Source organism: Cydia pomonella, chromosome 6 (assembly GCF_033807575.1).
Source record: "Cydia pomonella isolate Wapato2018A chromosome 6, ilCydPomo1, whole genome shotgun sequence".
Classification (NCBI taxonomy): Eukaryota; Metazoa; Arthropoda; class Insecta; order Lepidoptera; family Tortricidae; genus Cydia; species Cydia pomonella.
Genome location: NC_084708.1, coordinates 9,500,212 through 9,609,267, shown reverse-complemented (window position 1 = coordinate 9,609,267; position 109,056 = coordinate 9,500,212). Strand labels below are relative to the sequence as shown.

General features: G+C 36.0%; 2 protein-coding genes across 2 annotated transcripts; one reads left to right on the top strand and one right to left on the bottom strand.

Annotated features, from left to right (window-relative positions):
• The first annotated feature begins 31,183 nt into the window (after positions 1-31,183).
• LOC133518886 (myrosinase 1-like) lies at positions 31,184-61,556 on the top strand. Its single transcript, XM_061852655.1, has 7 exons — positions 31,184-31,442; positions 55,184-55,302; positions 55,487-56,062; positions 56,141-56,235; positions 56,501-56,806; positions 57,482-57,723; positions 61,292-61,556. Exons 1-7 carry the CDS (start codon positions 31,405-31,407, stop codon positions 61,491-61,493), a joined length of 1,578 nt encoding a protein of 525 aa, XP_061708639.1. The 5' UTR covers positions 31,184-31,404; the 3' UTR covers positions 61,494-61,556.
• LOC133518887 (facilitated trehalose transporter Tret1-like) lies at positions 61,235-107,363 on the bottom strand. Its single transcript, XM_061852656.1, has 5 exons — positions 106,936-107,363; positions 70,219-70,425; positions 69,133-69,323; positions 62,205-62,996; positions 61,235-61,821 (listed from the first exon to the last, which is right to left on the bottom strand). Exons 1-5 carry the CDS (start codon positions 106,985-106,987, stop codon positions 61,633-61,635), a joined length of 1,431 nt encoding a protein of 476 aa, XP_061708640.1. The 5' UTR covers positions 106,988-107,363; the 3' UTR covers positions 61,235-61,632.
• Between the last annotated feature and the right edge of the window lie 1,693 nt (positions 107,364-109,056).

Here is a 109,056-nt window from a genome sequence, read left to right as displayed (position 1 = left end):
TGAATCTTGAGCGTTCCGAGGGTTTCAAGGCACGAGGGTTCAACAAACTTTGCCTCCTAGTGAAACACAAAATTGTTCACCACTTCAACGCGAGGAAAATACTAACTATAAATTACAAAAAAAAAAAATACAAACCAAATCAAATCCAAATGAACGTAATAAGACAATTATCATTCAAAATCATAATTTAAGAGTCAATTCTACCGGCTAACATTAGGAAACAACTCAAAATTTGCATCTGATTACTTTGCTCCGCATGTGAATAAAATGCAGCTTTTAGATTCGTTTTTGAACAATCAAGAAGGCCTTGCCTTTACCAGTTAGTGTGGTGAAAATAATAATAATAATAAAATGCTTTATTGCACACTACAAAAAAATGGTACAAAGTATGAAATGGTATAAATATGTAGGTAACAACAGGCGGACTTATCGCTAAACAGCGATCTCTTTCAGACAACTTTCTCTTCCAGACAACCAGAAAAGTACTTTGTTAGAAAAAAAAATCACCACAACAACTGCACATACTCGTAGTCCAAGATTCAATGTCAATATAATTTATATAATGGGTTTTTTTTTGTGAACTATACACAACTACATTCAAGAGGGGATTTAGCTAAGTTCTTTACCTATTACCTGATTTTGATTCCAAGTTAATACGAGTAAACAACGTTAACAACAATCATAATAATTGTTCTACATTGAAATATGAATCTGTATGTGACTGATTATTATGTTAACTGATGTCAGTTATGTAATAATTAGATTATTGTCGTTTAACTGCGTTAATAGCTCACTAACAAACAATTAGTTCCGACATAGGTATGTATTTACTTACTTATAATCTGTTTTGATCTCTGCGTGACTCACGATATTCTTGTAATTAAGTACAGTCAATTTAAATTAAAATACAGCCAGGTGGTCGTTACAATATGGCGTTTTTCAATCGCAAACTATACTTGACGCGGCCAATGATGATCCGTATGACAGTTTCTCGATTTCACGTTTTTACCGTATTTTTATTCCTAAATTGTTACATTTCTCAATAAAATTTTTTGTTAAAGTACCAAAAAAAAATCCAAAAACATTTGACATTGACAGTTAAGTACTCCATACAAAAATGAACTGTCATAGGGATCATCATTGGCCGCGTCAAGTATAATTAGCTCAAGTCACCCAATTTCACTGTGGTCTTCTTACTATTTAATCCCTTTTTAACATCTTCCTTTTTAATCCCCTACGCAAAAAGACGGGTGTTAATATGTTTGATGCCAATGTATGTCTGTCTGTCTATCTGTGGCATCGTAGTTCTCTAACGAATGGGCCGATTTCGATGCGTTTTTTCGTAAAAGTGAGTTTTCTTGCGGTTGTTCCTAACTATAATTCATAGGAATCGATCCCGCACTTTGACGAGTATCAGCTCTTTTTCCAAAATGATATAAGAATTTTTTGCCATAAAATGGATTTTCATATCATATCATATCATTTTCAACAAGATGGTATTACTTTTAGGTTATAACTATAGGTACCATGAAATTTTGTTGGCACATAGTTGGCAATTTTTTTTAACAGTTAGATACATAAATAGGTCAATAAAGTTTACAGAGGAAGTTGTAGAGTGGTCTTATTTAAATGCCCATATTTTTTAATTGGTTTTGTTGTAGATCTGTGGTTTTGTCTCTAAGCTAAAATTACTTTGTACACTTGGTATTGCAGTGGCGTAACTGTTCCTATTCAACTGAGAGCCCGTGAAAAATTCATCGAATTCTGGCAATGTGGGGTCCGTGCTACTCGCCTTCCGGGCATATTGGAGCTCCTTAAATACGGGCCAGGTGCTCGTGGCATTTTGCCCGCTTTGCCAACCTATATTTAGCTATACCACTATCCTACTTAGATTTTGTTTTCAAAGTCGGCAATAGTTCTTCGTATTTTTATCCCACTTTTTAACAAGCAAACGAGCAGACGGATCGCCTAATGACCTGCAACACCAGAGGGGTTGTTAGTGCTTTGCCGGCATTTAAGACGGGAGTACGCTCTTTTTTTTACAAAAAAGGAGGTGGTTCTCAATTCGTAGGACTATTTTGTTATTAATGTTATTATACAATAAAACAACCCAACTAGGGTAGACTGGGTCCGGTTGTAACAATTTTAATTTAACCGCTCATATCGTTGTTATTAGGTACCTAGCTACTATATGTATTTACTTTACTATTGGTTGAGTGTTGTACAAGCCCACGGGCTAAGTGACCTTCCTTTTGACACTTAGGTACGGCATGTACTTTTTATATCGCCGCACGTGTTGGCTTTATAATCGTCTCTTCCGCAACGGTAGAAAGAAACTTTAAAGCTCTAATCGTGATTGATAATCCTTTTGGTTATAACTGTACTATGAAAAAGTAACTTTTTTTCTCCGTTATGAAAAACGTAAGGACGTATGTCCAAGAGTATGTTAAGAAGTTTGAAATCGTAATGCTTTTAGGGTAATTCCGTGGTTGTTCTTTGACGCGTGTGCGCTTGCGATTATATTGTCAGTTGAATGTTGATACACTAATTAATTACACTATTATGGCTAAATGGATGTCGACTTGGTTGAATTATTTTGATTTATGTTTCTAAGATATCGGAGAATGTCATGGTGTTGTTTTATTGCAAGATTTTGGCGCGAATGTCCTCATCCTTCAGTCCTTGTGTCAATTGTTGTGACAGGAATTAATTTTATTCTTTTCTTAGTGTAAATTGAGTGACAGCCTATTTAGAATAGAATAGAATATAATAGAAATAATTTATTCGTAAGCACAAATACAAAATAGAAAATTATACAAGACAGAGAGACATAAAAAGGAGAAAGTGCCACGAAATAGTCTCATCTCAGCATGTTGCTGGCGACTTCCAGCGCCATAAAATTATTTAATTTTGAAGCGTGGATAGGGACCGTAAAATGTTTTCTTCTGTACGTTGCATGCCGTTGTCTAACTCTGGTTATACATTTCCTGATTGAACTTCTATTTCACTTTGACTAGTAGGTTTATAATTTATTCTCGTAATTTTCTAAGTCTCTCAGTATCTGTTTCTCTCAGACTCTCAGAGCTGATACACGCACGTTATTCAATCGTATATATGTATATATAGGTAAATACATACAGTAATATGTATCTATCTCCGCTTTACGCGCTCAGTTTACTGGGTTATATAAAGACCCAATATCTGGATCGTATAACGTCCGAAAGACCTTTAACCTGACATAAGTGTCAACCGAGTGCCAACTACCTAGGGGAAGTTAAAAGCTTATCCTCATAAAAGGGGGATACTATATTCATCCACCCATTTTAAGTATAAACATTCACCACTGAAATGCAATAGCTAGCCGTACAACCATAGATTTAAGATATTGACAGAGAGAATTTGACTTCTGATTCTGACAATCTGTGACACTGCAATGGCGGGCGGTTTGAAAGAGTGCGTGTAGGCGAGTGATACCAAGTAAAACAAATTATCTCCGATGGTGACCTATTATGTTTAAATTAAAAAAAAACCAGCATCTGATTAGCAACAATAAATATGTACTTTATAGGTCTTGAAAATGCGTAGGTAATCTTGCATAATTGCAAACATTATTTAATACTTATTAACGATACAAGTGCGGAAAGTAGGAAAGTAGCAACGAGTGGTGATAAATTAAAACACGTCATACGAACGAAGATAGTTGTTTTAAATCGATATGAGTTGCGAATTACTTATTCGCACGTATATTATATAGCTTTTATAGTACATATGGCCCTTTAATAAATTTTCGACATAGACACGGAGAGTGCTAATTCCCGCATTAGTGCCGCAAAGTAGCACCATATGTACTGTATTATAATATATCAAATGACAGCATAACAAATGTATGATTTTTTTATATAATCATATTAAACATTACACACCCACTAAAGAGAGAGCCATGTGTAGGAGCTTCCGCAGGTGCGCGGAATGCTGTCAATGCACAAGTTATCCCTACACTAAACATACATACTAACTCATCAGCACATACAACCTTCTTAGGTGGAAATAGGTTAGGTTATTTTAGTAATCCCCCCTCTCGTCCTCCCCCTATAAGTGGGGAATGTCACAACAATGACAATGTCGTAACTTCTTAAGGATTTATAGAAATGACCGCTGGGCTACATTGTACGTATTTATATAATAATTTTAATGCGTGGTAACCGTTACTTATACAATAAAAAAATGTTTGTGTGACTGATGTTGTCGTCCATAACAGTCGTAGCGAATGTACGTCGATAATAGTCGTAGCGAACTTGTGCTCATTAAGTAGGTATAAGTATGTACATCAATTGACAATGCAAATGCAGACACAAATAAATGCGAACATATAGTCAATTTAGGAAATATTAGTCTTTAAAACAAAACGTCTTTAATCTCCTTATTCTCAGGAAATTACCATACCAACCTAGTTTGAAATTCACAATCATTAATTTAGCCATTTACCTAAATAGTCTTTTAAGTATATACCTACATAATGATTTAATAAGAAGGGCATCAGTTACCCTAATTTTCGGGAAATTACACTATTGAACTTACTGCTGGTCAGACTCCTGTTTTGCAGTTTGAAAATTTATAAACAATGAAATATCCTAAATTCACTTCACTCCAATGACGTCTCGACGCGACAGACGGCACATTGGTGGATGAGGGCATAGAGATAACTGTCAATATGTGTGTGTCACGCGTTAGTACTAGGAAATTGGGGAATGATGGAATCCTAGTGGTCTATTATCAAAACTACGTCCGTAGTATTATTAGTCCACATTAGTCTGTTAGTAGTAGCGTTCAACCGCTTTTATCTTATGAGTAGGTAACTCAAAAGATTTTTCGATTCCAATGTATTTTAAAGCCTATACAAAAGCGGGCAAATATTTCTTCTCGTCAGCAGCTCAAACAAGCGTAATTTCCTGTGCGAAAACAGTAAGCAATAATCGATGTTGTGTACTCTGCGTGCGTTTATTTAATTATCATTAACCCTTTATTGGCAATGTATCTTACAAGATACAACCTCTTTTTATATTTTCTAAGAGTATTTTTTTGGTCTATCAGGGGCAATTGAAGCTTAAACTTAGTTTTTCTTTGCCGAAAAGGCCATAAGAATTTATGGAATGTGGAATTAAAAGGAGTGAAATCTCTTATGGTAGAACCGTTGCAAAAGTGTCCAGCTGTCAGCTATAAATAATAGTTCCAAATCTCTCCACAGTAGCGCTAGAGTAGCTAAGAACCTAGGCGTTATTCAAAGAGCATATCAAAGAGCATATAATCACTACGGCGTTATTGACGTAATGAAGTGCGCTGTCCATGATTTGTTTTTTTTTTCAAGTAATCTAGGTATTGTACACTTTTTGGTACATGGAGGTTCCATTCCTAAAAAGAAAGCCTTGGTGGTCAAGGGAATCTGGGGTGCGACTTTCAATCCGGAGGCTTCGGGTTCAAATCCTGGCTCGGACCAATGAGTATTTCGGAACTTACGCAATATCATTTTGATATTTACTACTAGCTTTTCGGTGAAGGAAAACATGCCGAGGAAATCTGCATTCATCCGGGAAGAAATTCAAAAGTGTAAGTATTTGAAATCCTGCATTGGGCCAGCGTGAGGACTATTTAGGTTTGATTAGAGTAAAGATGCATAAGGTTATGTATTCCATGTGATTTCGTTCTGTCATTATAATATTGATATTGTTGACAGTCAATAGGTGGACTATGTCTTTTTACTAAGAAGGTGGGGTCGCTCTACAGAGCGGCGCTGTGCAGGTGCTGGCGTGTGGAGTTGCGCGAGGAACGTGGAGCGCGGAGTCCGCGTTTCCGCGCTCCACGCATGCTCCACGTTCCTCGCGCCGCGGACACCATCACTATCTTCCGCGCCGCCCAGATGTCGGCGTTCCGGCCTAGACGGGCAATGTTGTATGAAAATCTCAGCTCAAAATTATATTTTGTAGACTATTATCACGAACATAAAGACAATATTTCCGCGCATGTTTGAGATAAACAAATTAATCGCAATTACCTTTACCGAAGGAATTATCACTAGTGTAGAGGTATGTATGCGGGACCCTAAAAAGTAACACTGGACGATAGTTATGTCAAAGCCGTCGAACTACTGACCTTACTGTTATTGAAACAGCGTAATATGGTGCAAGGTGTTTTCCGCCGCTTTTCAAGAACAGGGTCAACTTGTTGCTAAGACGAAGTAGAAAAAACTGGTTAAGCGCGAGTTCGTTTTATTCGCGCACCGAGGGTTCCGTACAAACTTTGAATTATCTCGTGTAATAAAGGCGAAAGACTTTTGATCAGAAGTACCTACTAATTATAATTTTGTACAGCGCCATCTGGCAAATTGTCTAACTAATTTGCGCGATGTACTGTACGTATGTTGGTTTTTCGATGATAATTCTCTATCATGTGAACCAATTTCAAAAATTGTTCTTTTATTTGAAAAAAAGATGTCTTTAATATAATCTCATATAAATTTCAAGTGTAATAAATACACTTAAAGTTGTTATTATGTAAAAAAAACATAATTTTTCTTCGTTAAACTTCGAAGAGAAGGGGGGGAGAGGTCTGGTATTTTTTTCACATTTTCCTTCATAAATCAATTTTTTCCACTACTAAAAATAATTAAAAAATTGTTTTGGAATGGTTAATTTGAGGTCTTTCAAATGATATTTAGATCATGACCTAGTCACAGTAGTCACTAGACTTTGAAATTTTGCCCCCTCTTCATATTGGGCATTTCCCATAGTTATTAAAAATAAAGTAAAAAAATAATACTTTCAATGTGTCTGGGTTAGCGTTGTTCATAACTATTCCAAATCGATAGCTTAAGTGGGTTCTCGAGATATTTAGCGATCTGACAGAAAGACAGACAGACGGACGGACAGAGTCGCACCATAAGGGCTTTTGAACCTTTTTAGTACGGAACCCTAAAAAGCTACGAATTGATTATCATAGGTAGTACAGTGAGCTGCGAAATTGCATGGAGAAATAATGAATGAATTCATTGATAAAGCCGCCATGCACTTTTCCGGCTGATGATACACAGTACTATCAAAAAGGAAGGAAAGAGAAGTTATGGCGGAATAAACACACTCACATAAGTCATAAATATGATCTCCGAAAACCATATCATTATACTCTTTTTTTGTAGACAATTTTGATGCGTTGTGTGTTGGTTTTTGACAGCCCGTATATCATAAAACTTGGCGGTTACATTGATTATACTATAAAGTAACAATTCTTATAATTGCTTATAGATTAAGTAGCAAACTAGACTGTTCGCAGGCGACATCTCAGTTTTTAACAAAAGCTTTCATTGTCGCGGCTAGAAGATGTTGATGTATGGTTGATGTCAACTTTAGCCAGTCTTCTCCGAGACCACGGGGACAACGCCGTCCTCGAAACGTCGGAGGATAATTTAAATTTACCTTGAATGTATTTGAGATTAGGTACATACACGAAGGCGTCCTTAGAGTTGTTAGCGGCTCCGGCTTTCTTTTCTATTGACATACGTCAGTAAACCGATGATACGGTTTTGTGACATTAAAGGAAAATCCATCTGTGGTCTGTTAATTCTGGGTACGGCCTCACACCAGACATTTATCACGTATGGTTGTTTGCTTTATAGTCATTCCATAATATTGTACGGAAATTATGGTATGAGTAAACACAGGTAAAAAATTAAAAGTAATGCGACAGTCCACTGTCAATATAGTACCGATACCAGTACCCCTAGTGTAAATAAATTCGATTTCGAAACGCAGGGCCGGATTTAGGGGAGGGCAACCGGGGCTACTGCCCCGGGCCTCCACAAAAGAGGGGCCCCCACAATAGAGAATACGGAAAATTTACCATTTTATTTGGAAAAAATTTGGGGCCAGGGGGCCTCCACTCCTTTATTGCCCGAGGCCTCCAGACCTCTAAATCCGGCATTGTCGAAACGTGACATACGCGTTTGCGTTTAGTCTCATTTTGTATTGGATTTAGAAAGAGGGCGCCAAGCGGGACGTTTTGGAAACTCAAAATCCTATACAAAATGAGACTTAACGCAAACGCGTTTGTCACGTTATGATGTCGATCAAATTTACACTAGGGGTACTGGTAATGGAAATACGTGAGGTAAGGTAGAGTAAAAGGAAAACAAGTTTATTTTCCGGGGCAAGAGGCATGGAGAGGAGGAGGAAGGAGGAGGATGGAAGGAGTGTCGATATTATACATAGTTAAGGGTAACTTACGCTAGAACAGTCCGGGTTTAGGCTGAGGCGTCTGACAGTTTTCTAGAATTCATCTTAACTCTGGTATGTTCGCTATGACATTCGCACGATTTCCGATTGCACTTCCTCCATCTCCTCTCTCATTCTTCATCTCTTTCAAAAAGTCAGGAAGTGCTAGTTAACATGCTAAGATGGAAGAAATACTCGTTTAAAATATGGTTATAGGTTCCATAAATAATTCAACGTCGCATCTATTCGATTTTGTATGAAACCGCTGTCGCTCCACAAGTACAGCCAGTATGCAAAGACTTGTTTCGAACTAAAAATAAATGGAAGTAATACCGACTTGTCGTGCATATGAAAACGTAATTAAATTCAAAATAACCGAGGCAAGTTGATCACGTTTTGTTTTGACCAAACCCCCGACGAATAGTTGTCCGGCAACTAGTCGACCTTACGAATAAACCCAAACGGTGACCGTTCCAATCTCGCCGGAATTATAACTGTAGATCATTCGTTTATTTACTTACCTATTTGAATTTAACTGCACAATGGTGTTCAAGGTAATTAAGAGGGATGCATACCACGTGATCGTCCGTAGAAAAAGCGAACGGTTTTCCACTTCTAAATATTTTCCATTATCCATGATTTTTTAGTATGTTATTGAAACAATGAAAGACTAGGTTTATAGGTTTTCCTTTGTTTTCAAAATTTGCAAATCAAAAAAGCGAAACTTATAAACCTAGAATTTATTATGCTGAAGCAATCGACATCAAAATCAAAGTGATTTGTTAAGATTTAGTTACTGGAAAACATTTTCTCCCGAAATGGAATTCCATATTGTCAAATAGTATCGACATGGTTATACAGTTCTAAAAAAAGAAACTGATTAAACTCGTAGGAGAAAAACCCTAATGTTAATAAATTACTTCAATGGAGGACTGTCGTGGAGGAAAATGTATGTTTTATGTGTAAGTTAGTTTTAATAGAAACTTATGTACATTTTACTGTGTTTGTTTTCCTAATAAATAAAATAAAATTAGATTAGTGTTTACCTGCTCATAATCATGTTATAAAAGGTGAGACCTTCGTCATATATTTTTTAGTACCTGGGAGACCGAGCATTGCTCGGTTATAACTATTTATTGTAATATGGTGGTGTATAGGTGATAATCTTATCTACATTTTTTTACTAAATTAAACTTGTCTAAAACAATAAAAATTAAAAAACTATATATAAACTTGAACATTTAAAAGAAAAAGTTATTCACCGGGCGAGATTCGAACCCGTAACACTCGTTTAGCAGTCCGCGTCTTAACCCGCTGGACCAGACGGACAGTGGCCGGCAACACGAAATTAGCGACCATATTCTGCGTCGAAAGAAAAACGCATGAAAACTCGAAAACACGCGTTTTCTCAAACATAAGACTAAGATAGATTGTATACCCCCAAAAATCCCCATATACCAAATTTCAGCGAAATCGTTAGAGCCGTTTCCGAGATCACAGAAATATATATATACAAGAATTGCTCGTTTAAAGATATAAGATATGTTGTACCTATTTTTGTATATTTGATTACGCCTTTGTGCAGGATTCTTTGACTTTGACTCAGGTCACCCTTCTTTATTGGTAATATGTTTTACTCAATAAGAAATGAGCAATATTCTTGTATAATATACTTATAGTGGAGTTCAGTAGAAATTGCTAATAATGTAAACAAACCAATTTCCTCACCTTCATTAGTAACTCCGTGATGTGATCTTGCACTTTATCGACAATTATGATCTTCTCAACAGTTTATATATTTGAATTCTTTATTTATATTATTTTCTAGTTAAAACAATTTAACATACATATGCTATGTCATTACTCATATTTATATGATATGATAACTAACCTTCGTCTTAGGTTATATGTCAATAGCTAACATAATCTGTCATATATGACTTCACATTTTAAAACAAAGTCCCCCGCGGCGGCTCTCTGTCTGTATGTATGTTTACGATAAACTTAAAAACTTGAGGAAGGTTTAAGGTTGACTCACGCTACACAGGGGCAGGGCCGGGCCGGAGCTTCCGGCGCTTCGTTTTCTATGGAAAGCATTACGTCATCACCGGAGCTCTGTAGTGGCCCGGTGCGGGCTCGGACCGGAGACTAGCCGGTCATGCTATGAGCAAAAATCGGACTTCCCGGAGCCTCCGGGCCACCCGGCCACTCAATTCTTCCTTTCGGGTGATATTCCACTAGTCTAAGATCTTTGTCCAATGTGCATTGCGTCTCACTCTCTCATTAAGCAAAATGTCAGACGCAAATACACATTGGACCAAGATATTGGAAAGATGAAAAACCAGAATACCACCCTTCGCAATGTGCATGCTCGGATGTGTCGGTATATATTTGCCAAAATAAGAAGCTTACAAAACGTCATAAATTTGTTTGTTAAATATGGATAGTATAGCCAATACATTACTTGGTCGGGTTATATTTTACTCGGCGCAGAGAGAAGTTAATTAACAATGACTGCCAATCTCTATATGAAACCAAATTTCTGTAAATAAAGCTACACAATTCTACATATTGCCGGTTTTGTGGAAAGCAATAAAAAATAGTACTTATATTTATTTTAGTCACGCTGGCTCCACATTTTACTTGAGATAGCTGATAGCGCCAGACAAGTTGCCTAAGAATTTGTTACCAATTTTAATAGTAAATGAAGTGGAATAAAAAAATGTTCAGAAGAAGCAGAGCTTTAAGAACTAAATACTGCCGTTTCGTACATATTGTCGGATTATCATATTATTGACAATGAAATAAATTATATAACAAAAGAATAACGTACTATAAGTATATATAAGTCGTTACGTAGCCGCCTGTTGTCTGCCTCTACATTTAATCAATTGTTTGTTTTTTATTTTCTTTTGTATTTTTTTACTGAGGTGTTCCAATAAAGAGAATTCTATTTATACATCTATCTATCTATCTATCTACGCAAGGTTTATTACAAGCGACTTAGTTAAGTATTTATTTGACCTATATATATATTTCCCGAACAACGCGGTATCCGTGAAGATTCAGTCTTTATTATTTACTTTTCCATGTTAGGTGTTACTAAATGAAAGTCGCAACGGTCGCAACACGGGCGACTCGGATATATACGTCAAAATTATATAAGTTGCATAATGTCTTGATTTATTTTGTGAAATACGGAGGTGTTGCGGAAATGTAATTTAGTCGGATTATATTAAATGAGATATCTAGTAATGTTACTGCTTGTAAAAATTATTCATTAATGAGCATGTAGGTTATAAATTAATATAAATATACTAATTTTTTCTCATATTCCCACGTATTACTTTTCATTTCGTACGAAGTTATATATAATAAAATATCTCGTTAATAAATTTGTAGATTACGGGAAACTATTTCTTTTACTTAATTTAGAGTCCAACTGATCTTCTGTAAATCTGCCTGCAGAGAGTACGAACATCATATTTCAGTGCAGTTATTGAATTACTCATAAAGGTGCCTATATTTCATTTGCAATCTGTCGTTGGCGATATTATTGCTAACTGCTCGCGTACGATGCATTCTCCTGAAATAGATAGGCCATACATTTTTTCAGGCTGTAGAGAGCAGCACTAGCATGTATTATAAACCTGAGAGTAACTTATGCATACTATGCCTTAAACAGTTTTTTGACAAGTTTTCACTATGGCATTGATGCATCAAGGCGTTTTGGTTACAGATGGTCTAACGCGAAACGAAATTTCGTTACCTATCTGCCTCTCTGTCTATCAAATATGCAAGAGTGATGGAGGCAGAAACCACAATTTAGATTTTCCATTTCGCGGTAGGCCCCGTGTGCGTTAGTAACGCCCTCTACGCAGAGTTTTGCGTAGAGGGCGTTACTAACGCACATTTTATGCCTATTATTACTGTAACTACTAAAATAATACAATAATACTCTTCGTATGTTTTATTGTTCTTAAATTAATGATTAAGACGTGGAACGCATAATTTCGTCAGGGGGAAGGGGAAGCCTATGTGCCTCTCTTTCGCACAAAGAAAGATCGCGCAGTGATAGAGAGGCGAATAGATGAACTAATGAAGTGGTTCGCGGTTATAGCCCTTACTGTATTGTAGTATCGTAAGTGTCAGGATGTCAGGACCATAATAGCTATTTTTAACGATATAAATAGCTATCATGGTCCTGAGATCCTGACGCTTACTCCCAGTTTTAGTACCTTTTTTGTATTATTTGGTACATGACATCAAACAAAAAATTACCTCGCTAAAAATCGAGAAATATTGAAAATAATGTGGTCAAAACAGTTACAGTTAGAATAAACTTTGTATGTGCACAGTGGTGCAGCCACTCAATGTGAACCGGGCCTTCAATATAGTTCAACAGTTAATATTGTTGGCTAAAACAGTTATGTATTTTAGAGAAGTGGAAATCTTGAGCGTTTCGGGGGTTTGAAGACACGAGGGTTAAACAATTCTTTCTAACGACTGAAACACAACATTTTTTATAGTACATATGGTACTTTACCGCACTAGGGCGTTAATTAGCACTTTACGCGCCTATGTCGAAAATTTAAAGTGCCATATGTACTTTAAAACGTTGTATATGTGCGAATAGATAATTGGCAACTCGTTTCGATTTAAAACACTCCTTTCGATCGTGTTTTAATTTACTGCCACTGGTTGTGAATAATTGAACTCGTTATGAATTAATTTAATGTATAATTACCACACCAACGCCAAAAAATATTTAAACTTCAAAATCATCACAAGTCGTCGTCGTCGTTAATTTTACATTCCTAGGTGATATTTCAAAATTTGAATGATTAAATTACTTTGCATTTCTTGTGAATAAAATGTAAGTAACTTTCCCATCCGTTTTTAAAGAATAACGGCAATACATGCGAAAGACCGACTATGACTGTTAACCACCGAATCCCAGCGCTCAAAATGTATTCCACTGATGTCATGCTTAAAACAATCCAACATTTTGAGAATAATATGGTTAGTTATAATTTTTTACCCCTCTCATTTCTTGAAAATATAAGTAATTATGTTGAAACTCAGTAAGAGTTGCTGGAGAGATGCGATCTAGCAACCCTTACTGGACTTGTACTCCCTAACTATAGAGCTATTTTTTAATAAGTAAAAAGAAATGCAAAAAAGCAGTTACTTCTTTTACAGTCAAATATCCATTAACTTTATAACTTTTTAATATTTTGTGTTCTACGTTGTATCGATATATGTGTACCCGAAGTCGATAAATGAGAAATCTCTATGACAGTTCAAGAATGCCACAATAATTCCGGTCTCTGTTAATAACAGTTTGCCACCTTATTGACGTGCATTTTTACATATCAAACAAAAAATAAATAAAAAATATTGAATGTGGATACATTCATCCTTTTTAGACGTGGCTGCTACAGTCTTCACGATTTTATTTGCCGTGTGATCATCGCTTTCCAGTTGCAGCTTGGTGCCATCGAGGAATGTCCATAGTATATGAAAAAAGAAAAATGTTTATAATACCATTCATTGTATCACAATATCGACTAAGTACTACTAGAGGGCACCTTTAACCTTATTTTGGCAATGTTAAATATCCTTACAATTGTCTATTAATGATAGTTTTCAGTAAGTAGGTAGCTCATAATTGGGTAGTTTCTCCACTTGTATCCCCCTGCAAAGAAACTTGTTTGCAGGCCCGCCTGGTCAGTTATCTGTGTAGCTTACTGTTAGGGTATATACCTATAGCTTGAACCTTTAAAAAAATTAAAACATTTTTTTTTTTTTTTTTTTTTTAATTTATTGAATAAACAAACAATTTACAGTCTATAATTTAATACAAGACCCATCGTAGGCAAAACCTTGAGGAGGTTTGTGTGCCGATGGGGAGTTCAGAGAACAATACATATATTAATGTCTTATGTCTAAATTTAAAAAAAAGAAAACATTTTATAAATAACGTTATAACAGGAGATACGATAAATACACCAATTATTTTACACTATTGAAAACTGCAACTAATTCGTTCAATACGTTTTGGAGATATTTGGGTACATTCATTGGTAAGTTCAAACATGCCTCCCATTATACCCTACACCCTAAATTCATCCAACGAAATAAAATGTTCCGTAGGGTATACATGGTGGCCTATTTAGATCGTTCAGTATGGGAAAGATTGAAACTATAACACATACGAAGATCTGTTCCTAGGAATCATGCCATCGATTTTCTATATATAAAGACGGGCCAATAACACCTGCTTTGTATCTACTGTTTTATTTTTGAAGATTCTATACCTATGTTATAATTATCACCTACTAAGTTTTTGAAATTAACAAAACTAAAGCTATTTTAGTCTAACATGCATATTGTTATACTTTCTCTTTCACATATGTAAACTATTGAATGAAAAACAATAGCCCATAGGTAAGCCCATATAATATACCTAAGCCCTAACTCGTAAAATACTTGTCAAGGAGAAGTTATATTCTAATCTTCATGAACACGTTTCACCAAATAGCACTGTTTAAATGCAAATATAAAAAGATACTATATGTAAAATATTTGAAGAGTTTCATCCATTATTCCTGGGATCCATTATCAGAAATAGATCTTGACTAAAATGAAGCTTAAAAAATAACTTGCAGAACAATCGTAACGAAGACGATATCGCCAAACGTGAAATACGCGTAGTTGAGGTGTTCCGTCTGGTCTTCATCAGCAGTTCCACTTAATTAAATGTCACTCACTTTTTTAATGTAAATGCTTGATTTGTTGATACAACAACAAATATATACAGGGTGTTTATTTAGTCACCTGCAAATAATTTACGAGGTGAATAATAGGTCATACATTCCTTTGTACATCTCTACAAATCTTATGATATGAGCTCTGTTCATGGGTTCTGCTCGTTTGCCTCCTATATTTAAAAAAAATACTTCTACTTAACATAACGCCATTCCTTTGTACATCTCTATAAATCTTCTGATACGAGCTCTGTTCATGGGCTCTGATCTTATGCCTCCTATATCTTCTACTTAACATAGCGCCATTTCTATGTACATATCTACAAATCTTAAGATACGACCTCTGTTCATGGGCTCTGCTCGTTTGCCTCCTGTATTTAAAAAAATACTTCTACTTAACATAACGCCATTCCTTTGTACATCTCTACAAATCTTATGATATGAGCTCTGTTCATGGGTTCTGCTCGTTTGCCTCCTATATTAAAAAAAATACTTCTACTTAACATAACGCCATTCCTTTGTACATCTCTATAAATCTTCTGATACGAGCTCTGTTCGTGGGCTCTGCTCGTTTGCCTCCTATATTAAAAAAAAAAAAATCTACTTAACATAGTGCCATTTCTTTGTACATATCTACTTATCCTATGATACAACCTCTGTTCATGGGCTCTGCTCATTTGCCTCCTATATTTTAAAAAATACTTCTACTTAACATAGCGCCATTTCTATGTACATATCTACAAATCTTATGATACGACCTCTGTTCATGGGCTCTGCTCGTTTGCCTCCTGTATTAAAAAAAAATACTTCTACTTAACATAACGCCATTCCTTTGTACATCTCTACAAATCTTATGATATAAGCTCTGTTCATGGGTTCTGCTCGTTTGCCTCCTATATTAAAAAAAATACTTCTACTTAACATAACGCCATTCCTTTGTACATCTCTATAAATCTTCTGATACGAGCTCTGTTCGTGGGCTCTGCTCGTTTGCCTCCTATATTAAAAAAAAAAATCTACTTAACATAGTGCCATTTCTTTGTACATATCTACTTATCCTATGATACAACCTCTGTTCATGGGCTCTGCTCATTTGCCTTCTATATTTTAAAAAATACTTCTACTTAACATAGCGCCATTTCTATGTACATATCTACAAATCTTATGATACGACCTCGGTTCATGGGCTCTGCTCGTTTGCCTCCTGTATTAAAAAAAAATACTTCTACTTAACATAACGCCATTCCTTTGTACATCTCTATAATTCTTCTGATACGAGCTCTGTTCGTGGGCTCTGCTCGTTTGCCTCCTATATTAAAAAAAAAATCTACTTAACATAGTGCCATTTCTTTGTACATATCTACTTATCCTATGATACAACCTCTGTTCATGGGCTCTGCTCATTTGCCTCCTATATTTTAAAAAATACTTCTACTTAACATAGCGCCATTTCTATGTACATATCTACAAATCGTATGATACGACCTCTGTTCATGGGCTCTGCTCGTTTGCCTCCTGTATTTAAAAAAAATACTTCTACTTAACATAACGCCATTCCTTTGTACATCTCTATAAATCTTCTGATACGAGCTCTGTTCGTGGGCTCTGCTCGTTTGCCTCCTATATTAAAAAAAAAATTCTACTTAACATAGCGCCATTTCTTTGTACATATCTACTTATCCTATGATACAACCTCTGTTCATGGGCTCTGCTCATTTGCCTCCTATATTTAAAAAAATACTTCTACTTAACATAGCGCCATTTCTATGTACATCTCTACAAATCTTATGATACGAACTCTGTTCATGAGTTCTGCTCGTTTAGCTCCTACTTAAAAAAATCGATTCTACTTAACATAGCGCTGTTTCTTTGTACATATCTACCAATTCTATGATAAGAGTATGACCTCTGTTCATGGGCTCTGCTCGTTTGCCTACTATAAAAAAATCTACTTAACATACCGCTGTTTCTTTGTACATATATATCTACTTATCCTATGATAGGTACGACCTCTGTTCATGGGCTTTCCTCATTTGCCTCCTATATTTAAATAATACCGGACAAAATGCGAGCCGGACTCGCCCATCTAGGGTACCGTAGTTTTTAGTATTTGTTGTTATTGCGGCAACAGTAATACATCATCTGTGAAAATATCAACTAACTATCACGGTTTACGAGATACAGCCTGGTGACAGACAGATAGACGTACTGACAGCGGAGTCTTAGTAATAGGCTCCCGTTTTACCCTTTGGGTACTGAACCCTAAAAAGGAACTTTTACTTATCATAGCGCTCTTTTTGGATATACTGTATAGTAATATTGAATTTACTGCTCTTCTGACCTATTTCGGTACCTTTTATGTACTTAGTACTTACCTACATACATATTAAGTTTATACAACTATTATTTCTAGAATCAAAAAATCAATACAAACAAACCTACGTAATATACACGTATTTTAAAAACATAATCCTCGAAACTCGAAAGCTCCTCTTTTTGTAAATGCAATGCAAACAAAACGCATTAAACTTAATCATGACGTCACCGAATTTAAGAGACTATCGGTGGAAATGCACTTCGAATCCTGCGCTGTGGAATGTATCGGACTGGACCTAGTAATTGTGTGTGTTTACAGACCCCCAGGTGGCGATATATCACTGTTTTTCTCTAAAATGGACGAAATGTTAAGTTTACAAGCCAACATAAACTACAACGTTGTATTAGTCGGAGACATCAATATAGATTTACTCTCAAAATGTAACAACACTACGGTTTTATTAAATTTGTTAAGACAAAACGGTTTTAAAACTATAAACAAAACTCCGACTAGAATTACAAATTCGACCAAAACTTGCATCGACCATGTCTACACCAATTTACCCATTCACAATATAAAAAATGTATCCTGTCTAGATCTTCATATATCTGACCATTTATGTGTGAGCACTACAATACTGATACAAAGAAATCAATCTTCAACTACACATGTCCCAAAGCGCGTATTTACTAATAACAATAAGCTAAATTTTACTCAAAGTCTTGAATTTCATGATTGGGATAGTCTACTATGTAAAAATAAGTGCCCGAATAAAACCTTTGAATCAGTTTTGTATGTGATAAAACATTATTTTGATGTACATTTCCCTGTGAAAAAGCAACCATTGAAAACAAATGCAAGTTCGTGGCTAAATGAGAGTGTTAAAGTATTACGTAACAGCATAAGAACGATTAAAAGTCAGTTATCACTAAACCCAGACGATACTGAGTTACGTTCGGAACTTCTAAAACTTGAGCACTTATATTGGACAAAACTAGCAGATACGCGCAGCCATTATGTAAACAAAGCGATTGAAAATTGCAATGATAATATGTGCCGAAGTGTATGGCGCGTAATATCATCCGAGACGTGCAGTGCTAATAAAAATAAAAGCAGAGGAGCGCTCGACATACTCGCTAGTAAGTCGTCAGGCAACTGCAATGCTACTCGTGCCGCGGCCGCCGCTGCACTCCTAAACCGCTACTACTTGGACACAAATAATAACAATAGGCCACCATGTTGTCATACCGCGCTACAATATCTCGATAAGTACTTGCTACAGGAGCCGCCTATATTCCATTTCGAATATTTTACCTTATGTGAAATAGTGAAAGCCTGTAAAAATATCAAACGTAAGGATTCGCAGGATATTAACGATATGTCAACGCGTATATTAGATTATCTACCGCCGATACTAATATCATTACTGCTAATGTTATTTAATCGTTGTATCGACGCGGGAATTTACCCGGACATATTAAAATTAGTTAAAATACAACCATTATATAAAGGCAAAGGCGAAATGAATGAGCCCAAAAACTTTCGACCAATATCTCTGATCCCAATAATATCTAAGATTTTTGAACATATGCTGAGTTCTAAAATAATGAGCCATATTACCTGTAATAACCTACTTAATCAACAACAATACGCGTACCAACCAGGCCGATCTACTACTACTGCAGCTCGAGACGTAATCTCGCGGGTACTATCGCACCTCGAGGGCGGGCGGCAAGTAGCAGCCATCTTTTGCGACTTGTCCCGCGCCTTCGAAATGATAGATCACTCCCTCTTATTGAAAAAGCTGGCGAGATATGGTTTTGAAGGCAAATTTTATAGCACCATTGTGTCATTCCTAAAAGACCGAAAGCAAACTACCTGCGTCCTTAACTCAAGATCTGACCTAGAATCTATAGGAGATTGTGCCGTACCACAAGGATCAAGCATGGGAAATAACCTCTTTCTCATGCTCGTAAATGACGTAACTGCGGCATCTCCTGAACTAGAATACGTAATCTATGCCGATGATACTTGCATAATAGTAGAAGCTGACAATTACAATAGCCTTGAATCAAAAATTAATTTAGCAATATTTGATATCAACAAATGGTTTTTGGCAAATGGAATGCTTTTAAATTTAGAAAAAACTAACATTATTCACTTTCAATTACGGAACACCAAAACAAAAAATCTCTTAAATATTAAAGTCGATAATATTCTAGTTCCACAGGTGGAACAAACTAAGTACTTGGGATATGTCATTGACTCAGGGTTAACATGGTCCTCTCACATAGACCAGCTTTGTGACTCACTTTCGTCTGCGTGTTTCGCCCTGTCCAGACTCGCGCCAAGCCTATCTCCAAAAAACCTGAAAAAGGCCTATTACGGATACTTTCACTCCATCCTCATCCGAGGCGTTGATCTCTGGGGTCTGGCCGCAAATCGTGACAAGGTTTTCAAAATTCAAAAACGAGCTTTGCGTGTTATCTCCAACAAACCGTTCGATCACCCCGCCAAGGAACTATTTAAGACCCATAAGATACTAACACTACCCGCCGTTTATATATTAGAAGCTTGCAAATACGTTAGAACAAACCTTAACACATACATAAAAACCTGTACCCGCGATGTAAATAGCCGCAGATTGCCCGTACTAGTCGCTCCTATTCAACGACTCGCGAAGGTCCGAAAGTCACTCAGTGTTATTGGGCCCAAAATATACAACAAAATTCCTAATGACATTAAATTGACAGAAAGCGACTCGTTATTCGCTAAAAAACTGAAATGTTTACTACTAGACCAAGCATGTTATTCTGTCGATGATTTTATGAAGGAGATAATTTAAAAAAAAAAACATATTGTAATAACTATTACAATATGTTTTTTAAGGAACCGTAAACTTTCATTGTTAATTTTTATATAGAATTATGTATAACTGTGACCTGTAAAAAAATTTTTTTACCAATAAAGAAACTAAACTAAACTAAACTAAACACGATCAAGTATCATTTAATAAGGGGCGTTTCGTGCGTAGATAACGATTGTCAGATTTGACTCTCATTTCTAACTTTTGTATTGCTTCAATGTTATGGGTCCTATAAAGACATGTTTCTTTTATAAAAACTTATTATCTAGCCTAGCCTTTTGGCAGTATTTTCTCGAGCTTTACGCAGTTGATTGAGGAAGCTGCCATACAAGACAAGAGCATTTTCAAAGCGACTTTCTCTTAGAACACCCCATCTATCCGTCTATCTATCATAATTTATTTCAGGCAACTAGCGGCCCATAGATAAATACCTTAAGATTAGCATACACTTTATAAAAATGTATTTTAAAACTAAATACTACAAATCACATTATTTTACTGCGGCATGAAACTATTTATCATAAGACATACCCTTTGAGACTGTCTACCCATTGTTTTTGTATATGACAGCTACACATCCTTTCAGCAATGGCTTTTAAGAACTGCAAACTAATAATCTATGGCCCGCTGATTTTACCAGTGCAATCAGTCAACTTCGGGCAGCTTGTGGCATGCAGTTGGGGAGTAACGATCTCACGTACCCGAGTGTTCCTAGGGAGTTCTGTCATTCGAAGGAGGGTGGGTGGGACAGGATTATCTGCTTCTGGGTTGCCTTGGCCGGCCGGCCAGAGTGGAGTCCTTAGAGCTATAAGTTCCAAGGGTGGAAGTGCAAGACGCGAGTTGGCACAGTGGCCGTTACAGCCACTGGGTTGAAAGCGGTGCACGCCTCTCGATACCCCTGAGCCGCTCACACCAGTGTTACTCTTGAGCCATCCCAGATGTCGCTTTTTGTGTCGTCTGCCGGAAATAAAATTGTATACCGTTTTATTAGGCAGGCGTCTGGTTTTTTATCCCATAGCTCAGTATTTAGCCCATCGCTTTCACACAATAACCTAGTTTATTTTAGATTCCAACAACTCTCAATAGTCCTTACACCCTGTCTGGACCCACCCTGCCTCTGCGTGCGTCCTATGACATGGGCAAGGGCAGCATCAGCTCGGTGTACATCTTACATTTCATGAACGTGTCAAAAGGGCCTCTACGTTAGGTTAGGGCTCGGCGCACGCTTCTCAAAGGTCCGGAATACCATTGTTCCGTGATGGGAAAGACATACAAATTAAAATAATAATAATCGTTAATGCAATGCAGTGCTCTATTTGTCAAAGAAAATAAAATTGTTCCACACTCACAAAACATTCATTCTTATTTTTGCTTATTTTTTCATACAATTAAGTATATTTCTGTAAATAAGATCACTATTTTCTCTCTTGTCAGATTTATTTTACTATTTGAATAACATGACAGCGTCAAATGTCGTAAAAAGTATACAAGTAAAAAGGTTTAAGAAAAGAGTCCGCAACATATTATTTATTAGACCTATTAGCAAAGAATATCCTATTAGTACGGTTTTACGGTACGGTTAATTGATTCTTTAGCAACTTGCGGTTCAAGTAAATTTGGCTGTACATACTTATGGTAAGAGATGTCCATTGTAACGTGACACGTTAACTGCTAAAGAATCAATTTCCTCGACTGTACTTACAAGCTAAGCCTAAAGTGCCATGGCAATTAATGCAAGCTTACGAATAAATACAAAAACCGGACAAGGGCGAGTCGGACTCGCCCAACGTGATTCCGTACTTTTTAGTATTTGTTTTTTTATATACTACGTTGGTGGCAAACAAGCATACGGCCCACCTGATGGTAAGCAGTCTCCATAGCCTATGTACGCCTGCAACTCCAGAGGAATTATATGCGCGTTGCCGAGCCTAACAACCCTCCTTCCCCTCGTTGAGCTCTGGCAACCTTACTCACCGGCAGGAACACAATACTATGTTGTTACAGTGGCAACAGAAATACGTCATCTTTGAAAATTTCAACTGTCTATCACGGTTCATGAGATACAGCCTGGTGACAGACGGACGGACGGACGGACGGACAGACAGCGGAGTCTTAGTAATAGTGTCCCGTTTGGGTACGGAACCCTAAAGATGAAAACTGCTGCCATGTTACTATATATTTAAGAAACACAGGAAATCTGGAATTGACATATTGAAAAAATTATATTGTTATCTTCTTCTGCACGACTTTTTAGTATGAGGAAGCTACTTAGGTACGTAAGGCTACCCCCGATTCATTTGTTATGAGGACGCATAGCACAAGGGCTACGCCCGACTTTCTCAATATGAGGCCGCCGCTGTAGCCCGACGTCAGAGCGTTCATATCATTTCGGGCTAGCATGACGGGCTACGCAAGACTCCTTTGCCATCTCACTTACTTAAAAAAAAATCTTAAATTTAATACTCTTTTACTTGAATAACCTTTTCACTTTTAGTTACATGTATGGCGTGCCTAAAAATTATATTTTTATACATTTGAACTTCTAAACTAAGTAGTAGCTTACCATCAGGCGGGCCACCAACGTACCTAGTATAAAAAAAATACCTAATTTCCACTTTTCTCTTTTGGTTATCTTATAGTTTTTGAGTAAAATAGCTGTGACATACGGGCAGACAGATAGACAGACAGATGGACATGACGAAACCGTAAGGGTTTTTGCCATTTTGGCTACGGAACCATAAAGTGCACACTGTAAATTTCAACTACCTAACCCACTCGTATTATAGATCAAAAATTCCTTTTTCGCAAGAAGTAAGTAAGACAGTAAGTAGTTTATTTTTTGTACTTGTTAGACAATTCTATCTTAGTGTACCGAACTTAACAGTTATTTTTTTTACTTTGAGAGCGCACCACCGACATTCTTAGTGGTGTACGCGTATTTCTCTGTAGCTGAATGTTTGTAGATGATTATCTTATATCGATACTTTAAAATGTTGTGGTATTCCTACAGCCATTTTAAATATCTTCTCTTTTAAACTTAAGTTTTTCATGCATTCCTGAAACGGAACAAGTCTATGATAGGATTGATGGGAGAAAATAATGCAAAAACGCGGCATTAAGCAAAATGATCATTTATGATTCAGGGTTAATATCTATCGGGTATCACTGAACTCCAACGGATATATTTTTGCAATACAACACAAATGCACACCTCAATAGAAGAAAATAATACTGAAAAACAATAGGCCTGTCTACTCGCTAAGAAGCACTTAGGGCTTGTGATGAGTCAATCTCTAAGTAATCTGCCTAGTTACCTACCTCAAAACGAGACCGCTTTTCCATACAAACGTAGTCCCCATTACGGATAATATTTTTACAGTACATATGTTGCTACTTTACCGCACTAGTGCGAAAATTAGCATATTACGTTACTGTGTCGAACATTTAAAGAGCCATGTACTGTAAAACGTTGTACGATACATGTGCGAATAAGTAATTCGCAACTCGTGTCGATTAAAAACACTCCCTTCGGTCGTGTTTTAATTTATCGCCACTTGTTTCGAATTTCCTATTTTTCGCACTTGTATCGTAATGTACTATTACAAAATTGGATGTAGAACGAAGGGAATATCAACATCCAGAGAGGAAAATGGGGACTATGTTTGTATGGAGAACCGGTCATCCCTTTTCCTTTTAATAGTTTAATATGCTTCGGCACATGATTATTTGAGACAACATAATACACGCATTGTATTTCCATTACCTTAAGCAGAGAACACGGTGGCTTCGAAAGAGTCTCGGGTCATGTGGAAATAAAGCTCTTCACATAATGTTGTGTAATTCTCCTTTTTCCGAAAGTGTCCGCGAAATGTCCAAATGCACAATTGCCCAGAGTATGCAGTATTCTCTTCATCAGCTATTATGGCAGCCAGGGCCAATATTTTGATTTTATTATTTATTTCTATATCGACTTGCTTCCCATCGAACCATTTTTTTCAATATGATTGACATTTGTGACATATGTCATGAACAGTCCGTTGCTTGGACGGCTCGGTGAGCTCGGACAGCCCGGCCCGGCCTGTCTCGCGCTCGGAGACTCAACGATAGTGTCAACGCATAGAGATACTATAATATAGAGATGATGGCCCGGTCGCCCCGGCCCCGGAACGGTCCGGCGACGGTGGCGCTCCTGAAAGTCCGTGTGACGGCTCGCTCCGGTCCGCCCCGGCCCGGCCCTGGCACTGTGTAGCGTGAGTCATCCTTTAGGTGTAGGGCGAGTCGCTAGTTTGTTTAAATTATGACTGTGTCATTTCTACAAATCCATTTTACAAGGTGGGGCCTGCACGAGTTAAAATTTATGAAGCCATTTTTTTCAAGCACTTCCAAAAAAATTATTCAGAGAAAATTATTTAACGTCAAATGATAGCATGTAAGTATAAAGTACTTAAAAAACTTTTTATAGTTTTAGCTGTACATATGTCGTGTATAGTATAAACCCCTTTAGGTATTAGACGCGGCAATTACACTTATAGTTTGGCAAGCGAGCGCGAAGGGTTATCCGGTTATTCTCACATAGAAAAAATTAAATTCGCGTCTTTTTCGAATATTGTTAAAATATCCATGCGACTTATATGCATAAGTAGCATGGATATTTTAACACAATTTCAATTCAATAAATCAGATAGAACTAAAAAAGTAGGTGTGTAAAAAATCGAATTCCAATATTGGCAAATCGTCTCGACATGGTTTTACAGTTCTAAAAAAAGAAACTGATTTGACTAGTGGGAGAATGCCCTACTGTTAATAAATACTGTACAATCCATATGATAAATAGTTAAAAGGTAAAACCCATTCTATTACAACAAGTTAAAACAATGTTTTAAATACTTATTTGTAATTAAAAGCAATAAGATAAAGCAGGCAATGTAGGTGACGCATTAGTTTCACCACAAATTGCTAAAGGATTTTCCATATAAATACCCATAAGGAAATTATACCGAACTACTCCAACTTACTTATTATGTGGAAAGGTAATTTACCTGTCTTCAAGGAAAAATTTAAGCACACTATTCACTATCTACTACAAATTCTATATATTACATAAATGACTCGTAAAATAAAATACCTAGTAAAAAAGTCTGTAAGGTTTGAACTGCTGCCCCCACAGAGTCAAAAACCTTGAAAAAATAGGTTAGGTTGAGTTTGGTGGGAGGGTAATTCTGTACTGAATTATACGGCCTGAGTACTACTTGTTATAAAAAATATGTGAAACTTTACGTTATCATTAAATTAAATAGGTATGACAAAAGATGTTATACAATATATGTAAGACCGCCTGTTGTTACCTGGTTCTATTTTCCTTTTATTTTATTTGTAGTTTTACTTGTATGTGAAATGTATAATTGTTGGTGCAAAAAAAGAATATTTACTTACTTACTTACTTAGAATATTATGTATTTATACTTGATAAAATTGTATAAAGTATTACGTTACCCAAAAATATAATATAACAGGAGTAATTATAAAACATGTCTATATATGCTAATTAAAACTTATATTACAATATTAATGACAATATAGATGAAATCACAATACTTATAACAAAATAAATGTACAACAAAAATTACATGATAGTTTTTTTAATAATTATATTTATCATTGCACACCCATGTCCCACATACAGAACTACAAACATTTGTTATATTTTCAATGAGCAGGTGCCCGTTTCTCAAAAGCTTGTAACTTGTAATACAAGCGGATGTCACTTTTTGACAGCTTTTATTAGAAAGGGACTTCCACTTCTATTACAAGCTACACGCTTTTGAGAAACGGGCCCCACGACTTACATTCGATTGTTATTATTGAATTGTCAGCATGACAAAGAGTTAATATTTATTTTAAGATTTGTATAATTAAATATCGGATACCGGAGACGCATATCAATAGTTTTTTTTATTCCCAACATTTTAATAGATTTTTATTCCATTTATACAATTGAAACTTCAAATTACCAAAAATTACTTACGTAGGCAATAAATAAAATCCAATAAAAATACGTACATAATATAGAAGGAGGATAAGAATTAAAAATAACTATCGTTATAACTTATAAGGCTGTAACTGATCTTCACGGTGACTTGTTTAACCTTTACGATCATTAGCTTAACATCGCAAAAATGTATTTTTTGTGCCATCATCACAAATTACAAATAATTTTGGAACATTACTTAAGGCATTGTACATTTATGTTGTAGGATTCATTTTATGTTCCATTCAGAAGTTCAGTTTGTTGCGAGCCATTAAGGATAGCAGAGAACATATGCTTGGATACCTCCTACGATACATGAAATAAATTTCAGATATTATAAATACATAGAAGGAAAAGTTGGAGGAGGCAGAGACGAACAATCAGCATACATGGATTACAAGATTTAAGCAACGGCAAAAGTGAACCTCGTGCCGTAATGTCTTCCATTGACAAGAGCCCGGTTTGTATGTTTGTAATGATAATGATGATTCGGAAATAAGTAGCGTTAGCATAAATATCAAGCAAGGGACATTCAATGACGCAATGCACTTCAGTTGCAAGTTCACGTTCCTACGCAAGTTACAGCTTATTCATGCAATTACTTTCAATATTAATTTTTCAATTAAACAAACATACACAAAAATAAAATAAAAATAAATAAATACTAATTTTCTGTTGTTTTTAAACAAGCATTGCTTTCGAGTCCACATACGTCAGTCTACAAATGCATTTATGAATACAGTACCCACATGTACTCGTAATGAGCAAGTGTTTCCTGTGACGGGAAAACTATTACGTTACTAAGTTTTCCTCGTTGCGATCACTTACCACGGTACCAGTTTTTCGTATGGCGTGGCGGGGTGATAAAGGACGTTACGCACAAGGCGACCTTCTATGTATAGGCAGAATACTAATTTTACTGCCGACATATCAATTGCAAAAATACGGGGTCAAGGTAAACGCCCTAATTTGTTTTTGTTTTATGCTTAATTGGGTCACGACGGATGTGATCCAAGTTTTTTCAATTCTTGTTTTAGTTATTTACATTTTCACCTGATATCCTTAATTATAACATTTTTGGAAGATATTTTTTTGTTTAAATAGATAGGAAGGAAGATATCAATGTATTATTATAGCACCTACTAACTTTAGGTCCATGATCAGATTGACCAGGTCTAGAACACGTGTAAAGGCTATTGTATTGGCAGAATTTTCCAATCATAATCATAACCACAATGCGGCTTTGACAAGATCAAAAAGTAATCAATCATTATAAACCTGCTTCCGTTGGTTATTGGTAATAAAATTAACAACTACACCTGTCTCAACGGAATATAGGCATGTTTTGTCTATTTTTTTTTTTTTGTCTATTTATATGGCATTTGTATTAGAATAAGCTAGAATTGATGATATTTGAGTATTTTTAATAATGTCATAAAATTTTTAAATGTTTTAATGTTTCAAATGTGTGTTTTGTTTCAACACTGTATACTTGCATGTGGTTTTAAATAAATAAATAAATATATATATATATATATATATATATATATATATATATAGTGACTATATAGTGACCATGCTTATGAAGCCGAAGGTTCTGGGTTTGAATTTGAATCCTGGTGAGGGCATTTATTTGTGTGATGAGCATAGATATTTTTTCCTGAGTCATGGATGTTTTCTATGTATTTAAGTATTTTTATGTTATACATATCCTTGTCTTAGTACCCACAACACAAGCCTTCTTGGCTTACCGTGGGTCTTAGTCAATTTGTGTAAGAATGTCAATTTGTGTAAATCATTTTTTTCCACTACAAAAAAATAATTAAAAAATTGTCCAACCAAATCATGGTTTCGATAATATTTATTTTATTTTATATATTCGAGAATAGTGGTATGGATAGGTAGGACGTACCTAAGTGTAGTATTTAGGTATAATTGGGCGAGTGGAATAGTATACGAACCGGACAGACTGAAGGAGCAAAACTTATCATTTTATAGTTATCTACATAATCTACAATAAATAAATGTCTAAAATCTAAATGTCTGTCAAATTCAAATCCAATAATCCGTTGATAATAGTTTGTTAGAAAGAGACAACATTTGTAAGAGGTCGTTATGTTTTATAAATAAAGGGGAAGTGTTTATCGTCAATTCCATATAAAAATATAAGTTTTCAATGCTGATGTTCAATTTGAGTATACTTATAACATTTTCGAGGCAATTTGCAAACAAAGTAGTAATTATTAAAGATTAAGATAGTTTAAAATTTTTTGGCTTTATAAAATTCATTTTCTTAAGTTATTTGGTCACTAAGATAGATAAAAAAAATGATGAATAACAAAACATATATATGAATTTAAACAATAGGAAATTGTGTTTTAAATTCAGTAATTTAAATGACAGTTCATTTCCCATGGAAAATATTACCAATTCCAATCACACTAATTGCTCTTTACTCCCATTTCAAGGCTTTCATTTCTTTTCAGCTGGTATAGAGCCACTCAGCCACTGAAACTTTTTTCAACGGCGCTCTAATGATCACTAGTTTTGTTGCTAACAGATATTGGAACTAGTAATCAAACTTGTTTTTTTTTCTCTGCTTGATTATTAAAGAACCTACGTAACTAGGTATATGAATTTGATGGACAAAATAAGAAAGACATTCAGGCCTTTAATACATTGGATGACTCAGAAGAGAAGTCCATGATGATGACCTATATTTGTAAGCTCAATTTCAATTCATATATGAGTATCTATATCTAACATTTGAGACCAACAACTTATTCGTCTCTTAACCCTTTGCACGCCAAAAACACTTAAAGGCGCTAAGAGTAAGTAGTCCGGCAAAGTCACTGTGAGCGGCAAGAGCGTGAGACTTGCTATCCGGACTTCCGGAGGTCGCGGGTTCTAACCCCAGCTCGTACCAATGAGTTTTAGAAATATCATTTGATATTTACCAGTCGCTTTACGGAGGTCGCTTCGTGAGGAAACCGGACTAACTCCAATAGAAGGGTTAGAAGGTGTAACCTAACCTAACCACGACAGTAAGTTGACGAAGCGAACTCAAAATGTCAACTAGTTTTATCATATATCATAAAGTCTCAACTGAAAGATGGTATGCATATGGTGATTTGATTAAATCTCTGAACTGGTTTAGTGAAATGACGAAAGCAAGTACCGAATTCAACATTTTACTCTACAGTTAAGCAATTTGACCAAATCTCTCACAAGATTAAGTGAAAATGTCAAAAGTAGGTATCAAAGTTGTTTATTAAACCAGCTATTTTAATCGAATCCAAGAATAGGTGGTTGTCAACTGAATCATAGCTATTTATTATCAAGAGGTCTCTTTAATTATACCATACCTTCTTACTACAATAGATCATGGTAAAGTTACTTACTGATGGTAAAGTTGCCAGATTTCATGAAATTACAGTTTTCAAAATATCGGCTGAAAAAATGAAAGAGACTTCTATGCACAAATTCAAAGAGTTGCTAATCAAAACAAGCGTGTTGGTGGACGTTCCTAAGTTAGACAGAGGTCCATGAGATGCAAGTAGTGTACCAGGATTGTTTTAAATATTAAAAATAATCTGTACCAAACTGTCATCTGGTCATCTGTCGGCATCTTAAAAGACTGACTGCCCAGAAACGCACTAAAACCAACCACAACTTCATTTACTGCAGCAGTTCCCTCTACAAAGTACAGTGTTTGCAGCTAAGTTCTATTAAAATTACGTTTACGTACTTGTAGTTTCGTTTTTCATTGCCGTCAAAACTGTCAATTTAGTAAGAAAATATGGTATAATTAAAGAGACAATCTCTCTTAATAATAAATAATAATATTTCAGTTTACAACCACGCCAATCATGGATTTGATTAAAATAGCTGGTGTAATAAACAACTTAGATATCTACTTTTGATATTTTATTAAAATGTTGTATTCGGTACTTGCTTTCGTCATTTCACTAAACCAGTTCAGAGATATAATCAAATCACCATATACATACCGACTTCCAGTTGAGACTTTATCATTTCACTAAACTTGTTTAGTGAAATGATAAAACTAGTTGACTTTTTGAGTTCGTTTCGTCAACTTACTGTCGTGGTTAGGGATTTTGCCAAATTCCTAAACAAATCTAGTGAAATGAAAAAGCGTGTCGCGTTTATTGGCCGATTTTGTCTTTTCACTAAACAGAGTCAGTGATTTGGTCAAATTACTGATTTTTTCTAGGGAAATGATGATATGGATTCGCCATTTTAACATCCTGCGTGCTTTGGTCATATCCCTTAGAGATTTGTTCAAATCTCTGTTTTCATCATTTCCCTGCGACATATACATATACCATGGCTGGAAACATCGTGGTCACAGCATGAACCTATTAATTGTAATTCTTTTATTTAATAAATATATTTTTTTGCTCTGTTTATCCAAGTGTTTCAATTTATAACGCGAGTTCAACACATATGGATTTGTTAGATTGTGCCAAAATTTTTGGCGTCAGTGTGCCATTGTTGTATATGACAAATGAAGGATAAAAGGTTAATAAACTCTTCATTCCTAAGATCCCGTGCGGCAGATAGGATTGATAAGGAATGCCAAGGTATAAATGTGAATTCGAGGGCAAATCCAACATTGCTGTTGAGATTAAGGTCGTTTCCGCGCAACTCAGGAAGGAATATTGATATCGCGGCTTACTATTCTAATTGGAGGGTCAGACTGAACTGATTTGTAACTGGCGATATACCCAAACGATTGCAATGACAACACGTAACGACTAGCCCAAAAAAGAGACAAAGGTTGGAAATAAAATTAAGTATTGCGATCAGTAGCTCAGCCGAAACAATTAGACAATAAAGCCTAATAGTGTAATTAGCGACGTCATTGATTTGAGAGGCTGTCGGTTATCGGAGCTGCAGCCGAAGCAGCGCGGCGCGCGCGCAGTTCGCGCAGGCTGGCCGCGCGTACTACACGTACCTTTTCTGTGACCTTCCGCTCGATCGAGACCACAATCACTCACTTTACGCTCAATGATCCTTTCCTACAATTACATGCAATAATGTAAATTAGCCAGTTTAAACTTAGTCAATTTTTTTTCAAGTGATAGTAAAGTGATACTGTAAATATTAGTTAACTAGTAACTAGTGAAGATTTGTAAAAAATGAAGCTTATAGTTTTGGCGGTTTTAATATGTAAAGGGTAAGTTATGAATTAAAAGTTTTCTGCGCTTAGTACTTACAGTGTATAATAAGTGAACTCGTAATTAGAAAAATAAAACCTTATTCATTGATATATCCACTTATTTCTTGGCCCTGATAAGGGCGAAAGTAAGCTACAAATATTTTATTATTAGTAATAAGTATAGAGAATTATATATTGGATACCTATTAGATTGTTTTATCAATATAGCATTCAGTCCGTTATCTTATACCTTTAAACGAGCAATTCTTGTATGTATTCGGGGATCTCAGAAACGGATCTAACGATTTAGATGAACTTTGGGGGTTTTCGGGGGCGAAAAATCGATCTAGGTAGGTCTTATCTCTGGGATAACGTGCATTTGTGAGTTTTTATGTTTTCCGATCAAAGCTCCCAGATATTTTGAAATTAATCACCAATCTAACATATCATAATAAAGAAGTCATATTCGTTACGTAAAATTGATTCGGGGAAATTAAACTACTAAATACTTAAATAACTTATTTCTTGTAGGTATGAGTGGTTTTATATTAATGTTTTACATATACTAATTAAGTACCTATTAGGTATAGTGAATTCTAGCTCTTCTGGTAGTATACATATATAGATATTATCTAAATACAAATAGAGAATTCTACGAATTTGTCCCCCGTTGCCCCTTGCAAATTTTCGCGAATTTTCTAAGGATTAATTTTCTGGGATAAGGGATCAATAAATTGCTTAAAAAAATAATCATCGCGTACACTGAAAAATAAATTCAGATACACGAAATAAAATGTGTTAATACTTTTGTAAGGAACAGCCCTAGGAATTTTCCAAATGTATATTTCTTCGGACTGTTTTGCCGTTTATGTGATGATGATTCGTGTAAGCTTTTTTGCCAATGGGTGAACATGAAGTGTATATTTTTCCTACCACTCGAAAGGTTATGATTAAGCAATCAACCTATGTTGCAATTTTTTAATGATATTGGAGGCAAACGAGCATACTGATCGCCTGATCGTAAGCGATTACCGCCGCTCATGGACACCCGTAACACCAGAGGGGTTGCATGTATTGTTTACCTTTTGCTTGAGTTCCATTGTAACTACTGAGTGAGGTTTGGATGATTTTGAAAATGACAATATGTATGAAATATTCTAGCCATGCTAAAGCTTTTATGAACTTTCTACTTGCTTGACGAAACAGTTGCACGTTCCTGACGCGACACGAGACAGTAGGTAATTTAACCCTCCGTGTGTCTATCACTTTCTATATCTCGATTATCTTTCTGTACCTATATTTAAACACTTGTATCGGCGACGAACGAACGGTTCCTATCTTATATTTTGTTCGATATTGTCTTAGATAAAGGCATCATTTTTGACATGATTTATCTATTATTACCGTCATGTCGCTGACCGTCATAATATTTGATATTTACTTCACCTTGAAATCTGCAAACCAACAAAACTAAGAAACCCTGCCATGGCCATGGGTATATTGGACCAACCCGTGTAGGGTTCCGTAGGTATTTGCCAGTCCGTCACAATAGCCGGACTGCAAGGGGGACTTTATATATGTACATAAGAGAGCATCTTCACAGCATTTGCATCTTTTTTATTTTAGTAATTAATCAAAATGTACTTAACCCATTCGTCACTTATCACTATTTTGTCGTATTATAATCCCTTGAAATCTCAAAAATACCTAGCCAAATTGCACTCATCAGCTACCTACTAAGCGATTAAAGCGCGGTCGGACAGTCGGACAAACAGACAACGCACAGACTTGGCGACACTATAAGCGATCCTAATTAACAACTGGGGGCCTACCGCGAAAACCGAAATTCGCTAATTGCGGGGATCTTTTTATTTTACTCTAGACGAACTTCGATTTTCGCGGTTATTGCCCAGAACCCTAAGAAGGGTGAATTGTCCCCTTGAGCCTTGTTACTCAGACGTGCTATTAGGTAATGTTACATTTCCCGCTAGGTACTATGAAATGCATATTCTTCATACGAGTGCAGTCAGCATCAATAGTAGCCTATGAAACAACGCACCAAAAATACCAGCTATCCTGGAATAGGTAGGCACTTTTAAAAGTAGAAATATCTCGACAGTTCGAAATATCTATAATAATTTAGTTGTAATAGTTTAGTTTAGTCTATATATAGAGCCACGTGTCTTTATTATTACCTATCAGAGAATGGTAATGTTAATAAGTACCTACTTTTGACGCAAACACCACTTTTGATGCTGACTGTACATTGCCGTTTTATACGAAACCATCGTTGTGTGTTGAACAAAACCGAAGTATTCGGAAATACACACAGATTTCGGACGTTCGTAACTTCGTATTAATACACTCAACACATTAATACATTCAGTCATATATTGTGTGACGATTTCCATACTCGTATAGGTTGTCGAGTAAGTAGGTATGTACCTTCAGAGTTCGTATCTTTTAATGAATTTAGTCCAGAATAATTACCATCATTCTTGCTGTCAGATGACACAGATTTCGCAAATCTAGCTTGTAACAACAACAACTACAGAGCTACGAGTATGACCAAAAAAGTAAAATTTGTTTCAACTCTCTTAAATATGTCTGTCTCCCCTAATATAAAAAGCGGCCAAGTGCGAGTCGGACTCGCCCATGAAGGGTTCCGTACCATTTATGACGTATTAAAAAAACTACTGACTAGATCTGGTTCAAACCAATTTTCGGTGGAAGTTTGAATGGTAATGTATATCATATATTTTTTTTAGATTTTTCATTCTGTTATTTCAGAAGTTGCAGGGGGGGGGGGCACACTTTTTTTCACTTTGGAAGTGTCTCTCGCGCAAACTATTCAGTTTAGAAAAAAATGATATTAGAAACCTAAATATCATTTTTGAAGACCTATCCTTAGATACCCCACACGTATGGGTCTAATTAAAAAAAAAATTTTTTTTTTAAATTTTATGACGTATAAAAAAAAAACTACCTACTAGATCTCGTTCAAACCAATTTTCGGTGGAAGTTTGCATGGCAATGTATATCATATATTTTTTTTAGATTTTTCATTCTGTTATTTTAGAAGTTACGGGGGGGGGGGACACACATTTTTCCACTTTGGAAGTGTCTCTCGCGCAAACTATTCAGTCTAGAAAAAAATGATATTAGAAACCTCAATATCATTTTTAAAGACCTATCCATAGATACCCCACACGTATGGGTTTGATGAAAAAAGATTTTTTGAGTTTCAGTTCTATGTATGGGGAGCCCCCAAAATTTATTGTTTTTTTTCTATTTTTGTGTAAACATCTTAATGCGGTTCATAGAATACATCTACTTACCAAGTTTGAACAGTATAGCTCTTATAGTTTCGGAAAAAAGTGGCTGTGACATAATCGGACAGACAGACGGACATGACGAATCTATAAGGGTTCCGTTTTTTGCCATTTGGCTACGGAACCCTAAAAATAGGTACGTCTTTTCTACTTTGACTTAAAAAAAAATTCAAAGAAATTAAACTGAAATAGTGGTTGAAGACTGCATTTTTAGGGTTCCGAAGCCAAATGGCAGTCCGATTATGTCACAGCCACTTTTTCCCGAAACTATAAGAATTATACTGTTCAAACTTGGTAAGTAGATGTATTCTATGAACCGCATTAAGATTTTCACACAAAAAGTGGTAAAATGTGTCCCCCCCCCCTGTAACTTCTAAAATAAGAGAATGATAAAAGTAAAAAAATATATATGATCATTACCATGCAAACTTCCACCGAAAATTGGTTTGAACGAGATCTAGTAAGTAGTTTTTTTAATACGTCATAAATGGTACGGAACCCTTCATGGGCGAGTCCTCTCGCACTTGGCCGCTTTTGTTTTAATAATTTCGGGTTTTACTGTTTGATAATAAATTGTTTTAAGTGGCGCGTGGATCTAATTATCGTCTTTTATAGTAAGCTTTTATTTTTTTTCTTTATGTACGATATGAACTTGTTTAAATTATGCCATTTTTGTAGTGGCGTTAAAGCACGACCAAGTGACTAGTTTGTGCACGTAAACAAGAATATAGAGAAACAAAGGATTCAGTAAGTTATCGGACCTACAACATTATACACGCCCTTTAAATTTTCAACATAGGTAGTTAGTAATGTGCTAATTATCGCACTAGTGCGGTAAAGTAGCACCATATTTATGTACTCTAAATATATTTTCATTTTTACTTATATACGAGTACGTTGTAGTTTTGTACCAACTAGGTATGTAATAGGCCTTTGATAATACTGACTAGCGACCAATATTTTTGTTTGAGATATTTTTTTACAGTTAATTTGCATACAATTATAATAACGACTTCGTGCACTCGTGTACCTATATTTGCGCCATTAATATGTTTATAGACCTGCTGTTGATGGCTATCTAAAATACCTAATTTAATTTTTATAGGTTATAAATATTACAAAAAATTAAATGCGCAGACCATTTCGCAATACGCATTTGACGTCAAGGTCTCTTGGCTATTTGAACCCGCGTAGTTTTTTATGAGTTATTTATCTTAGTGGGACAAAATGGATAAATCTTTTGTTGTTTATTTTCGGGCAGCAAGAGTTCATCCAATACGTATCACTCGTGACCCAGATGAGATGTTTGATTAAACGTTGCAAATTCTCTAGTTTATAGGCAAAGGTCGAAGTCAAATGTAGAACAAACCCAAGTTTGGTGATAGGCATCTGGTAATAAACTTGACCTGATCTCGAACCTTATGTTAACTTGGTACTTAATAAGTATATTTTCTGAGTAGCACTGCTGCTATATACTGAAGAGCAATGAAGTCGGGTAGGTAGGTAGGCTAGACAAATTAATTGGGTAAGATGAGGTCTTTTGGTGTAGGTATGTAGTACTCGTAGAGTACCTATAGATAAAAAGCTAGCCAAGTGAGAGTCGGACTCTGGCTCCGAGGGTTCCGTAACATCACACTATTTGACTCGCGCTTGATAGGTTTACATTATCTGTTAATTTTATTGTATATGCATTACATGTAATATACTTTTCATCACACTTGCTCGAAAAAGATCTTATTACAATCAGGTGTACTGAAGGACAAAGGCCTATTTTGTTCCCCCGGGAGTTATGGATTGTGAAAAAAATCTATAACTCCCTTTTTTCAATTATGTCACTTATTCATACAAATCAAGAAGCATAAATGAGTTTTACTCTTAAAATAATGACATTTATAATTTAATATTTTTACATTATTTTCAATCGTGGCTGAATGCCCAATGGGTCTGTGCCTAAGAGGCCTAACCTGTCAAGAAATTACAAAATGGCGGACGAATGTTTGATATATGTCACCGTATTTAAGAATTATTTCGCTTAAAATTTAGTTTTTTCTTTGCAAGTGTGATGAAAAACATTGTGTGTAACTCTGGGGGTAAGAATATTACAAACTCGGGTCTTTAATTCCCTCCAGCCTGTGGCTGTCGGGAATTATCATCCTCGTATCTAAAATTTTACTTACACCCTGGTTGCACAATGTACTATTTCTTTCTATATTTCGTAGTTTTGAAAAAAAAAATTAAAATTTATCGTTTTATAGGTACTTGTCGTGATAATAATAAGAACAACTGTCCTAATACTTTACGACCAGACGTGCACTACGTGCAGCTTACTGGTGACGCTATTGTCATGAGTGAATTGCATTTTACTAAACGAGCGTTTACATTTTCTACCTCTTTTAGGAGCAGTTAGTTATTTCTACTGGATACATTGTATGATAACTACTAAATACACAAATGATTATTATTTTTACTTCACTATATTGTTTGAACTTGTAATCAAAATATGCAAGTTAAATTTGTATGTTAGGCCATGTTTACCGCTAAAGTAAATGTTTTGATTAACACATTCATTATTTGAACCACTTGATGATGTTATATGTACGGACTCAAACGTAACAAAATTATGCATGTGATATAATATACCAATTACATACCCAAATGATTCTTTTTTTTACCTATAATATAAATTATAATTATAACTTTGATGATGTGAATTTGACGTGTAAAATATTTATTTAATAAATAAATAAATGAAATTGATAGTACGATTATGTAATTTACCTTCAAGCTGGTTTGATAGTGTAGTACTTTGTTAGCTTTCTTAGATACAAACTTATTTCAACACGATCATAAATTGGTATCTTATTTAAGTACGAATTATGATGATAATTATATGTATATAAATAATAACAGCCTTTAATATTAAATTTTCACCGCTGTCTCACGCAGAACGACAATCGGTCCGATTATAAGAATGATCAAGACACGTCTAAGGTCTTGGAAAGATCTTTAAAAGATCGATAACTTCGCGACATGTCAAATTTGACGTTTATTTCGATTCCGCTGTGATCCCAATAAGTTGTCCGAATCGAGCTGCTTTTGTCAATTATACGATATCTAAATGAGAACTTATCTAAACCAGAAATTATCGTTATCGTATCTCATTCTTCGAATCGAGCCGAGAAGCTTTATATACCAATATACTCGTACCTATTGCATTTCCGCCCCACCACACAAAAACAATTTTATTTATGACATTTAGGTATTTTATATCCTTGTTCTTACACGAACTCAAGTAATAATTTCATATAAAATAAATATATATTATAGGACGTTATTACATACAATTTGACTATCCCACAGTAAGCTCAATAAGGCTTGTGTCGTGGGTACGTAGGCAACGATATATATTTTTAAGTACATTTACTTAAATGTATTGTATTGCTCATATTGTCTATTTTAGGTTAATATTACTTGACTATAAATATTTTTTTTTTATTTTTATAAAAAATATATTTTGCAAAAGTAGTTATATTTTAGTTTCCGTATATATATTAGCCTATACGAAATAGTAGCCTGTAAGCTACTATTTCGTCCACGGATAAGCTGGTTTCTGACCACTGCATTATTAAGTCGAAAACAGATTATATATTTCGTTTTTAGTTCTTATGTTATATCTAAATCATTTTTAGTTGGTTTTATAGCTTCTGCCCGCGGCTTCAACCGCGTATATATAATGATTATTTTCGTGATAAACCTGACCTATGGATACAGATCCTTCCTTGGGACAGTGGATATTTTCATACCCAATTTAACAATCCTTAATTTAAATCGGTTCAGAATCCTCCTCCCCCTCCTCCTTGCATCGGTTTCCTCATCACTGAGGGTCGTGGCCACTTCTAGTGAACAACTTTTCTCTGACAATTTGCCGCCCTCTCTTTCTGTCTGGGCACCGTGGAGCGTCACATCAAGGGTTGAGCGAATTTGGTCTGTCCACCTCATTGGGCTCCTGCGTCTCGGCTTATCGCCTTCGATTTTACCAAATATCATTTGTGTTTTGTCAAATATGACGTCGATAAATTAACTTTCATTGGTATACTTGGAATAGGATTGGTGCAAGCAGGATCTTTTAGTAAGAATATTGTAAAACAAAACTAAAGTATACGTTATACAAATAAGCACACGTACATTGTTTTTATATTTGTATTAAAGATCATTGAATACTTTTTGATTCAATATCAGATACGCACCAGGGCCAAATTAGCCATAAACATTAATTACTATAGCAGCTAATACTTCCAAGTGACGATAAAATTTGCAAATTAAAAAGTATCGCTAAATAATTCATAAATCACCTTGACTGATTGATTAAATTAGTTAAATCACGCCACTTGGTTTCAATTATGTGAAAAATGAGGTTAACTTCATGTAATTCTATAGAATTATGATTCTATTAGTGATTAATGACATTGGTTCTATTCGAAGGTAATTGCAATATACGATCGATCAATCGTACGATCAGCCTCATAAGTTTCTGGACCCTTAGTACCTTGTCATTTTTAGGGTTCCGTTGTCAGCTAGGAACAGTTACAGGAGGCATAGCCAAGATGCTGATGCGCTACGACAGCGAAACGCTTTCTGTTTTTCTAGAGTCAGACCAAGACAAGTCTGCAACGATTTAGATGGTACACGCAGTGCAAGTGTTTCATTTATATGTCATCATTTCATAAAAGTCTAACGGTTAAAATAACACTTGCACTGCCTGCGCTATCAAAATCGTGGCAGACTTGTCTTGGTCTGACTCTATCACTTACATATGAGTGCGATAGAGATATAGGCGTTTCGTTGTCGTAGCGCAAACGATTGGCATCTTGGCTAGGCACCCTGTTCTACCATGTCCGTCTATTTATCGGCTCACTTCTAGTCCAAATATTATAAATTATAATTGAGTTAGAAAATCTGTATTAATATTAATCACTGAAAAAGGTGACAGAAAAATATAGAGCGGAGGCGACGTTTTTCTTTCAAATCCGTGGTGTGGAGTGTGTCTGGATTGGTCTTTCCAAAATACAAACATTTTTCAATTCAAGTAAGTTGTTTGGCTAAGTTTTAAAATCCGAATTTTGATTCCCACATCCTGAACTTATTTTTAATTTTTTTAGGGTACCTATATTTTTTTAGTGTAAGAAGTCTTATTATTTCTCAAATTCTAGTAATGTGTGAAACACATTTCAGATAAAGGTAGGTAAGGCGGAGAGTACAATAAAAGTTATGGACCCGGGATATATACGAGTGGTCGCGTTTTTCTTATTTGAGTCTCAAATAGGCAATAAAAGTGCATAAGGGTGCAGCGTAAAAAAAATTGGACGACAGAAATGTCTAAATAACGGATAGCGACATGCGATTTTTAACGGTTTGTTAGATTTAACAGACATTTATTAATAACGCCAAAAAAGTGTTTAGCGACTTCGGAGACCCACTGAACCAAGGACTGTGATCGATCAATGCGGACGGAATGTATTGACGTCTATACCTAGCTCTATCTAAGTAGTAAAACTGTATAATAAATATATTTACCCTTTACATCTAAGTTATATCGAAATATTATTTAGATCCATTAAAAGTGCTTGAGTGTGTACTTGTGTAGCTTCATTTTTGTAATTATGCCCCATGTAGTTACTAGAGTCAAGAGTTGATGGTTGATTAGGAGATTTATTGTTATGTTATTAATGATGAAATTGATAATTCAATGTATATATATATACCGTATTATTTGACATTTAGATTTTATTCTAGAAAGGTTCTAGACTAGTATTTTTATACAATTTTGATGTTTGACGATCCTTTTGTGAAATTCTTATTATTAAGTTTACCATATCTATAATAGTACAATGTTTTTTTTAGAACAATAATAACTGCATCAATAAATTGCTCTGATATTTAGATTAAGATGATATTTGTAAAATTTGACGAATTAAAAGTGCTTGTTGCTAGGCCTATTTGAATAAAGAATATTTTGACTTGACTTGACTTGAGACTCATTCGACTCGACAGTGATGTGGCTAACAATAGTGGACAACAATAATGGGTACACCAATAACACCACGTCACAACGGAACTGCGACGAGTTGAATCGTACGATCTTATTATGTAAGTGTAACATTTACAAAATAGTACATTGATGCCCTCTTGGATAATGATATTGATTTACTAAATAGTAGCTACTTATATTAAATAAAAATCAAAATAACAATTTTTGCGAACTTTTGCAGGTCCTTCGGCAACTTTTACCTGACAAAATACCGATGAACAATATTTGAGTTATTAATTATTTATCTTGTTTACAACAAGTCTACATGAGAAGATTAGCTTGAGATTTTAATTGTAGTTATAACAGTGATTACGTCTTGATAAGTAATTAGAAGATTAGCCTGTTGACTCTGAGAGGAGCGCAAAGCTTGTCAATTAATTAATATCCATAATATACCTGTACTTTAAGTAAGTGTCGTATTAAAAAATCTACGTAGTGCTATAAATTACGAATAACGACTCCATTTCACACTGTAAATCTAATCTTAATTTATACACATTATATTATTTAACATTGCATCAGACGTGAATTCCACGTATTAAAGACACGTGGCAATGTTGCTTGCAGTCGGAAAGGGAATATAATCTTAAGACGTCAGTCCACTGTGGCGCACTACTTTTGTATGTGTTGAAACTAATATCCATATTCTAGACTATGTCGTATCCGTGGTTCCTAGTTTAGTGCGTTAATATTAGAAATATCAGAAACGATTTCGATCGGGCAGAGCGAGAAAACTAGACACACGCATGTGTCAATTATGGTTGAATAACATCTTATTCGTATGGGTGTCAATAGCTGTGGACCCTGTGGTGGTGGTGGTGAATCAAATTAGGATTTTAGTTTAGTTCTTCGGATGACAATGAAAATAGGAAAACTTTAAATATATAGGTATATGCCTATTCATCGTAGTAAAGACAGGTATTTTTAAGTTCTTCTTGACTGAAATAACATACAACCGAATGGAGAACCCTCCTCCTTTTGAAATCCTGAATAAAGAATATGTATTTTTAACCGAAGGGTAGTTAGTCTTTATGTTTATGAATGTAAATTGTACTTGCCCATAAATCCACAAAGTTGAGTACACAAAATACTTGGGCGTCATGATAGATCAGAGACTTACCTGGCATGTACATATTGAACTAATCATGTCGCGAACTCGAAAGATGATGTGGATCTTCGACACGTAGCAACAAAAAAGCTACTTAATCAAATTTACATTTCTCTTGCTCAGTCGGTTCTTGCATACTGTATTCCAATCTGGGGTGGTGCCACAAAAACAAAGTTTTTGGAATTAGAAAGGGCTCAAAGAGCGTTAATCAAGGTAATGTACTTTAAGCCCTATTCATGCCCTACCAGTGAGCTCTACCAAATTTCGGAACTGCTCTCAGTTAGAAAGTTATATATAATTAATGCAGTTTTACGAAGACATAAAGAAACCATATATACACCCGAAACAGACGAAAATAAATCTAAACGAAGAAAACCTGATGTGATAACAGCTCCTGTACCAAAATCTGTTTTTGCAAAGAGGCAGTATGTAGCTCAGTCGGTTAAATTGTATAATTTTATAAATAAGTTGTTAAATATTTACCCCGTAAGCGCTAAAGAATGTTTAAATAAACTAAATATATGGATTAAAACTAAAAGCTATAATGACGTTGAAAACATATTAGTTGGAGTCGTCTAATATTAATTGTATATTACTACATTATTTAAAAAAAAACGGTTTATTCCATCAGCTAATGCATTGGTCTTCAGATACATTTTCGCACACAAACACACACACACACACACACATACACACACACACACACACACACACACTTATTCCCTTGATTAATAAAACTTTATAAAAAATGTAGTCCAACAAATTGTACGTTCAAAATTATAAATCTACGCTTTCTCTATTAAGAACAGATTTTTGTTAAAACTTGTTTTATATACCTACTAAATTTCTTTCTATTTTTTAAGTTATTAAAAAAAAATGTTCGTTTTAAGTCTTAAGCCTAGCTATTGTACCTATATGTAAAAATTCTGTTACCACCTACGGGAGAGCGGTGTCTCTTGACACAAGTGTCATGTACGCTTAAAAAGAGGCACCAGCCCAGTCAAAATCACGTTTGTTTGTGCTAACTCAATAAACATTTTATTTATTATTTATTCTTTAATGAACACACTTTCATAGGTTTTATTAAAAACAGACGAATTATAATAATAATAATAAATTCTTTTATTTCAGATACATGCGATCCATAATTACACAATCATTAATATTATAGCAATTTTGATAAAATTAGCTAGACAAAATATAAATTAATAAGAACAAATATACATTAAAATTACAATACTTACTTAATTACTTGTACACATAAAATTAAAAATTAAAACGAATAACATTGATACAATTGACAATTGATAAAAACTAATAAATCAGTTAGACGCCCTGTGCAGCTTATCCCAATGAAGCTGGAAAGGGCCGTCTAGGCGCTCTGCCACCGTCTGAAGGAGGCTATTCGGGCTGCCGCGCAGGCGCCTCACCAAGGACGCAACGCGCTTGCGGATTATGGCATGGAAGCCGTCCGTACGTCTCTCGCAAAACATCCCCGATGCACTGCAATGGCGCGGCAGCCCCAACAGCATCCTAAAGCTATTATTATATTGGACGCGTAGGGCGCTGAGAGCCCGTAGTGTGTAGTTAATCCATAGGCTGCAAGTGTAAAACGATTGACAATACGCCTTAAAAAGGGTAACCTTAGCTTCTTTAGTACACCTTGCGAACCTACGAATCAATTATTTCCATATAAAATAATTCAGCAAGCAATGTATCACTAGTATCACTACTTTGTTTTAACTCAAAACGTCGCATTCTGTCGCGTTGTCACTTGTTTTTTTCGAGATCCGTTAATTTTTTTTCGGAATTGGACTAGACGGTAAAAATCTCTGTATAGTCGTTCGATTTGAAGTTGGCCCGTTGTGGCTTATCTTTTGTCTATTGTTAACTAAAACCGCGCGTGCCACTACCTGCAAAAAAACGGGTCGTATAATTCTAATTAGCACCTGAGCGAGGGCTGTGTAGGTGCGCTCTCCGATAACGCGCCTTTGTTCGTATCGTGTTGTATCGAGGACACATTTTAGACTGGTTCGGTAGCGTTCGACTCGCCGGCACTTAGCAACCGTATAGGGACCACACAAGAAGTCACAAATTATTTTTCCATTTGATCATTTTTACTCTTATTTCAATACCTAAGGAGTTGTAAATAAATAACCGGTTAAAGTTACCCGGCCCTTTTTTTGCAGGTAGTGGCACGCGCGGTTTTAGTTAACAATAGACAAAGGATAAGCCGTTGGGGGCCAGCTACAAAGCTGACAACTATACACTGCTAACACTCTTAATAATCAAAACGTTTATTTCTTATTTTAGGGGGATTTTTTTAAGAGTAGGTAATTCAATTAATATTTATAGTTTATCTTTGGAGATCTTACAAATATGAAGATATCTATGATGGCAATGCACTCTGCAGGTAAGCGTTGTATATACCACCACAGAAGTGGTACATTGAGCGTTAATGTACAGAGTAGTTATTTCCTTTGCTGCGAACGCCAAACGCCTGGTAGCAGCGAAGGTTTTCCTAAAGGACCACCATTGTTATTCAGTACAAGTAGTGCCATTGACACACTGTTATAAGAATTTAAAATTCCCACAAGCAAAATAAAATGGAAAAACTGAAGGTTGAAAATGCTTTCATATTGCGTTGTAGGATTTATAAGTCTGTCAATATTCAGGGTGCTGTTTTTCCTCCTCGTTTTGGCTTAATGAGTTGTCATAATATATGTCCGTTTGAATGTTACAGCCATTTTTACTCTTACATGTATTATACAAGATTTCAGTATTTCACCTTTGCATACAAAAGAATAAATAAATAAATATTATAGAACAATACTACACAAATTGACCAAGTCCCATGGTAAGCTCAATAAGGCTGGTGTTGTGGGTACTTAGACAATGATATATACAGGTAATATATCTTATCTTATACTTTTAAACGAGCAATTCTTGTATATTTATATATATATATATATATTTCGGGGATCTCAGAAACGGCTCTAACGATTTCGATGAAATTTTCTATATGGAGGTTTTCGGGGGCGAAAATCGATCTAGCTAGGTCTTATTTCAGGGAAAACGCGCATTTCTGAGTTTTTATATGTTTTCCAAGCGAAGCTTGGTTTCCCAGATATTAAATGCAATGTTATGTAGAAAGCACCCATGACTCAGAAACAAATATTCGTGCTCCTCACATAAATGAATGCCCTTACCAGGATTTGAACCCGGGACCATCGGCTTCATAGGCAGGGTCACTACCCACTAGGCCAGACAGATAGTCAAATAAAGAAAGAATAGTCATACCTTATTAATTTGCATCCTGAACGAATTGAAATAAATTATTTGATAACATCCACTTGACTGTATTCTAACAAATAAATTATTTGATTGATTGATTAGGCCTTTTTGCTTTAGACTAGCTTTGGACCTAAAAAGTTGCGTAAAATTTAAACAACGTTTCAAATTAAAAAAGTACATTACAGCCCTAGGTCGGAATTTCGGATTTACAGACCGCATCGCCTACGTGTAATAACACCTTTTAGGGGCAAATGTGATGAATAATATTTATTAGGGGGCATTTCATACAATGTAACAAAATATAAAAATAAAACAAGTTTCATAATTACGTTTTCTCGGTGATCAATATTTCCAACTATTTTATCCTCAAACAAATGATTAGTGTGGTGTGGCAATAAAAAATGAGACACAATAAGCCTTTCTACTATTTATGTAACAGTTGGTTGATTGACAAGCAAATTACTTTTTTGGCAAACATCGCTGTGGGGTGATTGCAAATATTGCAATCTGTGCTAAGTTGAATGCTCTCGACGATCCACTTTCTCCTAGAACACACAAAGATTTTAATATTATATGTAATTTGAAAAGAAAAAGTTTGCACAGGTTCTAAATTAAAGTTGCAATAGTCTTTGATATAAAAAAATGCAATAGTATTTGATATAATAATAAGGTAGTTAATTGAAAATATTTATTTCATCTTTCATTGGTTAGGCTATTCAATAGCTATTTGTCTGCGTTTGTACTGCATTCATTAAAAAAATAATTATTAATTTTGTATGTTTAACCGTTCTCATATAAAACAAGAAAATGATGATGATGATGATGGAGGGGGGAAAACTATTTATTTTCATTTAAATTTGGGTATGTGTAAAAGCTACACTCGCCAAGTTTAATGTACTTATACTATACTTCTACGTTGTTACGTACACCTGTGTTGAATTCCCACTATATATGGAAATGGTCAAATGTGCCCGCTAGACACATCTGCCAGACAGATCTGACGGACACATCTTTACGCATGTCCCTAGATATAGCCATATTTATGAAATTTGTGAAGTTTAAGTAAGAGCCGTACGAGAAACAGATCCATAATATAAAAAAACTAGGTATGCAGAATTAACCACGGACCAGTATCGTGATCATAGAATTATCATAAAAAGTTCACTTTTTCATCTGACATTAAATGAATATGCATATAAAATAAGTAAAAACTTGAGCAAAAACTTGCTCTAGACTTAAAACTCGAATCGAATTTGCATATTAGCATTCTGTAGGTATACTTAGAGGTGAATTAAATAGGTTCACGAGGAGTGAAAGAGGCTATTTACAAGCTTGTTGCTAGCTGAAGTGCAGGCTGCATAAATAACTAACAAATTTACAAATAAACCTTTAAATTGGGTATGTCCTAAATCAGTAACAACACCATGTTTTTTCGAACCAAAAGCATGGTTTATTGTAAAGGGTTGTTTGGATTGGCAAACTGGGTATGAATGAATTTGTTGTTATTTTTGTTACACCTTTTATAAACAAACATGAAACTCGAAATTTTTTCTCAACAACAGGTATATAGCCATCATAAGCTTTGCCTGAAATTGATGGTCGAAAATAAAAATATCCCAGTATTAGAATTTAGAAATTTAGAAATGTATCTATTTTTGGAAAAGTTAAATTAAATTAAATTAAAAATTATTTATTTCCATCTTACGCTGCAGCCACAGGATATTCCTTTTACAGTAAAGGTTTAAAATCTTAATGTTAAAGCCTAAGATTAACGATGGTCTCCACACTAGGCAAAGCCTGTATCGTGGTTACCAGTTTAAAGTTACTTAAATATAACAATTTTGACACCAAACATTTTTTTTTACATGCGTGTTTTTTTTTTTAGATCCATTTAAATTGCTCGAGCATAAAGGTGCACAAGTTAATATGTATTTTAATATTTAATCTAGATATGAAATACAAAGATTAGTGTGTGTGTGTGTGTGTTGTTTGTATTTTCTGTTTGGTTTATGTGGAGCATACTCTCATGCTAGCTATGGCAGAATAGTACATTTCGATGTTAGTGCGGAAAGTATGTCATTACTTCACGAGTACCGAGATATCTCGGTCTCTCCTACCTATGGCTCGTGGCAAGACTCGGGACGAGTGAAGAATGACATTTCCGAACGTGTATCGAACGACATTTTAAATACAGTTGCGAAAAATAAGAAAAACATCATGTCTTCTTTTTTAATGCACGTTCAATAAGACAGAAACAATTTTAAATATGAAACATTGTACTATTATTACCTAAGTATAGTTATTTATCGTTTATTTAAATTGTTTAAAAACAATATCGAATGCCTTTGGAAACTTAAAACATGCTTGCAATAAGAAAAAAATCGGACAAGTGCGGACTCGCCCACCGAGGGTTCCGTACTTTTTAGTATTTGTTGTTATAGCGGCAACAGAAATACATCATCTGTGAAAATTACATGAGATACAGCCTGGTGACAGACGGACGGACGGACGGACAGCGGAGTCTTAGTAATAGGGTCCCGTTTTACCCTTAGGGTACGGACCCCTAAAAACGCCTCTTCTTTGACAGGCGTTTCGGCAGCTATTCCGTTCCATTTAGACAACTTATTAAGAACGGTCTGTTTCTGCACGCTAAACAGCTACGTAAAGTAGCACTTTTTGAGCAACTGTATTAAAAATCTATTTCTCGTTTCCACAGATTTTATATCTGTTATTCCAATGGCTAGGTTTTTGGGACCTACCTGAAAAAAAAACTACAAAGAAACCTCGTCATAAAAACCAGAATTAAACGTGATGTGATGAACTGTGACGCACCTGTTAATTATGTCGTTTGTCGTTCTTGGGTATTGTCTGTAGTAAAACAAAAGGATACCTGTAAAACACAATCACCAGTCATGCTTCACTAATAAAGACGAGGCACTGGCTATTCTCGAATGTAAATTAAAAAAAAACACAGACATAATAATGAAAACGTCTTTGCTTCTCATTCTATGTAGAGAACCGTAGAACGGCGCGCACTAACAGCCATTAGTATTTTTTTAATGTCTTAGCTCATGGAGATTCTATTCAAGTTTTTTTCGATAGTACTTACAGTAATTTAATATTATATTGGTGATTATTTTTCAATAGTATAAAATACTGCCTCTGCATTCTTCAAACGGCATTTTAGTTAACGTTAACGTTGAGTCAACGTTAACAGTTAATTCATAAAATCAATATTTAAAAGTATAAGGATATGATTCTGTAGAGGAATTTGTAAAAAAAATTATCTAACGCAAAATCTTTGGCGGAACCATGCAATATTTGCATTCTTGTTTTTTGACTTATATCATGCATAAAAAAACTAGCCACCTGAGTATAATATACCTATGTATAATTATCTAGACCGCCTGTTGTTTACCTATTCTTAATGTGTTGTATTATTTGTATTGTTTCCGTATTGAGGTGTGCAATAAGAGAGATTTGTATTGTATCTAGTTATTAATGAATAGGAACATTAGTATACCAATTTGGAATCATGCGGTCAAATGATATAGGTATTAATTAATGTCCTCGTGTTAATATATACTATCATTTAGACGCCTATAATTATTTAGGTACGTGGTAATTATTCTTGTATTCTACAATCCAAGCCTTTATCCGTTCTGCAGAGACTTTTCGTCGCCGTAAGGAGGGGTATCCAAATGGTCTTGAGTAATTTTTTTCTTCAAGTACTGACTTGGGTCTTAAGCGTATCTCTAGTACCTATCGCTAATATATCTAATAATATGTTCTTCATTTTTCTTAACGTACCTTTTTAATTTTAAGAAGCGCTGGTGGCCTAGCGGTAAGAGCGTGAGACTTGCAATCCGGAGGTCGCGGGTTCAAACTCAAACCCCGGTTCAAATATCATTTGATATTTACCAGTCGCTTTTCGGTGAAGGAAAACATCGTGAGGAAACCGGACTAATCCCAACAAGGCCTAGTTTACCCTCTGTGTTGGAAGGTCAGATGGCAGTCGCTTTCGTAAAAAACCAGTGCCTACGTCAAATCTTGAGATTAGTTGTCAAGCGGACCCCAGGCTCCCATGAGCCGTGGTAAAAATGCCGGGACAACGCGAGGAAGAAAGAGGACCTTTTTAATTTTTAACCGACATCAAAAATAGGAGGTTCTCAAATCGCCTGAACCTTTTTTATTGGCCAAATTGGATGTTTTAAATATTCACTGTCATCCTTGACACAGATAAATTAAACAAGTAAAATGTCATTTTTTATTCAGCCTTCCTTTCTGAATAATGAGTATCGAATCTCAAATGTACCTATTTACTTATAAACAAAAATTTGGAACCACTTAGTCTGTCGCCTCTTATTACCTTGCCAGCAAAATGTTACGTAAGTTAAGTAATTTTGTCTACAGGGTCATTTGTAATGATTTTGGCTTTGGCAAAGTTCATTGAACTCGGGTCACTGTTACTGTCTGTGTTAAATTGCGTGTCTGCTGCCAGTTGCTTTAACAATAAAGTCAATTGAGGAGTGTCTTTTCAAACGGGCTTATTTATTCTATAAACTTATTTCGGGAAATCGAGAAAAACATAAATTCACGGTTTCCATTTCGTAATTATTATTTTGTACTAACGTAAGTTGACATAAATGTTATGCGTTATAGCGGCAACAGAAATACATACTCTGTAGAAATTTCAACTCGCTAACTATTACGGTTTATGAGATGTATCTCACAGGTGACAGACGGACGGACGGACGGACAGCGAAGTCTCAGTAATAGGGTCCCGTTTGACCCTTTGGGTACGGAACCCTAAAAAGACACTCCTCAATTATACTATTTCGATCTCAAAAGACGTAACAGATCATTAAGGTACCCTATATAAAAAATTGTATTATGTTAGGTATCTGTATTTATTGCGTTTATCAATAGGTACTTGTACGTAACGCCCATGAACCATTATGACGGTGACGGTTCCGTACCATTTATGACGTAGGTATTTAAAAAAAAACTACTTACTAGATCAAACCAATTTTAGGTGGAAGTTTGCATGGTAATGTACATCATATATTTTATTAGTTTTATCATTCTCTTATTTTAGAAGTTACAAGACACACACACACACACACGCACACACACACACACACACACACACACACACACACATATATTACCATGTCTCTCGCGCAAACTATTCAGTTTAGAAAAAAATTATATTAGGAACGTCAATATCATTTTTGAAGACCTATCCATAGACACCCCACACGTATGAGTGATGAAAAAAAAATTTCAACATTCTATATGATTATTTTTGAGACTCGATACTTACTTATATAGTTCTAAAGGTAACGTTGGGATTCAGGCTGCACCAGCATTACTGCTGCAGTATTACAGCGCGACTTTACTGCCGCTAATGTTAAAATAGCTAGTGCTCTACGGAATTTTACGGCAACAATGCAGTCGGCAGTAATGTCACGCTGCAATACTGCCGCACTTGCCGCAGTCTGAATCCGAACGTCACATGTCGAAAGAATCATACCGCTACTCTGAAGCTCTGAACATATTGGCCCTCCGTCCCCGTTGTACACAGTTCTGTACAGTCGCCATCAGATATATCGATGCGGCCTAGGTGCACAAAAATATCTGAACACGTAATATGCGCCTTACAATAGATGCGTTTTCAGATATTTGTTAGTACTTTGGCCGGTCCGACATATATGATGTATGTGATGGCGATGGATATAATGTATTATCTGGTTCAGTCCTTCAATATATAGATGTTTGCAGATGACCTGACTTCGGCTGAGATAGTTAACGCCCATTTATGTCAACCGCATGAATTATAAATGTTTGCGTTACATTTAAATTAAACGCCCTTTATAGGGCATCGGTCTCAAAAAAGACCACCTGTAACATCATCAATTTTTTTTTGTACAGAATTTTTAGTATCGGCGGTGAGGCTAGAATTGAAGATTTTTTCAATCTTGCCCGTTAAAGGGTTTAATCTATCGGTATCACCACTTATTTTCGTTCGAGGACACACCCATGAATTTGTTGTAATTATCCTAATGCACTAATTTTGGGTCATTATCCAGATTTGTGCCTGCGTCTAAACTCCGTCAAACCATACTAAATGTATGAAAACATTGACGGAATTGAGGACCACAGTCATATAATTTGTCAATAAATGATTTTTTTAAACCGTCTAATTAGCTTAACAATCGATAGTACAATGTGACTCATGTTAGTTTAAATTAGATTACCCCAATGCGCTTTATTTACATGACATATTTACGACGGCTATGTTGCTAGACTTCCATTGTCACGAGCTGTCAAAAACATACACGCGCGAAAATTATGACAAGTGTGGTTTAATTACGCGGCGTTATTTCCAACTTTCTGCCGTCCTATCACTAAAACCTATCTAACCCACAAATTATAGTTTTGAGATATAGGCAAAAAACGTTCAAACCCATATCTCTAGAAAATGTGTACATTTCTTCCGGATTTCTTTTGTGCAAAAATTAAAACTAAATTTATCCTTACTTTGTTTGAAAACCATTTCCTCAAATATTATGTTGTTAATTAGAAAATCACAATTTTGTGTTTTAGTGTTGCAAATAATTACTAAAATATGTGCGATATTACTCCTAAAACACCGTTAAGTATACCTTAACCGTTCTTTAGAATTGAATAACATATAAAAAATAACTAAATAACGGCCAAGTCAATTTACGTGTTTATAGTATCGTAATTTTGAATTGTGTAATAAACAAAACATAGCTTAATAACCGCAAAGGTACTGAACAATTTTATAGTATTTTATCTGTTAAAATATTACTTAGAAAACATTTGTAATAAACACGTTATTGGACTGTAACCATTTTTTAGCTATGTAATGACTATACATATTGAAGTAATTTGTATGCATTCCTATACTAAAACCCCGTTAAATGACGAACTAGTAATGCTCACTAGGTTTAAGTCTTGGAAATATTCACAAAAAACGTTTATTGTATTAACAAAATCATGTTAACCTGTATTATACTACTAAGTTTTAAGAGAAATTCAATATGTTAAATCACATCTGAATCGTATATGTATTTATTCGCATGCAAAAATAAAACCAAAAACTTAAAAAATACTGACGAATCAGTCGTAAACTTTTTAAAAATTTTAAAACGCAAATTGTGTCAGTCTCAAAAATGTGTTAAATTTTATATAAAAAAATGTACGTGAAGAAGTAGAGTACTAACCATTGTAAGGTGCCTGATCCATGTAAGGCCCAGTGTCTAATGAAGCCCACTTTTGAAAATGCGCCCCCCGCGCTTTGATTGCCAGTTCAAAAACCTAGTAAGGCTAAATGACTATTTACACTAAAACCTATCATTTCTCAGATCCCTACTAGTTTTGTATACGGAATTTGTGACTTCCTGAGTTTTACTACGGTAAAAGGTAAGTTAACATGCTACTTACTAGGTTTAGAGCCATATAAATCTGTAGTAATCATAATAATTGTGCCGATTTTGGAGCAGGTGGCTCTGTAATCGGGTGAGTACTTACGAGATTGATACAAATAAGATAAAAAACGAATTTCCAATAATTAGTTACCCACCTTACCTAGTAGGTTTTTATATAGGACAGCCAAAATCAACCTTTAACACCCTTCGCATAAAAATAAAGCATTAATCTCATGCATTATGGAATGGCTGTAGTACAATATGCGGAGATGATCAGAGGCTTCACTTTCATAATTCCGTTGAATTTGGGGACCCGCTAAAGTGTGGTAGTTTCTTAAGTTACTTGGAGTTAGTAACTATTACAAAGCTCAATTAATACCTTTTTTGATTTCGATTCCATTAATCTGCACTTCTTTTCTTCTGAAACTTTTTCTCGTTAAGTAGAAAAATCTAAACTTCCCTTCTAATGCATCTACTTAACTTTTTTTAATGTTCGTCTCGTCTAAGGCCGTTGAAAAAGACGATGCGAGCCAAAACATGATCCTCCCTCTAATTCACCTTATTGATCATATCATCATATGTATCCTCGATAGCTCTATTCTTCTTATATTTTCCCGTCGCTTTGGTAATATGCCGTTAGAAAGTCCAATTCCTTCTCCTTCTCAAACTACCGCTCTATTTATTTCCATTTCTTTGTTTCCTCTCTAAAGTTCTTGAGTGTCTGTTGTACATAAACAGATTACCGTTTTGAACAGAAACGCGCTCACGAACCAATATTAACCCGGCTACCCTACTCTGCACAGTACAATTATCGCTCTTGTAAAAATACTGCAGATATGGTATATCACGGTGTTATCATTCTTGGATTTCGGTAATGCTTTCAACACGGGTGACTTCGACATCTTAGTAGGTATATTGCGCTCTCTTAATGTATCTCCTGTGACAGTGAACTAGTTTCATAGTTATTAAGTAGGGCGTCAACAGAGGTGGATTGCTCTTAAACTTTATTGTGCCTGCACAGGACGGGGCAGCGTGTTGTCTCCTGTTTCATTTCCTTACTTTATATACTCTAACACGTTATATTTCCTTCTTCTACCACTTTAAACATACTGTCAAGGCTCTTTTACTCATCTACCATAGACTATCTGCACCATGAACATGAACACTAATTTAGAAAGCATTTTGATTTGGACTTTCACGTTACGGTCTCAAGGTAAATCCACTGAAGTTATAGTGATAGGTCAAAGTGTTCTGCCAGGACTGATTTTAGTACTCTACCTGCCATTATTTTTAACGGTACCTATTTAGATTTCCTACTCTCCCCAGGTCTCATAAATCTCGCTGTTTCTCTATCATAGATACCTCAGATGAGCGAGTTTAGAAGGAATTTTTTTGATATAAAAGCATCACTCCGCAGAGTTCGAAACATTACGCCACTAAGATTGCCTTAGCTCAATCCCTCTTACTAACTATATTAGTTTATGCTGACACTTGCTACTTAGACCTTTGGAAGACCAACTCAATATGTTTGAGCAATTCCAGAACTCTCTATTAAGTATATAGTTGCTTTTTAAATTAGATCATGTCTTCGTAGTGACCATGTTCTCGCTACGTAGAAATCCACTACCGACGTGAATTATCATTGGTTTATCGTTCTCCATTTTAGTATGTAAATCGTAGCACTTACTTTCGGTTTCCGGTTTTTTTTTTATATAAGCATGCATCAATCAGTCACCGAATAAAAAAGACAACTTACAGCGCACGGCGCATTGTTAAACTGTCTGCCTTATACGTAATAAAATTCAAGGGAATATGTTTTACACTTAGCGGGGTTTTAGCGTGGCATTGTTGGTTGGCCGTGAATAACTGTTGTATTATTATTCTTTTTCTCAAACATAATTACCCGTTAAGCACACTAAATAGGTTTTAGTGATGTATTTGTTACATGAATCGCAATAGAAGTCTTTTACACAAACGGTTAAAGAACGTTAGCCATGTTTAAGCATAGTAACTGTTTTTTTGTGTAGTATTTAATAAAAAAAATTGTACTTGATAAAACATATTAATAGTTTTTCCAAGTAAATGTGTTTTAGCTATGTATAACGTAAAAGATTAATTAAAATAAAAAACTGGCTAAGCGCTTTTATATTACTTATAGAAGAATAATGTAGGTTTGCGTTTTTATAGTATTGAGAAGTATCAAATTATAATGCAGTTAGCGTGTTAGGTCGAGTCTGTATCTCCGTAACTACAACAGATAAAAATATGATTCCAAGACCAGTCGATAGAGAATTCTTATCTCTTTTAGAATATTTGTCCAAATGAAAACTGGTATTATGCAGCTTTGAGCGGTTTTAGAGATAGGACGGCAGCTTTAACAAACTAATTATGTATATTTGTATATTGTTAATTATTTCAACAGTAATGTTACTTTCAGTGGATAATAATTTAATAACGGTTACTATTTCTTTCTATTGCAGATACGCCGAGATCCTAAACTTCTCAGGCGGACCTAGGTCTAATTACACATTCCCGAAGGATTTCGTCTTCGGCGTGTCTACCGCTGCCATACAAATTGAAGGAGCTTGGAACATAGATGGTAAATAAAAGATCATTCATCGCTGTTGCTTTTTCATCTTCCGTAGCCAAAATGGCAAAAATGGAACCCTTATAGTTCATGTTTTTTTTAGCATTTGGACCGTTCACCTAATTGTCAAATGAAACGTAGAAAGAACGGAATAGTTCGCAATAAGTAAGATATTAACAAAATTTATAATTTCCAGGCAAAACACCGAGTATATGGGATAACTTAATTCACAATAATAGAAGTTTTGTGAGAGATCGCTCAACGCCAGAAGTTGCGGCCGACTCCTATCACTTATACAAGAGGGATGCTGAAATGGTCCACGAACTCGGAGTGGATATTTACCGTTTCTCCATATCGTGGCCTAGAATCTTACCTACAGGGTTAGCCAATGAAGTCAACCCTCTTGGCATACAGTATTATAAAAATCTAATCGATGAGTTGACGAAATACAATATAACGCCCATGGTGACTATTTACCACTGGGACCTCCCACAGAAACTACAGGATGTGGGAGGGTGGAGTAACGCTCATATAGTCGATTACTTCACTGACTACGCAAAGGTTCTGTTCGACAACTTTGCAGATAAAGTAAAGTACTGGATTACTTTTAACGAGCCGATGCAGACGTGTTTGGAGGGCTACGGGGGCACTACCCGTGCGCCGTCACTCAACCGTCACGGCATCGCCGAGTACCTCTGCACGCATAATCTCCTTAAAGCTCACGCTAATGTATACCATCTATATAGCCAACAATACCGCTCTTTGTTTGGAGGTAATGTGACATAAACACTTGAGAAAGCTTGGAATACAATATGATGCCATTAAATTAATTGACTCCATTATATTTCAGGTAAGATCGGCATGTCCTTAGATTCCAATTGGGCGGAGCCGAAGACAAATTCTGCCAAGGATAAGGAAGCGGCTGAGCTGTATTTGAAAACACATGTGGGTATTTCTGGATCAAGCTTACCTAATTATAGGGTTAAAAAACGTCTAACCTTCGTGGAAGGTTAATTATTATTTTAACCTTATTTGTATTAAATTATCTGTTATTAATATTAGCCTTTTTGATAAGTTAAATCACGAACAACACCTAGTGTTTTTTGCGGACGACTAAATGTTTTATTTGTGCCTGTAAGATCCTATAATTAGATTAAGCATTAATCAGATACTTAGTTAGGTTTAATAATTTAGTTTTTTCTTCTTGAAGGTTGGCTGGTACGCGCACCCCGTTTATTCTGCAGAAGGCAATTATCCACCAGAACTTATAAAGCTGGTCGATGAGAAAAGCAGACAACAGAACTACAGTCGGTCTCGCTTGCCCAAGTTCACCCCTGAGGAGGTCGCCTACATTAGAGGCACCGCCGATTTCTTCGGCTTGAATCACTACACTACATATCTCCTTAGTATGGCAGATAAAGAAGTAGGGGCTATACCATCTCACGAAAATGACGTAGGCATCGTCAGAGTTCAAGATCCTAAGTGGCCGTCCCGGTCGTCATCCAGCTGGCTCAAGGTAAAGCAATTAAATATTGAATACATCGTACAATTAGGCACCATTGTAGTTAATAGCTGTAGCCAACAGCTAACAAACCGATAATGTTATTTATGCAAAGGAGGCTCGGCTTGTGTCGATTTGCTGTCGACACCTACTGTGAAAATTAACTAGTGTTTCTATTACCTTTTGTGAAAACATATATTTACTACCTAAATGTTTATCTACGTACTACGAATAGGTAAAAAGCATTGTCATTATTCTATAACATGTTAAGATAAATATTTGGGGTAAAAATAAACCAAAAATGCCTGTTACATAAAATGCAAAATATATGGCAAGGACGGAGCAAAGATTTTTAAGCGTTTACTTACGTAAAAGTAATTTTGTTTTTAATGTCGGACGTAGATTATTCGTTTGGGGAAGAACCCTGAAGGCGAGGTCGACTTATTTTGACTTTGCCTCCTATTCTGTTGATTAATAAAGTTCTTGACTGTCATCCACTTTATGTACATATTATCTACCTATGCAAAAAAATAACCTAACGCAAAATTCATATACCTAATCAGAAACAATTTAGAAAAGGAATCTAACATCTGTAAATCCTCAAACAATTGTCCAATAATTCATATTGACTACAACAACAATTGTTATAGAATTTCTACAATAACATGAATTCAAAAAAAAAACTTCCAGGTGGTACCCTTCGGCTTCCGAAGACTACTGCGGTGGATCTCCACAACATACAACAACGTCCCCATCATCGTGACCGAGAATGGTTACGCAGACTACGACGGCGTGGACGACTATTCCCGCGTCTCCTACTACAGCCACTACCTGAACGCGTTGTTGCACGCGATTCACGAGGACAAGAGCAACGTGCAGGGCTACTTTGCATGGAGCTTAATGGACAACTGGGAATGGGATGATGGATTTGTGTAAGTATCAACAAGTTATTGAATGTCAGGTAGAATATGCACGGCATCGACAGCGGCTTTCTAGAGTCCCAGGTGTCGTACTGCTGCCACTAGCGGGGCTGATATTATGTTCTCTGTAAAATTAAGAATTATTTATGATTGGGGGCCTGTGAGGGATAGAATATAACAGTTTTGTCTCCTAGAGAGTTCGATGAAAAAAAAAAGGTTTTGGAACCCCTGTTTTAATGAGACATATCAAGTCTACGCATTCGTTATTACAATGCGTCGTGTGTAAAACTCTCACATTTTAATAACGTATTATTATGAGAAGACGCGTAATTTAAAAGCGTACCTACCAAGGACAATATAATACGTACTTTATCATTGTTGCGTAATGGAAAAAGCATCAGCGTACATAGTTATATCGAAGCGGCGGGTCATTACCCGCCTTAACGCGCGTTTATTGCGTTAATGCGCGTCGGGGGTGAGTTGATAGTCATAACCTACGTTAAAGGGCTGGAGCCGGCAGTTCCAAGATATACAAGATATACAATTTTATAAGCTTTCATTTATTTGGTAAGCACAAAGAAGATATTTTCGTAGAAATACAGAGGGTTCAATGGTTAATTGACGGAAACCATGTCAGTGCTAAAGCCTCTTTTCCTGGTGCCGACAACCTATATATATATGATAGCAATAACAAATCATGAAACTTTGCATGTAGTATTTCATCAGGTAAAACGCCTGAAAGCTGTAAACGGATTACGCAATTTACACATTACACATACTTTGCGGTCATAATGTGGTAAGGCACGTATTTTTTACATGTTCATTTTACAGCTGACGGTCTTTCCACCGCGATACAACCGGCTGACATTTTTTAAATTTAAAACAGCATCTAAACTATCATCTGACAAAGTATCAGGTGGGAGGCGATGGCTGACGAAATATGCTCCTGGCCCGCGGTCTACTCGAGGCAGAGCAATTTTGCTGTCTTGAATTAAAAGAGCTGGGAACGGACTCCGTTGTACGAGTAGATGCTCTCTGTTGATATATCAGTCAGTTATGCATGACAAAGTATTAGTAGGTAGTAATGTAGGCAGCAATTGTATTAAATTTACAACCAAAACTTTTTACAATAAAAATGATATACATAATATACATGAATATTTGTGGAAATAGAGCCTAAGAGCTATATTTACCTACATATTCGTACCAGCTGATTACCTAATCCGTGTAAATATACCAGCCAGCTTATTTTTACGACCAATATTCTTTTACTTTTATGAATCTTAATCACGAGATATTATGAGATTATGTATGAAAGTACTATAAAAACATCTCTAATCCTTGACTATCTTCTTGTTACCAAGGTATTTTGCCAAATATAATTTAAAAATGTAATTCAATACTGGCTTTAATCAAGTGATATTTAACTTAAGCCTAATGAAATTTGTAACTGCCAATCTTTATTAGAACGTTGCCATGAAATAATCTCATTAATGGACTAATATCGAAAGAACGGCCTCCTTCCTAGTCGGTAGCGACTCTGCTTACGAAGCTAAAGGTCCCGGGATCGAATCTTGTTAACGGCATTTAATTGTGTGTTTATTACGGTATTCCTGAGTTATGGATGTTTTTTGTAGGTATTTAAGTCTATTAGGTATATGAGTGATGTAACTGATGTACGGTTTTAATGCAATGGATCCCATATAGACATTTAATCCTCAAAACAAACCTGATCGACTCCATTCATAAAAATCATAAAAATTTGTCATCTAGCCTATTGTAGCGGCGGGCGGCTTTTTTTTGCTAAAGCGTAATAAATATTGAAATCAAGTTAGTATCATATTTTATATTTCTGAATACAACGCCAACAGCCATTCATACGCCCTGTTTCCTCGCAGATTTAACTGTAATGAGCTTTAACACACCTTGTCCATTAATAGAGACATTTCTCGGAGCCATTATCTCAATGGCTGCGATAGAGGGATTTACTTAATGTAATTATATCTACTAGGTAGATAAATGCAATAACGCGAATATATAAGAATAAAGTTGACAACTAGACACTAAAGATTACGCTGATTTCTCCGGTTTTGCACAAGACACTTATTAATGAATATGGAAAATATTATTATTTTGAGGCACTAAGTAAATAGGTTTTAATAATAATAAGGTAATAATGTATCCTACTGATGACTACTTGACATAGGTGAAAGAGGAAACTGCATTTCAACAAAGGGTAATATCTTTTAAGACAGTTTGGCAAACACAATGATAAGAACGAGTATTGGTTAAGACGAGTCCTTTGATTTAAGACTCAACTCAGTTCTTCAAACTGTTATAGGTAATTAAATCGAAGTTACAGTCATTTTTAATTTGTGAGAGACTCGAGCATTTTGTGGAGACACGAGTCCTTTTCAGATAATTTTCAGTTTATAAACTGAAATAGATCTCATACACTAAAGAAAAAGTGAACTAGTCCACCGGTGGCCGAGGTGGGAATCGAACCCGCGTCTTCGCTTACGTGGCTATATATCTATTTCAGTTTATAATTTATATATAACATTTAATAGTAATAATAGTATTTTGTAATTTATATATGTGTGACTACTTAAAAAACAAATAAAAAAAAACAAAATAGTTTAATTGGTTCCTTTGTTGAACTCTCAGTTTATTACGAACTTAGGAAACTCTTAAAACTTCTCACTTGGTTATTGTATAATACTTCATAGGAAGGCTGAAGTGCCATGCTGCTATTAAAAATGACAAATGAAATTGGTGGAGTTAGCTAACAATAAGTTAAGTAGGCAACAGAGCAATATTGATAGCACAGACTTTGCAAGTGTTAGTTTACACTGACGTTTAAACTAAATTTAAATTTGACGTTTGAAATAGCACCTGCACAGTCTGTGCTATCAAAATTGCTGCCAACATAGCTTGGTCTCACTCTATATTGTGTATTGATTGGCGAGGCTTGTCAATGCTCAACAACTTTTTTAACCAATCGCTACTGTGGTCTAATTATGAAAATTTTTGTATGCTCAGCTTTCAATATAAAGTCGAATACCACCCTTCAATAGCAGATAAGTAACTATTATATCTCTCAACTTTCTCTAGTAGATAAACATGTAGGTACGAGAACATAAGTGCACTCTCTGTGCCGTAATGGATAACGGTGGCTCGTATAGTGTGTACTCGCAGGAACAAAAGACAATAGGGATAGCTACTGTCGTATTCAATAGATAAAAGCATAGTCTATCCTTTATAACAGTCATTGTGACACACGAGTTTTGTGTACAGAATATAAAGTAAACTCTGTTTGCGAAACTCAATTCTGGATGACGGGAATTTCCCGAAATCTATTTTGAAACAATTACTCGTTGCACTGCTTTTTTATTTTAGTTCACGGTATTATAATTTAGTGTTCGATATCTCGAGCTTTTTAATATATCTCGATTTTCAGATATATTTCCAAACTCCTTCGCCCATTCCAGAGCCGAGGATAGTTAGCAAATAAAACAAAATATCAGTCAAACGTTCTGTGTTATAATTTCACTCGTCACATTTGTAAATGCATTTGCAGGTCCCGCTTCGGTCTGTACTTGGTCGACTTTAAGAGCCCAAAGAAGACACGCACGCCCAAGCGTTCGGCGCGGCTATACACAGACGTGGTGTCCACGCGGCGGCTTCCCGCAGACTACGACCCTGAGGACTTTTCCGCGTTCTCCGGAGCCGCCACACTGGCTCCCACTCTGCTCCCCCTCCTAGTCCTCTACAGGCCTTAGTTACACCCCTACATACCTTTTTCTTTTGTAAAAATCTTTAAATTAAATTACATTTAAATATTATTAAGATTCATTATCAACTTGATCCCTAAATTAAGCTTAAGCTAGCACTGAAGAACTCCAGAGCGGCCTAGCCGCTTTAATACTCGACGGTCATAAGCTTGCTGGCGTTGTCGCGCGCGACGTCGCGTTTTAGTTGCGCCTGGATGGAGGCGAAGGACTTGCCCTTGGTCTCGGGCAGCATGACCAGCATGAACACCAGCCCGAGGAACGAGAATGTTGAGAAGCCCCAGAATACTGTGTAAATGCCACATGAGTCCTTTACCACCTGTAATTTAAAAAAAAAAGTTTATTCATTAGGCGCTAATGTAATCGGCTTCTTAAACATGGAAATGGACGCGTATTTCCAAACGTCATACCTAATATGCAAACATGATTTAGAGAAAAAATGGTTAGGACTTGAATAAATAATAAGTAGTTAGGTACGTTATTGACTAAATCTTCAAAACATACCATAACCAAAGGAATTAACATTAGGTATATTTATTTTCCGGGCTTTATTAAATGCTGATTTTGAATTATACTTATAAGAACATTAATTTGAATTAAGTATGTAGATAATGTCTACACAGTCCACAGGTAAAAAAAAGTGTCTTTGGATCTCTTGCAAAACTGTAACTGGTACTTATTTACTATAGTATGAATATTTACCTGGAAGAGTTTCTGCACTGCGAACATGAAGATTCCCGTGTAAATATGCGCAACACAGGAAGCATACAACTTGACGTTGGTCGGGAACATCTCCCCGATGATGACGTAGGGTACCGTTGACAACCCTATAGCGTAGCACACGATGTACACGAGGATAGAGGCGACTGGCAACCAGTGTAGAAACTGGACAGAGTCCTTGTCTGCTTCGTAAAACCAGTAGAACGTTCCAAGTGTTCCATTCATAAGCCCTACTCCAAGCGCAGACAGTAGCAGCAGTGGTTTCCTTCCCACTCGGTCGACAAGGCAAACTGACAACACACATGTCGCTACCTGCACACAGCCCACCATAATAGACTCTACGTAGGGTTCCAAGTGTCCAGCGGCTGCGGCGTCTGAGCTGTTAGATGACGCCGTCTGGTTAAATATCACCTGGGCGTACGCAACCACAGCAGCACTGCCACAAAGTTGTTGAATCGTGAACACTCCCAAACTTATCCACATAGCTTTTCTATTCGTCGCTTCTGTGACAAGGTCGAGCCAGGAACCTTTGTTCTTCATGTCTTCCTGGACATTTATTTCGATGTTTTTGAGCTCTGTCCTTATGTCTCCACTGCGTAGCATTCTTAGGGATCGTTCTGCTCTTTCGCTACGATCAAATTTCAGGTAATAGTACGGCGACTCCGGCAAGAATATGAAGCTTAAAACGAATGATATAGGTAGGATCAAGTTGATGCCGGCTAGGGTTTGCATCGAGACGAAGGGTCCGATACAGTACTGGGCAAGAATACCGACCTGAAATGAAACAAAAATATATATCAGAAAGGTATTATGCTAAACCATTGCTGATTATCGAAGTAATTATAATGGGATGAGCATGTTACAGTTACATGAGGTAAAAGGGTTTCAATAATAGGGCCAATTATAATTAGCAGGTGACTACGTCGTGGCGGCGTGGTTTATTTCTTCAGTATTTTTCTTTTCTTGGTGATCACATCAATCATATGACATACGAATTTATTTTTGCTTATCCTGCGTGTGTTTTAAATAAGTTATCTGCCTGTAGTATGTTTTATTAACACTGAATACCTATTTTCAAGTTTTTACGTGTTGTTTTTTTCAATATCGTATATAGCTGATTGTTTTATACATTAACATATTTTATCTAAGTGATATATTCGAGTCGTAAGTGGAATATACGAGTACGTAGCGGTGCTAGTAATACACAATACATACGAGTGTCGTATTATGGAGCAAATTCTTGAACACAAAGCTCAGTTTAAATATATATTTAAACTAATATAAGGAAATAGATTTCATATTTTGTACATGTTATAATGACTTTAATACAGGTAATCAAAGTCAAACTAGCTGAACAAGTCAAATTAATTTCTGTTCCAACTAGAACCAACTTATTTACATAATAATTGAGATCGTTGAAATCTGAGCAATGCGTCGTTGGCAGGACAACTGTACCTATTAATCGGCAATATACATACGGGCAAGGAATTTAGTACCAGTACGATTTCCTACCTTGTCACAATGACAATAAAAATATGAGGTCCCTAGCGACTTTCATGTTGTCTTTATCTTGTCTCATTGTTTGAAACCTGGACCCTTCTACTGCGGGCACAGAATTTTTTCAAAGATTACAAGGCGAGGTTTCCAAAGTAACTAAACAATCGAAATGTAATCAAGACTAGCTGTACTGTGTCTGATGTCGGCAAGCCATGCGCTATATGTAATTAAAGCAATGAGTCACGTTTTGCGCGCGTGTGTGCGTCAGCGCGATTGCACACAGATGGAAAGACTAATGAGAACGTTTGAAATTGTTAAAAGCTTGAAGCTTAATACGCATGACAAGTAATTACCCTAAATTATGTTTTAAAGTGCCAAATCGACACAGTATCCTACAGTTAAATAAATGGAATGGGACAATCTTACAAAACTCTACACATTTTAAGCTCAAGAAGGCTTATGTCGTGGGACTTGTAGGTAGTGTAAGTACTAGAAGACAATAACACCTACCTACTTTTATTAGACTAATAGACTCAGACCAAACAAGTCTATAACGATTTTGCACACGCAGCGCACGTGTTATTTTAAACGTCAAACTTCCAACGTATAAATAACAATTGCACTGCATGTGCTTTCAAAATGATTGCAGACTTATATTGGTCTAACTCTAGTAACCTTGTTTAAACAAATATAAAGAAAATACGCCAGATCAGAAATAGACATTCGTTCACAATTAGTATATTTGCAATTGTGTTTTATAATTGTTGATGATTTCTTTTTTTTTATGCTTTTTTGTTCACAATAATTAAGTAATTCATTAAATTAATATTTGCAATTGTATTTTAGAATTGTTGACTATTTATTTTTAACCCCCGACGCAAAAAGAGGGGTTTTATAATGTTTGACGCCAATGTCTGTCTGTCTGTCTGTCTGTCTGTCTGTGGCATCGTATCTCTTAAACGGATGGGACGATGTCGATGTGTTTTTTTTACGTGAAAGCGAATTTTCTTCCGGTGGTTCTTAGCCAAGTTTTTTGTCAAAAATCGATCCAGGAGTTTGAAGAGTACGCGTATCAATTAAAACGCGACCGAAGGGAGTGTTTTAAATTGACACGATTTGCGAATTAGATACCTATTTGCACATGTATCGTACAACGTTTTACATTACATATGTCCCTTTAAATTTTCGACATATTTACGTAATGTGCTAATTATGCACTAGTGCGGTAGTGTAGCCCCATATGTACTGTAATAGTACATTACGATACAAGTGCGAAAAATAGGAAATTCGAAACGAGTGGTGATAAATTAAAACACGACCGAAGGGAGTGTTTTAAATCGACACGAGTTGCGAATTACCTATTCGCACATGTATCGTACAACGTTTTACAGTACATATGGCCCTTTAAATGTTCGACACATTAACGTAATATGCTCATTTTCGCACTAGTGCGGTAAAGTAGCACCATATGTACTGTAATAGTACATTATGATACAAGTGTGCTAAGTTGGTCATTACACACGAGGCGATATTGTGCAATAAGAAAGCCGATGTGTGTAATGACAATAGCACCCGCGGCGCGTTTCATATGTTAAACGTTTCAACACACTTGCGAGGAAAAAACAAAACTTTTCACTCGATTTTGATGGTAAAAGGCTATCGTTCTCGATTCTTGCCTCTATTAGTATTACTGGCAGCGTCAATTTTATGTGTTCTTCATTTTCAATGCTTGAAAATGTCATTTTCGTCAATATATAAACTAAAAACATGCAAAACTATTCCAATTTTATGACAAATACGGAAAATGTCTGGCACGTTATTTTTTTACGCACGATTCCAATGCGCGCGCAAGGCAAAGGCGCGACCGAAATCGACAAACAGCCAATAAAATAAAAAAAAGCTAATATTTTCGTATTTCTATTCGACGGATAGAGATCAAGTCGATAAAATGTTATGTTTATTCATTAATTTAATTTACGAGACAATTTAATCTATAAATTATGTTTGGTGTGATAAAACCTCTTTGAACTAACTCGGCCAAATTAAGAAGGCTCCGTTTCCATGCATATTATTAGCAATCAGTTACCTTCTTAACTCAGTCGGATATTATAATGAAAAAGCACAAGTGTTATAATATACTGAAAAAGCACGCGTGTTTAATATCTAGGATTATGAGCCAAAAATCGGTGGAATAAAAACGTCGTTTTGAGCAAGTGTGTTGAAAAATGATAAATGATGTAAGGCATTTTTAGTATAAAAGGATTTTGCTGGCTGGCTTTTTAAATTTAATACTTATTATTGCTTACGTATGTAAATTGCACCTAGACACGCAAAGTGCTCTCCTCGTGTTGATATTGATACCTACCCGAGCAAGTGAAAAATTTCAAATTTCGATAAGTGGAATCTTGAACGCTGCGAGGATTTTAAGGCATGAGGGTTAAACAAGCTTTACGGTAGTCACTCGGTGGAATAAAACATAACATTTTCATCTCAAAATTTACATCTAATTACTTTGCCACTCTTGTCAATAAAATAAACCTTTCTCATCAGTTTTGGAAGAATATAGAGAACCTTTACGAGCGGGTTTGGTAAACTTTTTGTTTATTAAATATGTCGTAGATTTTTCTTCACTCCTTTTGTTAATCTTACCAAAAATAAAGATTCCTGCCCCAGTTTAGATATAATTCGATCCATTCCAACTGCAAAATCTCAGAGCTATCTCGTGCATACGATATTCCAAGCAATTGACCTCAATGATGCCGAATATCTACCGCAAGGTGCTCACAAACAGGGTGCCCGCCTTTAGCGTTAGTGCATATCGGCGTTGAACATTTGTGACATTATCATTTGGTTAAAAAAAGGTAAAGGGTACGTCTGAAAATATCGATACAAAAAATGTGCCAAAAATATGTATACACTACCTTAATATATGGGCAATTTTTGGCGCTTTTTTCGTATCGATATTTTCAGACGTGACCGAACCATATTGTCGGTTGTCGATAAGGTTGATTTCAATTTGCAGCTATGTGGAAATAGCGCGTTTTGACAACCGACAATAACTACCTTTTTAATTGAAATTGACACATTGTATTTCCTGAGATATTATTGTAAGGACAAATTCAGGATGAATGCATTACTTTTGTGTGACTCAAATAAGTCCATCAGTAGGCCTAGCACATGACTGGCGCGACAGAATCTCGCGAGATAGACTACCCTTCTTTTTCTAACTATATTAATATTGTTAATTAAAGAGACGGGTAGTATATCTTTACGCGAGCAGCCCGGCGTCCAAAAATGTTTACGTTGGCAACATATCTAAAATGTCCAAACAACGAGTCAACGTCAACATATTGGTGGAAATTTTTGAAGGACTCCCGTGAGTTGTAACGTAATCGAATAGAGTCTAACCTAATTTTGACAGAACACCGGGTGCGGAAGTGTCGTTCTAAGCGTCACATTTTCATATAAGTTTGACGTTTATGATTACATCTCTACATTTTCTCGTTGCATATTTCGTGCAGAGTTAGCCGAGTCCGATTCTAGCAAATTTTAAGCACTTTGACATTAGAAGATTGAGGGTGACCTATAAATATGTGTATGTTGGCATTAAGCCCATTATTTGTACAAAATGTGAGTGTAATTCATAAAATGATGTTAAATAACAACATATGTTTCGAATAATCAAAATTAGACTACCTACACATTTTTTAACTAGGTACTCAGTTTACCTGGCTCTGGTAAAATAGTCGTGGCGGAGCGAAACGTATTGTTTCGTACAGAACAATGCATTATTTATGGCCGTCCGTCGTAAGTATTTAAGTTTATTATGTATTCAGGTGGTTATCCTCCAAAACGTTAGTGAACACGTGTGGTTTTGTGCTTTTAAGAGGCTGTCAACACCCAATGTCCTTGAAATTGATGTTACTTAAACAGTTTTTTAAGAAAGACTATTTGTTTTAGTCAAGTAAGAAAAATATATGTTCATATTAATTATATTTCAAAGACCGTGGTTGTACTCGATACACGATTGAACGAAATCGGCTCGATAGAAAATAATTGCAAAGATTGGTCTTAAAATCACAATTAAACGGTTTTATGCCTTTATTGTTTTGACTTATGGGTCTGCAATTAAAATCACAATTTCAAAACATGTATATCTAAACCGTGGTTGAGTAAAATATTACACTAATAATCCACTTTTTTATTTAAATATTTTTCTTATTATTCCCTTGCCCAGGCCCAGTAACATGCGACAGTGCTATCTCATTTACTCCGATACAAATAGACACTAGACGAGATAGCACTGTCGCATGTTACTGGGCCTGAGCAAGGGAATAATAAGAAAAATATTTAAATAAAAAAAAGTAGATTATTAGTGTAATATTTTACTCAATAGCGGTTTTGATATAAATGTTTTGAAATTGTGATTTTAATTGCAGATCCATAAGTCAAAACAATAAAGACATAAAACCGTTTAATTGTGATCTTAAGACCAATCTTTGCAATTATTTTCTATCGAGCCGATTTCGTTCAATCATGTATCGAGTACAACCACGGTCTTTGAAATATAATTAATATGAACATATATTTTTCTGACTTGACTAAAACAACATAGTCTTTCTTAAAAAACTGTTTAAGTAACATCAATTTCAAGGACATTGGGTGTTGACAGCCTCTTAACGAAACCTTATACTCGTAGATTGATGGCGGTCTAGGATAAAACGATAGGTTTGTTTCAAAGTCGACTATGTTGTTATCTTTAAAATATTCATATTGTAGAAGAGCGTCAATGTTCACACAGTGCAATTCTAATTACATGTGTTGCCTTTTAAACGTTCGTTCGTCTGTCGCCTTCGACAGCGCCATGCATTTAACGTTACGCTGTCGATTGTGGAAAAATCATATCTATAGTAAACACGGTATGGTATAGACAAATACTGTAAAACAAGTATTTACCATCAGTTTTTAATCACAGCCAACATTTTACTATACACAAGAGCCAAAGAGCTGATTAAATTAAATTTTTCATTGATATTTGTTCGTTTGAAAATTAATTGCGCTATACATCCCATGACTGGAGCAAAAAAACAGAGTTTTAATTGGTTAATAATATTGAAACCAATTGAAGTAGCTTTCATTAAATACATAGAAAACATAAAGGACGAATTGGACATTCAACTTTTAAAGCATAAAGCGGTAGAAGTTTTACAGATGTCGGTGAAATATCAAAAATACTCCAAATTTTCTCTTAAATGTCCCATGATTGGTGCCGTTAACATACGCACTTTGATCCTGAGAGTGAAAAGCCTGGAACTTCTTTGTTTCGCCAGTGTACGGGGTACAGGGGTAACGGGGAAACTTGGCCATTACAATCGGGACCTACGATGAATAGATAATTCGTCGATATACGTACTTTATTCATGAGAGTGATGAGCGTGGAGAGGGCACCTCGGACTTCATTGGTGGCAATTTCGCCGGTGTACATGGGTGCCACGGTGTAGACGATGCCGTAACCTAGCCCGGAGAACATCCGTGCCACATACAGCACCGACACTGACTTGGCCACTATCACTAGGATCCAGCCCAGGAGGAATGGCACGGCCCCTGAAAATTTTGCATGAAGACGTTAATTATACGACTCATATCTTGGTGACGGTAGATGATCCTAATTGGTAGTTACTTGAAAGAAAGCGGTATCACAGAGATGCAATTTTTTACGCTTCCAAGTGAACTAAAAAGAAAGTTCAATAGACGGCAAAGACTTTGGAGTCATATGAAGAGCCTAAAATAGATGACGACTGTACTAATACTAAGAAACGTTGAAAATGAGGCAAGACAACATTAAAAAGGTACAAAGAATATTTTTGTATGAAATGTGGACAGATGCCTGGTTCCATACCCAAAATACAAATTAAGGGAGGTAGATGGTAAGAGAAGAGGTGTTTGTTCCCAAAACCTACTTTTGTATCATATCTAACTAAAGAGATAAAGTTGTCATTTCATTTAGTCTACTTATGGCAATAACACGATTGCTATTTAGAGATATTGAAAGTCGTGTGATCCGTAAAGACAAGATATAGCACTGTTTTTTTTTGTTTGACTTAATTATTATAATTTCATAGCTCTTACCAATAATTGAGCAACAAATATTTTGAAAAAAATAAATGTCAGCGAACTTTTTTGATTATATAATTTAAATATAGGCCTTAATTTGACAGGTAGAATTTTGACATGAGTTGATAAGCACGACAATTAATTTGAATCTCATGAACTACACCGCCACTCACGTTAAATATTTGTATGCCCCATATACCCAAAAGTGGAGCTCTTAATTTTATGTATGCAACACCTGTTTGAAAGACTACCTGCTTTTCGACAAATAAATGAATTGAAAATAACATTATTCATAAACGCTTGTCAAGTATATCGGGCCCTTGATAGTCGTTGGTAAAAATATAACAAAGGTTTACTTTATGAATAAGGGGATAGAATATTTTACCAAGTAATAAGGTAGTTTTTCGTCCAAATCTGTCGGCGAAGTAGGCGGAAGGGACAGGCGTAAGCGCAGAGCACAGGATCATGATGGAGGTGATCCATGAGCCCTGGTCCGGGGTGGTGGGGATGGAGCTCTCGCTGGACTGTAGGTAGGCGAGCGTCGGCGATGGCCAGCCGTAGCAGGTGCCTGCTGTTGCGGTGATGAGGGTTGCTGGAATTGATAACAGTCAAAGTCAATAATAATAGTGCGATCACCTGTTCTAAGTAATAGATATATTATTTTAAACATAGAATGTAACAGTTTCTTTGCTTGTCGGGTAAGTGTACCTTTTGATAATGGTGCAGGTGGGATGGGCCCAGGCGATGTCGGACAGGATTGCATAAAATAATCTTGATAAAAATCAAGATCGAGAAAACCACTTATTCGACTGGGCCCATCTTGATTCGTTTGGAGTAATCATGATAAAGCAACCTTGTTGACCAGCTCATCTTAAAATAAGCTTTTATTCTTCTAGCAGGAGACCAATTTTTTGTTATTTAAAAAATTAAGTCTACGCAAACATGTAAATAAAAGACGCAAATTGTTTACTGAATTTTTAAAGACCTTGGCGATTTTGATATGCGTCTTTCCTTTTATACAAAAAAGGTAAAAAAAGATCCTTTATTTTTGTATAACACGGCGAAGGTCATACCACACCACATACAAATAAAATAAGAAATAGGTTAGGTGATGAAGATGATGTTATTACTAATGCCTACATTCATATACTTACTTACCTATATTTGAATGGTATAATTTATAAATAAAACATGCGTTGGTGCTTAAGGTTATTTTTGTGTTTACAATGTAATGTCAAAAGCATGCCAAATTATTAATTGCTAAATTGAAATGGATCCAAATCCATGTACAGTATCTATTCATTGATTTTATAATATTCGTAATTAGGTACTCTGAAAATACTTAGGGCATGGGCATGTCTCACAATGTCCTTAGTAATAGTAATGTCCTGAACTGGTATATAAAGTGCAAAGATATTAATAAGTGGTGAACGGTGTTTGTCACACATACTGTAAACAGTGTTTAAAATACTTTATAATTAAGCCTTTCTTGTAGTGACTGTTTGTTTACCTAAATAAATAAGATTTGCAGGAAGCTTTGTATGGCAGTTAATTTATTTGTTAATTAGCTATCCAATACTTTCCTTGGACATTTGTGAAACAGGCTCATAGGGTAACAGAGCTGTACAAGAATACCCAATCTTATCCAGTATGTATTTTTAAGGTTAAGAGGGAAAGATACCACTTACTAGTCCATACAAAGAGAGACGTTTTTCCACATATAAAAATTTCCCATTCTTCATGATTTTTTTGTATGTTATTTACACAATAAACAACTAGGTTTATAGGTTTTCCTTTTTTTTTATTTGCAACACAAAAAAACGTAAAACGCGGAACCTATAAACCTAGAATATAAGTAAGTAAATATTCTTCATTGTGCACCATACAGTTAAAATTATACAGAAAATGAAATACAAAATATATTATGCTGAAGCGATCGACATCAAAATCAAAGTGATTTGTTAAGATTTAGTTAGTGGAAACCGTTTTCTCCCGAAATGCAAATTTTATAGAAAAAGTACCGTTATTTCGTTAAGATTGCAAAACTCTTCCCTCTTAATAACTTCAAAAATGGTAAGATTGGGTTTACTTAGCAAAAAAGTAAATAGTACGATAAGCCAATAAATTAAATCATAATTTATTCCGACATAAACACAGTGGGTTGACTTTAGAGTTGGTGAAATAGAAAGTAGTTTCATAAAAGGAGTTGTAAATTATTATGATACATGCGTCAATATTTTGGTTCATAAATATTTGTTTTCTGCAATGTTAATGGTGTTGATTACTGAACAAGAAGGCGGATTTCACATGAAAATGAATGTGTTAATGGAATACTCAGTGTTGTGCAAAGTAGGTGCATTGCCCTCTACGCGCTCCAGGGTTGCCAACTATTCCACATCTACATAAATGAAAGATAAAAACGTAAGTGGCAAATTTTTTTATGGGGAATACTTAGTATTTGAGACTTATACAGGTATGTAGATATTTTATTTTGTCTAGTTACTTTGTTTATTATAGGTATTAATTCAATCAATCTGTTTATATTTTTCGAAAAAAACCGAGACGTAGAGAATAACTAGAGACAAACATAGACAGTAACCCTTTTATTCATAAACGTGTACTAAGTTTACGAAGCCGCTAATAATCGTTTGTCCCTTTCCATCATACCAATACATCGGAAAGGGACAAACGATTATTAGTGGCTTCGTAACTTTAGTACACGTTTATGAATAAGGGGGTTAGTATATTAAGAGGGAAGCATAGCACTTACTCGTCCATACAAAAAGAGAAAATATTTTTCCACTTCTAAATATTTTCCATTCTCCATGATTTTTAGTATGTTATTGACACAATAAAAAATAAGGTTTATAGGTTTTCCTTTTTTTTTTAATTTACAAAAAAATAAGTGTGACCTATAAACCTATAATATATTATGCAGAAGCGAGCGACACCAAAATTAAAGTGATTTTTTAAGATTTAGTTAGTGGAAACCGTTTTCTCCCGAAATGGAACTTCATAGAAAAAGTACCGTTATTTCGGTAGGATCGCAAAGCTATTCGATCTTTCCACTTAAGTTAATACCTAAGTACAGTCAGATGCAGAGAGAGGTGACCCCCCCCTCCTGCATACAATCATATGCATGCATAGACTGATTGTATGCCGGGAGGGTCACCTCTCTCTGCATCAGACTGTACCTATATCAGTATTTTACGCAGCACGAGCAACCCTTAGTAGGTATTCTATGTGTAGGTATTCTGAAATGTTTGATTTAAGTATTTACTATATATACTTATGTGTACATGGTGAACTGTTTACATAGATAAGGAGTTAAGTAGGCAAATAATGAAACATGAGCTTAAGATAATACAAGTGCATTAATACTATATTATGACGATTAAACCAATAATTATTTTACACTACACTGATAAAGACTATAAAATATTATGAATGTGATTGCAAGTGCCGATTGATACCTAATATCTACTCGTGATATAATCTTAGTACATAATATACGACCTACCTAATCCAATGTGGGTGCTGAATTTGAATGTTACACTCAAATCGACAGACAAAATGCCAGACAAATCCACATCCCATGGAACTAATAAAAAAGTATGCGGTGTCATCTAAATTATGACTACTAGGTTTCTTTTTTAGGGTTCCGTAGTCAAATGGGAACCCTTATAGTTTCGCCATGTCCGTCTGTCTGTCTGTCTGTCTGTATGTCCGAGGCTTTGCTCCGTGGTCGTTAGTGCTAGAAAGCTGAAATTTGGCATGGATATATAAATCAATAAAGCCGACAAAGTCGTACAATAAAATCTAAAAATTTAATTTTTTTTAGGGTACCTCCCCTACACGTAAAGTACCCCCCCCCCCCTCTAACTTTTGAACCACAGGTCCAAAAAATATGAAAAAAATCTTGGAGGAAAACTATAGCGGATATGATCAGTTTAGCTGTTTTTGAGTTATCGCAAAAAGTTTCCCCTTCATAGTAAAAAGACGTACACCCACAGTTCATCCCTTGGTTAACATCTACCATACTTTAAGCTCCAGTTTAGCTTATTGTGACGGAAGAGTAACTACGGAACCCTACTCTGAGCATGGCCCGACATGCTCTTGGCCGGTTTTTAATATTGTTGTTTTGATACCCATTCTTATAGGATATGCTCCACGTTTGTTAGTATTCGTATATGTACTAATGATAGATGTTGGCGCAACATAAGTACTCCTACGAAGACCGGTTGACGACACATGACGTCACACACATACGTCACGGCTCCCCGCTCCGTGTACCTACATCAGACTGCACCGTACAGCCGAAGCGGCTACACATATTATATATATTACCAAAAAACTGTATATAGTTATTAAGTTAATTAAAAAAAATACGATAGTACTATCCTGGAGTTCTTCATTCTTCATCAGAAGAGCTTAATTGAGGAGTATATCGAACATTTTGGCGACCGTGCCAGGACTTTTGTGTCGCATCGAGTCGCTGAAATAAATGATAAGTGTTCGGATGCTGCATGGTTGTATGTCCCTTCGGCACAAAACCCAAGTGACCTTGCCTCACGAGGTGTATTTCCAGACGAGCTACAGTCGTTGTCACTGTGGTGGGAGGGACCTGCATTCCTGCAGGATACAATTGATCGGTGGCCAGAGCAAACTGAAGCGACAGAAAAGAGCTTACCTGAGTTACGTGTATATGCGGCAAGAGTTGAAACACCGACAGTACCGATAATCGACATGTCAAATTATTCCAGTTTTCTTAAACTTAGAAGGATATTCGCGTACATGTGTCGATTTATCAATAGCTTGCTGCATAAACAACATTGTAAAGCTAACAGTTTATTAACTGTGGACGAGCTTGAACAAGCTGAGTCAAAATTAGCTTATTTGTCACAAAGACAAAGCTTTCCTAATTACGATAGGAATCCAAAGTCTATTATTGGATCAGGGAAATTAACTCCTTTTGTCGATGACTCAGGATTGATTCGAGTGGGTGGAAGGTTAGATAATTCGAATTATGATTTTAATAAAAAACACCCTATTCTTCTAGATGCAAAACATCAATTCACTAAATTATTATTTAGATATTTCCACTTCAAACTATTACACGCACCGCCACAACTTCTTCTGTCAGTCATTCGCGAACACTATTGGCCTTTAAATGGCAGAGTACTCGCTAGACGTACTTACAACAATTGCACTCGTTGCAAAAGAATGAAAGGAGAAGTAGCTCAGCAAATCATGGGAAACTTGCCAGCTCAGCGGGTAACACCTGGATATGCGTTTGAGGTGGTAGGTACTGATTTTGCCGGTCCGTTTTTTGTGAGTGACAGGAAAGGTCGTGGTGCGAAACTCCATAAGAGTTACCTATGTGTTTTTATAGATTTTAAGATAAAGGCAGTTCATTTGGAACTTGTAAGTTCTCTGAGCACAGAAGATTTTATTTTAGCATTACGTCGCTTCATATCTCGACGAGGAATGCCTCGAGAGATATTTTGTGACAATGGGAGAAATTTCGTAGGCGCTAGTCGCGAGATAGGCGAGTTTCTCAATGCTGCCTCCAGTTCTGTGTCAGATGCATTTGTAGATGATAAAATAGTCTTCCATTTTTTGCCTGCGTACGCTCCAAATTTTGGAGGCCTTTACGAAGCAGCTGTCCGGTCTGCGAAATTCCATATGAAAAGGGTGGTAGGCAATACTCACTTAACTTTCGAAGAATTGACATCGTTGTTCGCACAGATTGAGGCAGTTCTTAATTCTAGGCCCCTCTGTCCCATGTCATCCTCTCCAACCGATTTAGCACCTCTCACCCCAGGGCATTTTCTGATTGGAAGACCCCTTGTCTCGCTACCGGCACCTGATTTGCAAGATGTCAATCCCAATCGGCTTCATAGATACGCAAGGATTGAGCAAGCAAGGCAACACTTTTGGTCGAGATGGAGTCAAGAATATATCTGCGAATTGCAGCAGCGTACCCGATGGCAGCAGCGACGCCCCGACATCAAACCCGGTCAAATGGTCTTGATAAAAGACGAGGCGACTTCACCACTGAAATGGCCATTGGGACGAATACAGGCAGTGTATCCTGGAAGTGATGGCGCAAGTCGAGTTGCAGATATACTCACAACCAAAGGCACGATTCGACGAGCCATCAATAGGATCTGCCCCTTCCTTGATGAAGACAAGGCTTAAAGCCAAGGCTTTAAGAGGCGGGAGGATGTTGGCGCAACATAAGTACTCCTACGAAGACCGGTTGACGACACATGACGTCACACACATACGTCACGGCTCCCCGCTCCGTGTACCTACATCAGACTGCACCGTACAGCCGAAGCGGCTACACATATTATATATATTACCAAAAAACTGTATATAGTTATTAAGTTAATAAAAAAAATACGATAGTACTATCCTGGAGTTCTTCATTCTTCATCAGAAGAGCTTAATTGAGGAGTATATCGAACAATATCCTCTGTCTTGTGGTCGGCCGTAAATATTTTTGCTTTTAACGAAAAGGCGAAATACGTACTTAAGTAGTCGTCGGAAAATTTATCGGTTTCGGCGTTTCCGGCCGGACACTAATGCCACGAGTAGGTGAATTATGTTTGGTCCTTCTTAATGTCAGCATAAATATGTATTATTAAGTATTTATCTACTTGATAGCTATTTTTAGTACGTAATAAATGCTTCCCAACTTAGACAAATAGCTCAAAACTGTAAATTAAAAAAACAGCAATAGCTATGTCACATATCTAGCTTTTGAATTTACAGCTTTGGGCTCTATGTCAATACTACAGGCAATTATTTATGCAATTTCATAATTTTACAGTACATAGGTATATCACTGTATTGTGAAATAGATATCATATATAGACGCCGGTTCGAATTCGGCACTGGAGGGCATCGTTAATATATGACATCTATTTCAATTTGTAATTTTTATATAGGAGTAACTACTGAAAAAACGCAAATCAAAATTATTGATAAAACTATTTTGATTTGTTCCCAAAGATCTATAAGACATCTAGAATAGACATAAATAAGAGATAACTATATATATGATTACCGACGGTAGATATATGTTCCGGAAATAATATTAAACACCAAGGCCGTTTACCTAGGATACGCTTTTTATTTAGTTTCTGTAAACAGACCGACATACCTATGTCGACGTACTTTACTGGATAATTATCGTCAGAGATGTGAAAAATACTTTATAAAAAGTATTTAAATACAAAATACAAATACTTCCTTGATATACTATTTCAAATGCAAAATACAAAATAGTTTTCAAATTTGTATTTAAAATACTAAATACAAAATAGGTATTTTCAAAATGCTTTTTTAAAATACAAATACTTTGCGATAAAAGATACTCTTAAATTGTGAATACCTAGTCTGAATTAAAAAGTTAGTATTGCTCGGAATTTACAAGTTGGAAAGGCTTTCTTTATTCTTTAAAAATAGTGTGTATATCAGTAGTACAAATTTTGTGTCTCCTCATGTTTAGCGGTTGAATGGACTTTTATTTTAAGTGATGGTTTTTAACGGTCAATTATTAAAAGCATTAATGTAGATTTATAATGTTTTACAGCTAGTATATACCTCTCGTTGGTTGGTGAAAACGTCTCGTTTGTGTTTCACCAGGGCAGAAAAGTTTGTTTACCTCTCGTGCCTTGAAACCCTTGCAACGCTTAAGATTCAACATTTTTAATCTCTCGCTACGCTTGTGGTCATTTGCGGCGTTACTAAACAGATTCACCAGTTCCATGTTAAAATAATAAATAAATATTATAGGACATTATTACACAAATTGACTAAGTCCCACAGTAATAAGCTCATTAAGGCTTGTGTTGTGGGTACTAGACAATGATAAATATTTATAAATACTTAAGTACATATACATAAGGTCGATATTTAAACGATAGATACAATAACAGCTTCGACAGGAAAACATAACTAAGTATGTAATAATAGTATTAAGCAAACGCGGATCGGTCCGCGCGATCTTGCCAACTATTACATAAACCCTAGAGGTTTTCAATAGTGGCTTATTGTGTTAAACCCTGTTTCAAAAAAATCATAGTGAATAAATACACAAAAAAAAAAACAACAGAAATCACCCATGACTCAGGAATAAATATCTGTGTTCATCACACAAATAAATGCCCTTACCAGGATTTGAACCCGGGACCATCAGCTTCATAGGCAAGGTCACTACCCACTAGGCCAGATCGGTCGCCATAAAAGAATGAGAGAGTTGCAAGGATTGTAACGTCAGAAGAGATTGTAACTCCTACTTACTTCACCTAATAAAAAGTATTTTGTATTTTGAAAATAGAAAATAAGTCCCAAAAATTATTTGAAATAAAATACAAAATAGTTTTCTTTAAAAGGTATTTAAATACAAAATAGGTATTTTGCATTTTGTATTTGCATTTTAAATACAAGTATTTCAAATAAGTCACATCTCTGATTATCGTACCTCAATGTTTTGACATCCTGTGATTAAGCCAATCAAGTCTTCTTGAACACATAACCAATCTCAGCAAAATTGATAGATACAGTCTGATAGACAAGATAAAGACATATCAGTATCACACAAGACCGTTTCAAGCTATTTTAGGACGTTTAAAAAGACTTTCAGGGCAAAGTAAAATGATCCGTGACTTTGTCGTTGTTTTGGATAACTGGAAGGGATCCCTTAAAAGGATAAGTTCGCCTTTGTACTAATGACGAGTGTTTTTTGCTGTTTTGTTTTCATTTTTGTACAATATAGTGTTTTATTACTACTACTAAATGGAACGAACCAAATGAATTTCTGATATACCTTAATAACCTCCTGTATAAATAATGCTATACTTTACAGTTCGCTGTATTTGTGCAAATGATTGTCGTCTCTGTCTATATAGAGATGTAGAGCCGTATTTTAGCAAATATGTACTTTCTGATTATGTTACCTACATATATATATGTACTACTCAAAAGAAAATACTACTACGAATACTAAGAATTTTGATCATTACAGGAAAACTAATTTCATTTTATGGGCCTATTTTAGGTATAAGCTAGTAATAGTAATCCTCTCTATATATATCCATTATGTATATTGTTATTGTAATTTTATGTTTTGAACCTTAACAACATAAATACTTACCGTTATTAAAAAATACAGGATGTGTAAAATGTAAGATAGGTTGGGAATTTGCTATCTTTTCCAGCCACCAAGAAATCAAGTACCCACGGATGTTTTAAATCAGTATTTACTCATTTACACATTAGAATAAAAATATAGGCCTTAACAGATCCATTTCTTAAATTCAAGTTGAAACGAGTAAGATCTTCAGGACTTATCAAAAATAATTTTAAAAAGTAAAAAAAAATATATATATATCCGCTGGCACAAGATTTTATTGGAGGTCAGGATGCTTAGCCAACGTGCCAATCGTTAACGCTCCGTGGCGTAGCGTAGTCATTTTCTCTCTGTCACTCTTCCATATTAGTGCGATAGTGACAGTTGCGTTTCATTCGCTGCGGAGCGTTAACGATTAGCATGTTGGCTACGCAGCCAGAAAATATAGTTAACGATCTAACCTATGTGACATCTAAATTTGGCAAACGTTTACAAATTGTGCTTTTCAAGTAACATTCAAAACACTTAAGCACCACTTGCTTGCTGGGATGGTCCCACTAACCCAGAGTTAACCGGTTAAACCGTTAACCCAGTGTCAAATTGTACAGGTAACCTTGGTAACTCCAGGTTTAACCGGTTAACCCGGGTTAGTGGAATGGTGCAAGTGGCGCTTATTAGTGACCCCTATTTTCTTTTGAGTAGTAGGATTTACGCCACCGTTTTGTCTACCAAATTTTTATTAGTTATTAAATCTAAAGCTCGGGGTGCCTGCTGCCTATCGACTTTTTTGTCAAATAATACAAGATAGATGAAACCAAATGTGTTTTTTGTAAATATTCGTACCTATATCAACCCAAATTTCCTTTATTCTTACATTGATCTTTTTCGGCAATATCGAATCATTATACTACTTACTAAATAATATACTACGAGTACATAGAAGCAGGTACAACAATCATATACCTCCTAATACTATCCGTTTTCCTTGTCAGGAAACTTCATAGCCATGTTTACCCCATTTGAAGCAATGTAGGTTAATTTAATTCGTACAATAAAGATCACTCATAACTCATGACTACGCAGTTACAATAAAACAGGCTACGCGCGATCGAACTCCCGCTGGGTCTGCAGAAAGTAATTATTCAGTTTTGCCGAACTGAATTAGTCAGTTTTGCTGTAACGTGCGTCACAAAGACTTTTGCCAAAATTGTATCGTTATGTTACGCGATTTCGTGAAAACCGCCAGTGACAGACAAAACTGTCACGAATATAATTATGTACCCAGTACATTTTGTCGAAAGGTAAGGTTTAGCTACATGTAGCTTTTTGGTTAACTACTCAGTCAGAGATTGGGACTTTTGGCGTCATTGCTAACAACAGTTATGACGACCGGTCCGGCCTAGTGGGTAGTGACCCTGCCTATGAAGCTGATGGTCCCGGATTCAAATCCTGATAAGGGCATTTATTCGTGTGATATATCGTTATTTATTTTTAATATATCGTTGTCTAAGTACCCTCAACACAAGCCTTATTGAGCTTACTGTGGGACTTAGTCAATTTGTGTAATAATGTCCTATAATATTTATTTATTTATTTAACAGTACCTACAGTATTACAAAAATAACGCCAATCGTCTCTGAACATGCCAAAGAAATGTAGTAGCTAAATTGCCGGAGTTGAGTATAAGAGTTGTTTGAAATAAATACACTTCATTCAATCAAGGTGTATAACGAATGGAACTTTACCATGATATTTCCCGTAAATTATATCATAATCAAGGAAAATAATTGCAATTAACATTTGTTTTGGCTTACATTGTATACTTAAGTATACATATTTCCTCGCCTGTCTGAAAATGAAACATTGCATGGACCAACGAAAGTAATTAATTTGTAAACTCGCGTCATTAAAACACCCCATCACCGATGTCGGATTTCTATTTGAATCTGGTTAACAATTTTGGTCTGATCTCTCTTATTTCATAGTGTTAAATTAAGTCTGACGCGGTATAAATTATCTAGGAGGTACCTACTTGGAGAATTTGATGGATTTGGTTTTAACTACATAAATATTACTTTTCTTTCCATGGTCTGCGTGTTCTGCGAATTGGAAGACATTCTTAAAACTGTAATTTCTTTTATTTGTATTTGACAGAGATATATAGAGATATTTATAGGATTATTTTTTAGAATTAGTTATACTCTAAAATTACGTTTGTCCAATTGTAGATCAGTGTTAAAATACTTGCCCGTGCTTTCAAGCCTATATATATAAAAAAAAATGACTCAAAGTCTGGTTGACTTCAATAGTTCATTTTTTAACCACCAGGTTTTGATGATTGTGTTTTTTTAAGTCAAATTAAATAAGTATATGTAAGTATGACGAGCTATTTACATACCTTTTTTACATCCATCTAATATATATACTAATATAACTGGAAAATAAAAGTTTATTTATTGTTTTGTATCTCAGAATACAACGATAAATAAGGTTTTATTAATATATTTATATACACCTAATGTTATCGCTATCATTTTGATGTTTTCGTAAAATGCTGTCTATTTTTAAATTATCAAAACTTTCTTATAGCATTAGGTATCTGTAACATATTTCGGGATTGTAGTACGGTTGTCGTACGTACAAACAAATGTTAGTTTTGGGAGTGGTCGAGCTCCCTTGTTATCGGGGCCGCCGTTATCGCCGTTCTTATGGAAACTTCTGACCACTGCGACATCTGTTCCCCGCAACTACAAGCACACATATAAGGCGATAATAAATCGGATGCGTCAGTTGTTATCTGCCTTAATGAAATATATAAAGTATCAACATTTCTCAGTGTTAGATTACTTGTGAGAGCTTGAGGGATGTGTTCAGGCTATTACACGGAAAATGTTTTGTTATTTAATAAATCATTGTTTTACGCCTTGCATCTGTCTGTTTATCCACGGCGTACCTTAAAGAATATAATTTATAGAAAGCTAAAATTTGGCATGGCTTACTTAACTTATATCGCTTAACTTTAATAAGGACACTAACCCCCTTATTCATAAACGTGTACTAAAGTTACGATGCCGCTAATAATCGTTTGTCCCTTTCCATCATACCAATACGTCGGAAAGAGACAAACGATTATTAGTGGCATCGTAACTTTAGTACACGTTTGTGAATAAGGGGGTAAGAGTATAAAACAATTAAACATTAATAACTATTCATGGATTCGTTGGCGAACGCTAATATATTTAATCACAAAAACACACACTAATCATGTATGTAACACGCTGGCGTTGTTCTGACTTGGAAAACGTGACTGAATCCGTGTAAATTGAATAAGACGACAGACGGATGAGAGTTTTGGAATATAATTCAGTGCCACGTTGCCTGCCAGTTGGCACAATCAGCGCTTGGTCGATGTACTTGCGTGCGATTACATGTTCTCGGTCAACGTTTGTATAAAATTATAAATATGGTATACGATTTGCTTTGCTATTTCATGTAATCCTAGTACCTAATGTACGTCAGGAAATTGGCCCATTATCAAAAGATGGAAGAGCTTTCAAATTGGCGTTGTGCCGTGGTATATGCAAAATAAAACCCTCTTTACATAACTTGTACACGCGCCTAAGTATCCCGGCATGTACGCTGGAACCGATGAAATGTTCAGTCTGGTTTGCGTTAATAGTGCTAAAGCGCATAACAAAGCTTGTAGAAACTCCCGCTGTCATAGTCCGACGTATCTACGAAAACAATCCAAACTTAACGCCGATATAACGTTAGTCTGAGAGCGGTGTAATTTAAATATCATAAGTTCATAACTTCTAACAATAACAACACAAATGTGACAGGAAATGTTGGGATTGTAGAGATTATGTAGCCGTAGTCGATTTAGTATTTATTGTTTTGGCTATTAGGCATGATACGAGTTCAGTGTAGTTAATAGAGCTAAGTGTGATAAGCTATAAAATATCTATGCATATTGCCTTATTACATCGTAAAGTGCGACGTAAATTCATATACCTACGTCAATCGTACAACGTTAGATAAATAGAAATGTATGATAAATAGATAAGTAAGTAGGTACGTAAATATCTTTTGTTCCATCCACTTTTCACTTTTATACGGTGAATATTGCACGGTTTTCCGAGTTCCCCCTCATGTGTGAGTTGTTTTGATGAAATAAGTATTTAATAGCAACAAAATTTCATTTGGCTAAGAAAAGAAAAGAGCGCAACCTTACTTAATAGGTACGTTAACTAATCAGCTATTGCGAACACGCGCGATGGCGGCTTAGGTTGTTAAAATAGTTAATAGTTTCTTCATGTAATTTTATGTAGCATAAAAAAATTTCGCCAAGTCAATTGCCAATTTTTGTCTTCAAGTTAATTAAATTATATTACTGTTAATTAAGTGCGTGAATTAATGTTCTGAGGTAGGCACCTGCGCATGTATACTGGCCTGAGTCTACTTCGTGTTCAAGTTTTTTTATAACACGTCGGTGGCAAACACGCATACGGCCCGCATGACTATTCTACTACATAATTCAAGAATTAAAATTGTATACGTATTTCCATTCGGGGCGGGGTGGAGCGATGTATTCCCATTTGCGCCCGCCCCTCGTGACCGTGACCAAACATGAGCCGGGCGAGCCGGGGACATATGGGAACATATACGAATGCACTATTCCCTCACTATTATAAAATACATCGGTGGGTCGTGGCAGTTTGGTATGAAATACTTACACTTATTCCATGTAACTACACTACAGATATTTTTTGGCAACTGCTAGATTCGAGTAACTAACCCCGTTCTCAAAGTCATTCACGTTTATTGTAGCACATATCATGCTTACATGGATACGTTTATCTTTCGCTTGTCACCTTTATTGCGGCGCACCTTATGTTATATTATATCCGCGACTTAGGCCGACATATGTATACGTAGACATTGAATGGTGGATAAGCCACATCTTCTGAGTTGTGAATATATCGCCTCAAGGTGTCTACATTCACGTGTTGGCTGGGGTTTATCCAAGGAAAGTTTGTGTATTATTTGAGCCAGATTTCCTTAAAAAAATTCTGGTAAAACGCATAACATGTGAAGATGCTTATAATAAGTAAATAAATAGTACAAAGGTGTTGATAGATGCGGTAAAGTCATTAAACTAAGAAGCTGAGAAAATTATTGAAGTGACAGGGTGTTGAAAGCGACATTTTTTTTAAACTATTTTGTATGTATGTAGGACATGTAGGTTGCCGAGGAAAGCCACCGGCGGGCGCCAAGCCACATGACCTGACGGCGAGGTCGAGCGAGGCGCGGTAGCGGGGCGTGCGCGGGGCGTGAGCGGCGTGGCTGCGCGCCGGTGACGTAAGCCATCACCTACAGCGCCGCGATATATGTATTGTGGTATAAATTCTCCTTACACGTGACTCGGTCACAATTTTTTTACATTTTATCAACTACAGACATATCAGTCTACACGATGGAAGAGTCTCCACCGAAAAGAGCAGGACATCTGTATCAATATGACAGATAAGCTATAGCCTTAGTCATGATGACATCCAGCAACGAGTTATTGTGCTGCTGAAAATACTTGATCCACGAGAGAGGATTTACTGGTTGTGATTATTATATTGTGCTGCGCTATAAAATACACACCACAAAACAATGCACGTTAATTACTGCCGATTGTTACGCCGAACATGTATATATATATATGTATACGTAGGTATACATACACTGTATCAACATGTGCTCAAGAGCGCCGTTTTCCACTTTGTGAATACCTCTAGGTTAAGTGGTTAAATTATAAGTGGCAGTTTATATGAATGATACGGTCCGCGTCATGTCATAATATACTGAAATATATATTGGCTTTTATGAAACAGTCGATACCTTTGAACTTTGATCTTTGCAGAATAAACAGATCCTTGTATACGCCTTCAGAATTTGCTGCTGTGTTTCAGTTTACACCTACCTAGATTATTTCGCTCGTACCTAGGTCCTTCGAATACACATACACACACATTGGCCTTCGAGTCTATTACAGACTATACAAGCAGTGTCAGGCAGGGCGACAACGTTTTTCATGGCTGTGTAAGCCAATACGGGAGCGGCAAACACGCCCACAAGCCTGGCAGGTGTAGTTTGCCCCTGCCGAACAGGTGTCAGGCTGATGACGCTTGGCCCGCTTACTTGCGAGTGTCTTAAACCAAGCGTCGTCGTGCAAAGCTCCATTTCTAGTCGTAAATACTTTCAGCCTTAAGAGATTTGTTATTTCAAAAATATAGGGGTTTATACAAATGAACTGACTGAATCTAGGTATATTTTATGCGTGACACTAGTAATTTGCATCGACATTTTAGTATGTTGTAGTATAAGTAGTATTCCCATTACTTAGTAGTCACTTTGCATATTATAATCGTGATTTAAATATTAAAAAAAAAAGTTTGCAAGCTCTTAAATGATTCATGTTTTTATAGTTAAGGGGTCATCCATTAATTACATAACACGAATTTCACGAATTTTTGACCCCTCCTCCCCCTCCTTGTCACACCAGGTCACATTTTGCAGCCCCCGCTAACCTGGTGTGGCATCTGGCATTCGAATGCAGTATTATTCTAATAAAAAACAATTTGTAATAATAGCAATTTATACATTTTATGACACAGAACCGATTAGGAATAAAAACTTTACGGATAAAAGCTAGAATATCGTTACAAAAACTAGTTATTTAGCTGTACGGCTAATACAAAAAAATCTAAACAATTATTGTCTACTAGTGAAGTTAAGTAACGTCACAAAGCTGCTCACTCCCCCTCCCCCATGTCACAACATGTCACCTTTTCTGTACCCCCTCCCACCCCCTAAACGTGTGATGTAATTAATGGATGGCCCCTAAGTAGGTAGTACGCGTCAAAATAAACGCCCACGAAATGTTCTAAATCTATGCAATGGAAATGGAACTAATACGATTAATGTTTGAATTACCCCTACTTGGAAAATTTGAGATCGCCTTATTTAACTATTTTAAGTCAAACTATTACCAAATACCTTTTAAATTCCCGTGTAATTAGTAGGTACGTATAGTTACAGTGTAACATGTAACTATCGTAGAAATGACCTTGGGAGCTTCAGTTGTGTGTGTACAATGATTATAAAAACGCTCAGTGTTGCCCGTATCACTCCTATAATTAGAAAGCTGCAATTTTCCGTGGTTATAGAAATAGCAAGTTTTTCCAAGGAATTAATAAACCTTGTTCGAATTGCCTTTTTTAGTCTCTGAATGCATCATAGATGTTCTTTACTTCTTTACAATCTTTACTTTCCAGCCTATACCCACCCTATCCTAGCCTATCTTTGCTTTTCAGTAGGTATAGGTATAGGTTACCTAGATTATATTATTACTAGTTTTGTGGAAAATAGTCACATGTTAAAAAAAAAACAAGTAGCTATAAAAGTATAAAGTATATTTTTACGCCAAATAGACATTACGTATAGCGCACCTCAGCAATTTTCTGATGAAACTTATATAACGAAGATAGACGTCTTCGGCAACATATTAGTTATAGGTCCGGTAGCATTTTTTATTGCTGAAGTGCATGAAAATCATACTTATCATCGCGTAAATGCATACACAACTGAAAACCGCAATACTCTCCGAAGCTGTTGATTCGGAACCCTCAATTTGTCTCGAAGTATCTCGATATCGCGATGCAGATCCGTTAAGTTGTTGGTAAAAGTAGCATGACATGTCTAGTAGCCACTGGAGGCCGGTGTCTGAGGAAGCCGGCGGCGGCGTGCGCGCAGCACGTGCGTCCAAGTGCGTATTTATAGGCTGTCTCGTGACTGCGCTGCGCGAAGCCGTAAGCTTGTAAAAGCTAAGTTTACCTTAATCCTTTTTAATTGATTTCAAATTGATTTTTCACCACACCAGGTGTTAAAGGCTTTATTGTTCAAAAACTGATGAGAAAGTTGCATTTTATCTTCATGGGTCGCAAAGTAATCTGTTAGCTACTCACTTTTGAATGATACATATTTAAGCTCATTTGGATTTAATTTTGGTTTGATATTATTCTCGCGTTGACGGTGAAAAATTTTGTGTTTCACTAGGAGGCAAAATTTGTTTAACGGCCGCAAAATTGAAGCACGAGCGTAGCCAGTGGTTAGAAAAACGGGATCTTGAGCATTGCGAGGGTTTCACATAATTGTTCAGCACACCCAAATTCGTCTGTAACAGTCTACAATCTACATGATGAAGAATTACAACGCAATATTAGTTTCATAGAAATTTCCCTCTATGAGAAAACTAACTATTTCCTCTCAATAGATACCTACCCTATTTAAAGAAAAAATTTTTTTTATTTTTTTTATTACATACATGGAAAACCAGCAGCTTTAAACATTTCTATAACATACAATAGAAATACAGAGCCAACTACAGGTTCTCGCTTATAAAAAAATAAATATAATATAAATATTTCTAATGTATGATTTAAACCATCTCAAAAGATCACCCCTTATACCAATTAAGTAAAGTTTAGATATTAGAATGTCATGATCAATTCGATCAAAAGCTTTACTATAATCAGTATAGATTACATCCACTTGATGTCCATTGTCCATTGCCTCTGATACAAAGTCATTAAGTAAAGCAAGATTAGACACAGTTGACCTACGTTGAACAAACCGTGGGATTAAGTGTGATTGTAAAGAATGAATTATTTATTGTTATGTTATTAATGATGAAATTGATAATTCAATGTATATATATACCGTATTATTTGACATTTAGATTTTATTCTAGAAAGGTTCTAGACTAGTATTTTTATACAATTTTGATGTTTGACGATCCTTTTGTGAAATTCTTATTATTAAGTTTACCTTATCTATAATAGTACAATGTTTTTTTTTAGAACAATAATAACTGCATCAATAAATTGCTCTGATATTTAGATTAAGATGATATTTGTAAAATTTGACGATTTAAAAGTGCTTGTTGCTAGGCCTATTTGAATAAAGAATATTTTGAAACCCATGTTGAGTATTAAATATCTATGGAGTTTTTGAGTACAGATGAAACCTGCATGTGGACTATTTTTTCTAATATTTTAGCTAAATTACACAACTTGGAAATATGCCTATAATTAGTCACATCCATTTTTGGACCTTTGTTGGAAATATGTTTTATTTTATTTTACACCGGCACTAACATTTTAACCGATAACGCAATAGTCAATGAAACTGACATTATATTTAAAATAAGGATTTAGTTTTAGTTCAATTAAAAGTTTCATTTCTTCACTACCTAAAGGTTGTCTGGAAGAGATCGCTCTGTAGCGATAAGGCCGCCTGTGGTTAAATCTATATTCATGTATTATTTGTGTTTCCATGTACATTTATTCTGAGGTTGTGCAATAAAGAGGATTTGTATTGTATTGTAGTGCTTCGTAAGAATTTTATAGTTCCATTTAATGAATAGAGAGTTTGTTATGAGAATCTTTACAGATAATCACCTAAACGCATGGTCATGTTAATTCGCACGATATTAAGCCGGCCGTGGATCCAGTTTAAGGATGACTCACGCTACACAGTGCCAGGGCCGGGCCGGGGCGGACCGGAGCGAGCCGTCACACGGACTTTCAGGAGCGCCACCGTCGCCGGACCGTTCCAGGGCCGGGGCGACCGGGCCATCATCTCTATGCGTTGACACTATCGTTGAGTCTCCGAGCGCGAGACAGGCCGGGCCGGGCTGTCCGAGCTCACCGAGCCGTCCAAGCAACGGACTGTTCATGACAAATGTCACAAATGTCAATCATATTGAAAAAATTGGTTCGATGGGAAGCAAGTCGATATAGAAATAAATAATAAAATCAAAATATTGGCCCTGGCTGCCATAATAGCTGATGAAGAGAATACTGCATACTCTGGGCAATTGTGCATTTGGACATTTTGCGGACACTTTCGGAAAAAGGAGAATTACACAACATTATGTGAAGAGCTTTATTTCCACATGACCCGAGACTCTTTCGGAGCCACCGTGTTCTCTGCTTAAGGTAATGGAAATACAATGCGTGTATATTGTCTCAAATAATCATGTGCCGAAGCATATTAAACTATTAAAAGGAAAGGAGATGACCGGTTCTCCATACAAACATAGTCCCCATTTTCCTCTCTGGATATTGATATTCCCTTCGTTCTACATCCAATTTTGTACGATACAAGCGCGAAAAATAGGAAATTCGAAACAAGTGGCGATAAATTAAAACACGGCCGAAGGGAGTGTTTTAAATCGACACGAGTTGCGAATTACTTATTCGCACATGTATCGTACAACGTTTTACAGTACATGGCTCTTTAAATGTTCGACACAGTAACGTAATATGCTAATTTTCGCACTAGTGCGGTAAAGTAGCAACATATGTACTGTAAAAATATTTTCCGTAATGGGGACTACGTTTGTATGGAAAAGCGGTCTCGTTTTGAGGTAGGTAACTAGGCAGATTACTTAGAGATTGACTCATCACAAGCTGCCCTAAGTGCTTCTTAGCGAGTAGACAGGCCTATTGTTTTTCAGTATTATTTTCTTCTATTGAGGTGTGCATTTGTGTTGTATTGCAAAAATATATCCGTTGGGGTTTAGTGATACCCGATAGATATTAACCCTGAATCACAAATGATCATTTTGCTTAATGCCGCGTTTTTGGATTATTTTCTCCCATCAATCCTATCATAGACTTGTTCCGTTTCAGGAATGCATGAAAAACTTAAGTTTAAAAGAGAAGATATTTAAAATGGCTGTAGGAATACCACAACATTTTAAAGCATCGATATAAGATAATCATCTACAAACATTCAGCTACAGAGAAATACGCGTACACCACTAAGAATGTCGGTGGTGCGCTCTCAAAGTAAAAAAATAACTGTTAAGTTCGGTATACTAAGATAGAATTGTCTAACAAGTACAAAAAATAAACTACTTACTGGCTTACTTACTTCTTGCGAAAAAGGAATTTTTGATCTATAATACGAGTGGGTTAGGTAGTTGAAATTTACAGTGTGCATTTTATGGTTCCGTAGCCAAAATGGCAAAAACCCTTACAGTTTTGTCATGTCCATCTGTCTGTCTATCTGTCTGTCCGTATGTCACAGCTATTTTACTCAAAAACTATAAGATAACCAAACGAGAAAAGTGGAAAGTAGGTATTTTTTTATACTACGTTGGTGGCCCGCCTGATGGTAAGCTACTACTTAGTTTAGAAGTTCAAATGTATAAAAATAAAATTTTTAGGCACGCCATACATGTAACTAAAAGTGAAAAGGTTACTCAAGTAAAAGAGTATTAAATTTAAGATTTTTTTTAAGTAAGTGAGATGGCAAAGGAAGTCTTGCGTAGCCCGACATGCTAGCCCGAAATGATATGAACGCTCTGACGTCGGGCTACAGCGGCGGCCTCATATTGAGAAAGTCGGGCGTAGCCCTTATGCTATGCGTACTCTAAGGCCGAGGGCCCCCTCATAACAAATGAATCGAGGGTAGCCTTACGTACGTAAGTAGCTTCCTCATACTAAAAAGTCGTGCAGAAGAAGATAACAATATAATTTTTTCAATATGTCAATTCCAGATTTCCTGTGTTTCTTAAATGTATAGTAACATGGCAGCAGTTTTCATCTTTAGGGTTCCGTACCCAAACGGGACCCTATTACTAAGACTCCGCTGTCCGCCCGTCCGTCCGTCCGTCCGTCTGTCACCTGGCTGTATCTCATGAACCGTGATAGACAGTTGAAATTTTCACAGATGACGTATTTCTGTTGCCACTATAACAACATAGTGTTGTGTTCCTGCCGGTGAGTAAGGTTACCAGAGCTCAACGAGGGGAGGGAGGGTTGTTAGGGTCGGCAACGCGCATATAATTCCTCTGGAGTTGCAGGCGTACATAGGCTATGGAGACTGCTTACCATCAGGTGGGCCGTATGCTTGTTTGCCACCAACGTAGTATATAAAAAAACAAATACTAAAAAGTACGGAATCACGTTGGGCGAGTCCGACTCGCCCTTGTCCGGTTTTTGTATTTATTCGTAAGCTTGCATTAATTGCCATGGCACTTTAGGCTTAGCTTATAAGTACTAATAGGATATTCTTTGCTAATAGGTCTAATAAATAATATGTTGCGGACTCTTTTCTTAAACCTTTTTACTTGTATACTTTTTACGACATTTGACGCTGTCATGTTATTCAAATAGTAAGATAAATATGACAAGAGAGAAAATAGTGATCTTATTTACAGAAAGATACTTAATGTATTAAAACATAAGCAAAAATAAGAATGAATGTTTTGTGAATGTGAAACAATTTTATTTTCTTTGACAAATAGAGCACTGCATTGCATTAACGATTATTATTATTTTAATTTGTACGTATGTCTTTCCCATCACGGAACAATGGTATTCCGGACCTTTGAGAAGCGTGCGCCGAGCCCTAACCTAACGTAGAGGCCCTTTTGACACGTTCATGAAATGTAAGATGTACACCGAGCTGATGCTGCCCTTGCCCATGTCATAGGACGCACGCAGAGGCAGGCCCGACAGGGTGTAAGGACTATTGAGAGTTGTTGGAATCTAAAATAAACTAGGTTATTGTGTGAAAGCGATGGGCTAAATACTGAGCTATGGGATAAAAAACCAGACGCCTGCCTAATAAAACGGTATACAATTTTATTTCCGGCAGACGACACAAAAAGCGACATCTGGGATGGCTCAAGAGTAACACTGGTGTGAGCGGCTCAGGGGTATCGAGAGGCGTGCACCGCTTTCAACCCAGTGGCTGTAACAGCCACTGTGCCAACTCGCGTCTTGCACTTCCACCCCTGGAACTTATAGCTCTAACGACTCCACTCTGGCCGGCCGGCCAAGGCAACCCAGAAGCAGAGAATCCTGTCCCACCCACCCCCCATCGAATGACAGAACTCCCTAGGAACACACGGGTACGTGAGGTCGTTACTCCCCAACAGCTCGCCACAAGCTGCCCTAAATTGACTGATTGCACTGGTAAAATCAGCGGGCCATAGATTATTAGTTTGCAGTTCCTAAAAGCCACTGCTGAAAGGATGTGTAGCTGTCATATACAAAAACAATGGGTAGACAGTCTCAAACGGTATGTCTTATGATAAATAGTTTCATGTCGCAGTAAAATAATGTGATTTGTAGTATTTAGTCTTAAAATATATTTTTATACTGTGTATGCTAATCTTAAGGTATTTATTTATGGGCCACTAGTTGCCTGAAATAAAGGTATAAATAAATTATGATGGATAGGCGGATAGATGGGGTGTTCTATGAGAACGTCGCTTTCAAAATGCTTTTGTCTTGTATGGCAGCTTCCTCAATCAACTGCGTAAAGCTCAAGAAAATACTGCCAAAAGGCTAGGCTAGATAATAAGTTTTTATAAAAGAAACAAATGTCTTTATGGGACCCATAACATTAAAGCAATACAAAAGTCAGAAATGAGAGTCAAATCTGACAATCGTTATCTACGCACGAAACGCCCCTTATTAAATGATACTTGATCGTGACTTCATGATTAAGTTTAATCCGTTTTATTTGCATTGCATTTATAAAATGAGGAGCTTTCGAGTTTCGAGGATTATGTTTTTAACATACGTGTATATTACGTAGGTCTATTTGTATGTTGATTTTTTGATTCTAGAAATAAGAGTTGTATAACCCTAATATGTATGTAAGTACTAAGTGCGTAAAAGGTAATACCGAAATAGGTCAGAAGAGAAGTAAATTCAATATTACTATACAGTATATCCAAAAAGAGCGCTATGATAAGTAGAAGTTACTTTTTAGGGTTCCGTACCCAAAGGTAAAACGGGAGCCTATTACTACGACTCCGCTGTCCGTACGTCTATCCGTCTGTCACCAGGCTGTATCTCATGAACCGTGATAGTTAGTTGAAATTTTCACAGATGATGTATTACTGTAGCCGCTATAACAACAAATACTAAAAACTACGGCACACTAGATGGGCGAGTCCGACTCACATTTGTCCGGTATTATTTAAATATAGGAGGCAAATGAGCAGAGCCCATGAACAGACGTCGTATCATAGGATAAGTAGATATGTACAAAGAAACAGCGGTATGTTAAATAGAAGTTTTTTTTTAATATAGTAGGCATACGAGCAGAGCCCATGAACAGAGGTCGTACTCCTATCATAGAATTAGTAGACATGTACAAAGAAACAGCGCTATGTTAAGTCGGAGTTATTTTTTTAAATGTAGGAACCAAACGAGCAGAACTCATGAACAGAGGTCGTATCATAAGATTTGTAGAGATATACAAAGAAATGGCGCTATGTTAAGTAGAAGTAATTTTTTTGAATGTAGGAGGCAAACGAGCAGAGCCCACGAACAGAGGTCGTATCATAAGATTTGTAGAGATGTACATAGAAATGGCGCTATGTATTTTTTTTTATATAGGAGGCAAATGAGCAGAGCCCATGAACAGAGGTCTTATCATAAGATTTTTAGATATGTACAAAGAAATGGCGCTATGTTAAGTAGAAGTATTTTTTTAAATATAAGAGGCAAAGGAGCAAAGCCCATGAACAGAGCTCGTATCAGAAGATTTGTAGAGATGTACATAGAAATGGCGCTATGTTAAGTAGAAGTTATTTTTTTTATATAGGAGGCAAACGAGCAGAGCCCATGAACAGAGATCTTATCATAGGATAAGTAGATATTTACAAAGAAATGGCGCTATGTTAAGTGGAAGTTATTTTTTTATATAGGAGGCAAACGAGCAGAGCCCACGAACAGAGGTCGTATCATAAGATTTGTAGATATGTACATAGAAATGGCGCTATGTTAAGTGGAATTTATTTTTTTAAATATAGGAGGCAAATGAGCAGAGCTTATGAACAGAGGTCTTATCATAGGATAAGTAGATATGTACAAAGAAACAGCGGTATGTTAAGTAGAAGTAATTTTTTTGAATGTAGGAGGCAAACGAGCAGAGCCCACGAACAGAGGTCGTATCATAAGATTTGTATAGATGTACATAGAAATGGCGCTATGTATTTTTTTTTTATATAGGAGGCAAATGAGCAGAGCCCATGAACAGAGGTCTTATCATAAGATTTTTAGATATGTTCAAAGAAATGGCGCTATGTTAAGTAGAAGTATTTTTTTAAATATAAGAGGCAAAGGAGCAAAGCCCATGAACAGAGCTCGTATCAGAAGATTTGTAGAGATGTACATAGAAATGGCGCTATGTTAAGTAGAAGTATTTTTTTAAATATAGGAGGCAAAGGAGCAAAGCCCATGAACAGAGCTCGTATCAGAAGATTTGTAGAGATGTACATAGAAATGGCGCTATGGTAAGTAGAAGTTATTTTTTTTATATAGGAGGCAAACGAGCAGAGCCCATGAACAGAGATCTTATCATAGGATAAGTAGATATTTACAAAGAAATGGCGCTATGTTAAGTGGAAGTTATTTTTTTATATAGGAGGCAAACGAGCAGAGCCCACGAACAGAGGTCGTATCATAAGATTTGTAGATATGTACATAGAAATGGCGCTATGTTAAGTGGAATTTATTTTTTTAAATATAGGAGGCAAATGAGCAGAGCTTATGAACAGAGGTCTTATCATAGGATAAGTAGATATGTACAAAGAAACAGCGGTATGTTAAGTAGAAGTAATTTTTTTGAATGTAGGAGGCAAACGAGCAGAGCCCACGAACAGAGGTCGTATCATAAGATTTGTATAGATGTACATAGAAATGGCGCTATGTATTTTTTTTTATATAGGAGGCAAATGAGCAGAGCCCATGAACAGAGGTCTTATCATAAGATTTTTAGATATGTACAAAGAAATGGCGCTATGTTAAGTAGAAGTATTTTTTTAAATATAAGAGGCAAAGGAGCAAAGCCCATGAACAGAGCTCGTATCAGAAGATTTGTAGAGATGTACATAGAAATGGCGCTATGTTAAGTAGAAGTTTTTTTTTTATATAGGAGGCAAACGAGCAGAGCCCATGAACAGAGGTCGTATCATAAGATTTGTAGATATGTACATAGAAATGGCGCTATATTAAGTGGAATTTATTTTTTTAAATATAGGAGGCAAATGAGCAGAGCTTATGAACAGAGGTCTTATCATAGGATAAGTAGATATGTACAAAGAAACAGCGGTATGTTAAGTAGAAGTTTTTTTTATATGGTACGCAAACGAGCAGAGCCCATGAACAGAGGTCGTACTCGTATCATAAGATTTGTAGAGATGTACAAAGAAATGGCGCTATGTTAAGTGGAAGTTATTTTTTTATATAGGAGGCAAATGAGCAGAGCCCACGAACAGAGGTCGTATCATAAGATTTGTAGATATGTACATAGAAATGGCGCTATATTAAGTGGAATTTATTTTTTTAAATATAGGAGACAAATGAGCAGAGCTTATGAACAGAGGTCTTATCATAGGATAAGTAGATATGTACAAAGAAACAGCGGTATGTTAAGTAGAAGTTTTTTTTTATATGGTACGCTGGTATGTCGCGGGGTCGGAAAGCAAACAACCGTACTGCTCTGTAGCTAGTTTATTACTCGTTTGACGTGGTTCATGCGCTTACATATATTGCATCCCTCCACCATTAATTCGGAAACCTAGAAACAATACACAAGTATTAATTGTACATATAACAATTGCAGGTAACACTTACTTATAATAAATAATTAACAATAATTAAAAGAAAGGCTTATAATTATCCTCGTCGCCAGATGGTATGTCGCGGGGTCGGAAAGCAAACAACCGTACTGCTCTGTAGCTAGTTTATTACTCGTTTGACGTGGTTCATGCGCTTACATATATTGCATACGCAAACGAGCAGAGCCCATGAACAGAGGTCGTACTCGTATCATAAGATTTGTAGAGATGTACAAAGAAATGGCGCTATGTTAAGTAGAATTTGGTTTTTTAAATATAGGAGGCAAATGAGCAGAGCCTACGAACAGAGCTCGTATGATAAGATTTGTAGAGATGTACATAGAAATGGCGCTATGTTAAGTAGAAGTATTTTTTAAATATAGGAGGCAAACGAGCAAAGCCCATGAACAGAGCTCGTATCAGAAGATTTGTAGAGATGTACAAAGGAATGGCGTTATGTTAAGTAGAAGTATTTTTTAAAATATAAGAGGCAAACCAGCAGAGCCCATGAACAGAGCTCGTATCAGAAGATTTGTAGAGATGTACAAAGGAATGGCGTTATGTTAAGTAGAAGTATTTTTTAAAATATAAGAGGCAAACCAGCAGAGCCCATGAACAGAGCTCGTATCATAAGATTTGTAGAGATGTACAAAGGAATGGCGTTATGTTAAGTAGAAGTATTTTTTAAAATATAAGAGGCAAACCAGCAGAGCCCATGAACAGAGCTCGTATCATAAGATTTGTAGAGATGTACAAAGGAATGGCGTTATGTTAAGTAGAAGTATTTTTTTAAATATAGGAGGCAAACGAGCAGAGCCCACGAACAGAGCTCGTATCATAAGATTTGTAGAGATGTACAATGAAATGGGGTTATGTTAAGTAGAAGTTATTTTTTTAAATATAGGAGGCAAACGATTAGAGCCCATGAACAGAGGTCGTATCATAAGATTGGTAGATATGTACATATAAATGGCGCTATGTTAAGTAGAAGTCTTTTTTTAAATATAGGAGGCAAACGAGCAGAGCCCATAAACAGAGGTCGTACTCGTATATTAGGATTAGTACGAGTAGATATGTACAAAGAAACAGCGGTATGTTAAGTGGAAGTTATTTTTTTTTTAATATAGGTGTACGCGTATTTCACGTTTGGCGATATCTTCTTCGTTACGATTGTTCTGCAAGTTATTTTTTAAGCTTCATTTTAGTCAAGATCTATTTCTGATAATGGATTCCAGGAAGAATGGATGAAACTCTTCAAATATTTTACATATAGTATCTTTTTATATTTGCATTTAAACAGTGCTATTTGTTGAAATGGAACGTGTTCATGAAGATCAGAATATAACTTCTCCTTGACAAGTATTTTACGAGTTAGGGCTTAGGTATTATATGGGCTTACATAAGGGCTGTTGTTTTTCATTCAATAGTTTACATGTGTGAAAGAGAAAGTATAACAATATGCTTGTTTGACTAAGATTGCTTTAATTTTGTTAATTTCAACACTTAGTAGGTGATAATTATAACATTGGTATAGAATCTTCAAAAATAAAACAATAGATACAAAGCAGGTGTTACTCGTATTGGCCCGTCTTTATATATTACAAATGTATGAATGCAGTTTTTCTTGTTATGAAAATCAATGGCATGATTCCTAGGAACAGATCTTCGTAACGATCTAAGTGGGCCTCCGTGTATACCCTACGGAACATTTTATTTCGTTGGATGAATTTAGGGTGTAGGGTAATGGGAGGCATGTTTGAACTTACAAATGAATGTACCCAAATATCTCCAAAACGTATCGAACGAATTAGTTGCAGTTTTCAATAGTGTAAAATAATTGGTGTATTTATCGTATCTCCTGTTATAAATGTTTTAATTTTTTTAAGGTTCAAGCTACAGGTATATACCCTAACAGTAAGCTACACAGATAACTGACCAGGCGGGCCTGCAAACAAGTTTCTTTGCAGGGGGGATACAAGTGGAGAAACTACCCAATTATGAGCTACTGAAAACTATCATTAATTGTAAGGATATTTAACATTGCCAAAATGAGGTTAAAGGTGCCCTCTAGTAGTAATTATATGCCCTCTATAGAATGGTATTATAAACATTTTTCTTTTTTCATATACCATGGACGTTCCTCGATGGCACCAAGCTGCAACCGGAAAGCGATGATCACACGGCAAACAAAATCCTGAAGACTGTAGCAGCCACGTCTAAGGGGGATAAATTCAATAAATGTTTATTCTATTTGTTTGATATGTAAAAATGCACGTCAATAAGGTGGCCAACTATTATTAACAGAGACCGGAATTATTGTGGCATTCTTGAACTGTCATAGAGAGTTCTCATTTATCGACTTCTGGTACACATTATATCGACATAACGTAGAACACAAAATATTAAAAAGTTATAATAGTTAATGGATATTTCACTGTAAAAGAAGTAACTGCTTTTTTGCATTTATTTGTACTTACGAGTATTAAAAAGATAGCTACATAGGGAGTACAAGTCCGTAAGGATTGCTAGATAGCATCTCTCCAGCAACTCTTACTGAGTTTCAACATAATTACTTATATTTTCAAGAAATGAGAGGCGGAAAAACATTATAACTAACCATATTATTCTCAAAATGTTGGATTGTTTTAAGCATGGCGCTGGGATTAGGTGGATAACAGTCATAGTCGGTCTTTCGCATGTATTGCCGTCATTCTTTATTCTTTAAAAACGGATGGGAAAGTTACATTTTATTCACAGGAGTTGCAAAGTAATTTCGTTCAAATTCTGAAATATTTTATCACCTAGGAATGTAAAATTAACGACGACGACGACTTGTGATGATTTTGAAGTTTAAGTATTTTTTCGCGTTGGTGTGGTAATTATACATTAATTCATAACGAGTTCAATAATTCACAACTAGTGGCAGTAAATTAAAACACGACCGAGAGGAGTGTTTTAAATCGAAACGAGTTGCCAATTATCTATTCGCACATATACAACGTTTTACAGTACATATGGCACTTTAAATTTTCGACATAGGCGCGTAAAGTGCTAATTACCGCCCTAGTGCGGTAAAGTAGCACCATATGTACTAAAAAAAATGTTGTCTCACTCGTTAGAAAAAAATTAAAGCCCTCGAAACGCTCAAGATTTCCACTTCTCATTTTTGTATTGGTTAATCAACTACTATGGACCCCTCGTGAAATAGATAACTGTTTTAGCCAAAAATATTAACTGTTGAACTATATTGAAGGCCCGGTTCACATTGAGTGGCTACACCGCTTTTTTTGGTAAGTTAAAGTAAAATAAATCATCATGAAAGGTACAAATTAGGTACTAAATCTTTGCCAAAAGATGAATTCAATATAACGCCTACAGCTAGGAGAACTGTAAGGCTAAGATGGTCGGCTCTTTATCATTTATCACCATACCTGTCCCGTTCTAACAAGGATGTAAGTGCAAAAGTGACGGGCATAATGACAAGTGATAAAAATGGAACCATGATGCCGCCGCTGCAGTGGCATCATGGTTCCATTTTTATCGCTTGTCACTATGCCCGACACTTTCACACTTACATACTTCTTAGAACGTGACAGGCATGGTGACAAATGATAAAGAGCCGACCATCTTAGCCCTACTGGACTTGGCCCTGTCGACCTGACGTCAGAATAGCTGACCACATTATTTTCAATATTTTTTCTCGATTTTTAGCGAGGTAAATTTTTTTTGATATCATGTACCAAATAGTACAAAAAAGGTACTAAAACTTGGAGTAAGCGTCAGGATATCAGGACCATGATAGCTATTTATATCGTTATAAAACTTATAAATAGCTATCATCGTCCATCGTCATCATCGTCATCTTGACACTTACCGATACTACAATACACTTCATTAGTTCATCTATTCGCCTCTATCACTGCGCCATCTATCTTTGTGCGAAAGAGAGGCACATATGCTTCCCTCTGACGAAATTATGCGTTCCACGTCTTAATCATTAATTTAAGAACAATAAAACATACGAAGAGTATTATTGTATTATTTCAGTAGTTACAGTAATAATAGGCATAAAATAGGGAATATTACGCAAAACTAGAGAGGGCGTTACTAACACACACGGGGCCTACCGCGAAATGGAAAAATCTAAATTGTGGTTTCTGCCCCCATCATTCTTGCATATTCGATAGACAGAGAGGCAGGTTAGTAACGAAATTTCGATTTTCGCGTTTCGCGTTAGACCATCTGTAACTAAAACGCCTTGATGCATCAATGCCATAGTGAAAACTTGTCAAAAAACTGTTTAAGGCATAGTATGCATAAGTTACTCTCAGGTTTATAATACATGCTAGTGCTGCTCTCTACAGCCTGAAAAAATGTATGGCCTATCTATTTCAGGAGAATGCATCGTACGCGAGCAGTTAGCAATAATATCATCAACGACTGATTGCAAATGAAATATAGGCACCTTTATGAGTAATTCAATAACTGCACTGAAATATGATGTTCGTACTCTCTGCAGGCAGATTTACAGAAGATCAGTTGGACTCTAAATTAAGTAAAAGAAATGGTTTCCCGTAATCTACAAATTTATTAACGAGATATTTCATTATACATAACTTCGTACGAAATGAAAAGTAATACGTGGGAATATGAGAAAAAAATAGTATATTTATATTAATTATAACCTACATGCTCATTAATGAATAATTTTTACAAGCAGTAACATTACTAGATATCTCATTTAATATAATCCGACTAAATTACATTTCCGCAACACCTCCGTATTTCACAAAATAAATCAAGACATTATGCAACTTATATAATTTTGACGTATATATCCGAGTCGCCCGTGTTGCGACCGTTGCAACTTTCATGTAGTAACACCTAACACGGAAAAGTAAATAATAAAGACTGAATCTTCACGGATACCGCGTTGTTCGGGAAATATATATAGGTCAAATAAATACTTAACTAAGTCGCTTGTAATAAACCTTGCGTAGATAGATAGATAGATAGATGTATAGATAGAATACTCTTTTTTGGAACACCTCAGTAAAAAGATACAAAAGAAAAGACAAAACAAACAATTGATTAAATGTAGAGGCAGACAACAGGCGGCTACGTAACGACTTCTATATACTTATAGTACGTTATTCTTTTGTTATATAATTTATTTCATTGCCAATAATATGATAATCCGACAATATGTACGAAACGGCAGTATTTAGTTCTTAAAGCTCTGCTTCTTCTGAACATTTTTTTATTCCACTTCATTTAAGCCCACAAAATTAACACACTGGTTAATATCTAGGAACTATTAAAATTGGTAACAAATTCTTAGGCAACTTGTCTGGCGCTATCAACTATCTCAAGTAAAATGTGGAGCCAGCGTGACTAAAATAAATATAAGTACTATTTTTTTATTGCTTTCCACAAAACCGGCAATATGTAGAATTGTGTAGCTTTATTTACAGAAATTAGGTGTCATATAGAGATTGACAGTCATTGTTAATTAACTTCTCTCTGCGCCGAGTAAAATATAACCCGACCAAGTAATGTATTGGCTATACCATCCATATTTAACAAACAAATTTATGACGTTTTGTAACCTTCTTATTTTGGCAAATATATACCGACACATCCGAGCATGCACATTGCGAAGGGTGGTATTCTGGTTTTTCATCTTTCCAATATCTTGGTGCAATGTGTATTTGCGTCTGACATTTTGCTTAATGAGAGAGTGAGACGCAATGCACATTGGACAAAGATCTTAGACTAGTGGAATATCACCCGAAAGGAAGAATTGAGTCACCGGGTGGCCCGGAGGCTCCGGGAAGTCCGATTTTTGTTCATAGCATGACCGGCTAGTCTCCGGTCCGAGCCCGCACCGGGCCACTACAGAGCTCCGGTGATGACGTAATGCTTTCCATAGAAAACGAAGCGCCGGAAGCTCCGGCCCGGCCCTGCCCCTGTGTAGCGTGAGTCAACCTTTATCCGCGGCTTCCGGTTGTTATCCCATTGTCATTGACAACTCGAGCATGAGTCTGAGAACAAATGCTCTTGCTGCCCAATAAATTAGCGCTCAACGATACTACAACAACTATATAATACATCTATGAGCAAATGATCATGGTTTAAATATGAAGGTGTACCCGAATATATATATCCGGTCCAACTTTGTCAGTAGAAAAAGGCGCGAAATTCATATTTTCTATGGGACGAAAACCCTTCTCGCTTTTTTCTAATTAGCTAGTTTTTTTAATTTGCCGCTTTTTTCTACCGACGGAAATGGTTGACGAATAAGCGTATTTCGATTTCTTTGGCACGTCATCGTCATCCCGCAGCCCAAATACCTAACTTGATATTTTTGTTACGTGTAAGGTTGAATTTGTCTCAGTTGGTTGGGTGACTGACATAAATTTTATTTACGTAATTCGTGGTTCTCAATAATTTTACGTTGGAAAAATTACAATTGCAAGTGTGATCACGGCATGTAAAATGTATGATTTGCCTAGGTGCCGAGTAGATATCAGAAATTCTAATGAAGAGAGAAAACGAGCATAAAATTCATAATTGTACTTTTTGTTTAAGTAATAAGGAGTTAAAATTACGAATAATTAGTGATACTTAAAATATTTCTGTGACTGTCTACGTGTGCTACTGCGTCGTTGTTGTTAATGGCTTGTTAATTCACCAATTGATTGAAGGTTATTTTATTGTATATCTGGCCACCCGCGACATAATTTATAAACAACCATGTCCGAACAGAATAATATGGTTCATAGCAATTTTAATAGGTAAGAATTGCCATACATACCTATTGTATATTTACGCTAAGTGCATATTTAGCAGGGATGAAGAAGGAAGTGCATAATGCATATCTACTGGCGTTATCAAGAACAGTTTATATTAATTTCCATCTTAGCAGCTCGTACAATACAAGGGTACTTTGCTGTTTAAAAACAGTGAGCAAAATGCAATTTTGCTGCTGCTGTGACCTTTTTTTCGAATGTTATTTCAACGTGCGGTACTTAAAACAAGTTCGAAAATCGTTTCACGCCGTTAGCAAAAAAAGGAAGATACAAAAAAAAACCCCTGAAAGAAAAGTCAACGTTGCATTATCGTTCCAAAACCTAAGACTTACGTATTTTATTGGAAATTAAAATAATGTTACTTAAAAATATGCAAAAGATTATATAAACACGCAAAAAAAATATTTTTTTTTACTTTTTATTTGATATTTGAGAGACTGGCCAGTAGTAGCTCAAAACCGGGACGAGTGGAAGAAGAGGGGGAGGCCTTTGCCCAGCAGTGGGACACAATAGGCTCGTAATAATAATTTGATGTTTTTCATTAGCTTTTCGGTGAAAAAAAACATCGTGAGGAAACCTGCATACATCTGCGAAGACATTCAAAGGTTATGTGGAGTCCCCAATCCGCATTGGGCTAGCGTGGGGACTATAGCCCAAGCCCTCTCGTGCATTTTAACGATCTTTTCTATAGTGGACAAATAGTAGTATCCGCATTTCGAAATGTGTCTTATAAAGTGATGCTTTTTTTTACAAAAAAAAAAAAACAATTGAACTGGCAATTTGATGTCCGTTATTTCCATATTATTTCACGAAATTTTCGTTCGTTTTGTTTTCGTGTTTTATTGCGGTAATGAAATTTAATTATAAAAATACCTTTAAAAGTAAATAAGCGATGAAGACGGATTGCTTAATCCATGTTTCAGGTTGTATTCTCTCTCGTTATTTTTCCAATTTAAACCACAAAATACAATTTTCCGTATTCATGAATTTATCGTGTGCCACCGTTTCTTGTAAAATAATATTATTCACTTAAATCGTAAAAGCTATTTTACTAACATTCAAATTAGTAAAATACGATAGAATACACGATATACGATATTTTGGAATTACAGTAGTTTATTAAGAAATTTGGCTTCATGTGTGTCAATGTGCGTAATTTTCATAGGCAAGTGAGTTAGCATTTAATTATTAGTTTTTGTTAAGAAAATGTTAAAAGTCCACGAATTATGAATTCGAAACTACTAATTGATTACAAGTGCGCGACTGTGAACTAATTAACATTCTTGACACGAAGCTTTTGGACAATTTAGACGCACTGACTTTGGGTGAAGAATTGGCAGCTAGTTTAAAGAGTCCTTGCGCTGCTTCCCGACTACACAGAAATACACCGCCGCGACGGCCTCATTCACGCGATAATCGCTGGGCATAAAAACTAACAGCTCTTGTGTATTTCCTATGGGCCAGTACGATAAGGCAACCTTATCGAACGCATTAAGTACCTGTGTCGTATGGCATAACGCCAACCAATGATTAAGTTGAATCCGTTTATCTCCCACTGCAACGCTGCCGCACTGCATTCGGCTTCAGGCCGCGCTAATAAAGAGAGTTTATCTCTACGATTGCTGGCTAACCTTAGCAAGCGAATTTATTTGAAAATGCCGGCAGTTGCGGTCGGGACCTAGTTTCTGAATAAACTACAACATGAAAAGTAGATTGAAAGGCATTAAAGTTATACGGTTCAGCTCAGGACTTAATAAACTCTGATGTTGTATTTTCTCGCTACTCCCCGATAGTTAACAACTTTGATGACGTCAATTAGTTTATCAACAATTGCACGGGAGGCATGTGGCTAATGAGCCGGTGTAATTGGAAACTCAATCTGCTCGTAAACAAGGTAGAATATAACGTGCTCATTTATTTCTTTAGGTATAGCCTTGTGATCCAATGCATAAAACTTAGATATATGTAGGTAGCGTTTTATAAGGAAAATAAGCAAAGGAATCTTCGTTAAGTCTAATAAAGTAAATCAAGTTTATTTTACCGCTTATTCGAAGTAAATAGAAAACATTTTCACTAGCAATTCTACGAAGGAATTGTCGGAGTAGAACGAGTCATTGCAACGGCATTGTTTATAAACAGCAGTCGTCAGTTCGCCGACGGGAGTGCTCTCTCTTGGCCACTCGAGCGAGCGAATCGCACGAAATCGCGACATCGAGGACTGCGAGCTATCTGATGTCATTGACATACGCTCTTACTGCCCTGATGGGTGTCCATTAAGCGGGAATCGAACGGCTCCGGCAAATGTAAATTACTTAGAACGTGATCGCTATTCCAAGGATTTACGTGAACATTATGTTATTGGAGAAAATATTGCTTTAGCGTTGGTAACGCTGTAGTTTGTTGACGTTACGTTATCTACCTAATTATAAAAACAGAAAAACGAGCTAAATTTAAATTTACAAATTAATGACTTTTTAGGTTTCTGATCCTACGTAAGTTCATAGTGCCCTTCATAATTGTCCTCCTTCACTATATAGCTAAAGTGTACTGTTATCAAATTCACATCTTACTCACAGCACGTTATGGAATGACTGATTGTTGCCAAAATTTAAGCATAATTATTAGAGGCACCCCACGAACGAACCATAAGTTCTTTTAAATACCTAGTGCATTGGTGGTTCGTCAGTAACATAAGGATTTGCTGATTGTCGGTCTAGAGGGTGGATCCTTTGTAGAGTTTATACCTGGCCTTAAAATTGTTCCAGGAATCGCTGCTCCAATCGGATTTGGTTCGAGGAAGAATAACAGTTGAAATGTAACCCACGACCTTAATGATAGCGCGCGATATCGGAACCAACAAGACATGCATGACTATGTTTAAATGCTACATAAATTAATCATATTTCATTATATTTAATTTATAAACGATTTTTAATAGGTCAATGAAGTATGACAAAGTTAAAATAGTGATGCAAATTTTATTTGTGTGTTTTATTGCCCTGTTTGGAAATACTTAGGTACGTTTATCGACTTATTTCAGAATTGCTGGTTATTTCCAGAAAATGATTTAATGATAACTACTTAGGTGTGGATTGTTTTAGTATGTAGCACTTAAAATTTAAAATTTTGGATATATGTACTTGTGAGTAATGTATTTTGTAGTGCTTTTGGCCAACCGAAAAAAATCTTTAATTCTTTAAACTATCCGAGGTGTTAGTGCATCTGCCGGCTATCACAAACAAACAACATGCCGTAGGTACCTAATAAGAATAAACACTAATATTAGGGTCCTTTTGTATCCGCTGAGTATTCGTCGGTTAGCGGCTCTATGCGGTAAAATGTGGTTACCTACCAATCAGAAATGGAAATAGCCCCAATGGGAAATTAGCAATATTTAATTGCCACACGTACCTTTATGATACGGTAAATTTTATTGGCCAAACTTTAGCGATTTTCACAACATTTAAATTTATATTAAAAATTAATTTTAAGTACTTACGTAGTTAAAGTTATTCCTGGTAGGTTTTTATAGGTACATAACAATGTAAATTAGGGGCAATATTAAATTAACTTTATGTAGACCTAATTAAATAGGTTACCTATTATAAAGTAATATAAAAGTATAAAAGTTCGAAATAAATAGAATCAAATTAACTTACCTATTTATGTACGGAAAATTATTTTTATCGCTTACTTCTTTTCTTCATTTAAATTCCTTCTTATTAAATATTTGCCATTGTTATTGTGGTGGTGAGCTTGGTGATTCATGATTTATGTAGTTCTATCTGACGCAATTAAAATTGTTTGTCTAACCTCGTAGTGCTTACCTATTTACTTTCATGTGTGTATTGAGAATTCTTTCATGTCGTTCATTGTCCTCAAATGTAAATCTTCAGGAATTCAGTGAGTTATTTAGGTTTTATGACTACCTATGTTAGAAAAAAATAGTGAAAAATACTATGGGCCTTAATAGAAGAGTAACAATGGAAATTCATATAAAAAATACAGCTCAATTAATACTAATTGTCTCTACTAAGTCTCAAAAAGTATTTTATCGTAGTGACTCTGATGATAACCTCTAATAACCTCATAATACGCCGAAAACGATTACGCTATAGCTAGAGCCCGATTACTTCCATGAAGATGTCAGCGTATTGCAAACTACAGCTATTTGAATATATTGAAAAAGTTGGTCCTATTTCAGTAGGACTGTTCCCATATTTTTACGGACTCAATGTGGTTATGAGGTGTTATGGCGTACGGTTTCATAAATATAAGAAGCGTGTAAGCAAATATACGATAGGCATTGTTAATGATTAGAATGTGTGTAGGTATAATACTAGGCACTTGAGTTCATATAAGCATTTACATGGAGAAGGCACGCAACATGGCTCACATGCGTGGCGTGGCGAAAACATGATAGGTTATGTTAAACAATTAACTTACCACACAGTGCTGTTGCATATTCCTTCCAATGTGAACGAGTTTTGGCTGTCATTTTAAATGTGTTCCTAATAATTCCTTGCTAAATTTTTTACAGGTCGTTTTGGAATGAGATTATCTTGAGCACTGATTATTTATAAATATATAGAATATACTAATAATTTGCATCCATTTTAGAATGTTAAATATATAATAATATTAACGGGAACTAGCTAAATATCACAATGTTATATATTTCGAACTAAAAATTAAATTGGGTTTGAAAGAAAAACGTTATAACTTATTAGGCTTCATTTTGGATGTTTTATGTGTTGGCTTGCTGGCTCATAGTGCGGCGAAACGACGTGTCGTGGTAACGCGACGGCGGCGGGTGAGCGACTGAACGAGTCGAACGAAACGAACGTATCGCAGCGCGGCGAGTACAACGGAATGAGGTAAATCGGCGCGGGCGCACGTTTTTGCTCTCTGGTTATCGCGCGGCGCGCGGCTCTACACGGAGTAGCTCTTGTAGAGATAAAAACAAGGTCGATATCGGCTCGCGGCTGGCGCCGAGCGGCTACCGCGCACATTGCTCGCTGGTGGAACGACCGTGCCTCCGAATGTTTGTGGAGACATTAGTATTTTTAGACTTTAGTCCAAAAATAATACTGACAATAGTTTGAACTGTACTGCACGAGACGTTTCATTGGCACACGCATGCGATAATTAAGCAACGGGAATGCCCTAATAACTAGGACAAGCGGCGAGAAGGCTGCATTTTGCGCGTAGTCTGTTGCGTAAGACACCTAATTATAAAAGGAAGGTTGATTCAGCAGTTAGTATAATTCCTGCAGATTCTCATAATTTCATAAAATTCAGTGAAGCATTTACTAGATGATTAAATTCGGATCCCTTTGTTTGTCGTAATTATTGAAAGTTATAATGTACTGATAGTCAGATTATCATTAGTCATAACTCAGAAACCATTAACTTTTCAGGATTTTCGTAAGGTTAACCTATAGATACTCGTAGGTTAGGTTAGGTTTGTTTTATGCCAATCCTGAAAAGTTACGCGTTTCTGAGCCAAATTATGACTAACAAAAATGAGGACAAACAATACATTATGACTTAAAACTTTATGGGAAACAATAGAGACCCTATGAAATTAGCTGGGTGGTAATTTATCTAGTAGCGTTACTAGAAAGTTATGAATAGTTAGGTACTGGGTAGGTAAAACTATTTTTTTATTGAATTTGACTTCTGTGTAATTATTATTACATCCGCAATTCGCTTGTATTACAGGTAACAGGTATTTTTAAACGGCTTTCAGGTGTTGATAGTAGGTATACTTGTCAGGGGTAGAGCGACGCCACAAAATTCTATTGAAATCAAAAAGGTAGGTAAGATACCTATCATGTTTTACGTTCCTGAATACGTTCCTATTACATTCTTATGTCTATTTACTACCCTATCGTAAAGGAAGTGACATATTAGAGTAATAAGGCAAATTGTTGCTAAGAGCGTCGGGATGTGTGTGGGACATAATCATTGAGATTTCACTGACCTCAGCTGTTCGTGCAATGCAAATTTGATACGTATGGAACACTAATTGCGGACACATGAGTATAATTTATATTAATTAAGTATGGTCAACTTTACCATGTTAACTTTTTATAAGCCCCGATATTCAACGCAAATAGTTGTCCCCCACTGCTGTCCCTGCGTAACAGAAGTAGAAAATCTGGGCTCCTACGACCTCTCCTGCCAAAGGAGCGCCTGCCGTCTGTCCCGTTGTGTTCCTGGCGGTGAGTAAGGTTGCCAGAGCTCAACGAGGGTGCGGAGTGTTGGGGTCGGCAACGCGCATGTAACTCCTCTTGAGATGCAGGTGGACATATATGCTACGGAGACTGGTTACCATCAGGTGGGCCGTATGCTTGTTTGCCACCGACGCAGTATTAAAAAAATGCCAACCTAAACGTCGGGCCGTTGCCAGAGCCAGCGTGGGTGTGACGGTCGCGTTGGAACCACCCAGTCTGGCGTGAGACAACGGCTAGAGGCCCATGCAATGAAATGACCCTCATTCCCTAGCAAATTAGGATGGCTGCTTATCTGCGATGCCACCTGACGCCACTTCACTGAAGATTG

Bases quoted from the DNA above. Each gene is read 5' to 3' on its own strand.
- LOC133518886 (XM_061852655.1), top strand. From the start codon at position 31,405: ATGAAGCTTATAGTTTTGGCGGTTTTAATATGTAAAGG. The intron at 56,236-56,500 runs GTGGGTATTTCT...TTCTTCTTGAAG, and splicing joins AGCTGTATTTGAAAACACAT to GTTGGCTGGTACGCGCACCC. The intron at 57,724-61,291 runs GTAAGTATCAAC...ATGCATTTGCAG, and splicing joins GAATGGGATGATGGATTTGT to GTCCCGCTTCGGTCTGTACT.
- LOC133518887 (XM_061852656.1), bottom strand. From the start codon at position 106,987: ATGACAGCCAAAACTCGTTCACATTGGAAGGAATATGCAACAGCACTG. The intron at 70,426-106,935 runs GTAAGTTAATTG...TATCAATTCCAG, and splicing joins ATATGCAACAGCACTGTGTG to CAACCCTCATCACCGCAACA. The intron at 62,997-69,132 runs GTACGTATATCG...GTTTCATTTCAG, and splicing joins TCATCACTCTCATGAATAAA to GTCGGTATTCTTGCCCAGTA.